This window comes from Ovis aries, chromosome 5 (genome assembly GCF_016772045.2).
Source record: "Ovis aries strain OAR_USU_Benz2616 breed Rambouillet chromosome 5, ARS-UI_Ramb_v3.0, whole genome shotgun sequence".
Classification (NCBI taxonomy): Eukaryota; Metazoa; Chordata; class Mammalia; order Artiodactyla; family Bovidae; genus Ovis; species Ovis aries.
This window is the reverse complement of record NC_056058.1, coordinates 17,095,713-17,238,333: the sequence shown is the minus strand read 5'-3', so window position 1 is coordinate 17,238,333 and position 142,621 is coordinate 17,095,713. Positions and strand designations below refer to the sequence as shown.

At 49.5% G+C, this 142,621-nt stretch overlaps 3 protein-coding genes and 1 long non-coding RNA gene across 11 annotated transcripts; 2 read left to right on the top strand and 2 right to left on the bottom strand.

Annotated features, from left to right (window-relative positions):
- Positions 1–45,625: 45,625 nt before the first annotated feature.
- LOC105609843 (uncharacterized) lies at positions 45,626–46,221 on the top strand. The gene is made up of 3 exons (XR_001040316.5): positions 45,626–45,662; positions 45,777–45,837; positions 46,059–46,221. It is a non-coding gene; the product is annotated as an uncharacterized LOC105609843 (long non-coding RNA).
- A 16,403-nt stretch (positions 46,222–62,624) lies between these two features.
- On the top strand, positions 62,625–66,236 carry FEM1A (fem-1 homolog A). The gene has a single exon (XM_012178060.3). It carries the CDS (start codon positions 62,753–62,755, stop codon positions 64,712–64,714), a length of 1,962 nt encoding a protein of 653 aa, XP_012033450.2. The 5' UTR covers positions 62,625–62,752; the 3' UTR covers positions 64,715–66,236.
- A 15,470-nt stretch (positions 66,237–81,706) lies between these two features.
- On the bottom strand, positions 81,707–97,855 carry TICAM1 (TIR domain containing adaptor molecule 1). Of its 3 annotated transcripts, none has more exons than XM_042250119.2 (3): positions 97,737–97,855; positions 95,006–95,056; positions 81,707–84,444 (listed from the first exon to the last, which is right to left on the bottom strand). In XM_042250119.2, exon 3 carries the CDS (start codon positions 84,296–84,298, stop codon positions 82,001–82,003), a length of 2,298 nt encoding a protein of 765 aa, XP_042106053.1. In that variant the 5' UTR covers positions 84,299–84,444; positions 95,006–95,056; positions 97,737–97,855; the 3' UTR covers positions 81,707–82,000. The 3 variants fall into 3 exon arrangements, with proteins under 3 accessions (XP_042106053.1, XP_042106054.1, XP_004023546.3); XM_042250120.2 differs by having other exon boundaries at positions 95,006–95,053; XM_004023497.6 differs by lacking the exon at positions 95,006–95,056.
- A 9,324-nt stretch (positions 97,856–107,179) lies between these two features.
- Positions 107,180–128,461, bottom strand: PLIN3 (perilipin 3). 6 transcript variants are annotated; one of them, XM_042250117.1, is made up of 9 exons: positions 128,371–128,461; positions 125,212–125,293; positions 120,737–120,843; positions 119,643–119,841; positions 119,400–119,482; positions 117,965–118,262; positions 112,960–113,159; positions 111,561–111,686; positions 107,180–107,996 (listed from the first exon to the last, which is right to left on the bottom strand). In XM_042250117.1, exons 4-9 carry the CDS (start codon positions 119,812–119,814, stop codon positions 107,652–107,654), a joined length of 1,224 nt encoding a protein of 407 aa, XP_042106051.1. In that variant the 5' UTR covers positions 119,815–119,841; positions 120,737–120,843; positions 125,212–125,293; positions 128,371–128,461; the 3' UTR covers positions 107,180–107,651. The 6 variants fall into 6 exon arrangements, with proteins under 6 accessions (XP_042106051.1, XP_042106050.1, XP_027825638.1 ...); XM_042250116.1 differs by having other exon boundaries at positions 128,397–128,461; XM_027969837.2 differs by lacking the exon at positions 120,737–120,843.
- Positions 128,462–142,621: the final 14,160 nt, after the last annotated feature.

Here is a 142,621-nt window from a genome sequence, read left to right as displayed (position 1 = left end):
CCTGGTGAACTCAGCCTCACTGTGTGCCACTGGGCAGGTGGTTTTCCCTCTCTGAGCCTCAACTTTCTCATCTATGAAGTGAAGATGATAAAAACAGTGCTCCCTCATGGAGGGTAGTGTGTGTGTGTGTGTGTGTGTGTGTGTGTGTATGTGTGTGTGTGTCAGGCTGTTCAGTCCATGGGATTCTTCAGGCAAGAATACTGGAGTGGGGTGCTATTTCATTCTCCAAGGGATCTTCCCAACTCAGGGATGAAACCCGAGTCCCGTGCATCTCTTGTGTTGGCAGTCAGGTTCTTTACCACTAGCGCCACCTGGGAAGCTGTGAGTTCACAGCAAAGAAGTGCAGGAAGTTTCCTACTGCAGACTCCTGGCTCCTGGAGAGTCAGTGGAGTCCTTTCTCCTGTTGCTCAGCTCAGTCCCCTCCCCACTTGTGCCCTGACCTGTCTCTGCTCAGGCAAGGAAACACCTGGGTCTCCAGATTGTCCCTCGGACATCTCCTTGTTTCTGCTTCTCCCCAAGCCTTGCCTACCTATCTGAGCCATGGCTCTGTCCGCGGTACACAGCCTGTGGTATTCAGGAAGGACATTAACTGCGTGAATGAATGAATGAATGCTTTGTGAGTTCCTTCTAGAAATCTCTTTCCTTTAGCCAACTTGCCCATGAGTCTACTACATTCAAAGTTCATCCCCAGGACCCCTGAAGGTCCAGTGTCTAAGACTCCTTGATCCCAATCCAGGGGGCCCGGGTTTGATCCCTGCTTAGGGAGCTGGATCTCACATGCCACAACTAAAGATCCCACACGCTGAAACTAAGAACCTGTGCAGTCAAGTAAATAAATATTTAAAAACAAAAACAACCCCCTAAAACAAAGTCCATTCCCTAAGGCAAATTCATCCTCTAAGTTGCTACAGCACAGTGATTAGGGACATGGGCGTTGAATCCCTAAATCCTTGGTTCAAATCTCAACCTTGCCCACATCCCCCACCTGTTTTTTTTGGCAGCACCATGCAGCCTGTGGGATCTTAGTTTCCGACCAAGGATAAAACCCACACCGCCTACCATGGGAACTCGGAGTCCTGATCACTGGACATAGGACCTCCAAGGAATTCCCTCAACCTTGCCCCTTAATTGCTGTGTGACATCAGATAGGTGTCTGACCCTCTCTGTGCTTCAAGCCATCATCAGGAGTGGTTTCATGTCAGGGTTAATTTATGTGAGAGGAGGAGTACCCAGTCTGGTGGGTTCATAGTCCTTTCCCAGATTCCCAGACTTTGACCTTGATTTGTGGGGGATGGAGTAAGAGAGATTCCACTAAAGAATGGGGCCCATTGCTGTGTCTAGGACATGGCGGGGTGCTGATCTGAGCAAGCTGCTGCTGCCTACACCCAACCCAAGGTGCAGGGGAGATGGATGGGCACCAGCTCCTGGGGACCCATGCTATAACCATTTCCTAAATGGTTGTAAGGAGATCCAGCTAGTCCATCCTAAAGGAAATGAGTCCTGAATATTCACTGGAAGGACTGATGCTAAAGCTGAAACTGCGATACTTTGGCCACCTGATATAAAGAACTGACTTGTTGGAAAAGACCCTGATGCTGGGAAAGACTGAAGGCGGGAGGAGACAACAGAGGATGAGATGGTTGGATGGCATCACCGACACAATGAATGTGAGTTTGAGTAAACTCTGGGAGTTGGTGATGGACAGGGAGGCCTGGCGTGCTGCAGTCCATGGGGTCGCAGCAATGAACATGAGTTTGGGTAAACCCTGGGAGTTGGTGATGGACAGGGAGGCCTGGCGTGCTGCGGTCCATGGGGTCGCAGAGTCGGACACGACTGAGCGACTGAACAGAACTGAACTGAGATGGCAAAACTGAGGCTTGGAGGCCCTGTCTGTTTTCCTGCCCTCTCCTGGCTGTGGGAAGGGAGAGGAACAGAGCAGCTGGGGGGAAGGGTGGAATCAGGATGGAGGGACGCATGAGACAAAGGAGGGTTGGGGTCTATTTATTAGCTGTAATCACTGTCTCCGGGGCTGAATTAGACCAAATTACAGCAGCCCGCCCCTAAGGACAGCAGGCTTCCAGCATTGTCTGCGGGAGTAAGCAGACAGCAGCGGGAGCGAGCGGTGGCTTGGGGGGGGGCTCCTCTCGACAATGAAGCCCCCCAATTAGCCAGGGAGGGAGGCGGGAGAGCGGCAGCCGGGCCCCACCTCGAAGGGCTGTGCAGAGTCCCAATGAATTCAGCTCCACAAAAGCCAATTAAAGACGGCAGGGGGCCGAGTGGGCCAAGGAGGAAGGGGGAGGGAAGGGGAGTAGAGGATCACGTGATCCAGGGTGGGGGCACCTGGGCTGGGACTCCCAGGCCCACAGGGACCTGTGCAGTGGGGGCAGTTGAAGGACCCCCGAAAAGCACAGAAGGAGCCGAGTTCTGTCCTTGGCCAGGCCCATTCCCTCAGACATTAGGATGACAGGGATGCCCTGGGGACCTGGAAGGGCAACAGGGCCCCTTGGGGAAAGGTCCACAGGACAGCCTTGGGAAGGGCATACACACACACACACACACACACACACACACCCCTCTGAACAGGCCACTGGCTTTCCTTAGTCAACAAGGGTCAGCCCCTTGGTCATTAGTTGGTGGGCTCTGGGGTCCACTCCTTCAGGCTGGGAGGTGGGGTGGGAAGGACTCTCCCAGGGGAAGCAGGCCAGGCCTCCTGGAGGTTCTCCAGGATTGCTGCAGGCCCTCTCTGGGGAGTCATCAATCCTGGGTGCTATCTCCTCCCCACTCTCTGTGATCCTCTCTTTCAGAGCCCCCTCCCATTCTCTGAGCTCTCTCTGACTTCCCCCCTCTCTCTGTGCCCCCCCCCACTCTGAGTCCCCTCTGTTTCCAGAGCCCCTTGCCTCCTCTTCCTCCTCCTCCTGAAACCCCACCACCACCACCAGCCTCCCTGCCTGGGATCCTAAAGATGGGAGTCCTCAGCCTGGCCCCATGATCCTTCCTCGGCCAGGTTTTGGGGGTTTTGAGGGAGATGGGCTCCCATCCATTTCCCCTTCTCCGTGTCAGAGCAGGCTGCTTGTGGGTCTGCAATCCACACTTGGTGGGTGAGATGGGATGGGGGCCGCCATTTACCACCCTGTGACTGTCAGCTGTGGGTGAGTCCTCCTGGGGATTCAGTGGCGGGGGCGGAGGAACTCTGATGCGAATGAGTGTGTGTGAGGCATCAGCCGCGGCCATGGGGACCCCACCCCAAGGAGGTGCCTTCTGTGCCAACATACGCCCAGCATGGCTGCCAGGGAGATGCAGAGACTCCAAGACAAGAGACAGAGAGACAGGGGGAAAGCTGGGAGACCCAGGATGGGGGAGAGAGACTGGGAGAGAGGAGAGAGGATGCTTGACGGCAATAAGGCCAAACTGCTCACGTGCGTGCGCACACACTCTGGCACACCGCAGCGCCCTCTCACCCATGCTCTGCGCCAGGTGCCTATATGTGGGGCCTTGCCGCTTCTCCCCTTTCCCTGATCAGCATCAGTGCCTGATGATCTTATGGGCATTCCCCAGCCACTCACGTTTTCAAAGCATGTACTAGGGACTTGGGACAAGTCTGCCTCCATCCATCTCTTTCTGTCAAATCCCTCTCCGTTTCTTTCTCTTTCCTTGATTCTTTCTCATTGTCTCTGTCCCCACCTCCCCACTTTGACCACATCATGGGGCATATAAGAGCTCGGTTCCCTCACTAGGGGTGGAACCCATGCCCCTGCAGTTGAAGCAAGCAGTCTTAACCACTGGACCACCAGGAAGTCTCTCTCACTGCCTTTTTATTCCTACCCTGACTCTGTCTTTCCCCATCTCTGGCGCCCTGTCCTGAATTCTCAACCCAGACTGCTAGGTGCTAGGGATCACAGGAGGTGACATTCAATCACACAGCTGTGTCACAAGAAGCAGCCTCCATGACTATCTGGAGGTGGGGCTGGAGCCAGACGACCTGGCTTCAAATTTAGCCCAATGACTCCAACACTCCATGCAGTATCTTCCCCATCTATGAAATGGATATAATAAGCATTGCTGTTTAGTCCCTAAGTTGTGTCCAACTCTTTGAGAACCCGTGAGCTATAGCCCACCAGGCTTCTCTGTCCATGGGGATTCTCCAGGCAAGAATACTGGAGTAGATTGCCATGCCCTCCTCCAGGGATCGAAACTGTCTGCGTTGCAGGCGGATTCTTTACCATCTGAGCCACCAGGGAAGCCTGAGATTACTGGAGTGGGTAGCCTACCCCTTCTCCAGGGGATCTTCCCAGTGCAGGAGTCGGACTGGGGTCTCCTGCGTTGCAGGTGGATTTTCTACCAGCTGAGCTACCAGGGAAGCCCCGTGTCCAAAGGGTACCAGGAGGGAAAGGCAGTCCGTGCAGACAAGCTCTCTGAGGCAGATCAAGTGCCTGATGAACACTGAGCGCGGTCATCATGGTGATGATAACGAGTTTGATCCTCACGGTGGTGTGACGTGGAAAGGTTGTAGGTGAGAGAGGGCAGGACCACACTTCCCATTTGAAAGATTTCCCAGGAGCCCTCTGGGGGAGCCCCAAAGTGTTCCACACAACCAGCTGGATGATGGTTACAACGTCTACACACAGGTGTGGCCTCAGTACGCTGAGCACGCAAGATTTGTCTGCCTCACATGAGCAGGTGATGTCTCCATCCAAAGCAGAAGAAATACCACAAAAGGTATTCCTTCCCACAAAGAGAGCTGTTTGGCACCAGGGAGAAGATGGGAGTAGGGGCCCTAGAACCTCAATGTCCTTGCCTTGTTCGGTTACTTCTATATCCCCATCCTGAGTTTGGGGAGGTTGGAAGTGTCAGAAACCCACAGTGCAGGAGGAGCCTAGAAGCCTGGAGCTGTGAAGCCAGGCTCCTTTCCTGACTGTGTTGCCGCTGATCTGGGGCCATCTGTCCACATGCCCCATTTCCCTGCTTGCACTGCCCCCAGCCCAGAAACTCGGCCCCATCTTGCCCGGAGGAGTCAGGTCCAGGGCTCTAGGGGCATCAGGCTATGGAGAATAGGTGAAAGGGCCTCCTTTCTGCCCTTTTGAGTCCAAAATGCTAACAGGGCTAAGATTTCATCATTCCCAACACAGGGGGCCCGGGTGCAATCCCTGGTCAGGGAACTAGATCCCACCTGCCACAATTAGAAATCGAGCATGCTGCAACAAAGACTGAAGATCATGTGTACCGCAAGTAAGACCCAGTGCAGCCAAATAAATAAATATTTTTAGAAGTTAACCCTGTGTCGTGGGTTCGATGTGTTCCCCCCCCCCCCGCCCCGCCAAAAAAAATCTGTAGCCACCTCGAACCTCCAAGTGCGACCATTTTTTGGCAATTAGGTGTAATTTCCAAAAATTATTCCTACGTTTTTGGAAATTAGATGTAATTAGTTGAGACGGGGTCATGCTGGATTTGGGATGGGCCCTGAATCTAAGGGCCTGGTGGCTCAGATGGTAAAGAATCTGCCTGCAATACAGGAGACCCAGGTTTGATCCCTGGGTCTGATCTCTGGATCAGGAAGATCCCCTGGAGGAGGAAATGGCAACCCACTCCAGTATTCTTCTCTGGAGAATTCCAAGGACAGAGGAGCCTGAAGGCAGGCTACAGCCCATGGGGTCACAAAGAGTTGGTGACTGGTATCCTTCTAAAAGGAGGGGACCCCCAGGGAGACACAGAGAAGTTGATGCTAAGTTGGAGGCAGAGATTTGACAGGTGCATCTATATACCGAGGAACACCAAGGATTTGGGGAAACCACCAGAAGTTAGGAGAAAGGCATGGGACAATTTCTCCCCCACGCCCTCCGGAAAGAGCCAACCCTTCTGGCACCTTGATGTAGGACTTGGGTCTCCAGAGCTGTGAGAGGAGACATTTCTGTTGTTGTAAGCCACCGAGTTTGGGATCATTTGTTATAGCAGCCACAGGAGACGTATACACCGTTTCCCCCTAAAGCCATAGATATTTGTTGTACTAATAAAATCTTCAGGAAATACAGATTTTATTTGTTTATTTATTTAAATTATTTAATTATTTGGCCTTGCCAGGTCTTGGTTGTGGAATCGCAGCACAGGATCTTTTTTTTTAAGTTGTGTCGTGTGCAATTTTTAGCTGCGAGCTCTTAGTTGTAGCATGTAGGATCTCGTTCCCTGACAAGGGATTGAACTGGGCCCCTTGCATTGGGAATGGAGAATCTCAGCCACTGGACCATCAGGGTGGTCCCAGATTTGACTTGGAAATATAGCTGGGCACACCTGGACTCCCAGCCTGGCCCCTGTCTCTAGCTGGGTGTCCCCGAGGACAAGTCATTTCACCTCTCTGAGCCTCAGTTTCCTCATCTGCAAAATGGGATAACCATGCCTGCTGCAGGGGGTGGTTGTCCAGATAAAATAAGATAAACCATGTACTGAAGGGCTTGGTGCTGAGAACACAGCAAACACTCAAACAGTAATAAAAGCTTAAAGTCTACAGCTGACAGACACTAAGGTAAGCACATTTTAAAAATAAAGTTTAATCAGCATTATTACCAGCTATACCCAGAAGAGAATAGAGGGACTCCTAATTCCACTTCCCACTGGTAACTTCACCCCCCACCACCACCACCACACTGGTAACTTTTTGGTGAGCATTCCTTTAGATGAAAAAAAAACCCAACAACTCACCATATTCCGGCACCATATGTGGGCTATTTGAACAAACCAACTGTACAAAAATGTTATGAGCTCTAACAGGCTCCTACTCCACACTATTAAGTTTATTAAAGACTATTGCCAGCTTTTAAAAGAGTGGTAATAATACTGGGATTACTTTTTTTTTTTAAAGAGTCCTTATCTTTTATAGACCATTAGGGTATTTGTAAATGAGATGTAACGCCTGGGAATAGCCACAGAGGCTTCCCAGGTGGCTCAGCGGTAAGGAATCCACCTGCCAGTGCAGAAGATTTGGGTTCGATTCTTGGGTGGAAGATCCCTTAGAGTAGAAAATGGCAACCCACTCCAGTATTCTTGCATGGAAAACCCCTTGGACCGAGGAGCCTAGTGGGCTACAGTCCATGGTGTTGCAAAAGAGTTGGACACAACTTAGCAATTAAACAACAACAAATAGCCACAAATTTGAGACAGGGACAGGGAATGGGAACTCACTATTCAGTACTCTTCTTTTTGCATGTGTTTTGAAAGTTCCCCGAATCAAATGCTTTTAAAATGCCATGACTCAGGGACTTCCCCGGTGGTCCAGTAGTTAAGACCTTTCCTTTTAATGCAGAGGGTATGGGATCGATCCCTGGTTAGGGAGCTAAGATGTCACATGTCTCAAGGCCAGAAAAAATAAACCAAAAAGCCCACAACTCATAAAACAGAAATAATATTGTAACAAGTTCAGCAAAGATTGTTAAAAAAACATCGTCCACATTAAAAAAACAAAAACTTTAAAAAATGCCATGACTGTTGTTTCACTCCTATGTAATAATATTTAGCGAAGAGAAAAGGGAATTTATGTTCATATAAAGACTTGTGTTCATGAAGTTCTCAATCCTTTAGCCACCTAATTTGAAGAGCCAACTCACTGGAAAAGACCCTGATGCTGGGAAAGATTGAAGACAGGAAGAGAAGCGGGCAACAGAGGATGAGATGGTTAGCATCACTGACTCAGTGAGCATGAGTTTGAGAAAACTCTGGGAGACAGTGAAGGACAGGGAAGCCTGGTGTGCTGCAGTCTATGGGGTTGCAAAGAGTCGGACACAACTTAGCAACTGAACAACAAAAAAGACTTGTACACAAATGTTCATAGAAGCTTTATTCATAACCAACTATTGTATTGTTAAAAAAAAAATGTATCTGGTCTTTGTCCCAGGTTCCTGAAAGATAACCTCTAGATCCTTGGATTTTCCATGAACAAAAGAAGTGTCGATTACTGACGGTGGGGTTTGACCACATCTGAGTTTATGCAAGTGAGACGATTCAGGATGGGGACTGGTCATGCAGGAAACACTGACTGACCTTAAGGGATGGGACAGGAGGGTGGCTGAAGATTAAGCTTAGTCTCACAGTCAATGATTTGATCATTCATACCTATGTAATGAAACTCCAATTAAAACTGAGCACCAAAGCTTGGCAGAGCTTCTTGGTTGGTGAATGAATCTGAAGTGAGGACCGTCTTGTTGGCAACTGTGCCCTTAACTTATGGGGTCTGCCTCAACTCCAGGTGGTTAGTGTCAGGACTGTATTGTACTGTATCACAAAAAGCCTAGGAATGACAGAGATGTCACCCCAGGTAAATGGAGAGATTGCGGTGCATCCACACAATGGAATACTATGCACTACGGAAAAAGAACGAACGATACAGCCACACAAAACATGGGTGAATTTCATACAGTTTTCCCTAGTGAAATGAACCAGACAGAAAGGGTACAGATGGTTGGATTCTGTTTACAGACGACTCCAGAAAGTGCAAACTCATTTTAGTGACGGACAGGTCAGTGGTTGCCTGGGAATTGGCAGGGGAGGGTAGGAGGGAGTGATGACAAAGGGCAGGAAGAAACTTTGGGGGGTGATAGATGTGCTCACTATTTTGATGGTGGTGATGGCTTCATGGATGTCAATACCTAGAAAGTTGTACACTTAAAAAAAATCACCTCATTGTTTGTTTTTTGGTTAAATAGTAATCTTTTTTTACATATTACTTTATTTATTTATTTATTTATTTATTTATTTTTGGCTGTGCTGGGTCTTCCTGGCTTTCGGGGCTCTCTCTCGGTGTGGACGGCAGGGGCTACTTTTCATTGCAGAGCTTGGACTTCTCATGCAGTAGATTCTCTCGTTTTAGAGCGTGGGCTCTAGGGTGCATGGGCTCAGTACTTGTGGCTCCCAGACTCTAGAGCACAGACTCAATAGTTGTGGCTCACCAGCTTAGTTGCTCCAAGACATGTGGGATCTTCCCTGACTAGGGATCAAACCCATGTCTCCTACATTGGCAAGTGGATTCTTTACCACTGAGCCACCAGGGAAGCCCTTAAATTGTACACTTTAAATGCAGCTCATTCTATGTCAATTATACCACAGGATAGCTGTTTAAAACTGTACCCATCAGGGACTTGCCTGGCAGTTCAGTGGTTAAGACTTCATGCTTCCAATACTGGGGGCGAGGGTTCAATCCCCAGTTGAGGAACCAGGATCCCACATGCTATGTGGCCAAAAAAGAAAGGCATCCACTGGCTCTTTCTTTGTCCACCAGTAAGTATTTATTGAGCCCCTACTGTGTGCCAGTCTCTCTCTTTAGAGCTAGGCGACAGCTGTGAACAAGAGCAATCAAGACACCTGCCCAGGTGATAATTTAGCTGGGGAATACAGACAGCAATAATGCAATTTAAATACATGTTCTTTGGGGGCTTTTTTCTTTGCCACAATAAGCAGCAAGCAGGATCTCAGTTCCCTGACCAGGGACAAGGATGGAACCTGTGCCCTCTGCACTAGAAGCACAGAGTCCCAGCCACTGGACCACTGCCAGGGAATTCCCTGGATACATTCTTTATAGAGTCAATCCTTATTATTTCCAGGCTTGAAAATGAAAGTGTTGGTCATTCAGTCATGTTTGACTCTTTGTGACCTCATGGACTGTAGCCCTCTAGGTTCCTCTGTCCATGGAATTCTCCAGGCAAGAATACTGGAGTGGATAGCCATTCCCTTCTCCAGGGGATCTTCCCGACCTAGGGATCAAACCCAGATCCCCTACATTGCAGACAGATTCTTTACTGTCTGAGCCCTATGGAAGATCCATTTTCAGGTTTGGTATATGCAAAATCACCTCATTGCTAACATGTTTTTGTAACTCCAAAGCAAATGCGTTTGACTTTCACGGTCATTCCTGGACGTGCACAGAATGGTGAAAAATGTGTCCCCACCATGCGTTCTCCCTGCTGAGGCTGAACCAGGCAATTCCTGTCTTCTGATTTCACTCAGATTGTCAACAAGTGTCCTTTGAGGGTGATCTGAGTGCCGTATTTTCTGCATCATCGGTGGTGGTGGTGGCAGTGGTGGCTTGGTTGTCTAAAATGGCTCCAAGCGAGCCAGTGGCATTCAGAGATGGGAGCGGGGTGGGATGCAGCTCCTGGGATGGGGGCCCCGCCCAAGGAAGAGGGATGAAAGACCCTCTCTTTAAGAAGATGAGGTCCAGTTTAGGCAGGGGCGGGTCTCAGAACGGCCCCACCCTACCACCTACTTCAAACGTCTGCCTAGGACTCGTGGAACCACACACTTGTGAGCTCATGCCTGCACACAGGCAAAGGTGCACATGCAAATGCAGGCACACCTGTCATCTTCATGCACGTGCGTGCGCACACACACACACACACTTCTCTGCAGATTCTTCAAAATCAAAGACCCTGTGAGAACCCAGCTCAGTCCAGTGGCCTCTCTGCCTCCTCCTGGCTGGGACTCCAGGCCACTTGTGTGAATGTGTGTGTGTGTGTGTGTGTGTGCATGTGACAGAAAGAACAGAAGGGGTAGGACCCAGGAGAGGAGCAGAGGCAGGCAGGCACGGGGATATGCAGAGGGCAGGAGGCCCTCCCTCTGTCCCATGGCTGAGTTGGCATCATGCCACAGTCCTCGCATCAGGCCTGGGAAAGGAGGTTCTTTCTGACGGAGTTTTCTAGGAGAGGGTGTGTGTGTTAGTCACTGAGTCATGTCCGACTCTGCATCCCCGTGGATGGTAACCCACCATGCTCCTCCGTCCACAGAATTCTCCAGGCAAGAATACTGGAGTGGGTCGCCATTTCCTTCTCCAGGGGATCTTCCTGACTCAGGGATGGAAGGTGGAGGCCTAGAAAGGCCTAGGGTTGCCCAGCTACCCATGGAGTGGCTGGGGGCCTTTGAAATAGAGGCTACAGTTAGACCGTCAATTCTGCTGGTCAGATGGTTAGACCATCAGTGTGTGCTGGGAGCACACACTCTTTTTGTCTCCTTTGACCACACCTCAAGTGGAACTTCCCTGACCAGGGATCAGACCCACAGCCCCTGCGGCGGAGGCACAGACTCTTAACCCCTGGAGCCCCATGGAAGTCCCAGGGTGGCACACACTCTATCCTCTTTTTAAATGCTTTCACATAAAAATCCAGATCTTGGGCTTCTCTGGAAAAAATGGTTGGACCTGGCTACGCGAGGCTTGCTGTTCTGTGGTGACATGTGGCTGTGAGCAGAGGCTGGGGTGAGACGTGGCTGGCTGTGGTTGTACCTCGTTTTTCTCTGGAGCTGCCGCTTCTGCGGGTGTCCGCAGGTTTGTGAATCTGTGGGTCTGTGTAGCATGGATTGTGCCTGACCACGGTGTGAGGGTGTGTGACGGGGGATTTGTGGACCACGTATATGGGATGTGCTCACCGGGTCTTGTCCATGCTCCTGCAGCCCACAAGTGTGTGTCTTGCTGTGTGTGAGAGGTTTCCTTGTGAGTGCCCCTGCTTTTCAGTTCCCTGCATGTCTCAGTGCCCTGTGTGAGCGTGAGTGCACGTGTGAGCTGTACAACCGTGACCATCGGTGAGGGTCTGCGCCTGTCCTGGTGCGTGGGTGTGCTGATGACATCTCCAATCATAAGGGGTGGGGGCCTGGGGGGGGCATGCGGTGTCCCTGAGTGGAAATCTATGGGTGGTGCTCTCTGGGGTGTGCAAGTTGTGTGTACAAGGGATGGCCCTGCTCCTGGGGTCCAGGGTCCAGCCAGAGCAGTTTTCCAGGACCTACCAGGCCTGAGATGAAAAGGCATTTTCCTCCCTCCCTCCCTCCCCCCCCCACTTCCTTCCCCTCTCTCTCCCGCCCCCTCCCTCTCTCCACCGCCCCCCCCTTGCTCCCAGTCCCCGCTTGCTCCCTCTCTCCCCTCTCTCAGCTCTCTGCCTGAAAGCAGCAGGGGAGAAGTGGCCGCAGGCTGCTATCAGCTCCAATAGGCTTAAGTGGCCCATTTCCTGGGCCGGCTGGGTGCCCACCGCAGACACCATTAGGGTAATGAGCCCACAGCCCCTCCCAGGCCCCAGCACCCTGGCAACCAAGGAGGGGGTGTCCCCGGGCCCACGGGGCTGCTGTTCCCTCCTGTGTGCGCTTAACGGGGGATGGGAACAGAGAGGAGGGTAAGGACAGCCCCAGAGAGAGGACAAAGATGCGCTCGGGTCACATAGGGCAGAAAGGCAGAGACAGAGGCAGAGAGAAAGAGAGCAGGAGAGCCAGAGACACAAAAGTTCAGAGATGGAGAGATAGAGGGAGGCGGAGGGGAAGAGACAAAGAAGCTGAAGACAGGCCGCAAGTCTGGTGGGGAGGGAGAGCGGGGAAAGATAAAGGCAGACAAAGATGGAAAGACAGAGTCTCCAAGGGGGAGAGCCCCAGGGGACCGGGAGAAAAAAGGAAGAGGGACGGGCCAGAGTAGGGGGAGCAGTGAAGAGAAATACAAGAAAAAGACAAAAACAGAGAGAGAAAGAGAGAGAGAGGAGAAAGGAGCAAACAACCAAACATCGAGAGAAAGTGATCCAGGCCCATGAACCGACAAGTGACATCTGTCAGAGGGAGATAGGGGGGAGGGGGTGCACCATAGAGAAAGCCTGGGAGATCCTCCCAGGAAAGGAAGCAGGAGTGGTGGGGGGTGAGGGGAGACTAAACACAGACTCCAGCGGGCACAGAAGTGATAGAACCGGCCCAGGACCTCCCCTCCGCCCCGCCCCTAAGGTATTTTGGCAGTAAAACCAGTAGTTACAGGTACCCTGTGTTCACAAGCTCTCAGACCCTGCAATGATCCCTGGATGGACCTCATTTTGATCTTTAACTTATTTACCCAGCACCTGCTACATGCCAGGCACTGAGCTAGACCCTGGGGGCAATGGGGCAGAAGGGAAAAAAAAAAGAAAACAGAGGGAAACCCTTGTCCTGACGATGCTGACTTTCCAGTGGAAGAAACAAACCAAAAAGTCTGTAACAAACAATCGGAGACAGTGGTTACATTTGCTCAGCCTCAGGCTTGGAGCAGCCCCTCCTCAACAAGGTGCCATGTGATCCAGGGAGTCCACCCAAGACAAATTACAACACAGAAAAATGTACCCACCAGGGTTGGTAACAGCATTATTCATAACAGCCAGAAAGTGCCAGCAATCCACATGTCCCTCGATGGATGCATGGACACACAAAATGTGGTGCACCCAGACAATAGAATATTATTCAGCCTTAAAAAGGAGCATGGCTTCCCTGGTGGCTCGGGCAGTAAAGAATCTGCCCACAATGCGAGAAACCTGGGTTTGATCCCTGGGTTGGGACGATCCCCTGGAGGAGGGTATGGCCAACCCACTCCAGTATTCTTGCCCGGAGAATCCCCATGGACAGAGGAGTGTGGCAGGCTACAGTCCATGGGGTCGCAAAGTCAGACACCCTGAGCGGCTAAGCACACAGCGCAGCACAAAACGGAACAAAGTGCTGATTTATGTGACACGTGGATGAACCTTGAAAACTTGATGCCTGTGATGAAAGAAGCCAGACACAAAAGGCCACATAGCGTCTGTGTCCATTTATATGAAACATCCAGAACAGGCAGATCCGTGGGGACCGGAAGTGGATTAGTGGTTGCCAGGAGCTGGTGGAGGGGTGATGGGGAGGGTCTGCTGATGAGGACGGGGTTTCCTTCCAGGGGAGGGAAAGTGTCCTGAATTAGATTGTGGCTGCACAACTCTGTGAATATATTAAAAATGGAAGAAAAAGAAATCCAGTATGAACTGCATATTTAAAGGGGTGAATTGTATGGCATGTGAATTATATCTTAATAAAGCTGTTTTATGGGCTTCCCAGGTGGTTCAGAGGTAAAGAATCCACCTGCCAGTGCAGGAGACACAAGAGACATGGGTTTGATCTGGGTCAGGAAGATCTCCTGGAGGAGGAAATGGCAACCCACTTCAGCATTCTTGCCTGGAAAATTCCATGGACAGAGGAGCTGGTGAGCTGCAGTCCACGGAGCTGCAAAGAGTCGACACAAGCTCTTCTAAAGCTGTTTTAGAGAGAGAAAAAAAAAAAAAAAACCCTTTGTATCCAAGCTGGAGTGCATAAGAATGACTTGAACACCAGTTCTTTGCAGCTCCAGATACAAGATCTGGGGACTGACAGGGAATTCCCTGGTAGTCCAGTGGCTAAGACTCCACGCTCCCAATGCAGGAACCTGGGTTCAGATCCCAGGTCTGGGAACTACTAATAGATCCCACATGCTACAACTCAAGATCCCATGCGGCAAAACTAAGACCCAGTGCAGCCAAATACATAAGTTAAAAAAAATTTTTTTAAAAAAGGTCTGAAGACTGATAGCTCATGTGGGAGCAGAGGAAGCCCCAGAAGCGGGGAGGGAAGAGAGACAGAGCAGGCAGGGGGCATGGCAGGTGTTCCAATAGGATGCACCTTGGAGTTGCCTCTTCCTTAATCGATCAGTCCAGGGTCCCTCCTGGGGTAGTAGCTCCCTGACATGCTGACCAAGTTCAGTGCCCAACCAGAGAACACCCCCAGCTTACCACATTCCTGAACTAAGAACAGGTGACATTTGAGGGGGGCTGAGGGCATGTGGAGGGGGCATCAACAGCGCCAGAGTTGGAAACTAGGGGACGTCCTGTTGGTTTGACCCTCCACATCCATCCATATGCTCAGATCATCGGGTTATGTGCATCATCTTGTTGTATCTTCCCCAGGATACTAATGAATTACAAGGGAAAAATGGTAACTTTCCAGTGGAGAGTCCTGGTTGGCACCACTGTAATCAAGTGATTAAGGTGAACATCATCAGTGATGACACAACTTGGCATTACATGCCTCTCCAGGAGATGCCCTGAGAGCACATTGCTTCTGTGGCATCCTTTCCCCCAAATGCCCAACTTCAATCTAGTCATGAGCAAACTTCAGGCAAACCCAGACTGGGGGTCGTTATACAAAACTATTTGACCCATGCTCTTCAAAAGTATCAAGGTTGTGAAAGACAGGAGGAGATGAAATGCCATCAGGGAGCCTGAACCAGAATCCTATTAATATTTAAGAAGATTAAGTTAATGTTTATAATAATAGGATTAATCATCCCATAATAGTAATCCCATTAAGAGGAAAAATCAGTGAAATCTGAGTAAGATCTGTTGTTGTTCAATTGTTCAGTCATGTCCGACTTTTTTGTGACCCCATGGACTGCTGCATGCCCAGCTTCCCTGTCCGTCACTATCTCCTGGAGTTTGCTCAAACTCGTGTCCATTAAGTCGGTAATGCTATCTAACCATCTCATCCTCTGCCGCTGTCTTCTCTTTCTGCCCTCAACCTTTCCCAGCATCAGAGTCTTTTCCAACGAGTTGGGTCTTTGCATCAGGTGGCCAAAGTATTGGAGCTTCAGCACCAGTCCTTCCAATGAATATTCAGGGCTGATTTCCTTTAGGATTGACTGGTTTGATCTCCTTGCAGTCCAAGGGACTCTCAAGAGTCTTCTCCAACACCACAATTTAAAAGCATCAATTATTCGGTGCTTGCCTTCCTTATGGTCCAGCTTTCACATCCGTACGTGACTACTGGAAAAACCATTGCTTTGACTATACAGACCTTTGTCAGCAAAGTGATGTCTTTCCTTTTAATATGCTATCTAGGTTTGTCATAACTTTTCTTCCAAGGAGCAAACACCTTTTAATTTCATGGCAGCAGTCATAGTCCACCGTGATTTTGGAGCCCAAGAAAACAAAATCTGTCACTGCTTCCACTTTTCCCCCCTCTATTTGCCATGAAGTGATGGGACTGGATGCCATGATCTTAGTTTTTGAATGTTGAGTTTTAAGCCAGCTTTTTCACTCTTCTCTTTCATCCTCATCAAGAGGCTCTTTAGTTCCTTTTCACTTTCTGCCATTAGAGTGGTATCCTCTGCATATCTGAGGTTGCTGATATTTCTTTCAGTAATCTTGATTCCAGTTGTGATTCATCAAAGCTGCATATTGTCACCTTGCTTATTTAACTTATAGGCAGAGTACATCATGCAGAATGCCGGGCTGGATGAATCTCAAGATCTATAGTTCAGTTAAATAGGATTCAATGGGACAATTAGGGAAACTTGAATAAGATCTTAAATCAGTTCACTACGTTGGATAAGTGGCAATTTCCTGCAGTTATCAACAGTGTTAGGCTAGAAGATGTGTCAAGGGTAAAGAGGTTTTCTGTGTACTATTTTCACAATATTTTGTAAGTCTAAAATTATTTCAAAGTAAAATAAAAGGAAACAAAATCTTAATACCATCCAGCCTTTGCCAACAAATATATGAGCAATCTGAGAAGCAGCTCCTCTAGTCCCAGTCAAACCTTCAGATCATACAGCCCTGGCCAAGAATTTGACTAGAATATCATAAGGGACACTGAGCCTGAACCAGTCAGCTAGGCAGGTCTGGAGTCCTGGCCTGCAGAAGCTGTGAGATAACACATGTTCATTGTTTTAAATGGCTACACTTTAGGGGAATTTGTTACAGAGCACTAGCTGACTATTACAGCAGGAAATGGACTGCTATAAAGGAAATGTTTCAAAGGCAGCCACTAAGGTTTTGGAGGCTTAAATATCCATTTTTTTGTGGTGGCCATCTAAAATACCTGTGGGCAGCTTCAGACCTCAGAGAGAGATCCACTCAGTCATTTAACCAACATTTGCTGAGTATCTACTGTTTGCTGCTGCTGCTGCTGCTAAGTTGCTTCAGTCATGTCTGACTCTGCACAACCCCATAGATGGCAGCCCACCAGGCTCCCCCGTCCCTGGGATTCTCCGGGCAAGAACACTGGAGTGGGTTGCCATTTCCTTCTCCAATGCTTGAAAGTGAAAAGTGAAAGTGAAGTCACTTACCAGGCACTATTATAGGAACAGGGACACAGCATGCACAAAGCAAGTAAAAAAAAAAAAACAACAACAAACCACTGCCCTGGTGGAGTTCACACTGTTGTGGGGAAATAGTTAAGAAACAGTATCAGTACATAAATATGTCATATTCAGTTGAGTTCAGTTCAGTCGCTCAGTCGTGTCCGACTCTTTGCAACCCCATGAATCGCAGCACACCAGGCCTCCCTGTCCATCACCAACTCCCGGAGACTCACGTCCATCGAGTCAGTGATGCATCCAGCCATCTCATCCTCTGTCATCCCCTTCTCCTCCTGCCCCTAATCCCTCCCAGCATCAAAGTCTTTTCCAATGAGTCAACTCTTCGCATCAGGTGGCCAAAGTACTGGAGCTTCAGCTTCAGCATCATTCCCTCCAAAGAAATCCCAGGGCTGATCTCCTTCAGAATGGACTGGTTGGATCTCCTTGCAGTCCAAGGGACCCTCAAGAGTCTTCTCCAACACCACAGTTCAAAAGCATCAATTCTTCAGCGCTCAGCCTTCTTCACAGTCCAACTCTCACATCCATACATGACCACAGGAAAAACCATAGCCTTGACTAGACGGACCTTAGTTGGCAAAGTAATGTCTCTGCTTTTGAATATACTATCTACGTTGGTCATAACTTTTCTTCCAAGGAGTAAGCATCTTTTAATTTCATGGCTGCATGGTGTTAAATGCTATGGAGAAAAATAAATTAAGGAAGAGATGAGATATAAGATGGGAGTTGTGTGAAAAATCTTAGATAAGTCCCCAAAGAAGGCCTCGCTGAGAGGTCAACATTTGAGCAGAGGCTTAAAGCAGTGAGGGAATGAGACATGTAGAGTCTATAGTAAGAGCTTTTTTTTTTTTTTTTTTTTGCCACACAGCATGTGGGATCTTAGTCCCCCAACCAGGGATTGAACACATGCCCCCTGCATTGGGAGCACAGAGACTTAACCACTGGCTCACCAGGGAAATCCTGGGAAGAGCATTTTTTTTTTAATTGGAGGATACTTGCTTTACAATGTTCTGTTAGTTTTTGCTGTACAACAATGTGAATAGATGTAAGTATACATATATCCCCTCCCTCTTGAGGCTCCCTCCCATCCCTCTAGTTTATCAAGTGAAGAGCATCTTTTAAAAAAAAATTATTTATTTATTTGGCTGGGGCAGGTCTTCGTTTTGGCATGCGGGATTCTCAGTGGTAAGCTAGTTTCTTTCTAGGTGCCTCGAAGGCTCAGAAGTTGTGGCGTGTGGGCTTGGTTCCCCGACCAGGGATTGAACCCACGTCCACTGCATTGGAAGGCAGATTCTTGACCATCGGACCACCAGAGAAATCCCCAAGGGAGAGCCTTTTAAGCAGAGCAAACAGCCACTGCAAAGACTCCGAATGGAAACATTCCACCCACATGCGCATACACACATGATCGACTGGTAACAAACCGTTAGGCGCTTTGCTTTATTCATTTAATAATGACAGCCATCCTGAAGGTATTTCTCAGTACATAAAGAGCTTCTCTCTCAGTACATGAAGAGCTTTCTTGTTGCTTTCACTCACTGTATAATATCTCATGGCATGGATTTCTCATAATTGATTTAACCAGCCTCTGGTTGATGGGCGTTTATGTGGTTTACACTCTTTTGTTACACACACACACACACACACACACACACACACACACACACACACACAGTGCTGTGAGAAACAGTCTTCTACGTGTGTCATTTGGCACGTGTGTGGCCCCATCTGGAGTGTAAATTCTCAGCAGTGCGATTATAGCGTCTGAGGGCAGGCTTATTTGTAATTTTGGTAGATGTCATCCGATTGCCCTCATGGGAAGCTGTCACTTTTAAACAGCTTTCTTTCGATTGCAATGACAGATAAAGCTGCTATAAACACGTATGGACATATCTTCATACAGCCATATGTTTCTCTTTCTCAGGGGTAAATATCAAGGATTGCAACGGCTCCTAAGGGAGGTATATGTTTAACATTTTTAAAAGCTGTCAAGTGGTTCTCCCGAGAGGTGGTACCATTTTCTGTCCTCATGGGAAGCTTTTACGCAGGAGAGTGACTAGCTCAGGCTGACGTTTCCCAGAGCTGCCTGGGGACATGGGAGGGGGAGGCAGGTGTGTCATAGGGAGCCAGGAAAACTTCAGAGGGCTTCGCTGGTGGACCAGTGGTTAGGAACCCACCTGCCAATGGAGGGGACACAGGTTTAATCCCCGGTCCGGGAAGATCGCACGTGCTGTGGAGCAGCCAAGCCCGGGTGATGCAACTATTGAGCCTGCATGCTGAAACTACTGAAGATGGGATAAGGGGCAGCTAGGGAGTTTGGGAGGGACACGTACACACTGCTATGTTTAAAATGATAACCGACGAGGACCTACCATATGGCACGTGAAACTCTGCTCAATGTTGCATGGCAGCCTGGGTGGGAGGGGAGTTTGGGGGAGAATGGATACATGTATATGTATGGCTGCGTCCCTTCACTGTTTACCTGAAACCGCCAAAACATTGTTTGTTAACGGCTATGTGCTTATGCTAAGTCCCTTCAGTTGTGTCCGATTCTGTGCGACCCTATGGACTGTAGCCATCCAGGTTCCTCTGTCTATGGGGATTCTCCAGGCAAGAATACTGGAGTGAGTTGCCACGTATAAGGGATATGATATTTCTCCTTCTCTGTCTGACTTACTTCACTCAGTATGACAAACTCTAGGTCCAGCCATGTTGCCGCAAATGGCATTATTTCATTCTTTGTAATGGCCTGGTGCAGCCAAATTGGAGAAGAAAAAATGTTCTACCTTGAAATTGACTATACCCCTATAAAAAATAAAAAATTTCTTTTAAAATTGGCTGCACTGAATCTTAGTTGCAGCCTAAGCCATGGGATCTTTGATCTTCATTGCAGCACGTGGGGTCTGTTAGTTGTGGCATGCAGGATCTTTAGTTGCAACATGTAAACTCTTAGTTGCGGCATGTGGGATCTAATTCCGTGACCAGAGATAGAACCCAGGTCCCCTGCATTGGGAGCACAGAGTCTTAGCCACTGGACCACCAGAGCAGTCTCAAGGTGGAACATTGTGGATGGCATAGGCAGGTGTGGCCCTCTATTGGGAGACTGTTCTCCTTGGCTTTTCCTGGCTCCACCTACCTGGTTCCCAGCTCCTCTGCACCAGCTAGACCTGGCTCCCAAACCGTCTGCTAATCCTGCTGTTCATCCCACATGGAACCCATTCCTCTCCCCAGTATATTAGTTCTCTGTGGTGGTGGTTGTTGTTCAGTTGCTCAGTCATATCCAACTCTTTGTAGCCCTATGGACTGCAGCATGCCAGGCTTCCCTGTCCTTCATTATCTCCCAGAGTTTGCTCCAACTCACGTTCATTGAGTCAATGATGCCATCCAACCATTTCATCCTCTTTCGCCCCCTTCTCCCTCCTGTCCTCAATCTTTCCCAGCATCAGAGTATTTTCCAATGAGTTGGCTCTTCTTCACATCAGGTGGTCAAAGTATTGGAGCTTCAGCTTCAGCTGAATGAGTATTCAGGGTTGATTTCCTTTAGGATTGACTGGTTTGATCTCCTTGTTGTCCAAGGTAACAAATTCCCCCCAAACATTAAAGCTTCAAACAATATTTATAATCTTATTGTTTCTGAGGATCAGAAGTCCGGGACAGACTCATGGGATGATGCTTGCTGAGAGTCTCTTATGAGGTTCCAATCAGATTGTTCTCAGGACTAAACAAATGGTTGGTGGGAATTGGAGAATGATGCCCTTGCATGACTGTGGATAGGATGCCTCAGTTCTTCACCACGTGGGTCTCTCCAAAGGGCTGCCCAAGCATGAGAGAGCTGAGGCACAGAAAGGATAAGTTCCTGACCTAAAGTCACACAGCTAAGAGGCAGACAAGCCAGAGTTTGAGTCTGTATGGTCCAAAGCCCCTGGGTCTAAACACAGACCCGTGTTCAAAGCTCTCTTTGTCCACGGCTTCTGTACAAATGTCTTCCATATCTTCAGTGAGTGCAGACATCTTTTCATAGCTTTCCTGTGCCTGCTCTGCTCAGAAATGTTTCAGTGTCCCCAAAGCTTACCCTAACATTCTCAAGTGTGTTACCTTTGTCCTTGGGCTGGTTGTCACCTTGAGAGTCCTTAGGGGCTCCCATGGGGCCCAACAGCCACTGACATCTCTTGGCCTCTTTTTTTTTCAACCCTGAAGTCTTCTCTGGATTTGAGGCATTACAGTGTAGTACATAAATGCACCAGCTTTAGAGTCACACTGCTTGGTTTCAAATCCCTACCTCTGGTACTTCAGAATTTGGGTTCTTAGGATAGTTCTTGGGTTGTTAGGATACCTAACCAACCTTTCTGGGCTCAGTTTCCTTATCTGTCAAAAGGAGTTGGCATGAGAATTAAATTAGTAAAGTTGTATCAAATGCTTAGAATAGAGGCAATATCCAAGGGCCTTAGAAAGAGTTAGTCTTAAAAAAAAATAAAAAAAAATAATAAACTGGTATGAGTGGGGTTTTACTGATGGTCGAATGGCTAAGACTGTGCACTCACACAGCAGGGGGCCCAGGTTCGATCTCTGGTCAGGGAACTAGATCCCATATGCTGCAACTAAGAGTCTGTGTGCCATAACTAAAGATCCGACGTGTTGCAATTAAGACCTGGCCAGAAAAAAAAAAAAAACTGGTATGAGTGTCTCATTTCTAGAAAACATTTCCCCTCCCCCATCTCCCAAGTCAGACAAAAATGCTGTTTCCCTAACCTTTCCAGTCTTCTCCCAGGCAGAATTACACTTCCCTGTCCCCCCATGAAGTCAGCTGGGTGCCATAAGATTGCCTTGAGGCAGTTAAATGTGAGCTTAAGTGACATGTGGTGTTGGATAAGACTCTTGAGAGTCCCTTGGACTGCAAGGAGATCCAACCAGTCCATCCTAGAGGAGATCAGTCCTGGGTGTTCATTGGAAGGACTGATGTTGAAGCTGAAACTCCAATACTGTGGCCACCTGATGCGAAGAGCTGACTCACTGGAAAAGACCCTGATGCTGGGAAAGATTGAGGGAGGAGGAGAAGGGGACGACAGAGGATGAGATGGTTGGATGGCATCACCGACTCAATGGACATGGGTTTGGGTGGACTCCGGGAGTTGGGGATGGACAGGGAGGCCTGGTGTGCTGCAGTTCAGGGGGTTGCAAAGAGTCAGACATGACTGAGTGACTGAACTGAACTGAAGTGACATGTGCCCTTTCTTTGTGTGTGTGCCAAGTTGCTTCAGTCCTATCTGACTCTTTGGGACCCTATGGACTGTAGACTCCTCTGTAAAAGGAATTCTATAGGCAAGAATACTGAAATGGGTTGCCACGCCTTTCTCTAGGGGATCACTGTGGGGTTGAACCCATGTCTCTTATGTTTCTTGCATTGGTAGGCAGATTCTTTACCACTAGCACTACCACAGGGGGTTGCTCTTTTTGGGTGGAAACTTTAGTAGCCAGAGCACAACGCATCACATTGTCTCTTTCCTTCAACTAGTGGTTGGTAAAGATTGAGACAGTGGTGACTCCATCAACCTGTGTCCTGAAGAAGTCCATATACAGCCCTCAGCCAAATCCCAATACAGGGGCTGCCACAAGCAAGAAGTACATCTTGAGGTTTTGAGCCACTGAGATTTGGGGAATGTTTGTTATAGCAGCAAAACCTTAGCCTTCCCTAACTGATACATCCTTGTTTTTTCCGAAATCTCACTGTTTCCATCACAGAAACAAGCAGAGACTTTTCATTACCTGATACAATATGTCATGCCATAGCTGTTGGTATGGCCATACCTAGGACAATAGAGGCCATTTTTGCACCCAGGGATCCTGGCAATATCAGCTACTGTGTGCTCTTCATCCAGGAATTCAGAGATTAAATCGAGAGCTTAAAAAACAGTCATCATCCATGCCACCATCTCCCCTGACGTCTGTCTGTACATCTCTCCATTTTTCTCAGAGCTGGCCCTTCCCAGACCAGTGACATTTTAAGGCTCTATTTCTCAGTTATCTTGCTGATGACACATTTGCTATTCCTGTGTACAATTTTGCACACAGAGAAATTTCCTCCCATTCCCTCCCACATCTTTCCTTCCCCCCAGCCACAAACAGGAAAAGAGCTTCATCTGGCATCACTCTGTGATCCTGGGCAAGCCTTTCTGCCCCTGCTGGACTCCGTTTTCCTTGCTGTGGTTCCAGTTTTCTGAGGGCTTTTCTGTCTCTGCTATCCCATGTGGCTCCTGGATGTTTGCTCTTTGCTGTGGTTGAGCTGGGAACCTGACCTCATGGAAATCATTTTCCTTAAACTAACTCCTCTGCTTCCTTGTGTATAAAACATCCATCCGTGAAGACTTCACCTTCCTGACCGCAACAGTTGGGATTCTTTGGGTTTCAAGTCACAGAAAACCCATCTCAAACAGGTTGTTATTGGTCAATAAATGTCCATGAAAACAGCAACAAAAATTGATTCCCCCATGTCCTGCCTTTCAATGCCCACCAAAAAAAAAATGGTACCTGGACTTTCATGCCTCTGTTCACATCATATCACAACCCTGCTTTCCAAGAAATACAGCACAGGTGTGGCAGAAACACAGCCTCAGGTTTCCCTGGTGGCTCAGTAGTAAATAATCCATCTGCCAGTGCAGAAGACACAGGTTTGATCCCTCATCCAGGAAGATCTCACATACCTCAGAGTAGCTAAGCCCATACACCGCAACTACCGAGCCTGTGTACACTAGAGCCTGGGAGCCATAACTGCTGAACCCATGTTCTGCAGCTACTAAAGCCTGAGTGCCCCAGTGCCCATGTTCCACAACAGAGAGAAGCTACTGCAAGGAGAAGCCTGACCACTGCACCTAGAGAGGAGCCTCTACTCTCTGAAACTAGAGAAAAGTCCACGCAGCAACGAAGCCCCAGCACAGCCAAAAACAAATAAGTAAATAAAACAGAAACACAGCCTCTGCATCACTATATTCCCTTAACAGAATCTAATTGCCTCCAAAGTTTAGCTGCATAGGATTCTGGGAAATGTAGTTTCTACGCTTCCAGACCCAGAAGTAGAAGGAGAGAGACTCCAGGCTTCCAGAACCTTCATGATGCCCCAGACATGTGGATGAGATCATTTCAGAACTTCAGCCCAACTTGTTGCCCTTTGAGTCCAGTTGCATGAATGATCCCAGGCAAGAACCACCCAGCCAGACCCCAGAATAATTGAGAAATAATAAACTGTTGTTGTTTGAGCCTTTAAGTTTTGGGGTGGCTTGTTTTACAGCAATAGACAACTGATAAATTAATGGCCTGTTGCGAGAATGCCACTGATGGACCAATTAATTGATCTGTCCTTTTAGGCAAGGAAACAAAGCTCAACAGAGACAACAAAAGCTTGCTTTCTCTCTGCCTCTCTCTTTCTCTCTATCTCTATGTGTCTGTTTGTCTTTCTCTCTCATCTCTCTCTGTGTGTCTCTGCCTCTCTCTCTCTGTCTGTTTCTCTGCTCTGCCTGGCCTCTGTCTCTCTTCCTCTCTTTCACATTCTCTCTCTGTATCTCCATGTTATCTCCATGTCTCTGCCTCCCTCTGTACCCCAACAGCCACTCAGCTTGGGACCCTGGGGTCTAGGGAGGACCTCCACTAAGGCAGGTGGTCAGACAACCTGAAACCCAGGGATTAGCTGCTCTGCCCCTCCCTCTCCTGCCAACCCAAGCAATTTGACACTGCTGACTTGTCCTCTCCGCCTTGATTAAATTTTCTCGTGTTCACCTGTGAAGTCCCGCCTGTTCACCAATGCTGCCCTTCACTCGGCATGTTCCCAGTCCCCTCCCTGGTCACTAGACAGCCACAAGCCTCCTAACACTGACTGCAGCAGCCTGGGGCCAGCCTGAGCCTCGCCACCTCCTCCAACCTCACCAGCATACATGCCTGTATCTCCATCCCCCACCCAGGAGACTTGGGGACATTGGGGACATCAACCATGTTCTCAGATAAAACCTTACTTAAAAGAAATCTTTGCTTGGCAGCTTAGGTTTTTTCCATTTTTCTACTGCTTGTTTTGAGGAGACAAGAAAATATGTGAAATTCATGTTTCTTATCTTCAGATTTTTTAAAAAAAGTTTGTTTTCTAAATCATTATAGGCTTTACAGGAAGTTGTAAAAATAGCGCAGACATTCTCTTGCATCCCTTCTTTTCCCTCTACCAAGTAGTAACATCTTACATAACTCTAGTACATTCTCAAAATCAGAAACTTGGCATCGGGACCAGTTGTTAGGTAGGATGTGGGTCTTCATTTTTCCAATTATCACTTTAAGCTCCCCTCTGACACTCACATCTAAACATGTGCAGACACACTTCTGATGTTGCACACACATGCTACACATACACACACCTGAATCCATGGGCATGAGTCACTCACACGCGTTGCACACACACATTCAGATGCCTTCACAGATGTACATGTGCACACAGTTGATTACACACATGCATGGGAAGGGGCACTCGAACACACATAGGACTCTACACACCTACGTGAAAGCACATGCCCATGCAGTCACACCCATGCACAACACACACACCTGCAATCCACATGCACAACAGTCACTCACACACACAGAGCCCCATCCATGCATGCATGCACACACGCATACACAGACACACACACAAGCAAACATGTTGTCTTGCCCTTACAATACAGTGCCGGAAAAATCCACACAAGCTCACAGGGATTTTTTATTAATATCATCAGCAGACCCCCAAGTCATTATTCTGGTCACCATGGTTTCAGGAGGACACAGCCTGCACGTGCCAGTTTCTCTCCCTCCCTCCACCCCTTTTTCTCTCTCTCTGTCTAAAGAAGACATTTGCTACCTTGCTACAAGTTTTACTGGCTGTGGGGACTTCCCTGGAGGTCCAGTGGCTAAGATTCCATGCTTCCAGTGCAGGCGGCCCAGATTCGATCCCTGGTTGGGGAACTAAGATCCCTCAGGCCATGTGGTACAGCCAAAAATATTTTTTTTCTCAAGTTTTACAGGCTTTGGATTTAACTGACATAGATAAATATTCAAAGTTCTAGGGGAGAGAAAGGAGGCTGTTATAAAGGTCTGCAATTTGAACCCTCACAGACCCCCACCCGTGATCCATCCCCTGTAAACCTGGTTTTCATCCACCCTGACAGGGTCTTGGGAGTCCCCCAACACTTCCACTGCTCCCATCCAAAATTCCACCTCCCCACACCCAGTTAATCTCTGCCAGCATCACAATCAGGACCCTTCCAGCAACATGGGATCCCTCGCCCCCATTCTCTGCTCCTCACCAGCCTGGTTGCAGTGCCCCAAATGGTTCATTTTCCCTCGAACCTCAGGGCCTTTGCACATGCTGTGTCCACCACCAGGAACACTCTTTCCTCCTGGGTCTCTTATTTGTGGCAATGCACCCTTCTGTGTCAGCTCACACAATCAGAGAAGCTGGCCCTGGTCACCGCTTATTTACTCACAATATCCTATGCTTATCTCCAATGCTCTGTGTTAGAATGCTTCCTCGTTTAGTGTCTGTCTCCCTGTCTGAGTTGTAACCTCTATGAAGGCACGGATCTTTGTCTGTCTTGTCCACTGCTCATCTAGAATAATGTCCAGCACACGGCAGATGCTCAGTAAATATGTGGTGGAAAAATGGATGAAAGGATGGGGACATTTTCCACCCTCAGGTCACAGCACTTGAGAATCAGATGGGTCTATGCTTTTGAAGTGATTAGGAGATGAAAAGAGGGGATGGAAATGGTCTTACTCATTTTAGGATTTTTTATCGGGGTACAGCTCCTTTACAGTGTCGTGTTAGTTTCTGCCGGACAACGAAGTGAATCAGCTATGAGTACACATGTATCCCCTCTCTACCACGCCCTCATCCCACCCCACCTGCTCATCACAGAGCACTGAGCTGAGCTCCCTGTGGTACATAGCAGCTTTCCGCAAGCCACCTATGTTACACATGGTAGTGTGTACACGTTGATGCTACTCTCAATTCGTCCCATCCTCCCCTTCCCCAACTCTGTCAATGTATCCATTCTCTATGTCTGTGTCTCTGTTCTTGCCCTGCAAATAGGTTCATCTTTATCATTTTTCTGGAGTTTTATAGTTAGGAACAGAGCAAGCTCACATTTTATAGACGTGAAATTGGTGATCATAGGTTTGTGTCCATGTAGAAAAAGCTTTGGTAAGGTGTGCTCCAAACTGGCTAGAGAGATGGTACTAAGAGGTGATTTACTTTCCTGCTTCATATCCTTTAATCCCTTTTTTTTTTTTTTACAAATTGCATTGTAGTGAACAACATAATTATCAACTACTTGCAGTTATAGGTAACAGATAAGTTGTCATTTAAAAAATACTTTAAAATGAGCATGTTTGTTAATATGGCAATTCGGCCTCCAACTGCTTATCTTAAGGAAATAGATATGAACCAGTATAAAGAGTTAGTCCCAAAGAGCTTTGTCACAAAGGTGCATTATCTCTAAACTGTGACCAAATGGGATGTCCAATGATGAGGCTCCTACTTAAGTGGCAACGTGGCCGTATCAGAAAATAGGAAGTAGGAGAGAATTTCAGTATGCAAAAGATCAGGACTACCCTGGCAATCCAGCGGTTAAGACTCTGCCTTCCACTACAGAGGGTGCAGGTTCCATCCCTGGTCAAGGAACTAAGATGCCCGCATGCTAAGGGGAGCTGTCAAAAAAAAAACGTTTTTTAAGATGCAAAAAGATTTTCCCAGCTATTACGTGAAATAGTGTGCTGAGTGATTCAGTTTTTGTACATATATGAATGAGAACACAGATATATTAGAGGCGAGGATATTAAAAAATTGCTAGCAGCAATTCCCTCTGCATGGGGTATTTGTGGGTGACTTTTATGTTCTTTGTTGTTTTTCTCCAATCTTTAAATTATCTGCAGGCAACTTGCACTCATGTAATAAGAAGAAGACAACAAGGAAGACTATTTCTGCAAAGGTGAGATGAAATGAACCCCTTTCCATCTTCACAGATCAGGGTTCTTCCCACTCAGTACTATTGACATTTGGGGCCAGATGAGTCTTGTTTTTAGGGATGGTCCTGTGCATTGCAGGATGTTTAGGGACATCCCAGGCCTCTACCTATTACACACCAGCAACACCTCCATCAAAAATATCTCTAGGACTCCCCTGGTGGCTTAGTGGTAAAGAACCCAGCTGCCAGCGCAGGAGACATGGGTTCGATCCCAGGGGTAGGAAAGATCCCATGTGCTGCAAAGCAACTAAGCCCAAGCATCGCAACGGCTGACCCTGTGCTCGAGGACCCACATGGCACAACTGCTGAAGCCTGAGTGCCCTCGAGTCTGTGCTCCGCAACAAGAGAACCCACAGCGATATGTCCACACATCGCAATTAGAGAGCCGCCCCTGCTTGCCGCAACTAGAGAAAGCATATGCACAGCAACAAAGATCCAGTATAGCCAAAATTAAATCAATCAATAAATGAAAGCATAAAAAAATTTTTAATGTTTCCAGACATTGCCAAATGTCCTCAGGAGGGGGGCAAACCCCCCAGTCCAGCTGACTGCCCCTGACTGTTTCTATATGCCCACCCATCCACACATGCTCTCCCTGGTTCTCAGACCCCTGAGCTGGCTCTCACAGGTGACCAGGGATACTGCAAGGGACAAGAGTGACGCAGGGATTATTTGACTCCTTCCTTGTCAGCAAGGCCTCATTGCCAAGTCCCTCACCTGCCCAGGGCCTCCTAGCAGCTGCTCTTAGCAGAAACCTGAGCTCCTCTTCTCAGCCACGGCTGGCGATAGAGGCTGGGCAGGCAGGTGCATCCAGACCCGTAGAGGCACAGTGCAGATGAGCCAGGGGTCGAGATCTGGGGATCAGGTGGGCTGGGCAAAAAGCAGAGAGTCTGACCACAGCCTGGGAAATCTTACTCTTGTGGAACCAGAGGCCCTTGCATGCTTAGCAGTTGGCTATATTCCTCAGCATCGTTCAACCCTTGGTTGAGTAGATATGTAAGGCTTGGTGTCTTAATCATGGATTGCTTCAATCATTGCGTGTCTGCGTGCTCAGTCGCTTCAGTCCTGTCTGATTTTTTGCCACCCTGTGGACTGTAGCCTGCCAGGCTCCTCTGTCTATGGAATTCTCCAGGCAAGAATACTGGAGTGGGTTGCCATGCCATCCTCCAGAGGATCTTCCTGGCCCAGGGATGACACCTGTGTCTCTTAGGTCCCCTGCATTGGCAGGTGGGTCCTTCATCACTAGTGCCACCTGGGAAGCCCACCTGGCATGGGAGATGCTCAATAAGTGTGTGCTGGATGAATGAAGTGAATTAGAGACTCCATCAGACAAATTCCATCTATGAAACAAATTTTGGACTTCCCTTGTGGTCCAGTGGTTAAGACTTGGTGTTCCCAATGCAGAGGGCACATGTTCAAACCCTGGTTGTGGAACTAAGCTCCTACATGCCACACAGTACAACCTTAAAAAAAACAACAACAACAAAAATAATTTTCTGCTCTCTTCAAATGTCATGGAAGACAATGACAGCTGGTTGAGACAGGAACACCAAATGCAACGCGTGATTCTCAGTACACCCCAGACTGGAAAAGGAAAGGGCTCTAACAAACAAACGCTGACTGTTGGAGAAATCTGAATATGGATTACATATATTGGATAATAACATTGACTCGCTGTTAAATTGCATGAATTTGTTGTATGATTATGTAAGAGGATGGCCTTTTTCTTAGAGGTGCCAAATCCCCTGGAGCTTAGTGACAATGTAAGATGTATCTATTAAAATGTGAACACCAAAATGTGAGGTGGAGCAATGGGTACCCAAGAGGTCATGGTACCCGTCTTATAAACTTTGATATTCTTTCGAAAAGAAAAAGTGAAAATCTAATATAAGGAACTGCTCAGTAGTTACTAGAAACAAATGACTGATAACACGCAACAACTTGAATAAATCTTCAAAAAATTATGTTGCGTAAAGAAAGCCAGTCCCCAAAGCTCACACATTGTATGTGCTCCTCTAACGGGCCTTCTTGAAATGACAAAACTGGAGAAATAGGAGACGTATTAGTGCTTGCCAGGGGTTGAGAGGGTAAACTAGGGGGATCCCACGGTAGTGCAGTGGTTAAGATCCCACACCTCTAATGCAGGGCACACAGGTTTAATTCCTGGTTGGGGAACTAAGATTCCACATGCTGAGCCAAAAACAAGGATGGAGTAGAAGGAAGTTGGGGGTTGCTTTAAAAGATCAACAGGAGGGCCCCCCACAGTGTCAGAAGTGTTCAATGTCAATTTTCTGGATATACATCTATAGTTTTGCAAGATATAGTCATTGGGTAGAGGATACTCCAGACCCTGCTGTGTTTCTAGAACTGCATATGAACCTACAATTATAACAAAATTAAAAGTTTCACAAAAGGTATGTAATACTGTCTAAAAATTTTAGAACTTACCTGGTGGTCCAGTAGCTAAGACTCTGAACCCCCAATGCAGGAGGTCCAAATTTGATCCCTGGTCAGGGAACTAGATCCCACATGTCTCAACTAAAGATCCTGTATGCCGCAACTGGTAAAAAAAAAAAAAAAAAAAAGAGAGAGATTCTGCATGCTGCAACTAAGATTCTGTGCAGTCAGATAAATAAATAAATGTTTTCTTAAAAAATAAAAAATTCTGGGCCCTTTCCATGTCCCCAGCACTGGTTAAGCATTTGACACGTGGGTTTAAAAATATACGCCCCACAACCTGTCCAACTCAGTGGCTGAACAACAACAAACCTGTTGGTGGGGGGTGGGGGGTTCGCGACACTGTGTCCATCTCACAGAAGCAGAAATAGTTTCTGAGGCATAATGGGAGTTTTTTGAGCAGAAGGAAAGCATATCAGGATCTCTGGGGGTGTTTGAGCAGGGGGATGTGAAAGCTCGCAAGAGACTTTATAATATCCGTCATGAAGATAATTAACATCACATGTGTACGTGCTTAGTCACTTAGTCGTATCCAACTCTTTGGGACCCCATGGACTGTAGCCTGTCAGGCTCCTCTGTCCATGGGATTCTCCAGGCAAGAATACTGGAGTGGGTAGCCATTCCATTCTTCAGGGGATCTTCCTGATGCCAGGATCGAACCCGGGTCTCCTGAACTGGCAGGCGGATTCTTTAGCACTGAGCCACCAGGGAAGCCTTTAATTATCACCGTGGTCACTTTCATTTCTTAAGTGGTGACTACATGCCTGACACTTTTTACGCCCACTCCCTATGGTAACTCATTTTATTCTCACTATATCTTGAGGAGGCTGATTCTATTAAAAAGAACAATAGCTCTGTTTTGCAGATGAGCACATTGAGGCATGGAATTTATCCTGAGGGCAATAGGGGGCAATGGAAGAGCTTAGAGCAGGGGAAGAACATAATCAACCTTATAAGACTATATGACTTCCGCGATTCTGACCACAGACGCTTTTCTTCTGGGCTTGAGGGTCAGCTTGTTCCTCTTTGTCCCAGTCCCTGGGTTCCTGGGGCACTGTTTATAGTGAACTGGTGGGATTTTTAGGGCTTCCCTGGTGGCTCAGATGGTAAAGAATCTGCCTCCAAAGAGAGAGACCTGGGTTTGATCCCTGGGTTGGGAAGATCCCCTAGAGAAGGGAATGCAACCCACTCCAGTATTCTTGCCTGGAGAATTCCATGGACAGAGGAGCCTGGAGGGCTACAGTTCATGGAGTTGCAAAGAATTGGACATGACTGAGCAACTAACACTTTCATTTTTTCACAGCACCCAGATTTACTGCTGGGGAACACTTCCTTCCCTAGATGCTGGGTCTTGGATAGGCTGTCAATCCACACATCCCACTCAAGCAGGGGACAGTTTCATGAATCTGAGCCAATTAGCAGAAATTTCTCAGAATTTTCCCCCTGAGTGGGAGGAGGTCAGGATGAATAATGCCTTTGCAGCATTATTCAGTCAACCATGGTGACCGAAGCTCCCTCAAGGGGACATCCACCGACTCCTGCTCCCCAGATCCCCAGAACTGCTCTGGGTCCTATATTCAGCCAACCCCGTGAACAACCCGTTTCTTCTGTGGGGCTCACTGGTGTGGCTTCTGTTGCTGGAAACCAGAGCTCCTCCATTGAAACTCCACCTGGAAGGAAGAACTCCTGTGTTTCCTCTCTAGGACTGCTCTTAATCCTTCAATTCTGATACCAAAATGTGCAGGTTTTATCACACACAAAATGGTTCTCAGAGACCAGTTGGGTGCCCTGAATTCAACTTAATTCTGACACAAACCCTGAGATAGCATCAGATCCCATAGGTTGAGGACCCAATCCCAAAAGACTGCCCCCTACCTTCAGATGCTGATCGCCAAGTCCTGGCCATCATCGCCTGGTCCTCTGACTAACCAGCTTATAAATAAGGCTCCCTCAATGCCTTCCTCAGGCTAGGTAATTTGCTAGAGTGGCTCACAGAACTCAGGGAATTGTTTTGCTTAGCTTACTTACTAGATGACACAAGTATTAGGAAAAACTGCAACAGTCAGATGGAGGAGATGCACAGGGCAAGGTGTGGAGGAGGGGAGGGCCTTCTGCACCCTCTCTGGGGGGTGCCGCCCGCCCAGCATCTCCATGGGGTCATCGACCTGCAAGTTCTCCAGACCCATAGAGATTTTTATGTAGGCAAAACTGATAAAATTGTTGGCTGTTGGGATAACAGCCATTTTACCTTTAACTGCTCTTACCATTTAGGAAATTCCAAGGGTTTTAGCAGCTCTGTGCCAGGAACAGGGGGAAAGACCAAATATATCTATGTCTGTATCTGTTATTGTTGTTCAGTCACTCAGTCGTGTCCAACTCTTTGTGACCCCACGGACTGCAGCATGTCAGGAATCCTGGTCCTTCACCATCTCCCGGAGCTTGCTCAAACTCATGTCCATTGAGTTGGTGACGCCATCCAACCATCTCATCCTCTGTCATCCCCTTCTCCTCCTGCCCTCAATCTTTCCCAGCATCAGGGTCTTTTCCAATGAATCGGCTCTTCGAATCGGGTAGCCAAAGTATTGGAGCTTCAGCTTCAGCATCAGTCCTTCCAATGAATATTCAGGGTTAATTTCCTTTAGGATGGACTAGTTGGATCTCCTTGCTGTCCAAGGAACTCTCAAGAGTCTTCTCCAAGACCACAGTTCAAAAAACCATAGCTTTGACTATATGGACCAGTAGATATCTGTATCTATCTTATGATAAGTCAGATTATCAGGACTTCTCTGGCTGTCCAGGGGTTAGGACTCAGTGCTAACCCAGTGCAAGAAGAGCAGATCTGATCCTTTGTCAAGGAAATAGGAGCCCACATGCCAGTGGCACGGCCAAAAAATATGTTTTTTTAATTTTTCAGATAAATCACAATATCGTACCACTCCAACAAACTCTTCCAACAGCTTTCCTCTCTGCCTTTTATCCCATAATCATCTTGGTATCCTTCCACATGACCCCAAAGCTTTGGGGTGAACCTGTAATGCCTGTCTTATGACCAACACGTTGACTGATTGAGTCCCCCTGTCCTTAATCACTCTTTGTCCTTCAAGCCTTTCAAACTCACCTGGAAAGACCTTGATGCAAAATGCACCCAACTGCCACACTCATTAGCATTAAAAAAAAAAAAAAGAAAGAAAGGTAAATAGCAAGCAGAGCCTTCCCTGGCTCTTCAGTGGTTAAGACTCTTCACTTCCACTGCAGGGGACATGGGTTTGACACCTGGTTGGGGAATTAAGATCCCTCTGCCACGTGGTAAAGCCAAAAAGTAAAGTACAAATAAAAAATAAAATTAATCTCCACCCAAAAAAAGAGAGAAAATAGCAAGAGTTGGCAAGGATGTAGAGAAGTGGGGCCCCTTGTGCACTGTTGGTGGTAATATAAAATGGTAACGCCTCTGTGGAAAACTGTATGCACAGTATGTAGGTTCTTCAAAAATGCTAAAAATAGAATTACCAGATGATTCAGCAGTCCTGCTTCTGGGTATATATCCAAAAGAACTGAAAGCAGAGTCTCAAAGACATATTTTCACATGTTCCTAGCAGCATTATTTACAACAGTCAAAAGGTGGAAGCAACCCAAGTGTGCATTGAGAGATGAATGGATAGACAAAATGTGAACCACCCCTTAAAATGGAATATTATTCAGCTTTTTCAAAGGAAGGTATTCTAACACACACTACAACAGGGACGAACCTTGAAAATATTATGCTGAGTAAAATAAGCCAGACAATAAAGAATAGTCTAGGATTCCATTTATTACACATGAGGTTCCTATAATAGTTAAATTCATAGAGACAGGAAGTAGATTAGAGGTTACAGGGGCTGAGGAGAAAGGTGAATGGGGAGCTTTTGCTTCTGTTTGGGGGTGATAAGAAAGTTCTGGAAATAGTGGTGGTGGCTGTACCACATTTTGAATGTATCAAAAGCAGAGACATTACCTTGCTGACTAAGGTCCGTCTAGTCAAGGCTATGGTTTTTCCAGTAGTCATGTATGGATGTGAGAGTTGGACTGTGAAGAAGGCTGAGTGCTGAAGAATTGATGCTTTTGAACTGTGGTGTTGGAGAAGACTCTTGAGAGTCCTTTGGACTCCAAGGAGATCCAACCAATCCATTCTGAAGGAGATCAGCCCTGGGATTTCTTTGGAAGGAAGGATGCTAAAGCTGAAACTCCAATACTTTGGCCACCTGATGTGGAGAGTTAACTCATTGGAAAAGACTTTGATGCTGGGAGGGATTGGGGGCAGGAGGAGAAGGGGATGACAGAGGATGAGATGGCTGGATGGCATCACTGACTCGATGGACGTGAGTCTGAGTGAACTCCAGGAGTTGGTGATGGACAGGGAGGCCTGGCGTGCTGCCATTCATGGGGTCCCAAAGAGTTGGACATGACTGAGCAACTGAACTGAACTGAAATGCCACTGAAACATACACTTGAACTGGTTAAAAAAGGCAAATCTTGTGTTGCATATATTTTACCACAATAAGCATACACACACATGAAGTAATGGGACATCATCTCGTGATTAGGTTATACTATAAAAGATTAACTTCCCATCTTGCTAACAGACTTTTGTCTCCTGGGCTAAAGTGCTTTAATGAAGCAATCTACTGTGATGCAGAGACCCACATGGCAAAGAACTGACAGCCACCTCCAGTCAACAGTCCTCTAGGAACTGAGTCTTGCCCAGAACCACATGAATTAGAAGTGGATCCTTCCCCAGTCAAATCTCAGATGAGACCACAGCCCTGCCCAACACCTTGAATTCAGCGGGAAAGCCTCTAAGGCAGAGAACCCAGCCAAGTCACATGCAAATTTCTGACCCACGGACACTGTGAGATGATACATACTGTTGTTCTCAGCCACTAAGTTTTGGGGTAATTTGTTACACAACAATGGCTAATATACTATCATTATTACTACTTTTACTGTTATCATTAGCTTAACTTTATAAATGGAAGAATTATATGGGCTTTAATAGGCACACCCTTGAAGAGTGGAGTCCCTGCCTCCTGGCTAGATGTTTGCCCCATTCGGAGCCTCAGTTTCTTCATCTGTAAAATGGGATTAATATAGGCAGGTAATGATGAGATGCAGGTGATGTGCTTAGCTGAGGCTCTCCAGGTGGGAGTCGTCAGGTGCATGGGCTCCTGTGATGAGAATAATGATCGGGGGCACAAAAACGTCTCATCTCTGCCTTGTCTGGTGTCACCCCTCTGAATACAGGATATGAGGCTGGAGGGCTTTCAGCAACTGTGTGCTTGTTAATGCAGGATCTGTGCCCCTCCATTCTGCCTATGTACCCTGTCTGCGCACGGGGGAGTCCGTAGCAAGGGTTCTGCGAGTCCCCTGGCTCCACCTGCGCGACCTTGAATCTGCTGGGTCCATCTTTATAGACGACGCGTTCCCAGGAGCCTAAGAGCGACTGGGCTGTGGGGAGATGGGGGTAGGACTGGGCCTGGGGAGAGCTGGGGGAGAGAGGCAGCTCGCCTCGCTCTTCGGATCCCCCCTCCTCGCCTCCTGTGAGTCTCGAGACCCTCAGCACAGCCACTTCTCCCCGGCTCTTGGCAGAGAGGACACGCGGCAGGCGTTGCCTTGGCAACGCTGGGATGCCCAGCAACAAGTCCGTGGCGGGTGCCACGTGCCTGGCGCCGACCAATCTGAGCGTCCACCGGGAAGCAGGTCAGTTTGGGCCAAAGTCCGCCTCCCTCCGTCCTCCCTCCCCCGCCAGCCGCTCGGAGCTAATTACCGTAATTGCTGTGGGAGAGCTCCCGAGTGCGCGGGGGCTGGGGCTGGGGGCTGGGCAGGCCCTGAGAGGTTGAGCATGCAGGGCAGAGAAGCAGGACCTTCTTACTTCAGCAACCTCGCCTTTGCCTCCATAATTGTCATCAAAGCGCTCATTAAGCGCCTACTGTGTACACCTACTGTAATGGAGGAGGGTCAGCTCGCTAGCGGTGGGGGTGGGGAACCCTAGCCTTTTGCTTAGGTATTTCTGGGTTTGGGGGCGCGAATCAGATCAATGGGTTTGATTCCTAAAATTTAGCGGTTGGCTGTATTGAGTCACACACGAACCCCCACCTCCCACCCACCCTCCGCTGAGTTCGGTTTCCTTCTGTATGAAAAATATGGAAAATACGCTCTTGAAGGGAGTGTATACAGACTCAGTTCTGGATAGACACGTTCAAATCCCATCTCTTCCATTTAGCGTTGTGTGACTCCCCCTTAACCACTCTGAGCCTCTGATCCCCCATCAGTTAAAAAGCAAGTTGGAAAATCCCAATATCTATTCATGGGGGTTTTAAGTATCATTGAGAGAATGTATGGGAGGCACCTAGTAAGCATTCAGTAAAAGGAAGCTATTTATCACGGTCCCAGCTTTCAGTTATGGTCTGTGAGACCTTCCAAATGTCATTCAATGGCTCTGAACTCAGTTTCTTCCATAGATAAAATGAAAGGATTGGATAAGGGACCTCATGGCGAGTTGGCTGCCACTGAAGTTCATTTCTTTGAATAATTCTTTTTAAAAGAGCCCAAATTGGAGGTTTTTAACGTGAAACACTCCTGTAGGCACTTGAGTTTTCCATTCTTCGACTAGCCAGTCTCTTAAGTTCCTTCCAGTTCTTTGCTTTGTTCATTCTTTCATCAACAAGCATTAGTTGAGCCCCTGCTGTGTGCTGGGCTCTGCTGCGGGTTTGAATCCTCAGCCTCATAACAGAGACCAGAGGCTCCACAGACCTATGCTATCATGGACCACAGGGAATGACCCAGGATCTCAGTGGATGGGAGGGCTGTATCTGGCCTCTTCTCAGTTTCTCCAGGGCTGGTTTCCGCTCCAGGCCTTTGCACCCTCTGACTGATAAACGCTTGTGTTTTCCTGCATGGAGGGGCCTCCTGAAACATGTTTATCTCTTCTTTGCCTCGCTTTGGTGCACTCCCCTCCACCACTGCCGCAGTCAGGAATTCTGTTCCTGTCCCCTCCTCCACGGCCAGTAGGATGCTAGGTCAGGCAGTCAGAGCAAGGACAGTTGTGGGGAGGGCTGTATGGGAAATTTTTTCCATACAGTTTCTGAAACATGTCCAAAAGCTGAGACGGGAGAAGACAGCATTAATTCAGGGTCCTTCCAGGACTCAGGGCTGAAGGGGAAACCAGGTCTTTACTGACTGGGCTATACTGCTCGACTCAGAAGCCCAAGAACCCCCCTTCAGAGACTGGGGGCTGGTCCCACTCAGGACACAAACACCAAACCCAGAATGCGGCCGTGCCTGTGGACTCGATTTAAACGGCAGCCCTCCCTTCTTCCCTGCCCCGTGTGCTCCGGCAAGTGTCTCGACCTCTATGCCTGCCTCTGTCTTTGGGAAAAGAAGCTAAGAGCAGAGAGCTTGGAAGGTTACCATGAGGATGAGATGAAGCAGAAAGATCCCACAACTAGTAGGTGCTCAGTAAGCAGAAAACTGGTTTTGAAAACAGGAGGATACCAAGAGAGGAGCCATTCAAAGGAGTGGCAGGATGACCTACGGTGGAGACATCCAGCCCCAGCCTCACCCTCGAGTGTGACCATGAGCTAGCCATCTGGAGGCTCTGTGCTTCCCTCTCCTCTCATCTTTCAGACAGGGACAAAACTCCAAGTTCTGGCCACCTGGAAGGCAAGGGTGTGAGATCAGAGGCGATAACCACCTGAGAAGGGTTCTGGAAAGTTCTGGAAGGCCCACAGCATCCCTCACAAATATCTTTTGTGGCCCAATGTTTTCCAGTCATTGTACTTAGTGCCAGGACTACAAGGAACTACGGGAGAGCCAAGGCAAAGAGCACCTGAGAGAGGGCTGGGAAAGCTGGATTCTAGTCCTGGCTGGTGTCCCTGACAGCCTGTGTGAGCTGGAGAAAGTTCCTTTCCCTCTCTGAGACTCCTTAAAATGAGTCATAGGGGGTCTCTGCAATAGGAAGACCTCCCTTCAAGTCCCTCCTTTGCTCCCTACTTCCTCGGTGTTCTTGGAGGGATCTCTCCACTTCTCTTAGCCTCTGTTCCCACTTTTGAAAAAAGGGGATTCAGTAATTATGCAGCAGGGTGGCTGAGAGGAGTAAATTCAATCATTCATTCATTCACTTAATGGCTATCAATTCTGAGCACTGGGAAATACACACTGAGGTAAAAATGGGCCAGACCGGCTGGTCCAGTGGTTAAGAATCTGCCTTGCAATGCAGAGGATACAAGTTCAGCCTCTGGTCAGAGAGCTAGGATCCCACATGCAGTGGAGCAGCAGAGCCCACACACCCTGGAGCCCATGTGCCACGACTAGAGAGTCTGCGCGCCACGACAGAGATCCCACGTGCTGCAACTAAAACCCAGTGCAAATAAATAAATATTTTTAAAAGAAAAGAATAGCAAGTGGGCAAGATCCTTCCCCTTATAAAGCTCTAAGCATATAGTTAATGACAGATAAATGAGCACTAGTATCATTGTGATTGGACTTCCCAGGTGGCTCAGTTGTAAAGAATCTGCCTGTCAATGCAGGAGATGCCGATTCGATTGCTGGGTTGTTAAGATTCCCTGGAGAAGGAAATGGCAACCCAGTCCAGTATTCTCTCCTAGGAAATCCCATGGACAGAGGAGCCTGGCAGGTTACAGTCCATGGGGTCACAAAGAGTTGGACATGATTGAGTGACTAAGCACGCGTGCACACATACACCATGCATTTATTACATATAAAGTGTGCGGTGTTTGACACACAATAGATGCTCAGGAAACCCTAGGTAATATTACTGTAGTAGTTTCCAGGACACACATGGCAAGCTGCTCGCCTTTGTCACAGGGTCTGATGTTTAAACTGCCTGACCTTTGGGGTGATTCTCCCTTGAGGGGATGGGGGTGGACTGAGACCTTCATGAGGGATTCCCCGGTGGCCTCAGGTGGGGAGGGCGACCTGTGTGTGGTCCTGTTTGTGCACACTGTCCCTTCTGGATAAAGGCTTCCATTAATCTCCCCCTGCCTGGGCTTCAGGGTCAGGTTTCGGGGCCCCAGGCAGATGTTGTCCAGAGTAGCCCTGTTTCCTTAATCCTCAGGGCTCCAGAGCCTGTCCTTAGAAGAGAGAACAGCGGGCCCGCTGAGGCCACCATCTGTGCAGTCTTGGTTTGTAAATGCTCATGAGGGTGGCAGGAAGGAGGTCTCTATAGTAACGGCTGAGGAAGGGGCTGTGTGTGCATGTGCCTCTCTGTGCTTGTGTGTGTGCGTGAGTGTGTGTGTGTGTAAGGCAGGGGACAGGGAGGAAGAATCATCCCAGACCCTTAACCCTTACTCCTAAACCTTTATTTCTGCCATGATGAGCTATTAATTAATTCTCACTGCTGGCTTATTATCCTCAGAGATAATGAGCTACTACTGTTCCTAACTGGAGTCTCCCGGGGAACGTTTTCTAAAGAGATTCATCCATTTCTGCCCACCTGCACCTGCCTGGGGCACATGCAAATGGGGAGGATCCTGGGGACCCAGGAGCCTCAGGCGGAACAAAGGGGTCTCAGCTCCGGGAAGCTGAGATTCCCAGCGAGCTGACAAGGGCAGCGCTCCAATGAGCAAGGGCACAGTAAGTGATTTTTAAATGCCAGCTATGATGAATTCTGGAAGGCGGAATGCAGCCTCCTGAGGTGCCAGTGTTTGCAAGGAAAAGTGGCCCCATCTCTTTGAATGGACCTGTCAGACTGAAAGGCAGGCTCAGAGGGTGAAGAGGAGGAATCAGGGGTCCTGACTCCAAATGTGCAGAGTCCATATTCTCCCCTGACCTTTGTACATGCTGTTTCCCCCATCAAGAATGCATTTCCTGCAACTTCACCTAGCTTGCTCCTCCTCAACCTAAGGGTTTAGACAGTGGGGCAACCTCCAGGAAGCCCTCCTTGGTTTACTCCTCCTTCCTTGGCCTGAATGGGGGTAGGTGACTCCTCTGAGTTCCCACAATGCCCAAGTCTCCTCCATCACAGCTTTGTTCATTTGGAGCTATAAAAGCCTAGGACTGTCTCTCTTGGATGTTTTGTCAAAGATTATGTCTTGTTCTTCCACACATGCTAGTAAGTAAAAAAGAGGATTTTGTAAGGCTTGAATAGAATGCTTCCTTAGATGTTTAAAAAAATAGGAGGAGAAGGGACTTCCCTGGTCGTCCAATGGCTAAGACTCTGAGCTCCCAAAGCAGGGGGGCCAGGTTTAATCCCTGGTCAGGAAACTAGATCCCACAAGCTGCAACTAAAGATCCCGCATGTAACTATGACCTAACACAGCCAAATAATTTTTTTCTTAAAAAAAGAAGGGAATGTGGAGGGGCAGTGGAGAGGAGCATGAGCTTTGGAACCAAGAGTCAGAACTATATTCAAATTCCAGTGTGTCACTTGCTCACTTGCTTTCTGGGTGGCCTTGCGTTAGCTTCTTAGCCACTCTAATACTCAGTTTCTTCATCTGTAAATTGGGAACAACAATGGTATATATCTTATGGGGTTGTCCCAAGGCCTTAGAAATACTTGACATGTAGAATGTTTGGCACAAAACCCTGCACAAAGTAAAAGCTTGAGGAGGGAGAGGAAGAAAGGTCGGGGAGGCTTTTCTGTGTGATCTGCTCCTGTCCTGAGTGACCAGACCCCTGGACTCCTCTCTCTGATTATACCTCCTAATACCACCCTTGGTCATCCTCCAAGACATCCATCAGGACCTGTTCCCCTGCCCCCAGGGCTTTTACAACAACTGTTCCTTCAGTCCCATGTTTATCCTTTAAATTTCTCTGCAGCTGCCACTTTATTTTACAAATAAAGTTTTATTGGCAAACAGTCACACTCATCCAGTTATATATTCTTCAAGGCTGCTTTTGAGCAACAAGAGCAGAGGGGAGTAGCCATGAGAGAGACTGGCTGGCTTGCAAAGCTGAAAATATTTACTTTCTGGCCCTTTACAGAAAAGTTTGCTCACTGCTGCATTATCACAAACCCCTGGTCTGTTTTTTTTTCATAGCAGTCATCACTGTGTGAGGTTATCCTGTTCCTTTATTTCTTTACTTGTTTATTATCTTGTGCACTAAACTGAGGGCAGAAAAAATCATATTAGCTTGGTTTGCTGTTACATTCCCAGTGCCTAGCACTTGTGTGTATGTTACTTGCTCAGTCATGTCTGACTATTTGTGACCCCATGGTCTATAGCACACCAGGCTCCTCCGTCCATGGCAAGAATACTGGAGTGGATTGCCATTCCCTTCCCTTCGTCAGGGAATCTTCCCGACTCTCGGATCAAACCTGGGTCTCCTGCATTGCAGGCAGATTCTTTCCTGTCTAAGCCACCAGGAAAGTAGCTGGTATATAGCAGATATTTTAAAAAAAAATTTTTTTCTGGAGTAGATGAATGTATCAAGTAGGTTTTGGAGGTGAGGTGCAGATCTGGTCATGTCTTTCCAGAATTTTGGAGGAGAGGGGACTTAAGAAATCCTCTAAACAAACCCCTGCTTCCCTGGTGGCTCAGTTGGTAAAGAATCTGCCTGCAATGCAGGAGACCTGGGTTAGATCCCTGGCTTGGGAAGAACCCCTGGAGGAGGGCATGGCAACCCACTCCAGTATTCTTGCCTGGAGAATTCCCATGGACAGAGGAGCCTAGGAGGCTGCAGTCCATAAGGTCACAAAGAGTCGGACATGAGTGAGTGACTAAGCACACAAATGGGGTGTGTGTGTGTGTGGCAGACGCTGTGTACACGCACACCTTTGTAGAAGATAGCAGTGGGGCCAAGTGTCAGGGTTGAAAGGAAGAGCCTGGAGTCCGACTCATCTTCTTATTACAAAGACCACCCCTTTGCAAAAGAAATGGAAGATGGGGCAATGAAATGCAATGCATGATTCTGAACTGGATCCTGGCTTGGGAAGAAATGCCATTAAAGGCAGGACTGGCAATAGCTAGCTAGCAAGAAGCTGCTGTATAGCAGAGGGAGCTCGGCTCTGTGCTCTGTAATGACTTAGAGGGGTGGGATGGGAAGGTGGAAGGAAGGCTCAAGAGGAAAGGGATATATGTATACACATGGCTGGCTGATTCACATCGTTGTACAGCAGAAACTAACACAATATTGTAAAGCAATTATATTAATTTAAAAAATAACACACAGGACTGGGACAACTGGTGATACTGGAATGTGGAGTTTGGATTAGACAGTGGTATTGTAACAGCTTTAACTTTTTGGTTGGGATCATTGCATTAAGTTACATAGTAGACTTGATCTTGGGGAATGTGTGCTCAAGTATTTAGGATGAAGGAGCAGTTGTGTCTGCAGCTTGCATGACTGGAACAGAGGCAAAGATATCTGTAGAGAAAAAGACAAAGAGAAAGTCAGTCAGTCAGTTCAGTCGCTCAGTCATGTCCGACTCTTTGTGACCCCACGAATCGCAGCACACCAGGCCTCCCTGTCCATCGCCAACTCCCGGAGTCCACCCAAACCCATGTCCATTGAGTCGGTGATGCCATCCAACCATCTCATCCTCTGTCATCCCCTTCTCCTCCTGCCGTCAATCTCTCCCAGCATCAGGGTCTTTTCCAATGAGTCAACACTTCGCATCAGGTGGCCAAAGTATTGGAGTTTCAGCTTCAGCATCAGTCCTCCCAATGAACAACCAGGACTGATCTCCTTTAGGATGGACTGGTTGAATCTCCTTGCAGTCCAAGGGACTCTCAAGAGTGTTTTCCAACACTGCAGTTCAAAAGCGTCAGTTCTTCGGTGCTCAGCTTTCTTCACAGTCCAACTCTCACATCCATACATGACCACTGAAAAAACCATAGCTTTGACTAGATGGACTTTTGTTGGCTTTTTAATATGTTGTCTAGGTTGGTCATAACTTTCCTTCCAAAGAGTAAGCGTCTTTTAATTTCATGGCTGAAATCACCATCTGCAGTGATTTTAGAGCCCAGAAAAATAAAGTCAGCCACTGTTTCCCCATCTATTTGCCATGAAATGATGGGACCAGATGCCAAGAAAGTAAACATGGCCAAATGTTAACAATGGGTGGATTAATCCAGGTAAAGATGAGAGTTCGTTGCACTATTCTTGCAACTTTCCTGTGGGTTTGAATTTCTCTTTAAAAAATAAAAAATTTTAAGAGGAGAACAAATAAATGAGGTAGCCACCCCCAGACTTCATTCCTGTTTCTTCCTCTTCCTTTCACGACAGGCTCCACGCTCCTCCTTTGGAGCTGGGAAGTCAGAGCTGTCCTCCACGTGGGAGGCAGAATGGAAGAATTAAGGCAGAGTGTTTCAGCTGCACTCCCACAAGGCATGTAGCTGACAGTGAACTTGTTGAGAATCTACTATGTGTTAGAATCCCCTTCTGCATCCATCCTTATGGTTTTTGCTTTAACGATTCATTTTTGGCTGTGCTGGGTTTCTGTTGCTGTGTGGGCTTTTCCTAGTTGTGGTGAGCAGGGGCTACTCTCTACTTGCGGTGCTTGGGCTTCTCACTGCAGTGGTTTCTCTGGTTGCAGGGCATAGGCTCTAGGGTACTCAGGCTCAGTAATTGTGGTGCTCAGGCTCAGTAGTTGTGGTGCTCAGGCTCAGTAGTTGCAGCTCCCGGGTCTAGAGCACAGGCTCAATAGTTGTTGTGCCTGGGCTTAGTTGCTCTGCAGCATGGGGAATCTTCCCAGACCAGGGATCAAACCTGTGTCTCCTGCATTGGCAGGCAGAATTCTTTACCACTGAGCCACCAGGGGAGCCCCATCCCTATGGGTTTGACTGAACTTTTCCCCAGTGCATGGATGGGGCTAACCTTTGGTTTGGCACTTTGTTGACAAACACTAGGTGCCTTATCTGATGCCCCTGAATTTACAGGGGATCTCCAGGTAGCTCACTTGTGAGCTCAGATTCCACACAATGGAATCTCCTTCAGGGGACGTTCACACTAGGGACAGCACAAGCCAGGACACAAGTCCCTCTGTTGTCACACGTAGTACTTCTAAGCATAGTTACATCTTCATGTCTTCCTCCGTAAAGGTAGTGTTGGTTGCTGAATTCATGTATGTGTCCTCATTCTCTAATAGTCTGTTGAGTCTGTAAGTGAGTGGAATGTCTCGGAAAATGATCATAGCTACACTATTGAGAAACATATCATGTTCAGACATGATTTCTAGTGCCATGCCAAACTGCACTGGAGCCTGAGGCAAGAGGAGAAATCAGTAATGCTGATCATGTCTTTACTTAGAGTTAGGTATTTTGTTCGTTGTGGATTTTTTGCATTAATTTTTATTTCATAAAACACTGGATTACTGAGGTGTGTTTTTTTTTTGGTAGCCCCTTAAGTTTTGCATCTGAGGCCACTGGCTCCCTCACCCTAGCCCAGTCTTGATTATTTATTTCCAACATGAAATCCACAAGAATATCATTAATTCCTCATCTCAATGCTCTGAGAAGGTACTACCATCATCGTCATTTCACAACTGAGGAAACTGAAGCATGAAGAGGTTTGATTGTACCGGAATACCCACAGCAAGGAGAAAAATCTGAGTTTGAAGCCAAGTTCGTGTGTGTTTTGGCTCAGAGCCTGCTCAGGAAAGCAAAACAATAAACTAAAGTTATGACTTTGGTTTTGAATCAAGGAATAAAAAGATCTAGGCTTGCAACTAAGAGTTTGCATGCCTCAACTAAAGATTCCACATGCTACACTAAGACCAGGAGCAGCCAAATAAATAAATATATATATTTAAAGAATCCTAGCAAGTTGTTGTTTTTTTTAATCTCGGCTTTAATCTCAGGTCAGCCCCAGTCTCCTCGGAGCCCTCTAGTCCCACAGACTGCAGTTTCCTTATCTGGAACTGGACTTAAATGTTCTGCACTGTGCACTAGTTTTCTCTCTCCTGATTCAGCAATAGCACAAGCTGGGGATGGGGAGAAGCAGATACAGACCAGGGCTCCTGAGCTGACAGAGAGTTCAGAGACCTAGGAGGGGGTTGGGCCCTGGGGGAAGACCCTGGGGAACACAATGAGTGCCCCTTCCCCCTCCTGAAAACCTCTAACCCAGGTTTTGGGCAGATGCCAGACTCTTATTCTGAAGCCGAGGCCACAACCTATGAGGTAATCTTCGGAGTTGCATTCGAGGCGGAGTCCCATTGGCAGGTTGGCGAAGCCCCTCCCCCAGGTTCCCGGCGCCCCGCCTTTCCTGAAGCTCATAAAAGCGCAGGTCCCCCGCCTAGGCAGCCACTGGACACCTGCAACTGCTTACAGGACTGAAAGCAGGTGAGGCACACAGGGCTGGACGAAGCTGCGTGGGGGGAGGGGGTGGTCTGAGGGACCCGGGTTCCTGTGAATGGGGCTGGTTTGCAGGTCAGGGCATGGGCATTTTCCTAATAGGCGACGAAGACTGTGAAGTTTGACGGTCTGGAAAGCAGAGGCCAGCCGCGCTATCTGAGAGGTAAGTTCTGGAATCATGCCACGAGGTGGGGTGCAGGCATAAGTCCTAGTTAAGACCTCTCCGTGTCTCCCCTACCTACCGCCGGAAAGCGCGCCTGGAAGGAGTGGAGGGGAAAAAACTGGTTCCCAAGAGGGAGAACAGAGGGGATTGGAGTGACCTGGGGAGGAGAGGAAAGCAAATCAAGTTTCTTCACCACGGAAGGAAATTGCTATTTATTTCAGCACCGAGACTCCGGACAGCGCCGCTCGGGGTCCAGGAAGCGAGCCACAACCTGCTTCAGCACCAGAGCTCCGGACAGCTCCTAGGGATTTCGGGGCCGACTTCATTTCAGGACCAAGAGGCTGGATAGCTTCCCTGGTACCGGGAAGCCCTCGTACTCACAAGGAGGAGGGGCGGGGTGGGGGTGGGGGGCGGGCGGCGTGGGGCGGGGGGTGGTATAGAGGGTGGTCTGAAGTGTCTGACGTTTCTGGAGACTTGTTCTTCATTTAATGAATCTCTCAACGAATTATTTTTCAGACAAGGAGGTGAGATAAAAGTACACACACACACAAATCTAATTTACAACAGGTGAGATGGCCAATCGGTAGTACGGTGTGGGGGGGGGGGGGGCAGGCGCCTGCCAACATGGCATTAGTGTCCTCTTTCCAGACTTCTGTGAGAAGCATAGTGCCAAGCATTTTACGTACATTATATCTTGCCTTCTTTGGCCCTGGGACATGAGTTTTTGTTACACTCAGGTGACAGTTGAAGAAACTGAGACCCAAAGAGGGGAAAGGATGTAACAAGCCCAAGAGTGAAGCTGCAAGTCAACCCCACAGCTTCCCAACTCCAAATTCCATGTTTCCAACATAGTTGGCTGGGAGTTGGGCCTTTGGGGATCAGACCCTGCCTCTCTCCAGGAGGACCAGAAATGCACACCAGGAGACAGTGGATAACAGGTGTCATGGCTTAGCTCAGGTGAGGGGAGATAACTCGGTGGGGATCAAAGACATGGGGCAGACGGTGGCGAAGAAGACTGGAGCGGTTGTGGTCTAGTGCTGTGTGGAAGACTAGTGATTTTGTTGTTCTGATATACTATGACAACAAGTCACAGCTTCCTCACAGCGTGGACTCCCATCGACCTCCTCCCAAGATGAACAAGGAAGTGTTGGGGGTGGGGACTCAGGGAGGAATCACTTCCACCCAGGGGTTGGGCTGACTAATACCATGAAACAAGGGCAGGGGAGGGAACAATATAGGGGGCATCCACCCCAAGAACATATGGCGATATATGCTGTTGGCCATGTCCCTCAGATGCACCCACAGGCCTGGAAATGCAAAACACCTGACTGAGCTCAGGGCTCTTAACCCTCTCATTACACCTCCCTGGGGGATCAACGATGGAATGGCATTTGAAGGCCTCCCTAGGTTAGGGTTTTACAGAGACTTCTCAATAAAAGTTCTGAGGAGTGATTTTTTTCCTCCCCAACCCTACCATCAGTTCCGTAGACCAATTACAGGAACACGTACAAACTTGTGTCTGGTAGGTGGGTTGTGGCATCACTGAAGCTCACCCCCAGTTCTCTCTGACCCCCCAGTTAAGTCATATTGAACTCAGTTCAGTCTCAGAACAGCCTTCACCTTTGCTCTGTGCCTCCCCTGCCACCCAGAGTGCCCCAGGGCTCATTCTGCCTCTTCATCCAAGCCTCATTTCATCAAGGGAATCTTTCTTTGTTGCCTGACCATTGCCTATGTCCAGTCTACATTATACATTCTCGCAGACCTGGGGAAGCTCCCACTGGCACTTGGTCTAATTGTTTTTGTGCTAGCTATTTACAGAACTGTCTCCCAACGACACTGTGAGCTCCATGAGGGCAGAGACTGTGCTTGTTTGTTCAGTGCTGTGTCCCTGGTACCCAGTCCAGGGCCTGGTACACAGCAGGTGCTCAATAAACACATCTGTTGACTCAACAAAGGCATCTGGGAATAAACCAATACCCATCAATAAATGAATTGATAGTTTTGGAACATACATGAAGACCCCACTTCTCTCTGGTCTCCCCTTGAAGAAATACCAGAGGGTGATGGTTGCAGCAGGTGTTTATTGGGAAGAATAATTAAATTTGTGGACACTCAAGGGCCAGCCAGCCAACTAATAGCCCCAGGAGAGAGCCAGGCTCGTTTAATTAGCAATTACAAGGCATTGATTCCTCATTAGCTCTGGCAACCTCGTCTCCCTCCTCAGCCCCAGACGAATGAAATCTTTCTCTTTCCCAGGAGTACTGCCTCAGTGGGTCCATTAACAAGCAGAGAAAATAGGATTACGAGATATCTAAATGCCAGAGGCTCTTCATGAATGGGGAGGGGAGAGAGAGTTCAATATCTGGGTTAAGGCTAATTGTGAGAGACTTTCTGGTATATTTAGAATTCTTCTCTGGGAATGGGAGAGCTTTCAGATATGAAAGGCACACAGAGACTGCCCTTTAGGGACCCTAGTGAAAGAGGAGGTTCTGCCTTTGTATTCCTATGAATACCTATCCCTGAGTGTCTCTCCATCACTCCAAATTAGTAATGTCAAGCTGAATGCCCAATCCACCCAACTCCAAACTTGCCCCTCCCTCCAGGCCCCCATCACGTGGCAGGCTCTCCACATCCCAGAGACCCACCCTCTCCCATATTCCCCAGGGAAAGTCATTCTCATCATATCTGTCCTCTTCTCCAGCCCCCTACCTCCATCACTACTTGGTCATCTCATAGTCTCTTCCTTCTTCTCTCAAAACACACACACAGCCACTTTATTCCCCACACACAGTGAGGGGTCTTTCTAGATCGCATATCTGACCATGTCCCACCCTTGCTTTAACTCTTTCAAGACTCCCATCACCTGCAGGATAAGATTCAAATATCCTCACATGACTTGCATGATCTTGCCCCTCCTTGCTGAGAGTAATAGCCTATCATTTCCCACCAGGTATATTCAACAACTAGCCTGCCAACTATCACTTCTTGCTTGAATTCTCCAATTTTAATATGAGGATGATTCCCCTAGGAAACTCACCTTCCCAGGATCCTCTCAGTTTCAGTAAGCCAGGGGTGGGGTAGTTCAAGGAATCTGCATTTTGAGCAGCTTCCCCATTGATTCTTATTTAGGGGAATCTTTCCTTTGATTAAAAAAAGAAAAGCCCCACTAGTCTGGGGACTTCCCTGGTGGTCCAGTGGTTAATATCCCACGCTTTTACTGCAGGGGATGTGGGTTCAATCCCTTGTCTGGGAAATAAGATTCCATATTCTGTGGAATGGCACAAAAAAACAAACAAAAACACACCAAACTTTTAGGGGGGAACCCCAGTTAATCACACAAGTTTCATCTTTGTAGCCCCCCTATGCCCAGCTCCGTGCTAGCATCTAATAAGTATTCAGTTGAGATGCTAATGTATGAAACCCTGTCACATTCATCAGACACAAAAGCACGGGGGCCACATGTACCTACAAAGATGAGCCATCACCCGTATATACCTATAAAGATGTCCGTCCATCACCAGAGGTGCTGTGGACATAGGAGCAGAAGATACAACCCATGGAGCCATCTTATTGTATTTCATCAGTGTCCAGTTAGCTTCATTTGGAAAATCCATGAAAGTAGAGCCTGAGACGAGTTTGGTTTATTTGGAAGGGAGTCCCAGGAAAGCAGACGTGAAGAAACCAGAGCGAGGCAAAGAAGGCGGAGACACCAATCTATAGGAAGACAGTGGAGTTCTTCTAACAAAATGGAAGCTTATTTTCTTCCCTTTGACTCATCAATTTAATGCCTAGATCTACATAGAAGGGAAAAGAATATTTCCACAGAGCAAATTTCACAAAAACAGTCATGACAGCTTTGTTGGGAATAGCTAAAAACTAACTACTGGCAAATGGATAAACTGGTAGAGCCGCACCACGGGATACTTCTCCGGGTGCAGGGGGAAGGAACAAATTGATGATACAGGCAGCAGCCCAGATGATGAAAAGTCATGCAGAACAAAAGAAGGTGGACACAAAAGGATACATACTGCATGATTCCATTTACAGGATATTTAAGAACTGGCAGGGGATTCCCTGACAGTCCACTGATTAAGACCCCCTGCTTCCACTGCAGGGGACACAGGTTTTATCCCTGGTCAGGGAAGTAGCTGCCACACGCCACAACTAGGAGGCCACATGCCGCAAGGAAGATCAAAGATCCTGAGTGCGGCAACTAGGGCCCAGCGTGGCCAAGTAAACAAATACATAAATAAATATTTTTTACAAAAGAGAAAGTGACTCCTTCCACAGGGTCTGTCAGAAAAAAATAATTTATTGCTCTCTGATGGGATTAGATGGACTTCCCTGGTTGCTCAGACAGTAAGGAATCCGCCTGCAGTGTGGGAAACCTGGGTTCGATCCCTGGGTTGGGAAGATCCCCTGGAGAAGGGTATGGCAACCCACTCCAGTATTCTTGCTGGGAGAATCCGCATGGACAAAGGAGCCTGGTGGGCTATAGTCCATGCGGTCGAAAAAAGCTGGACACGACTGAGCAGCTGAGCACACTGATGGGATCAGAAGCCTTTCCAAGGCATGGGGCAGGGCAGTAAAGGATGCTGAGCAGGGACATTGGGCAAGTGCTTTGCCTCTGTCAGCCTTAGTTTCCCTGTCAGTGAAATGGAGTGATTATGGCTTCGTTCTCCAAACTGTTATAAAGATCAAGGAGATAGTGTGTGTAAGCACACGGCACCATGGACTCAGGAAGTTATCCCAAGGAAATAATGATGCTGACAAAAGTATAAAGAGGGACAAACGATGGTCTGATAGACAAGAGAAAAGGAAGAAGGAAGGAAGAAAGGAAGGGAGAGAGGGAGAAGGAAGGGAGGGAGGAAAGAAAAGGGAGGGAGAGAGGAAAGAAGGAAGAGCGACGGACCCATTTCTCAGGGCCTGGACAGAGGCTGATCCAGTCCTTGAGAAACGGCCTAAGTCCACACCTGGATCAGTTCCTGTATCAGCTCTCATCCTCAAGGGCCACCGCACACCTGCTCTGATTGCCCCCTTGTCTTGGAACTAGCAGCAACTAGGGGCAGCAAGTAGGGACGGCCTCACTGCCTTGGCCATGCCACACAGCTGGTGGGATGGGATCTCCGTTCCTTGTCTGGGATTGAACCTGAGCCCTCAGCAGTGAAGACACAGAGTCCTAACCTCTGGACCACAGGGAAATTCCCTATTTCAACCATCTTAAAGTAACAATTCAGTGGCGTTTGGTACATTCACAAAGATCCAGAGCCAGCACCACTATCTACTTCCAGAACATTCCATAACCCTAAAAGAAACCCCATTCCCATTAAGCAGCCACTCCCCACTTCCCTCTCCCCACAGCCCCTGGCAACCATCCATCTGTTCTCTGTCCCTGAGGACTTATCTGTTCTGGACATTTCATATAAATGGCATCATACACCATGTGGTATGTGGTGTGTGGCTTCTTTCACTGAACATAATTTTTTCAAGGTAGTGTGTATCAGCGCTTCCTTAATTTTTCATGGCTGAGTAATATTCCACGATGTGAATATACCATATTTTCTTCATCCAGACACTGTTTTGACAACTTTAACTACATTACCTCCTATGAGGCTGTTGTTGTTCAGTTGCTAAGTCACGTCTGACTCTTTTCAACCCCATGGACTGCAGTGTGTCAGGCTCCTCTGTCCTCCACTACTCCTGGAGTTTGCTCACATTCATTGAGTCGGTGATGCTATTTAACCATCTCATCCTCTGCTGCCCCCTTCTCTTGTTGCCTTCAATCGGGTACCATTATTATACCCCACTTTAGAGGAGAGACAACTAGGGCCCAGAGAGGTCAAGCAAGTTGCTCAAGGTTGCACAGCTAGTGGGTGTCAGAGCCAGGAGCTGAACTTGGGCACTCTGTGACCAGGGTATGCATGTGGAACCACTACCCTATCATAGCATAGTACACAGAGACAGTGTGGTGACTGTGCCGCGTCCCTGTCATCTCCATGGGGGAGTTTGCTGAGGTGCCAATAAGGTCACACCACACGTGGTCTCCAGCCAGCGCTGGAAAGGGAGGGTGAGGGCAGAACTCAGATGCTTCCTCATCTAGGGACTGCTGTTCAGAGGGTGGTCGCCTCCCACCAGGGAGGGTGGGGGTCGGCCAGAGAGAGCGCCGATTACATCCTGTACCTTAATGGGTCCTTCAAAAGAGAGTGGCTTCTGTTTCCATGACAACAAGCAGGCAGCATAGCAAGGAGATGGCTGAGTTTCCTCCCCCAACTCACAGCTGGCTCAGGAATCTGTTCCCTCCCGTCGCTACCTTTCTGGATCCCAGCTGGTGCCCAGCCCAGCCCAGCCCAGAGAGGGCAGCTGTGTGGGCGGTCAGTGCTCACACCCACAGGTATGCTCAGAGCTCCCTCTCTTTGGCCCAGCCCCAGCGCGGTGAGGGATTGACGCAAACAGCACACACCAGGCACACGTGCAAAGCAAAGCAGAAGGGACAGGCACGGGGAGGAGGTGGCCCCAGGGGCCTCCACGTCACCCGAGCTTTCCTGGACACGCATCTAGCCAACAAAGGGGATGGGGAAAGCTTTGGGGTGGAAGTGGTAAACAGGGCTGGGGACAAGGTAAGATTTTTAACTGACAGTGACCACACAGGTTACAGAATTGGCTCCTCGGGGCAGAGAAGGGCTCTCTGGCAGACCCCAGAATACAGGTTGGGCTTCCGTGGTGGCTCAGTGGTAAAGAATCTGCCTGCCAATGCAGGCAACATGTGTTTGATCCCTGGGTCAGGAAGATCCCCTGGAGAAGGAAATGGCTACCCACTCCAATATTCTTGCCTGGAAAATTCCATGGACAGAGGGGCCTGGAGAGTTATAGTCCATGGGTTCACAAAGAGTGGACTTGACTGCACAGTCTGAGCACAAAAAGTTACAAACAAGGCAAGGTTGGCTTAACACCTGAAAACCAATCAAAATAATTTACTATATGAACAACTAAAAGAAAAACCACATGATCATTTCAGTAAGTGCAGAGGAAGCACTTGATGAAATCTGACATCTATTCTTGATTTTTCTTAAGTTTCAGGAAACTAGTCATAGAGAGGAATTTTCTCAACCCAAGAAAGGATGCTTATGAAAACCTGTAGCAAACAGCATCTTCTCTGGAAGGAAGAAGAAAAGCTGCCTTTACTTGTGGAGGACATGATTGTGCATTTTAAATATGTCTAGTTTCTCATATGCAAACTTTACTTAGTAAAGCCATTTTTAATATTCATTTTTTAAATATTCATTTTTATTTGACTGTGAAGATCTTTGATCTTTGTTGTGGGATGTGGGACTTAGTTCCCTGACCAGGGGTCAAACCCAGCCCCCGCCCCCCTCCCCGCATTGGGAACGTGGAGTCTTAGCCACCAGACCACCAGGGAAGTCCCGGCAAAACTGTTTTTGTGTTTTTGTTTTTTTTTTTAAACAGAGACGTAGGAAAACCGTATGGTGTTGTTTCCAAACATTAAACATAGAATTACCATATGATCCCACAATTCCACTCTTTCCTCTATACCCCAAAGAATTAAAACCAGAAATTCAAAGTCTTATACACAAGTATTCACTGCAGCACTAGTCAAGGGAAACAAAATGTGGAAATGACCCAAATGTCCATCAGTGGATGAATGGATAAGCACAATGTGGTCCATCTACACCATGGACTATTACTGAGGCGTGATGAAAAAGGAAGAAAAAGTGGCGTTTGCTGTAATGCAGATGCACGAGTCTGACACGGCTGAAACGACTTAGCAGCAGCAGCAGCGGATGAACCTTGAAAACAGGATGCTCAGTGAGATAAGCCAGGCACAGGAGGCCACACAGTGTGTGATTCCATGTATACGAAATATCCGGAACGGGCAAATCCACCGACGCACGGAGCGGTTTGGCGGAAAGAGGGTGCAGAGTGACTGCTAATGGGATGTGGCTGTCTTTGAGGCTGATGAAAATATTTTGAAATGAGATAAAAATGACAGCTGCAGAACACAGTAAACATACTAAATGCATTTGATACACTTTAATTAGTGTTAGGGAATGGTCTTTACAGCTCAGACTTCTGCCATTTGAAAAAACAGACATGTCCTCATAGACAGCTAGGAAAGTAGTATGGATGATGTCGGTTTATTACTCAGAGATTCTTATCTTGAGAGGAAAATGAGGATTTTGTTGAAATGTGCTTTGGATAGATGTGTTTAACTCTGAGTCTCACTCACTGTGTTACAAAAAGGCCCCATTGTGTGATTAATTCGGGGGCTTTTAAGGAGAAGAGTGTCCCCTCACCCTTGGCAACAAATGTCCCTGAACTTCTATCTTGTGGGTGTGGAGTGACTTTATGAGGCACTGAATGAATGCGTTCCTGTGGGCTCAGTCGCTTCAGCTGTGTCCGATTCTTTGTGGCCCTTTGGACTATAGCCCGCTGGGCTCCTCTGTCCATGGGGATTCTCCCAGCAAGAATACTGAAGTGGGCTGCCATGCCCTCCCACTCCAGTATTCTTGCTGGGAGTGGGTTCTTTGCCACTGAGCCATCTGTGAAGCCCCTCTCTCCCTCAACGAGGGCAAGCTTTATCAATTTCCTTCCAGCAAACAGAATGGGGTGGAAGTGATGCTAAGTGACTTCTGAGGCTGCATGCTTCCTCTATCTGCAAATACAGTCACGTTAGGGGTTAGGGTTTCCCTGGTAACTCAGATGGTAAAGAAATCTGCCTGCAATGCAGAAGACCTGGGTTCGATGCCTAGGTACTCTAGTATTCATGTCTAGTATTCAAGGACAGAGGAGCTTGACAGGCTATAGTTCGTGGGGTCGCAAAGAGTCAGACACAACTGAGTGACTAACATTTTCACTTTCACTTTCAGGGGTTAGGGCTTCAATGTAAGAATCTGGAGAGGACCCATTCAGTCCCCAGCAGACACTAGGCTTGAGGTAGTTTGTTAAGCCAAAATGGACAACTCGAGTGATCTGGAACACTGCTTCATTCAAACACTCTACCTGAAAAACCCTGTCTATGAATGAAGCCCCTCTCCACTTCCTCATTCCCTCTCCAGTCAGCTCTAATCTACGGGTCTCCGGGCTCTTGCATCCTGGACCACAGCCCCTGACTCAAGTTCTCTCCCTTCACCAGACTCCTGGCTCCTGAGAACGCTGTGTGTCTCTCTCAATGCAGCTTCCAGGCTGCCAGCACCAGGCCCGCTGCGCAGTAAGTGCTTAGAATATAAATCAGCACGGCTGAATGAATGAATGGAAGACATAAGCCCTCAGGCTGTGAGAGACAACATCAATCTATCTATCCCTTTGGGGATGAGAGGCACGTTGAGGCTGCCTCTTAGAAACTAAATTGTGGTATCTTAACTGATGAACAGGCAGTGCCCCCAAGAGGGAGCAGACAGTAAACAAACTCTCGGGAGGGAACTCTGTGATCCGCTCAGTAATTACAGACAGGCAAATTAAAGTCACAAGCTACATGTAATGCTTTTCCAGTTATTACCGCGCATCAAACTATTCCAAAACGTACAGGCTTAGAACAGTCATTTGTGTATATCTCTTGGATATTTATGTATCTCAGGTCAGGACTCTGGGCAGACTCAGCTTCTGTGGCCTGTGGGTGGGGTCAGGTGGATGGCTGGTCTGGAAGGTCCTAGATGACCTCCTAGATGGGGGACATCCTAAAGGGAAAGGGTTGGAAGGCAGGGATCAGTGGAGACAGCAGACCAGAGGGTCTACATGTGCCTTCAGCATAATGGTCTTTGGGGGATGACTTCTTTCCTGGCAGCTGAATTCTCAAACTCGGTACCTCAAGAGAACCAGGGGGAGCTCGTGACCATTTGTGTCCTAGCCTCAGAAATCCCGGCGCAGGGACTTGCCTGGTGGTCCAGTGGTTAAGATCCTAAGTTTCCAATGCAGGGGATGTGGGTTCCATTCCTGGTCGGGGAGCTAAGATGCCATGTGCACCACGTGGTCATGCCAAAAAATTAAAAAATGAAACAGATAAGCAACAAAGACCTACTGTATAGCACAGAGAACTGAAAAAAAAAGAAAGAAAGACAAGGAGAAAAAAAGAAGAAATCCCAGTGCCACTTCTGCTTTCTTTTAGAGGTCAAGGCAGGCATGTGTCCACCTACATTAAAGGGGAGCAGACACTGACCTCACCTCTCGATGGGAGAAGGGTCAGTGACTGTGGGGGTCACATTTCAGAAATGCCACAAACACCTACTGAAGTAGCAAGGAAGGAGGAGGGGGAAGGAGTGGGGCTTCAGGAAAAATCAGCCCTCCAACACCTTGACCTTGGACTTCCAGCCTCCGGAAGGTGATACAATAAACAACCTGTTGCTTAAGGCGCCCACTCTGTCTTAGTCAGTTTGGGCTGATAAAATACCACAGACCCCTATTATAAACAATGGAAATCTATTTTTCACGGGAAAACTGTGAAGTCCAAAATCAGGGTGTCAGCACAGTCCAGTGAGGGCTCCCTTCCTGGGTCTTCTCGCTGTCTCCTCATTGGGCAAAGGGGGAAGAGCAGTCTCTATGACCCCTTTATAAGGGAAAGAATCCCACTAGGGTGCTTCCCTGGTGACTCAGTGGTATAAAACCGCCTACCAATGCAGGAGTCGAGGCTTCAGTCTCTGGGACGGGAAGATCCCCTGGAGAAGGGGATGGGAACCCACTCCAGTATTCTTGCCTGGGAAATCCCATGGACAGAGGAGCCTGGTGGGCTTCAGTCTATGGGGTCTCAAAGAATCAGACATGACTGAGCGAATAAACAACAAAATCCCATTAGGGAGGGTTCCACCCTCACGACCTCATTACCTCCCAGAGACCCCACCTCCTAATACTATCACCTTTGGGGGCTAGCATATGAATTTGGGGATGGACGGAGGCACAAAACTCAGCCCGTAACACATGCCTATAAATGAACACAGTTATTTAATTTCATACCAGCCTCTCCCTCCTTGAACCAGATTCCGGAGAGAAGGGGAGTTTGTCTATTTTTCTCCCAGTTGTGTCTCAGCTCCTAAAACAATGCCAAACCGACTGGTAACCTCATGAAATATTTATGGGATTGAATGAGGACGCCTCATCTTTGGCATTGCTATCTTGGGGGTCTCTCATATTATTTTCCCTCTGTTCCTGAACGTTTGGAATATTCTCTCATTAGAAAGATTTTAAAGCACCCTATGATGAAAGCCCCCCAGCTGGGGTTTGGCCAGCCCCAGAGGTCCCCAAGGCTTCCTTGCTTCTCCGCGCAGGTGGCCCGGCCGTGGGCCCGCATCTGCTGCCGCGATTAGGCTGAGCGGGAGGGCAAGCGCGCAGCTGCGGGCGCCCCGCGGTGCGCACCTGGCGGGCCGCCCGGGATGTGCCCGTGCATGGGGGCCCGGACGTTTGCAGCCGCCCAGGCCTGGCGCGGGGACAGGCGCTGGGAGAACAGGCTCCCCAGATGCATAGGGGTGAGAGAAGGGGCCGCCACCTGGGTGGGCCACCGTCGTTGCCAAATAGCGGCCCCCATCATACCTCCCTCCCTGGAAGCCTGCTGGGCGGCAGAAATAGTGGAGTTGGACAAACAGCTCGGTTGGGTTCTCTGCCACGTGCTATGGATGACCAGGAACGAACTTTTTGGCCAACCCCAATGTATCAGAAATAGGAGGCAGATCCTGCCAGAGGCAGGAAACATTAGCAAGGGTGGTTGTTGTTTGGCCCTTACGTTGTGCCCTTTGCCACCCCATGGACTGTATGTAGCTGACCAGGTCCTTCTTGTCCATTGCATTTCGCAAGCAAGAATACTGGGAGTTGCCATTTCCTTCTCCAGGGGATCTTCCCTTCCCAGGGATCGAACGGGAGTTCCTGCATTGGCAGTCAGATTCTTTACCCCTGAGCCACCTGAGAAGCCCTAGGCAGGGTGCAGGTGTGGTTAACATGGGTTTCCTGGAGTGGCCTCTTTATTTACTGCTACTCATATTTATTGAGCGCCTACTGTGTGCTGCCAGAAACCGGGACACAGCAGTGAACCCGAACAGCCAACCTCCCTGGCTTGTCTGGGCTGGCACGGTAAGCAGGCAGACTGATACACGCCATAAACACGCAAATGACATAGGAACTTAGGTAGCAAGCTGAAACATGCTGTGGGAAACAAAATAGAGTGAGGTGGGACTTCCCGGGCCGTCCAGCGGTTGAGACTCTGCGCTTTCAGTGCCGGGCAGGGGGTTGGGGAGGTGGGCACTGGTTCCATTTCTGGTCGGGGAACTAAGATCCCACATAGGGGCCAGAAAATAATAAAACAGAGCCAGGTTGGGGGCCCTGGGAGGAAGGTTGCTGAGAATGTAGATGCTCCTATCAATGGTTTTGAGCTACCCAGTGGAGTCATAGAGATGAAAACTGGAAAGAGGTGGGCAGGCCCACACCACTGTGTGGTATTTCTGCTATGTAGATTCAGAGCATAAGTCACCTTGAAAGATGGACAACAGCAATCCTTAGTGAACAATCAGGAGGTGATGAGTTTTTGAGTGTCACCTTTGTTTTTTACTGGGCTTCCCTTGTGGTTCAGCTGGTAAAGAATCTGCCTGCAACTCCGGAGACCTGGGTTCAATCCCTGGGTTGGGAAGATCCCCTGGAGAAGGGAGAGGCCACCCACTCCAGGATTCTGGCCTGGGGTTGCAGAGTTGGATGCAATTGAGCAACTTGCACCTTCACTTTTTTTTTTCTTTTTTAAAGTCACTTTTATTTTTATATGATTTGTTAAGTGTTAAATCTCTGTGTTTTAATGTTCAATACTGGGTTTAATCTCTGGTTGTCAAAAACCTTGACAATTTAACAGTTAGCTCTTTTTTCTTTTTTTGGCTGTACCGGGTCTTAGTTAGGGCATGCAGGATCTTTGTTGCTGCATGTGGGATGTAGTTCCCTGAGCAGGGATCAAACCTGGGCCCCCTGTATTGGGAGCGCAGAGTCTTAGCCACTGGATTACCAGCAAGTCCTCGGGGCACTTAGAAAGGGATAAAGGGACTGGAGCTCTCTTTCTTTCTCTCTCCTCTACGTGAGGACACTGTGAGAAGGTGTCTACAAGCCAGGAAGAGAGTCTTTACCAGAAACCTAATCAGGCTGGCATCCTAACCTTCAACTTCTAGCCTCCAAACTGTAAGAAAATACATGTTCGTTCTTTAAGCCACTGTGATGGTTAATTGTATGTGTCGATTGTTTGTGTGTGTGTGTGGGGGGGGGGGGTTGGTTTTTTTTTGGCAGCACTACACAGCATTCAGAACGTCCCCAGCCGGGGACTAAACCCATGCCCCACTGCAGTAGAAGTTAACCACTGGAGCACCAGGGAAGTCCGTACGTGTCAACTTGACTGGGCTAAGAGATGCCTCGGGAGCAGGTAAAATATTTCTGGGTGTGTTTGTGAGGGTTTTTCTGGAAGAGGTTAGTTAGCACTTGATTCACCCAATCCAAGGAGGGCAGGAATAGAACGAGGAAGTGGAGGAAGGGTTAATTCTCTTCCTTCTTGAGCTGGGACATCCATATTTCCTGCCCTCAGACATCAGAGCTCCTGGGTTTCAGGGCTTCAGACTCAGTCTGAGTTACACCATCAGCTTTGCTAGTTCTCCAGCTTACAGATGGAAGATCACAGAACTTCTCAGACTCCATAGCCACATGAGTTCAGGGGCTATATTAGTCAGGAATCTCCAGAGAAACTGGAGAAGGAAAGTTCCCAGGGGCCCTGCAGGGCCCTCCCCAAATACAAAGCCCCTTTATGTCCCCTGCCTCTTGTCTGTAGAAGAGCTGAAGTCTCCTGGGCCTCCCTGAGTCACAAAAGAGCAGGCTCAGGCAGTCACAGAGTAGGATATTAGAGGCACAGTCTCAGTGTCCAATGAAAGAATGAGATTAACACTATTGCTCATAATAATCTACATCTTTGTGGGATTAGAATAATTATAGCTTGCTCTGCCCACATATGTAAGCAGGCAACTAAAACTGTTGGCAAATATATGCTACAGACCTGTGTCAACATCTTCCTCTCTGAAAACACAGCACTCTATGTCAGCATGAAGAAGTCACAGGAGATGGACCTCTGCCCCTAATCTCACAGAAGTGGAATGATGTCTGACAAGTGGGGATCTGTAAGCATCTCATTTGCCTCTTTCCTGTTTATCTATTTCTGTTCCCCTTAAACCTTAATCATAAAAATTAGATCACTGGGTAGCATTCCTGACTTGCTTTACAGAATGTATACAATTCCCTTGCTTAACCTGTTGATTCCTTTCCTGGATTAAAAGGTGTTAAGAATGAAGGATTAAAGAATGACTGGCTCTCTACTCCCAGCTTCCCCATAGCAAATCTGCAGGCGGACCATGCAGGCAAGACAGCATCCAAAGAAAGATCAGGAGGGACTTCCCTGGTGGTGCAGTGGTTAGACTCCACATTGCCAAAGCGGGAGGTGCTGATTCAATCCCCGGTCTGGAAACTAAGATCTCAGACACAGGCAGTGTGGCCAAAGGGTTTGGAAAAAAGGACTACATTTTTTTTTTTAATTAAAAAAAAGGAAGATCAGGAGAAGTCAGTGGTCTGCACACAGTGGAAAAAGGATGAAGAATCTTAGCTTCTTCCATAATGATTAACTGAGACTCCTCTCTTTTTCCCTTTAAAAATAGTCATGGCTGAGCAGAATCTGCAGAGTTGGGCTCTAGACATAAGTTAACCTTTTTCCCAAACTGCTGGCTTTTCCAAATACACCATCTTTTCTTTCTACTGACACTTGCCACTAGATTATTGGCTTTTGACTGATCAGCAGCCAAATCCTGAGTTTGGTAATGTAATGTGTGTATATGTGTTTGTGTGTAGATATAAATATGGATATAATATATATATAGCCTATTGGGTTCCGTTTCTCTGGAAAAGTGGAAGTCACTTAGTCGTGTCCAACTCTCTACAACCGATAGACTGCAGCCCACCAGGCTCCTCTGTCCATGGAATTCTCCAGGCAAGAATACTGGAGTGGGCTGCCATTTCCTTCTCCAGTTTCTCTGGAGATTCCTAACTAATATAGCTACCCAGCCTGTGGTATTTATCACAGCACGCTGAATTGATCAAAACATAGTGTTTCACTAAGATTCAGGGATCAGAATGCCAATGGTGCCAGGGAGGACACCCACTAAGCCTTAGGTCAAGGAATCATCCAGGAAGACCTGAAGTCTCAGCTGAGTCCCGAAGAAGGCCTACGGGGTAGCCAAGTGAAGAAGGTATGGAACAGTATTCCAAGCAGAGAGAACAGCACACACAAAAGTTGGGAGATGTAGAGAACAGCATGCATTCCTTGAACATTCCTGAACATAGCGGTGTTGGAGAAGACTCTTGAGAGTCCTTTGGACTGCCAGGAGATCCAACCAGTCCATCCTAAAGGAGATCAGTCCTGGGTGTTCATTGGAAGGACTGATGCTAAAGCTGAAACTCCAGTACTTTGGCGACCTGATGCAAAGAGTTGACTCATTGGAAAAGACTCTGATGCCGGGAGGGATTGGGGGCAGGAAGAGAAGGGGACGACAGAGGATGAGATAGCTGGATGGCATCACTGACTCAATGGACTTGAGTTTGAGTGAACTCCGGGAGTTGGTGATGGACAGGGAGGCCTGGCATGCTGCCATTCATGGGGTCTCAAAGAGTCCGGACAGACTGAGCGACTCAACTGAACTGAACAGAACATTGCAACTTCCTCATTTTTCCCATTATCCTCAATAACCCTGGGGCAGGCAGCCGCAAAATGGAAGTCAGACAGTGCTGGAGGTAAGGGTCTGTCTTTTGAGTGTGGGGTTCGGTCTTCACAGGGGTGTCCACGTGAGCAGTCATCTGGGACCCCTCACTCAGAAGGGCCTGACGGTTTGTTTAATGCCCTGCTGTCTTTGTTGGAAAAATTTTAATCACTTTTGGACAAGGGGCTCTACATTTTCCATTTGCACTGGGCCTTGCAAATTATCACCGAGTCAATGTACACGAGTTTGAGCAAACTCCAGGAGACAGTGAGGGACAGAGAAGCTGCTGGCGTGCTGCAGTCCATGGGGTCGCAAAGAGTTGGACACGATTGAGCGACCGGACAACAACATTGAGGGTGCTGAGGAATGAATGAAGGAAAACTAAACTTTTAATAGGGTATTAATGAGTAAGTAAATAAATATATAAGTGTGTGAATGAACGAACAAATGAATGAGAAATGAAGAAGAGCGCAGGACACGGACCCTTAGGGCCACCTGTACTTTCTGCTCTCCAAATGTACGCACTCCGACTCACTTTCCTGCCTCTCCTGAGCGCCCCCTGCCAGTGAGAGGTTTGGCCTCGCGAAGCCCAAATCAGACCACTCGCCTGGCTTCGCCTTCGTTCTCGCTTCTGGTTGGCTCCAAGTCGCTCGCCCTGCCTTTTATGGAATGTAGTCTTCTGACTGGAGTCAGCGTTTCCTGTCAGCTCAGGCACTGACAGCCACCGGAAGTACGTAACCAAACTTCCCTGGGTCCCAGAAGTCATTGCGATAGCGTTGGATGACGGGAGTCGTCGTCCTCAAGCAGCCAGTTTCCGTCACAATTGGCTGGGATTGGAACTGCTATTCCCTCCATGCATCGTGCTCCCACTTCGCCGCGGCTGGCCCGAAGCATTCTGGGAGTTGTAGTTTTACCACGTTACAGTTCTTCTTCTGTCCCACGGGGTGTGCCCGCTCAGAGAACTACATTTCCCTGCATATTTCCATACGTCAACGGAAACAGGCCGCGGCAGCCATTTTGTTCCGCCCCAGAAACACCTAAGATGGCGGTGGGGGAGACGGTGAAGGTTGCCGCCTGCCCCCCAGGGCGCTAGTCCGCCGTCTCTCGGTCCCCTCGTCCCCCGGCGGCCGGCCCATGGCCTGGCGGAGGCCCAGATCATGGACCTCCACACCGCCGTGTACAATGCCGCCCGCGACGGCAAGCTGCAGCTCCTTCAGAAGCTGCTCAGCGGCCGGAGCCGGGAGGAGCTGGAAGAGCTGACGGGCGAGGTGGCCAGCGGGGGTACGCCGCTGCTCATCGCCGCCCGTTACGGCCACCTGGACGTAGTCGAGTACCTGGTGGACCGGTGCGGCGCGAGTGTGGAGGCGGGCGGCTCGGTGCACTTTGATGGCGAGATCATCGAGGGCGCGCCGCCGCTGTGGGCCGCCTCGGCCGCCGGCCACTTGGACGTGGTGCGGAGCCTGCTGCGCCGCGGGGCCTCGGTGAACCGCACCACGCGTACCAACTCGACGCCCCTGCGCGCCGCCTGCTTCGACGGGCACCTGGAGGTGGTGCGCTATTTGGTGGGCGAGCACCAGGCGGACCTGGAGGTGGCCAACCGGCACGGGCACACGTGCCTCATGATCTCCTGTTACAAGGGCCACCGCGAGATCGCCCGCTACCTGCTGGAGCAGGGCGCCCAGGTGAACCGGCGCAGCGCCAAGGGCAACACAGCTCTGCACGACTGCGCCGAGTCTGGCAGCCTGGAGATTCTGCAGCTGCTGCTCGGCTGCAACGCCCGCATGGAGCGTGATGGCTACGGCATGACACCGTTGCTGGCGGCCAGCGTGACGGGCCACACCAACATCGTGGAGTACCTCATCCAGGAGCAGCCTGCTGGGGACGAGCAGGCGCAGCCCGGGCTGGCCAGGGCGCAGCCCCAGGGCGCCCACTCGTCCCCCGAGGAGCCCGCGACCGGTGAATCTTACGAGAGCTGCTGCCCCACCAGCAGGGAAGCCGCCGTGGAAGCCTTGGAGCTGCTGGGAGCCACCTACGTGGATAAGAAGCGGGATCTGCTCGGGGCCCTGAAACACTGGAGACGGGCGATGGAGCTGCGGCACCAGGGGGGCGAGTATCTACCTAAACCGGAGCCCCCGCAGCTGGTCCTGGCCTATGACTACTCGAGGGAGGTGAACACCACCGAGGAACTGGAGGCGCTCATTACCGACCCGGATGAGATGCGCATGCAGGCCCTGCTGATCCGAGAGCGCATCCTAGGTCCTTCCCACCCGGACACGTCCTACTACATCCGCTACCGGGGCGCGGTGTACGCCGACTCGGGCAACTTCGAGCGCTGCATCCGCCTATGGAAGTATGCCCTGGACATGCAGCAAAACAACCTGGAGCCTCTGAGTCCCATGACGGCCAGCAGTTTCCTGTCCTTCGCCGAACTCTTCTCCTATGTGCTCCAGGACCGCTCGGCCAAGGGCAGCCTAGGCACGCCCATCGGCTTCGCAGACCTCATGGGGGTGCTGTGCAAAGGGGTGCGGGAAGTGGAGCGGGCCCTGCAGCTGCCCAAGGAGCCCGGGGACTCGGCACAGTTTACCAAGGCCCTGGCCATCATCCTCCACCTGCTCTACCTGCTGGAGAAGGTGGAGTGCACGCCCGACCAGGAGCACCTGAAACACCAGACCGTCTACCGGCTGCTCAAGTGCGCCCCCCGCGGCAAGAACGGCTTCACCCCTCTGCACATGGCCGTGGACGCAGAGACCACCAACGTGGGCCGCTACCCGGTGGGCAGGTTCCCCTCCCTGCAGGTGGTCAAGGTGTTGCTAGACTGCGGGGCCGACCCAGACAGCCGGGACTTCGACAACAACACCCCACTGCACATCGCAGCGCAGAACAACTGCCCGGGCATCATGAACGCCCTGATTGAGGCGGGGGCCCACATGGACGCCACCAACGCCTTCAAGAAGACGGCCTACGAGCTGCTGGACGAAAAGCTTCTGGCCAAGAGCACCATCCAGCCCTTCAACTACGTGACCCTGCAGTGCCTTGCGGCCCGCGCCCTGGATAAGAACAAGATCCCCTACAAGGGCTTCATCCCTGAGGAGCTGGAGGCCTTCATCGAGCTGCACTGACCGCACTGACCACAGTGGGAGAGGCGAACCCCAGGAGGGCGGGGCCCGCACCGGTCCCGCCCTCTCTCTGGGAGCACTTCCGGTGGCTAGAAACCTGGGAGAGCGGCAAAGGGGAGGGGCTCTCCCGCCTCCATGGCCCCCTCCCCTCCGCAGGGAGTGGGGATAGGAGTGAGCGAGCTGTCGGTGCTAGAAGCCTTCTGGGTGACCCGCTCGGAGAATGGACTTTATTGCAGGAGCCTGTGCACCCATCCTTGGCCGGGAGAAGACGCTCACACGCCCCGTTTGCCTGGGTTAAGGAGGGTCTTGCCTTCTGACTCAGAGGCGGATGAGTTGAAGCCATTGCCGTCCTCCCCCACGTAGAAACGCAGGAAGAAGCTGAGAGTTGGTCCGGCCTCCGGATAGACCTAGACCCCCCCAGTGCAGGGTTAGGACGGCGGCCCCGAGGGGAAGGTGGGAGACCTGCCTTTTCTAGCACGTTCGCACCTGCTCCCTCCACCCTGCAGTGGGTAAGGGTCTCCACCCGGGGAGGGGGCAGCCTGCCCTTTGCGTAGCTTTCGTGGTTTGGTGTTCTGTTTATTTACTCAGCGGGCAGGTTACAGGTGTGATGCAGGAGTCCTGAAGTTTTGCTGCCATATCCTTTTTTTTTCTTTTTCTAAAATTTTTGGTTTGTCAGACTCGCTAAGTTAATTTCATGCAGCAAGGGTTTTGTCGTGCCCGAGGTGGCCCAGCCGGCAGAGGTGAGCTTTATTGTGTTAAGGAAGGGAGGTGCCAGCCCCACGTATCCGTCCCCGGAGCGAAGGTGACAGTATGTTTCTTTCTGATAGTTCACTCAGCCTTTCTTAGGGGCCAGGCTGCTTCTCACCCAGCAAAACCTAGCATGGTCAGTTTGGGCTTTGGTTTTCACAATTTATGAGTTAAAAACCACAGGCCGCTTCCACGTCACAAGTCACGCCCGAGGGCACAGGTGCGTGGCTGGCATCCTGAGTGGCTGTGTCCAGTTTTTAGCTGCTTGGAGACCTGGATGCAGGTGACCCTGAGGCAACGCCAGGTACACTGTTGACCCATTGTGTCAGCTAGGTAGACAGTGGGTGTCGAGACGGGTTGCCAATTAAGGTGGAAGGAAATCTCGGCCTCCCGTCACTGGAGGCTCCTGGGAAAGGGGAATTGTTAGTTCTCCTGCCAGAGAATCCTCCCCAGTGGGATTCTCAGGGCCTATACTCCATGGCCCTGGCCGCCAACAGGAGAGTGTTCCCGGCCTGTCGGGAGAGCGGAAGGGGACTGGAGCCGGTGCCCCTCCCGCAGCCTTGTCGAGGGGCAGCTACACTGATAGAAGCCTTCCGCAGGCACAGTGGGACCCCGGGTGCCCCGCCCCCACCAAGGGAACCAGGTCTCTTTGGATTTGCAGTGTTAGTTAGGACGTTCTTTATTTCCAAGACCAGGTTTTGCCTTCCATCGAGGCGGGAACCGCCCTCACTGTCCCCCCTGAAGCCCGGAATAAAGAGAGGAGGAGTGTCAACTGCAAGTGCGGTGCTGTTGCTCACCCTTGTGTTCAGGGGAGACTGCGGCGGGGCGGGGTGAGGGGCGCTGAAGGGAGTGCGTGGGGGCGTGGGAGGAGGGTTCTGCACGGCTCCCATCCCAGTTTATGTCCTGGGGCTTAGTGTCAGAGTCAGGAAAATGTATTCCTGAAGAAAAAACATAAAACCACTGGCTTAGTCGTCAGCTCTGCTGTGCAGGAGGGTTGCCTCAGAGGAGAGCATGGCATGATTTGACCTTCTGGAAGGTCTAAGGGAACAGGAAGACCCCCAACTCAGCCCTGCTCCCCTGAGACCCTGATGGAGCCTATGAACCCGCTGGCCCAAGAGGTCTGTGCATGAACTTGGGTTTCCCAGAGGAAAGTCCCACCCTTTCCTTTTGTCCTGCCATGTTGTTAAATTCTGAATTTCTCTGCACTGGCATGGTCGGTCAACTCCTCACCCACAGCAGCGTCCTGGGAGTCCGACGTTGACTGTTTCCCCAGGGCCTGCCCTGCACCAGGCCGGGTTCAAGCCCCCGTAGAGGAGAGGATTGACCCAGCCATACCTGAGGCAGGCATCTCCCCACATCCTCACCTGAGACAACAGGGAGACTGTGCCTCGGGGCCGTCTCATGTCCAGTGGTGAAATGGGCTGGAGGGTTCTCTAGCTCCTGGTTTCGCGGGGACCCAACGACCCTTAGCAGCCCACACCCACTCAGCAGCCGTGTGAGTACATGGCGGTCACCCCGGAGGAGTGGGTGTCGAGTCAGTGGGTGCTCAGCAGCCTCTCAGGAGACACCTGCCCTGGCAGCAGTTACTGAACCCCAGCTGGATGGCAGGCCCCGTTCTGTGGTGTGACAGGACTCACCAAAGAGGGGAACCCCTGCGGGCCAAATGCTTGCTTGCTTTAAAAGCTCACGCCTGAGAATTGTGACTTAAGCCCGAGACTCTCCAGAGAAAGCCATCGTAAAGCTCAGGCAGATTTGCAGCGTGGGTGGACCCAGCAGCTCAGAATTAGGAAAGACGCGGTTCCTCCCGGGTCCTGACATGGTGGCCAGCAGAAGGCCACGTGACAGCCAGCGTCGCGGCGTTCCCTGGGACTGGACGAGCCGCAGCAGCCCCGGCACGGGTCGTGCTGACAGTCGGTTATTGTTTAGCCACCAGGTCGTGTCCGACTCTTCTGATCCCCTGGACTGTAGCCCACCAGGCTCCTCGAGAACATATGAGTGGGTTGCCATTTCCTTCTCCAGGGGATCTTCCAGATCCAGCAATCAAATCTGCATTCCCTGCGTTGGCAGGTGGATTCTTTACCACTGAGCCACCTGGGAAGCCCAGGTCAATTATTACGTGCAAATTATCAGTGATGAGACAAGCTCAGAGAGGCCAAGTGGTCTGCCCCAGGTCACACAGCCAGGCCGGTGACCCGCCTCGCTGGTAGGTGCAGCAGACCAAGGCTCAGAGGGAGGAGGGTTTGCCTGAGCTCACCGGGGGCCAAGGCTGAAACCCAAGGTTGAGGGTGTTGAAAGTGTGCAGCCCACACCAGGGGGAGCCTCTGCCCCTCTCAGTGTCACCCCTGCCCCACTTCTGGCCTCCACACAGCTGGAGTCAGCCTGAAGTTCTGCTCACTGACTCATCTCTTCAGTTAATGCCTGCCTTAGCTCTTACGGAACCCTGGGAGTGTCTGTGCTGGTCCCCACTGAGTGACGCCTGTGGTGAGTGAAAGAACCAATGCCTGTCGCCTCTGGAGATTCCAGTCCCCCTCTAACAACTGGAGAGCAGCCCCTGATGGCTCTGCCACACATGGAACCTGCTGCTCCCACGGGATTCCAGGACTGTCATCTGAGCAGTGTTTACAGGGAGCAGAGCGTCCCAGCCCGAGGTTAAAGATAGCACAGCTCAGGGGTTCACATCACAGGCCCAAAAGGAGATGACAGGCCAGCCCCCAGGATGGTGGCACTCGGCTGGCACCGCAGGGTGCTGACCCCGTGTCCCTACAGAACGGTTAGGGGGTGTGGAGTCCTTCGGGAGATTCAGTTAGGACTGGGTAAAGGGGGGTTGGGGGGGGACCCACCCAGTGGTTGCCACAACAAGTGTTAAGCAAGACCCAGCCCGTCCTGGGGGCAGGGGGGGATCTGGGGGAGGGAGTGTTCCCTCCTCTGGCCTGAGCATCTGTGTTTGTAGTAGGTTGCAAAAGAGACAGTGACCCTCCACAGTGGACAGGACATTTGAGATCCTCCAGTGCAGCCATCTCCCCCTGACTTGAGTCCTGATGTCTTCTATTAAAAGCCTGTCAAGCAATGTTCTTGATCGAATGTCACCTCCTCCATGAAACCCTCCCAGATCATCATCAATAATGTGGCCCCAGACAACCTCTACCCCATCCTCCTGTGTACTTGCCTCGTAATCCTTAAAACGTTAACCCTGTCACCTTTTTCTTTGTTTCCTTGTTTATTCATCACATCCCTTCCTTAGAATGGCAGCTACTCAAGTTCATCCCATGCTGCATCCATAGCACCTAGAAGAAGGCCTAACTCAGTAGTTCATTAAGCATTTGTTGAATGAATAAATGAGCTCACATGGTTCATTCAAAAAAAAGAACAAGGAGCTCTGTGCGGCTGAATCAGAGTGAGTGAAGAGATTGGACTTCGTTGGTGGTCCACTGTTTAATACTCTGAGCTTCTACTGCAAGGGATGCGGGTCTAAACCATTACTGGGGAACTAAGATCCCACAAGCTGTGCCGTGTGGCCGAAAAAAAAAGGGGGAGTGCAGGAGGAGCTGGTGGACACAGACAGATGGTGTAGGGCTTTAAGGCCCTAAAGAACAGAGTAATACTTACCCTCAGGGCTGTGGGGAACCGAAGCAGAATTTCACACCAAGGAGAGACATGGCCTGGTTTAAGCCTTGAGATCACTGGCTGCAGCTGGAAGAACAGGTTGGAGGGAGGCGGTGGGATGCAGAGAGATGAACATACTTCAGATCTTTGGAGGAGGGCTGGCAGGACTCGATGAATTGGTTTGGGGAAGAAGAGTCTGAGGTGACTCCTGAGCTTCTTGGCCAGAATCAATAAGTGGATGGATGGTGGGCCCGTTTAATGGGGCAGGGACAAATGGAGCAGGGTTGCTGACTCAGGGTGACTCCAGGGCCTGATGGGAGCTCCCCCGGAGCGGCCTCGTAAACCACTGTTTAGTCAGTACCTAGGAAAATGCCTGGCAGGTAGTGGGAGTTCAGTCACTATGTGTTGACTAAAAGGCTTCTACCCCTGGGGAAGGCATGTGAGTGAGCTGGTGGGTTGGCAGCTCCAGTCAAAGAAAAAATCACCAAGGAAACTAGAGAATTCTTTGAGCGTTTTGTTGTTGTTGCTGAGTTGCTCAGTCGTGTCTGACTCTTGCGACGCCATGGACTAGAACCTGCTAGACCCCTCATGCAGCACAAGGCATGCTCATGTGTGCAGTGCAGCTCGAGCAGTGCTTAGAGGGCAGTGTGTAGCCTTAAGTGCTTGCGCTAGAAGACCAGAAAAGCAGAATCCGCACACTATGGCCCCCGGGCCCAATCCAGCCTCATTTTCACAAATCAAGTGTTACTGGCACAGCCGCATTCCTGTGCTCACACCTTCCCTGTGGCCACGCTCACGCTGCAGTGGCAGAACTGAGAAGTTATGCCAGAGACCCATCTGGCCCCCAAAGCATAAAATATTTACTTAATATTAATACATTAATAATTAATAGAATGTTTAGCCCTTTATAGACAAAAGCATGCCAATGCCTGATCTAAAATCTCACCTTACAAAGCCAGAAAATTCAGTGCGAACTAAATCCAAAAAATACAGAGTGGAAATCAACAAAATAGAAATGGGCAAATGATAGAGTAAAAACCAATGAAAGCAAAGCTGGTTCTTTAGAAAGTTTAATAAAATGGAATGAAACACAGAAGCTTCTCTGGTGGTCCAGTGGTTAAGACCGTGCTTCTAATGCAGGGGATGTGGGTTCAATCCCTGGTCAGGGAGCTAAGATCTCGTATGCCTTGAGGTCAAAAACACAAAACATAAAGCAGAAGCAATATTGTAACAAATAAAGACTTTAAAATTGGCCCACATAAAAAAATATTGAATGAAACAGATGGGCTGGTAGGGTGGGGTTCTAGATTCTGCCCTGGGGTTACCACCTTGCAATCAATCCTCCGATTTTGTCCAGTTTCCTCACTCAGAATGAACATGTTCACTGGGCAGTGTGGTGTGGTGCTTTAGGACACAGGCCATATTACCTTGGGAATGGCACTTCCTTTCCCTGAGCCTCAGTTTCCTCATCTGTGAAATGGGGTTGGTGGTAGCAGCTGCCTACCAGCATTGCAGAGCAGTGGCTTCAGTCACCCAGTTGTGTCCAACTCTTTGCAACACCGGGGATTGTAGCCCACCAGGCTCTTCTGCCCAGGCAACAATACTGGAGTGGGCATGAAGAATTAAATGAGTTTGTCCAAGAAACCCTGGCACACAGTGAAGTGCTCAGCGAAGCTGTCATAGGTGCCTACTGCCCGCACACTCCTTTATACATAACAATACACAGATGACCTGTAAAAAAAGTTAAGTAGTTATGCATTTATTTGAATGTGTTTGGGGGAACAAAGTATGGCTAGGCCCTCTATTTCCAATATGTGAATTCATAGATGTTAATACTGAAAAGTTCAAAATAAAGACGAGTTCATATTTTTTTACAATCTTTTTCTGAGATAAAACCTTACCATTTTATTTATTTATTTTAAAAATCTTAAGATGACTCTTTTAAGGGTTTGGGGTGTTTTTTTTTTTTTGCTTTTATATATTTTTTAAAATTTATTTTTGGCTGCACCACGAGGCATGTGGGATCTTAGTTTCCCCACCAAGGATCAATCCGGCCTCCCCTGCATTGGAAATGTGGAGGCTTAACCACTGGACCAACAGGGAAGTCCCAAGTTTTATCGCTTTAAATGTACAGTTAGTGGCTTTAGTGTAATCTTAAGGATGCCACCATCATCCCTATCTAATTCCAGGAAGAAAAAAAAAAGTTGCTTTTTAAATCTGTTTAAAGAAAAATATTAAACGACTCAAGGAATAGAAATTAAGTGAGAGGGCAGATGGCCAGTAGCAATGCTGGGGATGGTAGACAGGTAAGCAAAGTCTGTGAATCCCCAGGAGGCTTTGAGAAGGCATGATGGCCCAGATTGAGAGAAGGGGCCTCTAAGAACCTCCAGGGATGCGAATATGTACAGCACCCGCTGAGGGGTCTGGGGGAACCCCAGGGAGCCTCGGGGAAAAATAAGAGATGGGACCAGGGCCCTCTGAGAGATCAGGCCGTTCCTTTTCACAGGAAGAGGACCATTTTTTTAAAAAACTTCCTTTGGAAATTGGAAACCCTGGGCGCCTTCCAGGGCTATAAAAAGGCGATGTGTCCACTGACCAGGTTAAAAATAAAAGATCCCCACCCAGGGGCATTTGGGGTTGGGAGGAGACACTGTGTAGAGAAGGCAGAGTAGGTCTTGCTGTGTGACCTAAGGCAGGTGTCTGCCCTCTCTGGCCTCTGGTCCCCAATAGCATTACACGATTTCCAAATATCCAGTGAATGGGCATATTTATACAGCTGCTGATCTTATTTACAGAGGTTGTTAACAGGGAGAGTGGCCTTTGGCACGGCCTGGAAGCTGGCACTCTCTGGCGGTTCTGACTCCCTCCCTGCCTGGTTTCTCTTAGGAAGAAGCCCTTTCCCAGCCTCCAGGAAGGAGGAGAGGCAGGAGCTGTTGTTCAAGGGTGCCCCCTAGTGTCAGTGAATGCTCATCGCAGCATCTTGTTAGTCACTAAGTCCTGTCCGACTCTTTGCGACCCCATGGACTGCAGCGTGCCAGGGTTCCCTGTCCTTCCCTGCCTCCTGGAGTTTGCTCAAACTCATGTCCATTGAGTCAGTGACTCTGGATCCCCACAAATAAAGGAACCATCCTGTTCTCCCCTCTGCCCCCCCACTGCTGGACACAGTTATGTACCTGGTTGGACCACACTGGCTCTGCCCTACCCTTCCCAAGCGCCATGCTCCTTCCCACCACAAGGCCTTATGCTGGGCTGTGCCCCTTACCTAGAACACCCTTTCTCCCTGGAATGAGCCCCTCCAGGAAGCCTCCCACAGCTACTCATCCCTGTTTCCCCCTCCACCATGTCCCATCACACCCAGGGACCCTCTTGGTTGTAACCACTTGGTCTAATATCTATCTCCCCCACAGATGTGTGCACAGAAACAGGGTCTGCTTTAATCCACAGTGTGTCTGAAACAGCCCCTGACATACCTAAGTGCCAACAGACACTGCTCAGTAAATGAATGACTGGAACACTCACTGGCGGGAAAGAAGGGAATGCAGTATAAAGAGTCTGTTTTGCACAGCAAGGGAAACCACAAACAAAAGGAAAAGAAGACAGCCTAAGCCCACCAGGAAATATCTGCAGATGATGCGACTGACAAGGGCTTCATTTCCAAAACATACAAACAGTTATACAACTCAATAACAAAAACAACCCAATCTAAACATGGGCAGAAGACCTAGACAGACATTTCTCCCAGGAAGACATACAGATGGACAATAGGCACATAAGAAGATGGTCAATATCACTGATTATAAGGAAATGAAGATCAAAAACTAAAATAGGGTACCACCTCACACTGGTCAGAATGGCCATCATAAAAAATGCTCTCCAAATGCTGGAGAGGACGTGGAGAAAAGAGAACACTCTTATACCTTTGGCGGGGATGTGCAATTGGTGCAGCCACTATGGAGAACAGTATGGAGGTTCCTCAAAAAAAAAAAAATAGAACAACCTACAACTCCACGGGTGGGCATATATATGAAGAAAGCTCTAATTCGAAAAGATACATGCACCCGTATGTTCACAGCAGCACTATTTACAATAGCAATCTGAGTAGCCGTCAACAGATAAATGGACAAAGAAGAAGCAGTACACGTATACAACGGGAGACTACTCAGCCATAAAAAAGAACGAAATAATGCCATTTGCAACAACCTGGATGGCCCTAGAGAGGAGGATCCTAATAAGTGAAATAAATCAGAGGTAAATGTCATATCATTTCTATATGGATTCTAAAATATAAGTGAACTTATCTACAAAACAGCGACAGACACACAGACACAGAAAACAAATTTATGATTACCAAAGGGGAAAGGGGGTGGGGAGGAATGGATCAGGAGTTTTGGGATTAGCAGGTGCAAACTACTATATATAAAGTAGAGAAACAAAGATCTACTGCGTAGCACAGGGAACTGTATTCAGTCTTCAGAACAGAAAATAACATGAAAATATATACACATGTATAACTGAATCACCTTGCTGTAAACCAGAAAAAGAGATTGTTTTAAAGATAAACACAGACTTAAACAGTAATTCAAATTCAGGCAGACCTCAGAGGCACTGTAAGTTTGGGTCCAGACCATGGCAATAAAGTGAATATCGTAATAAACCAAGTCACACAAATGCTGAGGTTTCCCAGTGCACGCGTGTGTGTGTGCGCTCAGTCATTCAGTCGTGTCCGACTCTGCAACCCCGTGGACCAGGCTGCTCTGTCCACGGGATTTCCCAGGCAAGAATACTGGGGTGGGTTGCCATTCCCTTCTCCAGTTCCCAGCGTATGTAAGTTGTATTTACACTAAGACTGTATTCCATTAAATGTGCAGGACTTCCCTGGTGGTCCAGTGGTGAAGAGTCTGCCTGCCAGTGGAGACACAAGTTCCATCCCTGGTCCAGGAAGATCCCACAGATGCCTCAGAAGCGACTAAGCCCGTGCTTCACAACTATCAGAGCTTGTGGCCGGGATCTGCAACTACTGAACCCACCGGCTGCAATCGCTGAAGCCCGAGTGCCCCTAGAGCCTGTTCTCTGCAACAAGGGAAGGCACTGCCATGAGACGCCTGCGCGCTGCTACGAAGAATAATCCCTGCTCACCACAATGAAGACCCAGCAAGCCAAAAGTAAACATAAATAAAAACAAAAGTCTGCAGCAGTTCTCTGGGTTAGCGTAGCCGCCTTCCTGAACGATCTGAGCCAGATTTTCCGGAGGACTTGTGGCAGCTACTATGCCGGCACTCACTCCTTCCCCTTGCGCTGTTCTGTTATGAAGGTGGCCTCTTTCCTTCAACCTCATGAACCCCCTTCTGCGGCCCTTACACTTTTCTCCTGTAGTCTCCTCACCTCCCTCCGCCGTCACAGAACTGAAGAGGGCTAGGGCCGGGCTCTGGATGAGGCTTTGGCTTACAGGAATGAATGCCGTGGCTGCTTTGATCTCCTACCCCGACCACAAAAACTTTCTCGCTGTCAGCAGTGAGGCTATTTCTTTCTGTTATCATTCGTGCATTCACTGGGATAGCACTTGATTTCCTTCAAAGCCTTTTCCTTTCTTTGCACTCACAACTTGGCTAATTATTTGTAGCAAGAGGCCCAGCAGCCGGCCGCTCTCTGCTTTTGACATGCCTTCCTTATGAAGCTTCATCTCTAGCTTCTGATTTACAGAGATGTGTAATTCTTCCTTTCCCTAGAACATGTAGAGGCCACTGAGGGGTTGTTAACTGACCTAATTTCAATATTCTTGTGTCTCAGGGGATAAGGGGGCCCAAGGAGAGGGGGAGAGAGGGGGAATCAGCTAGCGGGTGGGGCAATGAGAACACCCACACCCGCACAGTGGGGACTTCCCTGGCAGTCCAGTGATGAAGACTTTGCCTTCCAGTGCAGGGACTGTAGGTTTGATCCCTGGTCAGGCAGTCTAAAAAATAAAACATAAGACAGAAGTGATATTGTAATAAATTCAATAAAGATTTTAAAAATGATCCACATCAAAAAAAATTTTTTTAACACATACATATTTATTAAGTTCACAGTCTTCTATGGCATCCCCTAAATTACAATAGTCAAAGAGACTGATCGCAGCTCATCATGACAAATACAGTCATGATGAAAAAGTCTGAAATTTTGTGTGGATTACCAAAACGTGACACCGAGACACAAAGGGAGCAGAGGCTGTTGGGAAAATGGTGCTGATCGACTTGCTTGTTGCGGAGTTGCCACAGACCTTCAATTTGTTTTTTAAAAAAATGCAATATTTGTGGACAGCAATAAAGTGAAACAGGATACAACCAGGTTTGTTTGTTCACTTATTGACAGCCTACTGTGTGCCAGGTACAGTGAAGTCAGACAAACGTTGTGTCCTCCAAAAGAAGACCAATAACAATGTGTGTGACGACTAGGTAACTTCTATTTGTCCCAAAGTGCTAAGAGTTATGGAAAAAGAAGGCAGAGTCAGGGGGGTTGGTGGGTGCCACTGAAAATGAATTTTAAATGGGGGGACCTCATAGAAGCCTCTACTGAGAGAGTGACATTTGAGCAAAGATATGGAGAAGGTGAGAGAAGGAGCTATTTCAGAGTGTGAAGAAAGGACCCTGGGCAGTGAGCAGAGCATGTGCAAAGGCCCTGGGGCAGGACTGTGCCTAGCGTGTTAGAGGAACTGCAAGGAAGTCTGTATGGCTGGAGTCAAGTGGGCGAGCGGGAGACAGGGAGGAGTGGAGGGCACGGAGGGAACGCACAGGTCGTGCAGGTAGGGCTTGGAGGTTTATCCCCAGGGAGGTGAGACCCCGGAGGGCCAAGGGCAGAGGAGGGGCAGGGCCTGCCCTCTTGTGGATGCTTCAGGGAGGACAGACTGTGGCAGTGAGCCTGGGAGTCTAGGAACCAGGCTGCAGGTCCAAGTGGGAGCAGAAGTGGGTGGGCTCTGGACAGTTTTTTGAAAGCAGAAGCTGAAACCTTAACTGACAGGTCAGTCGAGGGTGCCTGCCATCTTCTAGCTGAGCAACTCCCAGGACAGAGCTTCCATCCACAAAGAAGAGACATGGGGGGAACAGGTTAAGGAGGCTGGTCAGACACAGCGTGGCTATGCTGAGTGTGAGACGCCCCCCACCATGAACCCCCAGAACCTGGAGACTTCGGGGCTTCTGGAGCCTGGAGCTCAGGGGAGGTCTGAGCTGGAGATGGGGCTGAGTACATAGATGAGGCCACTGAGGAGGGGAGAGACCCCAGGGGGTCCAGAAGAGTGGGGAGGGATGGCGTGGGGCATGAAGGGGGGAGAGAATATGGGCCCTGAAGCCATGTGAGGACGGAGGTCTTGGAGGCCAACAGGCACGTAGACACTTCAGACAAGGGGAGGAGGACAGAGAAGTGATTGCTGGACTGAACAGCTCAGTACTAATGACCTAGACCAGGGCAGTTTCTGCAGCCTTGGGAGGAAGGAGGGCTGATTCTGGAGCAAGCACTTCAGGAAAGACCCCACCCTGGGCCCCCTTTCTAGAAGGCCCTCTATTTGCATGGGCAGAGGAGAGGGGGAGGAGGTGGCTACACAGCCTCCAGAAACTTCCTTCTTCTGACTCCACTAGACTTTCATTTTCCCAAGCGAGGGCCTGTCTGGCCTGGTTATGGGTCAGGGTAACCAGCATCACGACCTCTGGCAAAGGCCCAGGACAGAGCCAGACCTGAACAGGAAGCAGATGCTTCTAGAAGAAACAAGACACTGGTTGCTTCATCACGGGCTGTCTGCAGACCTCCACACCAGCACCCTGGTGGACATCTCTGCCCAGGCATGTGTTTGTCCATTACCTCACCTAAGGGGAGAGCCTCGACACTCCACAGCCATCACTGGGTGGGAATGGTGCAACCAGAAAATAAAAAATAAAAGTATGATTTCTTCTATTTTTATTCCACCCTGCAATGGATGGCTTGATCAACCCCGAGGCACCCCACTGCTCTAGCTATCCAGCTTCCAAGAGTGCTTCTCATACTGGTTATGAAGGGGCTTTGAGGGGGGAGAATACTATGCAGCCATGAAAAAGAGTAAGACCAAGCAAACAGCACTAGCCCATGCTCCTGACAGTAGGGGCGGCCTAAGAATGCATGCTCTTGCTCTGCCGAGTGAAAGAAGTCAGACACCACAGACCATATACTGTGTGATACCATTGATACGAAACGTCCAGAGACAGACAGCAGATTCATGGTTGCCAGGGGCTGAGGAGGGCCCTGCCAAGTGACTGCTACTGGGGATGTGGCTTCTTTAAGAAGTGATGAGAACATTCTGGAATTGGTAATGACTTTGCAATATATTGATTATACTAAAAACCACTGAAGTGTACACTGAAAAATAAGATAACTCTCATAGGAAATAAATTCAAGCTTTAGATTTTTAAAAAGGGAAAAAAATTGGAAAAACTTCCCCTTTTGCTTTTTTTTCGGGGGGCGGCTGTACTGGGTCTTTGCTCCTGCAGAAGAGCTTTTTCTAGCTATGGCTAGCAGGCCTGTTCTCGAGTTGCAGCACTCAGGTTTCTGATTGCAGTGACTTCTCTTGTTTCCAAGCACAGGCTCTAAAGCACTCGGGCTCAGTAGTTGTGGCTGGTCGTAGTTGTGGCTCTACAGCATACGGAATCTTCCCGGACCAGGGATCAAACCAGTGTCTCCTGCACTGCAAGGTGGATTCTTAACTGCTGGACCACCAGGCAAGCCCCTCCTCTGTTTTCCCTTCAGGGCTGTTTGGCCTAGAGGAAGCACCCCCAGGCCCATGGAGCCATGCGAGGTGGGCTGGTCTCTGAGCCGGAGGTCGCCACCAGGGGGCGCTGGAGCAGCAGGAATCGTGGCCTCCTGTGAAGTTGACCGTTCCTACAGGGTCTCTCCTCCAGGCCTTTGCCAGTGCTGTGCCCAACCCCAGGGACACTTTTGCCCACCAGTGGTTCATTCTGACATAAGCCTCTGGTGTCAGCTGACTTCCTCCTTCCAGAAGGTCCTCTTAATCCCCCCCTAGGCTGGTCAAGGATCCCCTTTGAGCCCCCTACACTTTGTCACAGTCCTGACCACCCTGTAACTCTGTCTCTGAAACTGCTCCATGACCCCTGGGAGGACAGCACAGAGGTGTCTCAGGTCACCTAAGGGGGTGACCACTCAGTCAGCCCTGTGTCCAAGGGCCTGCACATTGTAGCAGCTCAATAAATGTCGGTTGGCTAAATGGATGGAAGAACCCACATCCTCTCCACTTACTGCCCAGTAAGCTCCATGGGGGCAGGGACCAGGCCTGTGACCACAGTGCTCAGCAGGATCTGCCCACAGTACGTGCTCACCAACTGTCAGTCAAAAGGATTCACTTTACTGAACAGTTACTGTGTGCCATGGTCTGCGGTGGGTTCTGAAAATGCTGCAGTGACCAAGACAGATCAGCCCCAAGCTCCCTCAGGGTGGGCAGGCTGTAGTGGAGAAGCCAGAAATTAGCAAGTAATGAAGTGAACAGGAATAGTTCAAAGAATTTTTTGAAATCAAGGCCATAAATTCACAAGCTGCTAAAATCCAGTAGAGAGACACCTGGCTCCTTATCCTGCCCCCAAAGACTGCTTGTGAGCTGTATGACCTTAGATAAATGACGCCACCCCTCCTGACCTCAGTTTCCTCATCTGTAAACTGGGAACACTGTTTCTAGTTCCCATGGCCATTGAGAGAATGAAGTGAGTGCAGGCCTGCAAGCTCGGTCACTCAGTCATGTCCAATTCTTTGCCACCCCATGGACCTAGCCTGCCAGTTTCCTCTGTCCATGGAATTTTCCAGGTAAGAAGACTGGAGCAGGTTGCCATTTCCTCCTCTAGGGGATCTTCCCGACCCAGAGATCAAACTCATGTCTCCTGCATTGGCAGGCAGATTCTACACCACTGAGCCACCTGGGGTGCCATCCACTACGTGAAGCCCTCAGCTCAGGGCTTTCAAAACGATCATCTTTTAAATACATTTGGGTTGATGCAGTGATGTACCTACCAGAGTTCCAGACCGAAGCTTGCCAGGTCCATGGCACAAGTGAGAAAGATGCAGCCCAGAAAAGGGCTGTGACTTGTGACTCACAACATTTCAGGGACGAAATAAAAGCTCACGTTCTGAATGTGCCCTCTTCTCCCTCCACCGGGGTCTAGCCCCCAGCCTCACTGGCCTGGACTCGCAGCTTCTGCCTCGCTCTCCAGTCTGCCCTCCCTGCAGCAGCCACCAGAGGGCGCATGTGAGCACCTGAGTCAGACTCCGCCCCTCTTTTGCCCATAGCCCTCCAGGGCTCGCAACTCCCTGAGAGCAAAAACCGAAGTCCTCCTGCAGCCCACAAAGCCCTGCACGACCTGCCTGCGCCCTCTCTCCCGGACCTCCTCCCTCTCTCCCCCTCACCTACTCTGTCTGTCTTTGCTGTTCATGCAACGGTATGTGCGGTCCTGCCCCAGGGTCTTTGCACAGCCTGTTTCCTCTGCCCCAAAGATCACCTTCCTTTCCAAGTTCTTCCCATGATGACCAGCTCCTTTTCTTTCTCTAGATATTGGCTGTAATGCAACCTCCTCAGAGAAGCCCTTCCTGGCTATCTGGGCCAAAGTTCTTCCTCGTGAGGCACTACCATTAGGTGCCCTGTTTATTTCCTCGGAAGTCTCCTCACTTACTGAAACTACCTCACTTCCTCATCTGATGACTCATTCGCTGCTCCCTCCCCTCCACCTCCGCCTGCAATTGAAAATAGACTAGGGACGGTTCACATTTGCCCCTACTGCACCCCAATATCTGGGATGATTCTGGCACACAGCAGGAGCTCAATAAATATTGGTCAACTGGAAAAATGGCAAGTGTCTGATGAACTGTGGCAGACCCTAGCCTCAGTCATCAGAAACTTTCTGTTTGGGAATTCCCTGGTGGCCCAGTGGTTGGGACTCAGCGTTTTCACTGGGGTCAACCAGGTTCAGTTGTTGGTCAGGGAACTAAGATCCTGTAAGACGCGCTGCAGGGTCAAAAAGAATAGAAAAAAAGGGAAACCATCTGTTCCCTTGACCCCCACCCCAACCAAAAACCTAATCTTTCCAGATTTCACTTCACTGGGGGAAGGCCGGTTCAGGAGCAGATCCTTGACAAAATCTGAGTCAGCTACTAAAATAGCAAACGGTGCGTGACAGCCTGGGTGACTCACACCAGGCCCGCCCTTTGGGGTGGCTGGTGGAAGAAAGGGCATGCTAAGGCAGAGTTCAAATCCTGCTGTTGGGCCAGAGAAGGCCTACACACCTGACCCACATACACCCTTCCTGGGCTGATCTCTTTTCCTCCCTCAGAAATCCGACCACGGCATTGCAATCTCCCCATTTACAATCAGTGTGGCTTTGGGGCCAGAATTCACCTCTCTCAGCCTTGGTTTTCCCCATCTGCAAAATGGGACCAGTAACAGAATCTTTTACTCCCGGGGGAGGGTCTTTTTTTTTTTTTTTTTTGCTGCACCCCAGAGCATGTGGGATCTTATTTCCCTGACCAGGGATGGAAACCACATCCCCTCCAGTGGACTTTGGAGTCTTAACCACTGGACCACCAGGAAAAGTCCCAGGGAGGTCATTTTTGAGGATTAGAATGTTTACATATGTAAAGCCTCCAGAATGGATAAATAGTAAGTGCTCAACAAACGTTAATTCTATTCTTATTCTCAGAAGAGAATGCTGCTGCTGCTGCTAAGTCGCTTCAGTCGTGTCCGACTCTGTGCGACCCCATAGATGGCAGCCCACCAGGCTCCCCCGTCCCTGGGATTCTCCAGGCAAGAACACTGGAGTGGGGTGCCATTTCCTTCTCCAATGCATGAAAGTGAAAAGTGAAAGTGAAGTTGCTCAGTTGTGTCTGACCCTCAGCGACCCCATGGAGTGCAGCCCACCAGGCTCTTCCATCCATGGGATTTTCCAGGCAAGAGTAAGAGTGGGGTGCCATTGCCTTCTCCTCAAAAGAGAATAAGAGACCCTTAAAAAGATTAATCCCCTTCATACCAGACACGAAGTTAACAAGCACTTACACTGTCCCTGGTATTTCAGTGCAATTGCCCACAATCCGCTGATGACCTTGGAACGATGGCCTCGTAAACCCATTTCACAGGTGAGAAAGCAGAGGCTCAAGAGAGGTGAAGGCACTTGTATAAGAATACACAGTGTGATCTGAGTCCAGCCTTCAAGGTAAGAGCATCAATGCAGAACCCTTCTTCCCCAAAAAAGGGCTGCAACAGAAACAGCTATATGTACTCTCAATGTGTTTTCTCTCCACCTTCTCTAGAATTAGAACCAACACTTTTGGCAAAGCACATGGCCTGTGAGAAGATTATATTTCCCAGCTTCCCTTGCACCTGGGGGTAGTCCAGGGGACTACATCCTGACCAATGAAGTGAAACCAAAATTTCAGCTCCTGTTCCTTTTATGGCAATAATAGCCACCTGTTTTTTTGTTTTGCTTTTGGCCACACAGCATGGCATGTGGGATCTCAGTTCGCTGACAAGGTATGGAACCCGTGCCCCCTGCATTGGAAGCGGAGAGTCTTAACCACTGGGCCACCAGGGAAGTCCCACTAGCCACGTTTTTATCTTGACAAATGGCAAGGAGCAGGCCTTCCTGAGTACAATGGTGCTATCAAAGCATTCAATAAATATTTATTACAATTGAAACACCATACCCATACCCCCAGCTCATTCCCCATCACTACCATCTAGAGAGAGGGCAAGAGAGAGAATTTATAAACTCATATCCAGTTCTGGCCACCTCCAGGGCCAGAAAGTCATGGGGCCCATTTTGCCCTATTTCCTGAGATGGAAGTTCTCCCCTGCAGTGTCCTAAAAGTAGCAAACAACCCCGTGCTCCACCGCCCCCTAGAGATGAAGGGGAGTGGTTAAAGCCGAGGCCATCGGATCCAGTCACTTGGTCATTCCGTTTCCCTCGTCTGGTCCTCGGGTGCCTGGGTCCCTCTCTGATTCCACATGTGGTTGTTGACCCCCAGCTGTACCATCTGCGCATGGTGTATGATGAGGGGCTGGAGCCCAGGGCTCCGAGGACGCGCAGGTGGTGCTTGTGAGAAGTCCGGGGGCTGTGGGAAGGCCGGTGGGGCTTGCTGGAAGGCCGGTGGGGGTTGCGGAAAGGTCGGCGGGGGTTGCGGGAAGGTCAGTGGGGGTTGCGGGAAGGTTGGCGGGGGTTGCGGGAAGGTCGGCGGGGGTTGCGGGAAGGTCGGCGGGGGTGTGCCCCCCAGCCAAGGAGGTAGGGGCGGTGGCTGATGACCCGGCAGGGTGGGAAAGGGTGATGGTGGGGTTCCCAGGGACCCCTGTCCCCCAAAGGGCAGCTGAGTTCCAAATGGCATGTAGTTCGCCAAAGCAACCTGGAGCTTCTCCACCTGCGTCTGGTAGGCCAGGTAGCTATGGACATAAGCCGACCACGCCGCGCCCCACGCCGCTGCGTGCTGCCGTTCACTTTCCAGCTGTTGGCTCTGTTCCCGAAGTGCCCGGGCATCCTGTTCCTTCCTCCACTTGGCCTTGCGGGCCCGCAGCATCTGGGGCTTGAAGGTGTTGGTCACCTTCCTGGCGAAGATCTTGGAGTGCTCGTCCAGCAACACCAGGCCGGTAAGCAGGCTAGACGTGCTGGGGCTGAGCTGGGCCAGGGAACTCTCCAGGGGCAGGAAGGGAATCACGCAGTCCTGCCATCCCTGGCGCGTGAGGCTGCTCATCAGAGACTGGTTCGTCTGATGCTGGCTCAGGCGGCAGTCGAAGTTGGCGGTGAGCAGCAGGATGATGAATGCCGAGTGGTCCAGAGCGTCCTGCAGGCAGTGCAGCTCGCCACGCCCGGGCACCTGGAAATCCTCGCAGAACGTGGCCCCATCGCGCACGCCCAGCGCCTCCAGCCTCTCGCGCACGCGCAATGCGATGTGCTCGTCTGCACTGGCGTGGAGCACCACAAAGTTATAGAATTTCTGCTCGGACTCCAGCTCCGGAGTAGGGGGCTCTGGGTTCCAGACGGTCGGGTGAGCCTTAGGAGAGGTCGAGTGAGCCGTAGCAGGGGTCGGGTGAGCCGTAGGAGGGGTCGGGTGAGCCGTAGGAGGGGTCGGGTGAGCCGTAGGAGGGGTCGATGGGGAAGGAAAGGGAGACGTTGATGGGGAAGGAAAAGATGGGGATGTTTGGGGCACAGAAGGAGTTGGTGGGCGTGGCTGAGCCGACAGGTAAGCGGTGTCTTCCTCTGAAAGTTGGACTGGCGTCTGATCTGTGACTAGGCAGGCGTTTTTGGAAGGCGAGGGGAGAGATTTCGGGGCTGCTGGCACATCCGTACACTCCACCGGATAGTGGGCGCTGATTTCCGGAACTTCCGGTGGGTTGTGCGGGCTGGCGGGGCAGGCATCGGTGGTCACCTCGGGAAGCCCGGGGCCTGGGCTGCTAGGCCGCACCGGGGAGCCAGCAGCCTCCACCGATGGGGGCCAGCTCATCTCCTCGGGTTCCTGGCAACCCAAAGGGGCAGGCTCGGGCACCACTCTGGCCTGGGGATGGTCACACAGCTTGCTGGGCCCGTGGGGGCTGTGGTGCACGCTCAGGAGGGCCATGGTGGGCGACTGACTGATTTCCAAGTTGCTGCCCAGGGAGGCCAGGCTGCCAGTGGACCTTAGGGAACACGCTCTGCTCCAGCCCGAAAGATGCTCTATGGGCTGCGGGTCGCTGCGCGTCCGGGAAAGTGAGGCCGAGGACGGCGGGAGGCAGCCCAGATCGGAATGCAGTGTTTGGACTCCTCCCAGATCCCCAAGGACGTCCCACCCGCACCGGTCCCGGGCCTCTTCCTGGAGCTCCCCCAGCTGGAGGTCGTCCCTAGAGCTGAAAGCGCGGAGGGCTGCCCGGTAGGCCTCCTCCCGCATAGTCGCAGGACACAGCTTCTCCTCGGCGAGAAGGTGGTACACCCTGGCAACGGCCCAGGACACGTCTGGGGGCTCCTCTGGAGCCTCGGTACTGTCCACCCCAGCCCACTTGCGGGCCACCAGTTGGGCCACCGAATCCGCCTTCAGCGCCTCCAGGGAGATCCTGGCCTCGGTCTCCTGGCCCAGCTTCAGGAGCACCATGGCGTGCAGGAGGTACGCCCCTCGGCAGCCGGGCCTCAGGGTCTTCAGTTTGTGCTTAAGATACAAGAGCTTGTCCTGACCCGCCGCGCCTAGAATGTCAAAGGCTCCAGAGAGCGAAGGGCCGGTGCAGGCCATGGGCTCAGGTGGGCGTGGCCTCCAGCGGCTGCGGGAGAAGCGCTGGATGATGAAGTCATGTTCCGCACCCTGCCCCGCCGCGCTGCAGGCCCGGTGTCTCCACCCTGCTCACGGGTACCAGGACTCCTGGGGGCTGTAGAGCTGACCTGTGAAGCAGAAAGACATGCTTATCACCAGAAAGGGGGCTCTGAGAGGCAGTCCAGACGTCACCCCCCCAATGCCACCAAAACCCAGCAGACCCGGACTGCCCTGGTGGTCGAGTGGTTCAGAATCTGCCCTGCAATGCAGGGGATGTGGGTTCGATCCCTGATCGGGGAACTAAGACTCCACGTGCAGCAGAGCTACTGAGCCCAGGCTCGGAAGCCCAAGTGCCACAATTGGAAAGTCTGCAAGCAAGAATACTGGAGTGGGTAGGCATTCCCAGGAAGATCCTCTGGAGAAGGAAATGGCTACCCACTCCAGTATCTTTGCCTGGAGAATCCCACAGACAGAGGAGCCTGGCGGGCTACATTCCATGAAGTCGAAAAGGGTCCGACATGACTGAGCAACTAATATTTTTTCTATTCACAGAGGAAAAAGGTAAGCCAGAGAAGTGAAGGCATTTGCCCCAAGTCACAGCCAGTGAGAGATCTGCGGTTTGTTTGTTTAGTTGTTTGTTTGATATTTTGCCACATGGCATAGGGGATTTTAGTTCCCCAGACAGGGATGGAACCTGCACCCCCTAGAGTGGAAGCACGGAGTCTTAACCATTGGACAGCCAGAGAAATCCCAGAGCTGGGATCTGAACCCCAGCTATCTGGTTCCAGCTTCCCTGCTTGGCTTCCCTGGTGGCTCAGAGATTAAAGTGTCTGCCTGCAATGAGGGACACCTGGGTTCAATCCCTGGGTCGGGAAGATCCCCTGGAGAAGGAAATGGCAACCCACTCCAGTATTCTTGCCTGGAGAATCCCATGGACGGAAGAGCCTGGTGGGCTACAGTCCACGTGTCCCAAAGAGTGGGACACGGCTGAGCAACTTCACTTTCACTTCACTCACTTGTCTGGTTCCAGAGGCTGGGACTAATGTGCTTAACCACAAGACTACACTGCCTATTAGGATGCTAATAAGCCCACTTAGGGAGTGTTTCAAGGAGCTGAGTAGCGTTAACATATGGAAAATTCTGTCCCATGAATGGAAGTCAGCAGGCACTCAATACCTGTCACTCAGGAAGTAGTCTCCTAGGTGACACCGGTGACCCCACATCCTGGTATTCACAGTCCAGGGTGGTCCTTCCAATGTGGCCCTAGAGTTCTGTGAGTTTGATAGAATATGGCAGAAGTGATGAGGTGTTACTTGTGACATTAGGTTATGAAAGACACTGGCTTGGGATTTCCCTGGCAGTCCGGTGGTTAAGATTCTGCGTTTCCATTGCAGAGGGTGTGAGTTCAATCCCTAGTTGGGGAACTAAGATCGCACATGCCATATTGGTACAGCCAAAATAAATAAAAATTTTAAAAAATACATAAAAGACACCGGCTTCCTTCTTAGTCATTCTCTCTGTCACTCTGTCAGGGGCAAACCCTGATATAAAGGGCCCACCTGGGGAGGAACAGAGGCTTCTCACCACCAGCCACTAAACCACCACCACCACCAAACAGCGGTACGGAGAGAAAAGCCACTTGTGACTAAACCACCACCACCAGCAGCCACATGGGGGTGCCAGTCTCAGAATCCAGCCCCAGTTGAGTCTTCAGATGATGCAGCCAGGAAGACAGCCTGACTGCCAAGTTTATCAGAGACCTAGAGACAGAACCATCCAGCTCATCTGACCCCCAGATTCCTAATATTCAGAAACTGTGTGAGATAATAAATGTCTGTGTTTGGAAGCCATGAAGTTCTGGGGTAATTTGTTATGTAGCAATAGCTAACTGATACATGTTTTATTATTACTATAAAGATAATCATGACCAAGGGTCAGGTCTATGACTAACACTGCTGCCAAGCCTTTGGAGGCTCTTTCCTCATCTCTCCATTTCTTGAAAAATGCCAAGTTGGTTCCCACCACAGGCTCTTTTCACACACCTTTCCCTCTGCTTGGAGCACTGAGACCTTTGCCTGGGTGACCCAAATCTCATCCTCAGCCCCCAAGTACAATGACACCACCTCAGGGAGCCCTCCGTGACCACCCTGGTTCTCTATCCCAGTCTGTCTTCTCCATGTCCCCCCACAACAGAACTGGCCACTGGGTGACCTTTTCCTGTGTGTTAAACCTTTTACATTTTCTGTCTGCCTCCCAACCACCAGCTTTCCTGATAGCTCAGTTGGTAAAGAATCTGCCTGCAATGCAGGAGACCCCAGTTCAATTCCTGGTTTGGGAATATCTGCTGGAGAAGGGATAGGCTATTCACTTCAGTATTCTTGGGCTTCCCCGGTGGCTCAGCTGGTAAAGAATCCACCTGCAATGCAGGAGACCTGGGTTTGATCCCTGGGTTGGGAAGATCTCCAGGAGAAAGGCATGGCAACCCACTCCAGTATTCTTGCCTGGAGAATCCCATGGATAGAGGAGCCTGGCAGGCTACAGTCCACGGGGGTCACAAAGAGTCAGACACAATGGAAGCAACTTAGCACAGCACAGCACAGCAGCCCAGGGAACTAAGATCCCGTAAGTCACATGGTGTGGCGAAAAAAAAGAAAGTCATGTACAGAGAGAAGGTTTCTCCCATGGGCAGAGAACAAGACACCATGGAAAGTGTCCCAAACCCCCAAATTTAAGTCCCCAGGTGCTCCAGGTATATCACATTCAGACCTGTAAAAATGCACAGCCTCACTCCCAGTCCAGGGGGCTAAGAACACTTTCTTTGCCCCTCCACTATGCCTACTTCCTGTTCCACCCTGGTGCCCACGATGAGTCCCCCTCACCAAGAGCCAAAACCAGTGCATGTCCACCATGGACAACTCTATCCCCACAGGGGACACTTGGCAACATCTGGGGACAGTTCTGGTTGTCACAACTGCATCGAAGGAGGCCCCTGGCATTGAGTGGGTGGGTGCCAGGGACGCAGCTCAATATTCCACAGCACCAAGGATGACCCCCCCTGTCCCCAAGAGAGTGACCTGGCCCTAGATGCTGCTAAGCCCTGACGTGGAGGATCCCCGGTCTGGATCAAGAGCTGATTCATCCATCAACCCCCTCGATTGACAAATCACACACGTCACTGTATAAATGACTCAGCATTTTTTTTTTTTTTTTGCAAATTCATTTTTAGCAAATGTCATAGGGCCCAGGACAAAGGTCAATGATTCCAGGAAAGCCAGGCACAGAGCAGAGAGAGCCAGAGGGTGGAGGGTTGAGGGAGACGTGACTGAGCAGAGTGGGCAGAGGAGAAGTGGCCAAGAAGGCGCAGAGGATGGGCGGTGCTGGGGGAAACCCACCAGGAGGTGAGCAGCCTTCTGGTTGGGTCTGAAAACTGAAGCGGCCTGACATGTTGAAATGCTTATGGGGATGGAGAAATAACAGAGACCCCCAAAAGTGGCGCTGACTTCCTAGTGGGGGGGGACAAGTGGTCAACAGAGACATGAGTGAAATTCACGGCGTTTCACATTTATACTGTACAAATGCCACAGAGAAACAAGGAGGGGAGGAGGCTCATGGACCCCAAGAATCAAGGGGTGGGTGTGTGCAGTTTTGTTTTTAATATTTATTTATTTGGCTGCACCAGGTCTTAGCTGTGGTGTGTGGGACTACTTCCCTGACCTGGGACCCCTGCACTGGGAACGCAGAGTCTTAGCGACTGGAGCACAAGGGAAGTCCCGTGCACAGTTTTAAACAACACGGTTTAGGAAGGTCTTGATGAGAAGAGACACAAACATGAGGAGAAAGTCACCCATCGAACATCTGAGGGAAGAGAGATTCAGGCAGAGGGAATAGCCTGTGCAAAGGCCCTGGGGCTGGACTGTGTCTGGTGTGTTGAAGGAGCATCGAGGAGGCCTGTGTAGCTGGAGCAGAGTGAGCAAAGAGGAGAGAGGGAGGAGGGGAGGGCAGGGAGGGGACGGGCAGGGGACGCAGGGTCTTGTGGATCTGGGGGTGTCGGGGAGAGGACACTTGGGCTTTAACTCGAAAACCTAGAACCACCTCAACCTGTCTAAATGTGGTGGCCTTGCCTCATGCGTATTTCCAAGAAGACAAATGGGCTCAGCAGGACCACATTTGCTAACATTTCAAGACAAGCCAGAAATGCAGATTTTCAGGAATCTGTTCAGTTGTGCCAAGTTAGCAATTGATTCAGATATTTTTGAGAGACCTGGTGAGCTTAAAAAAAAAAAAACAAAAAACGGCAAGCCATTGTGCCATCCACAAAGTAAAAACTCTAAACATATTTATTGCAAGTAATAAAGGAAGTCTGTGAAGAGGAGGAAACTGTAGATACATAACATTCATTTATTCATTCAAGAGGTAATTTTCCAGCATTTGCCATGTATTGGACACTACTGATCATATCAGGACAGAAAGAAGGATAAAAAAGGAATGCTCTTCCCCCTCGGAGCTGACAATCCAGTCCAATTTATAAATTGTATATAAAGTACTATTATTATATATAATATATGACAAAAGCAAAGCAACAAAACCACTTCTGTCCATTAGACTGAAGGTCAACATTTCCATGCTTCATTTGTCAAGAGTAAAGGGATTTCCCTGGCAGTCCCTTGGCTAAGACTCCACGCTCTCAATACAGGGGCCCAGGTTCAATCCCTGGTCAGGGAACTAGATCCCACGTGCTGCAACTAAGACCCAGCACGACCAAATAAATAATATATAAAGAAATATATATTTTTAAAGTAGAGTCGTAACTATAAAAAGGAGAACGAGTATTGCTTATGTGCTTCCTTGGTTTCTGAATTATTTTTCCATAAAGGCCCAATATGAGCCATATATTACTGTGAAGAGTTCCTTTTTTCTTTTCATAAATGTTTTTACTTCTGTCAAGAGCAAATATATGGTAATATATGGCAACAAAGTAGGTATATGTATATAAAAAAATGCATGCTCAGTTGTGTCCAAACCTTTGTGACCCCACGGACTGTAGCCCACCAGGCTCCTCTGTCCATGGGATTCTCCAGGCAAGAATACTGGAGTGAGTTGCCATTTCCTTCTTCAGGGGATCTTCCCAATCCAGGGATCAAACCTGGGCCTTCTGCATTGGCAGACAGATTCTTTACCACTGAGCCACCTCGGAAGCCACATATATACATAATCTACAAACAAGTGTATTTATTTGCACCACATGTGGGATCTTAGTTTCCCCAACCAGGGATCAAACCTGTACCCCCTACAGTGGAAGCACAGAGTCGTAACCACTGGACCGCCAGGGAAGTCCCACCCTAGTATATTATGTTTCTTAACTGCCACACTGTCCTTCCTGTGGTCCTTCAAACTTGCCGGACACGGTCCTATCTCAGGGCCTTTGCACGGGCTGCTCTTCTGCCTAGAACACTGTGTATCCCCACAGCTCACTCCCTCTTCTCCATCAGATTTTTGGTCAAGCCTGCCCCAGTGACACTGTACAGCCGCCTAGGACAGGGGTCACAAAGCCCAGGCCACAGGCTGTTTTAGTGGAGCTGTCCTGGAACACAGGCATGCTCACTCATTGACCTGGGGCCCAGGGCTGCTTTCCGCTGAGTAGCTGCCGCAGGGACCATGTAGCCCCTACAGACGACAAGAGATACTCTCGTCCTTTCCAGGAAAAGCCTGCCAACACCTGGGCTACAAAAGAGGTATAAGATTTTTCTTTTTCCATGCCACAGAGGGGCAAACTTCGATTGCACAGCTAGGGATGGGCAGAACAGTGCTATGACACTGGTGTTTCTAATCCGAGAACCAAAATGCCTGTCACTGGAGCCCACATGGGCTTCCCAGGTGGTGCTAGTGATAAAGAACCTGCCTGTCAGTGCAGGAGGCATAAGAGACGCGGGTTCATTCCCTGGGTCAGAAAGATCCCCTGGAGAAGGAAATGACAACCCACTCCAGTATTCTTGCCTGGAGAATCCTATGGACAGAGGAGCCTGCTGGGCTACAGTCCATAGGATTGAAAAGAGCTGAATATGACTGAAACAACACTAGTCCATATAATTATTATGGAGCATAACTGGTTGTTTTTGTTTGTTTTGGCCTTGCCATGCAGCATTCAGAATCTTAGCTCCCTGGCCAAGCATTGAATCCTTGCTCCCGGCACTGGAAACACAGTCTCAACCACTGGACCACCAGGGAATCCCAACTGGCTGTCATTAGTTGAATTGGGTACTCTTGCCTGGAGAATCCCATGGATGGAGGGGCCTGGTGGGCTGCAGTCCATGGGGTCGCTAAGACTTGGACACGACTGAGCGACTTCACTTTCACTTTTCACTTTCATGCATTGGAGAAGGAAATGGCAGCCCACTCCAGTGTTCTTGCCTGGAGAATCCCAGGAATGTCGCTCAGTCGTGTCCTACTCTTTGCAATCCCACGGACTGTAGCCTGCCAGGCTCCTCTGTCCATGGGATTCTCCAAGCAAGAACACTGGAGCGGGTTGCTGTTTCCTTCTCCAGAGGGTCTTCCCACCCAGGAATCAAACCTAGGTCTCCTACATCTCTTGCCTTGCAGGTAGATACTTTACCACTGAGCCACTTGGGAAGCCCAATCCGATAAGACTGGTGTCCTTATAAAATGGGACTAGGACACAGACACCCCAGACAGAGGATCTCTCGAGGACACAGAGAGAGAAGACAGCCATTTGCAAGCCAAGGAGAGAGGCCTCAGAGGGAACCAGCCCGGCCTACACCGTCATCTTGGACTTCCAGCTCCCAGACCATGAGAGTATAAATTTCTGGTATTTAAGCCCCACACCTGAGGGACTTTGTTATGGCAGTCCCAGCTCTGTGTGGCTACTGAGCACTGGAAATGTGGCTAAAAGTTGCCGAGGAGAAAGTAAATATTACATTTTATTCAATTTTAACAGGCAAATTTGGCCTTGGAGTACAGAATGAAGCAGGGCAAAGGCTAATAGAGTTCTGCCAAGAGAATGCACTGGTCATAGCAAACACCCTCTTCCAACAACATAACAGAAGAGTCTACACATGGACATCACCAGATGGTCAACACCGAAATCAGATTGATTATATTCTCTGCAGCCAAAGATGGAGAAGCTCTATACAGTCAGCAAAAACAACACCGGGAGCTGACTGTGGCTCAGATCATGAACTCCTTATTGCCAAATTCAGACTGAAATTGAAGAAAGTGGAGAAAACCACTAGACCATTCAGGTATGACCTAAATCAAATCCCTTATGACTGACTATACAGTGGAAGTGAGAAATAGATTTTAGGGACTAGATCTGATAGACAGTGCCTGATGAACTATGGACAGAGATTCGTGACATTGTACAGGAGACAGGGATCAAGACCATCCCCAAGAAAAAGAAATGCAAAAAAGCAAAATGGCTGTCTGAGGAGGCCTTACAAATAGCTGTGAAAAGAAGGGAAGTGAAAAGCAAAGAAGAAAAGAAAAGATATACCTATTTGAATGCAGAGTTCCAAAGAATAGCAAGGAGAGATAAGAAAGCTTTCCTCAGCGATCAGTGCAAAGAAATAGAGGGAAACAATAGAATGGGAAACTAGAGATCTCTTCAAGAAAATTAGAGATACCAAGGGAACATTTCATGCAAAGATGAGCTCAATAAAGGACAGAAATGGTAGGAACCTAACAGAAGCAGAAGATGTTAAGAAGAGGTGGCAAGAATACACAGAAGAACTGTACAAAAAAGATCTTCACAACCCAGATAATCACAATGGTGTGATCACTCACCTAGAGCCAGACATCCTGGAATGTGAAGTCGAGTGGGCCTTAGAAAGCACCACTATGAACAAAGCTAGTGGAGGTGATGGAATTCCAGTTGAGCTATTTCAAATCCTGAAAGATGACGCTGTGAAAGTGCTGCACTCAATATGCCAGCAAATTTGGAAAACTCAGCAGTGGCTATAGGACTGGAAAAGGTCAGTTTTCATTCCAATCCCAAAGAAAGGCAATGCCAAAGAACGCTCAAACTACCACACAATTACACTCATCTCACACACTAGTAAGGTAATGCTCAAAATTCTCTAAGCCAGGCTTCAGCAATACGTGAAGCTGGTTTTAGAAAAGGCAAGGGAACCAGAGATCAAATTGCCAACATCCGCTGGATCATCGAAAAAGCAAGAGAGTTCCAGAAAAACATCTATTTCTGCTTTATTGACTATGCCAAAGCCTTTGACTGTGTGGATCACAATAAACTGTGGAAAATTCTGAAAGAGATGGGAATACCAGACCACCTGACCTGCCTCTTGAGAAATCTGTATGCAGGTCAGGAAGCAGCAGTTAGAACTGGACATGGAACAACAGACTGGTTCCAAATAGGAAAAGGAGTACGTCAAGGCTGTATATTGTCACCCTGCTTATTTAACTTATATGCAGAGTACATCATGAGAAATGCTGGGGCTGGAAGAAGCACAAGCTGGAATCAAGATTGCTGGGAGAAATATCAATAACCTCAGATACGCAGATGACACCACCCTTATGGCAGAAAGTGAAGAGGAACTAAAGAGCCTCTTGATGAAAGTGAAAGAGGAGAGTGAAAAAGTTGGCTTAAAGCTCAACATTCAGAAAACTAAGATCATGGCATCTGGTCCCATCACTTCATGGCAGATAGATGGGGAAACAGTGGAAACGATGGCTCACTCTATTTTTTTGGGCTCCAAAATCACTGTAGATGGTGATTGCAGCCATGAAATTAAAAGATGGTTACTCCTTGGAAGGAAAGTTATGACCAACCTAGACAGCATATTAAAAAGCAGAGACTTTACTTTGCCAACAAAGGTCCATCTAGTCAAGGATATGGTTTTTCCAGTGGTCATGTGTGGATGTGAGAGTTGGACTATAAAGAACGCTGAGCACTGAAGAATTGATACTTTTGAACTGTGGTGTTGGAGAAGACTCTTGAGAGTCCCTTGGACTGCAAGGAGATCCAACCAGTCCATCCAAAGGAGATCAGTCCTGGGTGTTCATTGGAAGGACTGATGTTGAAGCTAAAACTCCAATACTTTGGCCACCTGATGCAAAGAGCTAACTCATTGGAAAAGACCCTGATGCTGGGAAAGATTGAGGGCAGGAGGAGAAGGGGACGACAGAGGATGAGATGGTTGGATGGCATCACCAACTCGATGGACATGGGTTTGGGTGGACTCCGGGGGTTGGTGATGGACAGGGAGGCCTGGCGTGCTGTGGTTCATGGCGTCGCAAAGAATCGGACACGACTGAGCAACTGAACTAAACTGAAAATGGAAAAGTTGGGCAGTGTGAAAAAAAGAAAAAATTTTACCCCGTTAAACCCAACTTTGTTTCAGTAGGCTAAGATTTCACTTAAACTATATACATATACATAAAAAGAGAGTTTGAGTCGAGCTCTGAAAAAATACATACCAGACCTTGAAGAATTAGTACAAGAATGGGACTTCCCTGGTGGCCTAGCAGTCAAGACTCTGTGCTCCCAAGGCAGGGGGCCCGGGTTTGATACCTGGTGAGGGAACTAATGTCCTAAGACCCAGTACAGCCAGATAAATAAGTAATAAATATTAGGCGGGGGGGAAGAATTCATATGAGAAAAGGTATGTAAGGAGCACAGGTGGACGGGAACCCAGGCTGCCTGAATCTAAACCCACTAACCCTGTGGTCTCCAAAGTGTATCACCAGAGAGTCTAGCTTCCATGGACCTGGTTACATGGCCTGAGAAACAGATTTATCTAGTTATCATTAAAATAGCCCATGCAATGATCTCACGGCCAGAGTGTCCTGGAGGAGAGCGGAAGACAGACAACTTGCTATGATGCAGGCGCGAGTGAGCAGTACGAAAAAGGCAAAGTGTATACTTTCTCCTACCTCTGATGTGAGTTACCATCATCAGCAAAATGGGATCAAAAAGGACAACAATCTTACTTTCAGATGGGCCCACAAGTCAGCCAAAACTTATGGGAATATCCAAATTACTTGCAGTTTTGACCCTTGGATCAACTGTCTTTCCACCTCTCAGTGGCTCCTAGAAACAGCTGTGTGTGTAGTAACTTAAAAATAAAAAAATCACAGGGGACTCTACTCAGTACTTTGTAATGACATATACAGGGACAGAAGCTTAAAAAAAAAAAAAAAGAGTGGCTATATGTATATGTAGAATTGACTCACTTTCTGGTACACCCGGAACTAACACAACATTGTAAATCAACTATACTCCAATAAAAATTAATTTTAAAAAAGATAAAAAAAATCAGACACGTGTTGACATGCACTCTCCAATTTTTAACTGATAAAGGACAACAGCTGATAGAGTGTGAAGATTGGGACACGAGAGGGGCTGGACATTAAGTTCTATTTCATGTAGTGTTCACTCTGAAAATTCAAGTTCAATACTTAGGATCTGTGTCCTATTCTGAATTCAGGTTCTACGTCTATAAAATGTTAAAAGGAGGGACTTCCCTGGTGGTCCAGTGGTTAAGACTTCGCCTTCCAATGACGGGTGTGTAGGTTCAATCCTCGGCTGGGGAGCTAAGATCTCACATAACCTCATGACCAAAAGACCAAGATGTGAAACAGAAGCCATGTTGTAACACATTCAATAGACTTTCTAAATGGTCCGCATTAAAAAAAAAAATCTTGAAAAATGAAACTTACCAACTCCCGACCTCACCAGCAACAGTGTGAGAAGTCCATCTGAAATAGCTGCTGACATTAAACAGAGGAGATTGTGTGTGAAACTCAGATGTTTTGGTTTCTCTCGGGATTTGGACCGTCAGCGAGACTTTGCCGACTGCACTGGTCTGGGAGCAAAGGCTATCCCCTTCTACAGATCACCCATCTGAAATGAGTCACCTCCAGGGCAACAGAGAGCAGTCAGAGACAGCGTGCCCTTGGGGTTCAGATCTCAGCTGTACTGCCTCCAGGTTATGACCTTGGGCTGGCCGTATAAACGTCAGTGCCTCAGTCTCCTCCTCTGTGGATTGGGTACAAAGATAAGCCCTTCCGACGAGGGCTGTCATAGGTCTAATGAGTTAATCCACGTAGAGATGGTATAGACCAATGCCTGGCACATCCTGATTGCTCCATGAGCCTTCAAGTGCGTGATGACTGCCCTACCCTGGCCTCCCGCCCCAGCTGAGGCCCCGGGCTAGAGGCCTCCGCAGTAGAGGCTCAGGGCTGGGTTTGTGGGAAAGCATACAGCGCAGCCAGACTGAGAAGCAGCCCTCCTGGCAAACTGCCTAAGATCACACCCTCTTTCTCCTCCATCTCCCTGTCTGCCAGCCTAAGCCCAGACTCAGTGCCCCCTCCCTAGACACTATCTCCCCCAGCATGTGCCCCATCCACTCAATATGCCCTGCCCAGCGGTCACCCCAGCCTTCAGGAAACCTGGCTTTCATTCTGCCCTACTTTCCACGGCCTCCAGGGCAAAGTCCACTTCATACCTGACAGTGGGCGCCTGGGCGGCAGGGGAGCAGCCACAAGAGTGGGGAACCTGGCTCTACCACCTGCCAGCTTGTAGGAGCCTGTTTTTCAGCCTCAGTTTCCTTGTGTGTAAAACCAGCAGGAAAGGGGCCCTTGTCATGTGTGAGGGTTTAGAGTAACAATATAATAAAGCACTCTTTGGTGGTCCAGTGGTTAGGACTATGCACCCCCAATGCAGGGAGCCATTCGATCCCTAGTCAGGGAACTAGATTCCACATGCTACAACTAAGATTTTTGCTTGCTGCAACTAAAGATCCTGCATGCTGCAACCAAGACCCAAGATCCTAGCTGCCTCAACTAAGACCTGGTACAGTCAAATAAATAGATATTTTTTTAAAGAAAGAAAAAAATTTTTTTAAGTTCCAAAGAGATATGGAAGTTAAACCATAACCAGACTATCTCTGAAAAATGTGTAAAAGACTCAAGGGGCATTTATTCAATAAGTGTTTCTTCAGCACCTGCTATACACCGCACATTCTGCAAAGCAAAAGCCAACCCTGTGAGTTAAGACTACTTTAAAAAAAACGCCTGTTTACCAGGGATAAAGGGAGGCACAGAGAGGCTCAGTGACTTGCCCAGGATCACACAGGTAGAAAGTAAAGAGGCAGGAATTTAAACCAGACAGCCTGGCTACAGGGTCCTTGCCTTGATTCATTGCGGGTGTTAGTTGCTAAGCCCTATCGGACTCTTTGCGACCCCATGGATGGTAGCCCACCAGACTCCTCTGTCCATGGGATTCTCCAGGCAAGAATACTGAAGTGGGTTGCCATTCCCTTCTCCAGGGGAATTTCCGGATCCAGGGATCGAACCTGCATCTCCTGCATTGCTTTACCATCTGAGCCATCAGAATAAAGCCCCCTTTATTCACTGAGCACCTACTATGTGCAGTCCCCTTCCCACGCCTGGATCTGAGGAATTATCAAGCCTGTCCACTAAAGAAGGGATCAGATACCTGCCCCCTGCACTTAGCACACACACGGGTCACGGTTTCTGCCCACTGTGGTTCCATGAGGACACTATTTGGCCCCTATTGTGTGCCCAAAGTACTGAACCCTGTCTACTGGCACACAGCAGGTGCTCCATAAATGTTTGTTGAAGGATGAAAGAATGGCCCTAATTCGGAGGAGGACACAGAAGCCCGGGCAGGCTCTGGAGCCTGGGGCTTCCACCAATCTTCCCCCAAACTCTAGAACTCACACCTCAGCCTGCCCAGGTCACTGGGGGCGCCCCTCCCCCAAACCCCTGCTCAGCCACAAGGAGAGGGAAGGAGTGCAGGTGCCTAGATGAAGGTCTGGGGCCAGCCAGGCCCTGAGTGGTGCCAGCAGCCACAAGTGAGCAGACCTGGATCCAATCCTGGGCCAGTACCAACGAACCCCGTACCCCGCGGGGAGGTCTAGGGAATGAGGAGCTGATCATTCCCGGACACCCATCCGGATGGGATGGCACCCATCTGATGGATGAGACCCACTGAAAGAAGTGCGCCGCACCTGGGAAGGGGTCCCCGCAGCCGCTAGGAAAAGTGGGAATTCGGTGCCCTGGAGGAAAGGGCGGTGTGAGTGGCGATCCCGGGGCGGGAGGAACCCGAGCTGGGGCAGAGAGAGCCCCGCGTTTGGAGAAGATATCAGAAACGAGGAGGAGGAAAGGGGTATTGGGAGGGAAACAGAGCCTGCTGGGGAGGACTCCGTGTGTTGAGGAAGAGTAGGGGGGAGGAGGACTTGGGCCAGGGAGGGGAGCTGCAGCGTTGGGGCGGCAGACCTGAGCATGCATCGCCAGGACGTCCAAAGCTCCCAAGGAGGGCAGCTGGCCTTGACCGTGGCGAGGGTTGTGGGGTGCCAGGCCCCCTGCCCCTGCAGGCTTTTGGGGGTCTCCCATCCCCCCAGGCCCTCGCCCCTTCCTCACCTACCTGGTGTCGTGGGAGCGACCGGCCGCACGCCTCGCGTCCTCGGGGCGGAGGCTGGTGGCCGGACGGCCTGGTGGCGATGCCCGCGCAAGGCACAGCGCAGAGGGCGCGCCTGTAGCCCCAGGCGCACGGCCTCCGCCCGCCCCTTCCGCGTCCGGCGAGGAGGGAGGAACCGAGTGAGATCACGCTTTCCCAGCGGGACAGGGAAAGTCCCTGAGGCGCCCCAGCAATGTTCTCTGCCTCCCCGGCTGCCACGTAGACCGTGTTTGGGGACCTTTCGGGGGCCCGGCCGCGGGAGACCACCGCGGGGCTCCACAGGGACAAAACCCTGTCTGTGGGGACCCACAGTCTAGTGAGAAAGAACCACAATTTAGTGCATCCCAATGGGTAATTAATGTTTTCCAGGAAATGAACAAAAAGGATGGGATAATTGGGGGCAGGGGTGAGGGTGGGAATCATGGCCACCCTGGAGGGGTTTGGGGACGCTTTTGTGGTTGGAAGAGGGTCAGACAGCCACCCAGCGGGATCTTGGTACCCTCAGCAGGGCTTGAACCTGGGCCCTCGTCAATGAAAGGGCAGAGTCGGAATCAGAGGACCGCCAGGGAATGTGCAAGAGGGCATTATCTTGAAGCCGCAAACGTGACGTTTTAAAATTCACCGGGAGCAGAACTAACTAACGCCTGTAACCAAACACAAACAAACAAAACAAGTAATAAAAAATACACATAAAATTAAATTCACAGGGGTTCTAACCTTTTGGAAGGTCCTAGACCCAGGGCTTACATATCTCTCTGGCACAGTTAAACCACAGTGTTGAGAGCCCATCGTGCTCAGAGGGACCCATGAAAATGTTTTAATTTCTTTTAAAATCAGAAAGAAAAAAAAATGAATATAATCTAGCTTAGATTACATGTGTCTTTAAACCAACACAGTTATAAAATGTAATTTTTTTTTTAATGGAGGAAGGTGCCTACAAAAGCCATAAATAATACCTTCTATTGGGCCCCTTTGTCGCCTGGAATCTCTTATCAAAATACCATGTTATAAAAAACAAACTTCTGGTTACCCAAAGGAAAAGGGGTGTGGGTGAGGTTAATCAGGAATTTAGGATTAAGAGCTTCATGAGCGCTGAGTCACTTCAGTTGTATCCGATTGTGCGACCCTGTGGACTGCAACCTGCCAACTCTAGCCCACCAGGCTCTTCTGTCCATGGGATGCTCCAGGCAGAAATACTGGAGTGGGTTGCCTTGCCCTCCTCGAGGGGATCTTCCCAACCAGCTAATATGGTTCTACTGTAGAGCATGGGGAATTACATTAAATATCCTGTAATAACCTATAATGGAAGAGAATCTGAAAAATATATGTATGTTTTTCAAGACACCTGAAGCTAACACAACATTGTCAATCAACTATACTTCTATTTGAGTCCCTTGGACAGCAAGGAGATCAAACCAGTCAATCCTAAAGGAAATCAGCTCTGAATACGCATTGGAAGGACTGATGCTAAAGCTGAAGCTCCAATACTTTGGCCACCTGAGGCAAAGAGTCAACTCATTAGGAAAGACCCTGATGCTGGCAAAGACTGAGGGCAGGAGGAGAAGGGGGCGGCAGAGGATGAGATGGTTAGTTAGCATCACCAACTCAATGGACATGAGTTTGAGCAAACTCCAGGAGATAGTGAAGGACAGGGAAGCCGGGTGTGCCTCAATCCATGTGGTCTCAAACAGTCACACAACTTAGTGACTGAGCAACACCACTTCGATTTTAAAAGTACCATTTGTTAGATTCATTAAACCCAACACAGGAGGTTACAACAAAGTCCATTATGTTTAAATATATATTTTTTTAACTTTCTATTTTATATGGAGTATAGTCGATTAACAATGTTATCAGGTGGACAGCAAAGGGACTCAGACATGTATATGAAATATACTTATTAAAATGCTTTAAAAAAATACAGCTTAGTGATTCATCCTTGAATGAATGGATAAACAAAATGGAGTCTACCCACACAATGAGGTATTATTCAACCTTAAAAAGGAAGGAAATTCTGACACAGGCTACAATGATGTGAATGAACCTTAAAGATATTGTGCTCAGTGAGATCAACTAGAGAGGGAAGGACGAATATTGTGTGATTCTACTCAGGGCCCTGGGGGGTCAGATTCATAGAAACAGAAAGGAGGTGGTAGGTGCCACCAGCAGGGAGAGGGGGAGTCGGTGTTTCGTGGGGACAGAGTTTCAGTTTGGGAAGATGAGAAAGTCCAGGAGATGGATGGTGGGGATGGTTTCACAACAAAGTGAAAGTACTTAATGTTACTGAGCTTTGCACTTAAAAATGGTTAAATGGTGGTACTTCCCTGGTGGTCCAGCGGCTAAGAGTCTGGAGGGGGTGTGGCTTTGATCCCTGGTCTAGGAACTAAGATCCCACATGTCACATGGCGCTGCCAAAACAAAAAACCAAAGGGAAAAGAAAAAAGGCTAAAAGGTAAGTTTCATGTTTACTATATTTCACCACAATAAAAAATTGCTTTCAAACACTTGCAAGACAAGAACTTCAAAAAGACTCCTGAAATAGAGCTATACCCAAGCAAACAAACAGAACTTAGGGTTCCACCTCTGTGTGTATCACCACATTAACAAGACCTCATCCCTCCAGTGATTTTGCAATAGTAACAAGGGTCAACCGTATTTTAAGCCGCCTGAGGCAATGTGACCTGATATGAAAATGTCTGTGGTTCTCTACTTGAGACAAAGCCACAAAAACTTCATTCATAATTGAGGAAATGATAAATATCAGTTAGAGTCAGTGAGAATAAAGATATGAGGGTTTCCCCCCTCATTGGTACATTGGACACCCTGAATTTTATCATTAGATCTCCCAAGCAGTGCATGGATTCCAGGCCAAAGTTCACGGAAAGGTTTTTGGGAGAGAGATGAAATGTAAATTATCTAGATGCTAAGTTCCACTCTGCCGGCCTGCCCTTTCCCACCACAATGCCTCACTGATTCCTAGTCTCCCGAGAGGAAGAAACTTTATTGAACCCATACTGTGTGCTAGGCACGTCTAGGCTCTGGGGACACCTTGGGGTCGGGGTGGGGGAAGAAGTGGTCCATGCCCTTGGGGCCTCCTGAGCTGGACAGGGAGAAGGCATCCAACCCATCTTCCCACACCTCTCCCCACACCCGCACAGCCACTCTTTGGAGCACCCATTACATGGCTGTTCCCACAACAAACACATCTTGGTGGTCGTCTGATCCGCGTCTTAAAACAACCGTTCCCGGTAGGTCTATTGCCGTTGTTCAGTCCCTCACTCGTCTTCACCTCACTTTGGTCTGGCTTTGCTGTTTATCCAAATTGGCCAGAAGTCAGCAAAGTTTTTCCTGTGAAGGACCAGAGAGTAAAATACTGTCCGACAATGGACCATAGTGTCTTTATTACAACTATCTGATGCTGCCATTCCTTGTAACCCCAAAGCAGTCACAGGTGATACGTCAATAAATGAGTGTGGCTGTGTGTCAATAAAACTTTATTTACAAATCAGGCAGTGGGCTGGACAGTGATAGTAGTTTGCTGACCCTGGACATCGATGGTGTCAATATTTAGCTTTATTCTGGGTGCCTATGGGCTTCCCAGGTGGAGCTAGTTGAAGCAACCCACGTAGGAGAGGCAGGAGACTTGGATTCGATTCCTGGATCGGGAAGATCCCCTGGAGCAGGAAATGAAAACCCACTCCAGTATTCTTGCCTGGAGAATCTACTGGATAGAGGAGCCTGACAGATTATGGTCCATAGGGTTGCAAAGAGTCAGACACAACTGAAGAAACTTAGCACACAGGCACTGGTGACTGTCTCCAACACTTTTCTAAGCCAGTATATGGAACCCAAACTTTTTTATTTTGACCAAACCATGCAGCTTGGGGAAACCTAGCCCCCTGACCAGGGATCAAAACCATTCCCCCTCCAGTAGAAGCATGGAGACCTAACCACTGGACCACAAGGGATGTCCCCAAACTTTGTTCTTTTAAAGTGTGTTGCGGTCTCATTAAGCATTGCTATATCACAGTATGTTGAGTCCTCTGTCACTGTCAGGGGCTTCCCAGGTGGTTCAGTGGTAAAGATTCTGCCTGCCAATGCAGGAAATGCGGGTTTCATCCTTGGGTAGGGAAGTTCCCTGGAGAAGGAAATGGCAACCCAGTATCTAGTCCAGTATCCTTGCCTGGAGAATCTCACGGACAGAGGAGCCTGGGGGGCTCCAGTCCATGGGGTCGCAGAGTCAGACACGACTGAGCACAGCAGCTGTTATCAGACAAGCTGATCGCTGCCAATGTTCCCTGCAAACAGGCAAGGACGCCTTATACATTAGTGGCTGTGAACACAGAGCGGGGGTGGGGGGGTGGGGGTGGGGGAGTCTGAGTGAGTGCTGGGTTCAGATCCTTCTGATACTTGCCAGCTATGAGCCGGGGCCACGGGCGAGTCTTCTGAGCCATGCCTCAGCTTCCTTCCCTTGTAACATAGCCACGGTAACAGCACCTGCTTCATGGGACTGATGAAAGGATTAGGTGATGGGGCATCCCTGGGTCCATGCTTCCACCACAAGGGGGCACAGGTTTGATCTCTGGTCAGGGCCAAAAGAGTTGAGCCATTTCAAATCCTAAAAGATGATGCTGTGAAAGTGCTGCACTCAATATGCCAGCAAATTTGGAAAACTCAGCAGTGGCCACAGGACTGGGAAAGGTCAGTTTTCATTCCCATCCCAAAGAAAGGAAATGCCAAAGAATGCTCAAACTACCGCACAATTGCACTCATCTCACACGCTAGTGAAGTAATGCTCAAAATTCTCCAAGGCTTCAACAGTACCGTGACATTCCAGATGTTCAAGCTGGTTTTAGAAAAGGCAGAGGAACCAGAGATCAAATTGCCAACATTCACTGGATCATTGAAAAAGCAAGACAGTTCCAGAAAAATATCTATTTCTGCTTTATTGACTATGGCAAAGCATTCGACTGTGTGAATCACAACAAACTCTGGAAAATTCTGAAAGCGATGGGAATACCAGACCACCTGACCTGCCCCTTGAGATGCAGGTCAGGAAGCAGCAGTTAGAACTGGACATGGAACAACAGACTGGTTCCAAATTGGGAAAGGAGTACATCAACACTGTATATTGTCACCCTGCTTATTTAACTTATATGCAGAGTACATCATGAGAAACGCTGGGCTGGAGGAAGCACAAACTGGAATCAAGATTGCCAGGAGAAATATCAATAACCTCAGATATGCAGATGACACCACCCTTATGGCAGAGAGTGAAGAGGAACTAAAGAGCCTCTTGATGAAAGTGAAAGAGGAGAGTGAAAAAGTTGGCTTAAAGCTCAACATTCAGAAAACTAAGATCATGGCATCCGGTTCTATCACTTCATGGCAAATAGATGGGAAAACAGTGGAAACAGTGGCTGACTTTATTTTTGGGGGCTCCAAAATCACTGTAGATGGTGATTGCAGCCATGAAATTAAAAGACGCTTGCTCCCTGGAAGAAAAGCTATGACCAACCTAGACAGCATATTCAAAAGCAGAGACATTACTTTGCCAACAAAGGTCTGTCTAGTCAAGGCTACGGTTTTTCCAGTAGTCACGTATGGATGTGAGAGTTGGACTATAAAGAAAGCTGAGTGCCAAAGAATTGATGCTTTTGAACTGTGGTGTTGGAGAAGACTCTTGAGAGTCCCTTGGACTGCAAGGAGATCAAACCAGTCCATCCTAAAGGAAATTAACCCTGAATATTCATTGGAAGGACTGATGCTGAAGCTGAAACTCCAATACTTTGGCCACCTAATGCGGAGAGCTGACTCATTTGAAAAGACCCTGATGCTGGGAAAGATTGAAGGCTGGAGGAGAAGGGGATGGCAGAGGATGAGATGGCTGGATGGCATCACCAATTCAATGGACATGAGTTTGGGTAAACTCCAGGAGTCGGTGATGGACAGGGAAGCCTGGCAGTGCTGCAGTCCATGGGGTCGCAAAGAGTCAGACACAACTGAGTGACTGAACTGAACTGAACTGGGGCCAAAAAAAAAAAAAAGACTAGGTGACTTCATTGAAAGGGTTTCTAAGAGCTTCTAGGGTAACTGCAAAGAACAGGAACTTCTGGATCTTTTCAGACATGGAGAAGAAACACTCTCACTCTTACTAAATACTGCCAGAGATTTTTTTTGTCCAAAAGTGTATCCCTGTTTGCACTCCCCCCGGAAGTGAACAGAAGGGCTTACTTCCCACATCTCTACCACCATGCTACTTTCTCTTTCTTAATTTGTATTGATGTGTAATTCACAAGCACTAAAGTCTATAAAGCTTAAAGGGACAGCTCAGTGGGTTTGGGGGCATGTACACACTCTTTGTGACCCAGAGATCAAATCTGGGTCTTCTACATTTGCAGCCAGACTCTTTACCATCTGAGCCACCAGGGAAGCCGTTCATATTTCACACACTCCTGTAACCAACTTCCTTACTGAGATACATTAGAGGTGATTCCAACCGCTACAAGTCTCCGAGGGCCCCCTTTTTGTCCCTACCCACAGGACAACCGCCCGCCTGGTTTCTCTCATCATAGCTTTAGTTTTGATGTTGAAACGTCATCAAAAGAGAACCAGTGTGTGGGTGTGTTTGCATCTGCCTTCTTTCCCTCAGCATCATGCCTGTGAGTTTCAACCACGTCCTTGTGAATATCAGTACTTCATCCTTGTTCCCATCTTTACGTACTGGGAGAAAGTTAAGTCTAAGCAGTAAGATGGAATGGGAAGAAGGCCAGTATGGTGGTCTCAAGCAGGTTGGCAAGCTATTCCTGTAAAGGGTTAGATAGTAAGTCTTTTCAGCTTTTCAGGATACAGGAGGTGTCCGTTGTGTAATTTTGCTTTAAACATGTACAGATTCTTAGCTTGTGAGTCATGCCAACAGACAAATTCTTTGAATAGTATTGGCCCTCGGGCTGGTTTGCAGACTTTTACTCTAAATCATTTTACCACACTGCCTGACACACAGCAAGTATTCATTTCTGAGAGTTGACAGGCAAATTTTCCATGGCATCTAATTTTGAATTTATTTTTATGCGTTCTTTTTCTTACTACTACCCCAAAATGTTTAATCTTTTGTTTTTTTTTATTTTTGAAAAATAATTGATGTACAATAGAGCATTAAACTTAGGTGTACAACATAACGATTTGATGTATGTATATATTGGGCTTCCCTGGTGGCTCAGATGGTAGAAAATCTGCCTGCAATGCCAGAGACCCGGGTTTGATCCCTGGGTTGGGAAGATCCCCTGGAGAAGGAAATGGCAACCCACTGCAGTATTCTTGCCTGGAGAATTCCATGGACAGAGGAGCCTGGTGGGCTACAGTTCATGGGGTCACAAAGAGTTGGACAAGACTGAGTGGCTAACACACGCAATAATATATTGAATATATCGTGAAAGGACCACAATACATCCAGGTAACATCTATCACCTCACACAGGTAAACATTTTTCTTTTCTTATGATGAGAACTTTAAGACCTACTCTCAGCAACTTTCAAATACCCAATGCAACACTGTTCTATTAATGTAACTTTATTTATTTCTGGCTGCACGGGGTCTCCTTTGCTGCTCAGGCTTTTCTGTTTGTGCTGAGCAGGGGCCACCCTCTAGTTGCAGCGCACCGGCCTCTCACTACAGTAGCTTCTCTTGTTGCAGAGCATGGGCTCTAGGGTATCTGGGCTTCAGTGGTTGTAGCTCGAGGGCTCCGGAGCGCAGGCTCAGTAGTTGTGGCATGTGGAATCTTCCTGGATCAGGGATCAAACCCCTGTCTCCTGCATTGGCAGGCAGATTCTTTACCACTGAGCCACCAGGGAAGGCCCTGATGTGAATCATTTTTAAAAGTCTTTATTGAATTTGTTACAACACTGCTTCTGTTTTATGTTTTGGTGTTTTTCTGGCCATAAGGTGGGATCTTAGCTCCTTAACCAGGGATTGAACCATGCAGGTGCAATGCACCTCCTGCGTTGCAAGATGAAGGTCTTAAACACTGGACCACCAGGGAGGTCCTGACCTTAGGATCTTTAAGTACACCACGCCACAGAATCTTTGCACAGAACTGCACTGAGCTGGTTATCAATGAAACTGAGGGCTAGAGAGGCAAAAGACCCCACCCAGGGTCACACAGCAGGGACCAAGGAGCTGGCCAGTGGACCCACGCCCCATCACCAAGCTGGAGCCCAGCATGGCCAGGCCAGCCCAGGATGACGAGCCCTTGAGAGCACATCATAAACAGAATGAGCACAACGTCTTGCCATCACCAACACGGCTGAGAGTAGGCGGATCCTTCCCCGCTGCGTGCTCCATCTATAAAGCTCAATACCAGGGACTTCCCTGGCAGGCCAGTAGTCAAGATTTCACACTCCCAATGCAGGGTGCCCGAGTTCGACCCCCAGCAGGGGAACTAAGATCCCACATGCCACATGGCACAGCCGAAAAAAATTAATGAAATAAAGCACAAGACCAAAAAGGTTTTTATGTGAAGTGTACAGAATGGCCCTGGGCCAAAGTGGGTGGAGAATTTGGTTGCTGTGTTTTCTCTGTAAGCAAACATTAGCACAGCAGTGGGAACACGGCCAGTCCCAGAAATGGATAGAAATTTTGGAAACCCCAAACTGGCAACCTTGAACTCCTCAAAGCCAGGACAAGTTCCCTGAGTCTGCTGTAACAAACGGCCACAAACACAGCGGCTGGAAACCGCACATGTTATCATCTGACGGTTCTAGGGGTCAGAAGTCTGGAGTCTTTTATATAATTTATATGCATATATGTTATATGTGTGTGTATGTGTGTGTGTGTTAGTTGCTCAGTCGTGTCTGACTCTTTATGACCCCAGGGTCTGTAGTCTGCCAGGCTCCTCTGTCCATGAGATTCTCCAGGCAAGAACACTGGAGTGGGTTGCCATTTCATTCTCCAGGGGATCTTCCAGACCTAGGGATCAAACCCGTGTCCCCTGCATTGGCAGGTGGATTCTTTACCACCTGAGCCACCAGGTAACGGGATCATTCTCTAGAAACATACTGATACGTCTCCAGTCAATACCGTTCAGGTGAAAAAAGACATTAATATGTCCGGTCAGTAATGTGTTAATTGAATCCCATTTGTAAAGTCTCCTTTGCCAGGTGAGAAATCGGGTCATCAGCATCTTTCGGGGGTCACACAGTTCCCCCACACGCCTGAGAAGGCCCAGCACAGGAAAAGTGGTAGGCTTCTCCCTTCCTCTGGCTGCCTGGGATGTGACAACGGGGGCAAGACTCTGGCAGGTGAGTAGGGGGGAGATGAAAGACCCCTCACAGCCCAAGAAGGCCATACAGAGACTCCAGAGTTGTGCAGCTGCTGAAAAATAAAAAAACCACACACACACATATACACATATATATGAGGCCTGGACTTTGCAGGTAAAATTTATTAAGGCAGCACTGAAGCCTCCCGCACCCAGGGCTCGCTGGGCAGGCCTGAGCTCCCTCCTGCTCCAGACTGTCAGCTGCCCTGCCCCCATCTCACCCCTAAGAGGCCCACCTCCCAGAGGTCCAAGTCCACTAGCTTCAGGCTGATATCCAGGGGCCTCAATGTAGAAAAAGGGTGTGGGATGTAAGAACTATATTCCTGGTTTTTAAGGAAGAAGAAAAATTTGGAACCCTCTAGAAAAACCATTTTTTTCCCTGGAACTCTTGTCCTGATGACAGATGTGATGCTCAGGACACGCTTCCTCCAAGCATGGAGAGGATGAGGGACAGGTCAGATTTGAGAACCTCAGCTTCCTGAGGTGCGTTCCCAGTGAGGGGTCCCCTGTCACTCGCCAGCCCCTGGGAGAAGCCTGGAGCCCTCTGAGCCCTCCTCCAGCCTCCCCTATTTCTTCTTTTCTGGAGCTTTCTCGACGACTCCGGGGGCGAAGGGGCCCACCAGCCACGTGATGGGTGTGTTCTGGGCCACATACTCCACCAAGTGGTCCAGGGCCTCTCGGGCCCTGGCCACCTGCTCACGGCTCCGTGTCAGGACGCTGCTGGACAGATCCTGGAAGGAGTGGATGCCAGAGAAGGTGGCTTGGAGGTCCTCTACCTGCTGGCGAGCCTGTAGCGCCTGATCCTTGATGTGGGCGGGCAGACCCTGGAGGCTGGAGCCCAGCGAAGCACAGGTGGTCTGGAGCTGCTGGGTGATGTCACGGAACATGGCGAGTGTCTGAGACTCGACCTGCTGAGAAGGGGCGGGTGGGGGCGTGACATCAAGACCCTTTTCTTTGGGGGTAACAGGACTCAAGAAGCTTCCCAGGTGGCTCAGCGGTAAAGAATCCACCTGTCAATGCAGGAGATGTGGGTTCGATCCCTGGTTCGGGAAGATGCCCTGGAGAAGGAAATGGCAACCCACTGCAGTATTCTTGCCTGAGAAAATCCCATGGACAGAGAAGACTGGAAGGCTACAGTCCACAGGGTGGCAAAAAGTCAGACACGACTTTTGACACGACTGAACAACAACAGGACCCAAAGACCAGGAAAGAGGAAATGGGGGTATTCCACCCACCTTGGGGAAAGCCTTTCCCTAGGGCACGGAGGCTCAGAATACCAGCGCTTTGAGTTTCAAACTGTGCCAGATAATTGCTGGTCAAATTGAAAAACAGGCACAGAGATATTTTCGAAGAAGATACACAGAACAATAAGCACATGAAAAGATGTTCAGCCTCATTAGGCATCAGGGAAGTGTGGCTCAAACCCACGATGAGACACGCCTCACCCACACTAGGATGGTTTGGGTCAAAAAAGACGGATATGGGGGCTTCCCTGATGGTCCAGTGGTTAAGAAACTGCCTGCCAAAGCAGCGGACACCGGTTTAATTCCTGGTCTGGGAAGGTTCCCACATGCCTCAGGGCAACCAAGCCTGTGCACCCCGGAGCCTGTACTCTGCAACAAAAGCAGCCACCGCAGAAAGAGCCCTGTGCACCAAAACAAAGAATAGCTCCCACTTGCTGCAGCTAGGGAAAGTCCGTGCAACAACAAACACCCAGCACAGCCGAAAAACAAGACACATATGGGACTTCCCTGGTGGCCCAGTGGTTGAGACTCCATGCTCCCAGTACACGGGGTCCGTGTTCCATTCCTGGTCAGGGAACTAGATCCTGAATGTTGCAACTCAAGATCCTGAATGCCACAACTAAGCCCTGGAACAGCCAAATAAATTTGAAAAAACAAGATCGAACAGGCCCTGGCGAGGATGGGAAGAAATTGGAACCCTCATATATTGGAGCGCAGCAGTCACTTTGGGAGACGGTCTGACAGTTCCTCAAAATGGTAAACTGTAAGCCTAAGTAAGCACTTGACTCAGCAATTCCACCCCCTAGACTTCCGCCCGAGAGAAAAGAAAATGCATGTCTGTGCCAAGACTGGTACACAAATGCTCAAAGGGGTGTTATTCACAGCCGCTGAAAGCGGAAGCAACCCAAATGCCCATCTGCTGGCAAACGGGGACACAGAATGTGGTCCATTCACACACCGTGACGTTCTTCCGCCATATAAAGGGGCAAGGCCCTGACACTTGCTGCCACGTGGACGGACCTCAAGGATATGATGCTCAGTGAGAGAAGCCAGACACAGAGGGCCACAGGGCCTATGATTCCGCTGATACGAAACATCCACAGAGACAAAGTACATTTGCGGTTTCCAGGGCATGGAGGAAGACAGAGACTGGCTGCTGTGATACTGGGGAGACAGTCTCCTCTTGGGGTGATGCAAATGCTCTGAATTATTAACACAGTTCATAGTCATACAACCTGTGAATATAGAAAAAGCCACTAAATTGTACACTTTAAATGGGTCAGTTGTACAGTATGCGAATTATATCTCAAAACTTCTTTATTTAATTCTGGTCTCACCGTACAGTATGTGGGATCTTAGTTCCCTGAACCAGGGATTGAACCGGGGCCACAGCAGCGAAAGTCCTGAGTCCTTAACATACTGGACCACCAGGGAATTCCCTCAAAACTTTTTTTAAAGTCCAAGATACTGAATTGTACACCTCAATAAATTTGTTTTTGAAAAAGTGTGGTTTTTTTTTTTTTTTAATGAGAAGGTCTGGAAGAACTTTTGAGGGAGAAGATGTAAGCAGTTGGGGAGACCATAGTTGAGATACAAGTCCTTGAAAATTCCTGAGTCTGGGGAGGAAATCAAAGCAGGTAGGGACCCTAGGCTGTCCTGAGCCTGGTCAGCTGAGGACTCTGGCTTTGAACCTGGCCAGGAGGTGCTGCCAGGATCAGTATCTATTTTCTCTTCAGCAGTTGGGGCGTTGGGGGAGATGGTTTTAAGTGGTTAGGGTCTGAATGAGCAACAGTTTTACAGAGACACTCACAATATCTTTAGAAACATCATTTTTTTAACACTATGTGCCTTATGTGTCAATGTGTGTGTAAAATAACTCATATACCAGGAAACTCACGCTTTTAAGTGAACAATTCAGTGATTTTTTTTTATATATAGTACATTCACCAGGTAGTGCAACCAGCCCTTCTATCTAATTTCAGAACATTCCATCACCCCAAAAGAAACTCCAAAAAAAAGAAGGGAATTCCTTGGCGGTCCCATGGTTAGGACTCTGAGCTCTCACTGCCGGGGGCACAGGTTTGATCCCTGGTCGACAGGTTTGATCCCTGGTCAGGGAACTAAGATCTCAAAAGCCTTCTGGCTTGACCAAAAAATAAAAAGCACAGAAAGAAAAAGACACTCCCTCCCCACTTACCCCTCTCCCAGCTCCCAGCAACCACTCATCCACTCTCTGTGTCAACAGATTGGCCTGTTCTGGACGTTTCCCATCAGCGAAATCCCACCCCGTGTGTCCTTCTGTGCCTGCTCCTCTCACTGAGCATCCTGTTCTCAGGGTCCGTCCACGTGGCAGTGAGTGTCAGGCTCCCCTCCTTTTCACAGCTGAGTGGCACTCCCGTGTGTGGAAGGACCACATTTTGTGATGCATCATCTGCTGGTGGACATCTGGGCTGTTCCACTTTGTGGCTGTTGTGACTCAAATACTGCTATAAACACGTATGTTCATTTCACCTTAATGACCCTGCCGATGGTCCTGCACCCCATTCACAGATGGGGAAACTGAGGCCCAGCGAGGTTAGGCTGAGAACCTGCAGTGCTAGGATATTAAAAGAGTCCCTAACACAGAGAGGCTATGGTTCAGAATGAGGCACGAGAATTGTTTAAAGCAGCAACTCAGTGAAAGCCTGGATGAGGGGCACCACAGGTGGCAAAAGTCAGAGCTCGTTCAAGAGATCAGCGCTTGCCATGGGCTGGAGGGGCCAGAGCGTGCTAGCGAGGAGCTGTCGTGAGGAGCCTGGTGGGCACATATGAAGGATGTCACGGGACGCTGGGACGGGGGAGAGGAGTCACTCACTCGGTCGTGTCTGACTCTGCGACCCTATGGACTGTAGTCGGCCAAGAGCCTCTGTTCACGGGATTTTCCAGGCAAAAATACTGGAGTGGATTGCCATTTCCTCCTCCAGGGGATCTTCCCGACCCAGGGGTTGAACCCGAGGAGTCAGGACTCAAGAAAATGAAGCATGGCTTAGAATTCAGCAGGTGGAGACCCATCCCAATCAAGTGCCCTGTGGTTCAGAAGCAATACACGCACCCAAGAGTAGAAATCCAGGCAGGCATCCTGGAGGAGATGTCATCAGGTCCTGAAGGCAGTTAATGGGAGGAGAGGCTTGGGAAAGTATGTGGAGAGGGGAGCCAGGGCCCCAAGCACCCAGTGCCACCCCAGGTAGGTACCTCTGGCTTGGCCGCGTCCTCCTCCGGGCCCTGCAGCCGCTTCTGGTTCCAGCCAAGCCACATCTGGTGTAGTTTCTCCTGACCCTCCACCAGCTTCTGATCGACGCCCTGCTTGATGGTTTCCATCTGGGGCAGAAGGAGATAGACGGTGGCTGTCTCAGGGCTTGAATGAAGCTGGGAGAGGCCCTGGGGATCCACAGGAACGCTGGAAGAGGCAGGAATCCACAGGGAGCCCAAGGGGTTGGAGCCCTGAACCCTAGGATCTTAGGCTGTGACTGCATTTGAAGACAGGTATTCAAAGTGATTAAGCTAAAATGAGATCATTAGGGTGGACCTAAAAGATGCTTGCTCCTTGGAATAAAGGCTATGACGAATCTAAACAGCATATTAAAAAGCAGAGACATCACTTTGCCAACAAAGGTCTATATAGTCAAAGCTATGGTTTTTCCAGTAGTCATGCATAGATGTGAGAGTTGGACCATAAAAAAGGCTGAGTGCTGAAGAACTGATGCCTTCGAAATGTGTTGCAGAAGACTCTTGAGAGTCCCTTGGACTGCAAGGAGATCAAACCAGTCTATCTTAAAAGAAATCAACCCTGAATATTCATTGGAAGGACTGATGCTGATGCTGAAGCTCCAATACTTTGGCCACGTGATGTGAAGAGCCGACTCAATGGAAAAGACCTTGACACTGGGAAAGGTTGAGGTCACAGAGGATGAGATGGTTGCATGGCATCATTGACTCAATGGACATGAATCTGAGCAAACTCCGGGAGATAGTGAAGGACAGGGAAGCCTGGTGTGCTAGAGTCCATGGGGTTACAAAGAGTCGGACAAGACTTAGCAACTGAACAACAACAACGTTTTTATATGACTGGTGTCCTTAAATAAAAAGGTGCTGTTAGGTGGACTTCCCTGGTGGTGCAGTGATTAAGACTCTGAGGCTCCACTGCAGCGGGCACAGGTTCAATTGCTGGTCGGGGAGGGAACTAAGCTTCTGCATGACGCACAGTGTGGCCAAAAAGAAAATAAATGAACGAAATTTTTTTTTTAAGGGGGATGTTAGTACACAGACGTATGACGGGATGACCAGGTGAGGACACAGAGAGAAGACACCATCCACACGCCAAGGAGCAAGGCCTCAGAAAGAACCAACCCTGATGACATCTGGATCTTGAACTCTCAGCCCCTAGACCTGTGAGGCAGTGAATGTGCGTTAAGCTGCCCAGCTCGGGGTACTTGGTACCCAGCAAACTCAACCAGGACTGCAACTGCACGAGCCGGCCCAAGCAGATATGCAGACTGGGGAGGAATAAGCCACCAGGCTTGAGGCGGGCTCACTGGGGCGTATGCTGCTTGCCACTGCCCTCGCCATCGAACCCTCTCACCATGGACCTCACCAGGATAAGCGTCTGTGACAGCTGGTGCAGGGCCTCCTGTGCCCTCTGCCTGGTGTTCTGCAGTTTGCCCAGAGAGTGTTCGTAGGCCCGCTGGCGCAGCCTCTCCGACAGGGAGCCCAGCCGCACGAAGTAGCTCTGCTCCTGGCGCTGCTGGGCCACCGAGGCAATGTCGAAGCCCTCAAGGGACGTGGCGAGGCGGGCTGCGGTGGGGAGGCAGGAGAAGCATGGTGAAGGCAGAGTTTATGCCCCGGTCTGCAAGTGTAAAAGGATCTCCCTGCCTTGGCTTTTTCCTCATCTGTGAAATGGGTAGGATGGGGGCCAAATATCCTGGGATTAAGAGGCCTTAGACTAATGTGAGGGTCTGAGAACTACGATCCTTGGACTGTATCTGTCCTGCCTCCAGTTTTATATGATCCAACCCGTGAATACAATTGTGCATGTTCGTTATACGCTGTCTACAGCGGCTTTCAAACTATAGTGGCAGAGTATGTGGCCTCTTAGCCTGCAGAGATGAAAATATTGTCTGGGAACTCCTGGTTGGTCCGGTGGCTAAGACTCTGCGTCCAATGCAGGAGGCCTGGATTCGATCTCTGGTCACAGAACTAGATCCCACACACTGCAACCAAGAGTCTGCATGCCTCAACTAAAGATCTCGTGTGCTGCAACTAGGACCCCGTACAACCAAATAAATAAATAAATATTTCTTAAAATATATTCATTGTCTGATCCTTTACAAAAAAAGTTGGTCAATGCTGCCTGTATAGGTCCTAGCATATATTAATAGTGGTTAATCTTTTACAATGTTCTAGGTGCTCTGCACTGGAGAAGGCGATGGCACCCCACTCCAGTACTCTTGCCTGGAAATCCCATGGATGGAGGAGCCTGGTAGGCTGAGGGTCAGACACGACTGAGCGACTTCACTTTCACTTTTCACTTTCATGCATTGGAGAAGGAAATGGCACCCCACTCCACTGTTCTTGCCTGGAGAATCCCAGGGACAGGGGAGCCTGGTGGGCTTCGTCTATGGGGTCGCACAGAGTCGGACACGACTGAAGCGACTCAGCAGCAGCAGCAGCAGCAGGTGCTCTGCATGCATTTTGTCTTTTTTTTTTTTTTTTCTGGCCATGCTGTGTGGCATTCGGGAATCTTAGTTCCCCGACCAGGAATTAAACCTGTGCCCCCTATATTGGAAGCCTGGATTATTAACTACTGGACCACCAGGCAAGTTCCTCACATGTATTCTTGTTAAATCTTAACAGTTCTAATAGGGAAGCGCTGTCATCCCATTTTTACAGATGGGGAAACTGGGGCTCAGAGAGATTAGTTGACTTGCCGAAGGTCACACAGCTGGGGCTCCACAAGTCAAGATCTGACGCTAGGCCCCATGTTCTTATCCATGACACTTGACTCTCCATGAGGAGAAGTCTGAGCCATAAGAGAACCATCTTCACAGCAGTTAAGGAAAAGTTAGGACTGTCTAGTCCAGAAAATACCCGTAAAGTTACAAGGTAACAGGATGGAAATCCATCTGTCTTGATAGTTTTTTCCTATCTTATTCTGCTCCCTGTAGACTTTAATATAGTAGCTCTTAAAGTCTGAGTTTTGTAAGTAACCTCATCTGGATTTGAAATGCCCTGTAGCAGGGTCTGCAAATACAGCCCCTGGGCTGAATGCCACCTAACTTTCGTCAACAAAACTTTATTGACATGTAGTCATACCCATTCATTTACCTACTGACTACACTTCTGGGCTACAATGACAGAGTTGCATAGTTGGAACAAAGGCTGTATGGCCCCCAAAAGCCCAAGTTATTTACCACCTGGCCTGTCAAGAAAATGCAGTCCCCTGAAAAAGAGTTATACTTAAAAATAAAAAAAGGAAGCCCCCTGGTGGTCCAGTGGTCCAGACTCCAAGCTCCCAGTGCAGGGAGCCCAGGTTCAACCCCTGGTCAGGGAGCTGGGTCCCACATACCGCAACCGAGAGTTTACCTGCTGCAAGTACAGAGCCTGCCTGCCGCGGCAAAAACTGAAGATTTGGTCTGCATTCTGCAACCAAGACCCGGAGCAGCCCAATAAAATACGTAAATAATTTTTTAAAAGTAAATAAAAGTAAAAACTAAATGAGAAAGATAACCAACGAGGACCTACTCTATAGCAAAGGGAACTATACTCAATATCCTGTAGTATATTCTCTTCCTCTAATGGAAAAGAATCTAAAAAAGAATATATTCATGCATGTATGTAAAATGGAATTACTTTGCTGTACACTTGAAACTACCACAAACTGTAAATCAATTATATTTCAATAAAATTTTTTTTACCTTCAAAAAAAGGATTATACAATGTATAAAACAAACAAATAACTGAACAAAAATACTAAACACCCAGGACATTTAGAAGCAACAAAAACAAAAGTTGGCATCTTGGGAAAAACACACTTGCCCCATTTTCCTGACCAAAGGCAAGTCTGCAAAGACTAAATCCAAACCAACAATATTCTGAACCCAGGCTATTGGTCACAACTTCTCCATGGCCCTCTGCGAACCCTGGAGCTCTGCCCTCAGAAGTGAAAGGAGCTTTGTTATTTAGGCCAAGGTTGTCTGGCAACTGACTCACTGGAAAAGACCAATGAGAAATGACTCATTGGAAAAGACCTGATGTGGGGAAAGATTGAGGGGACAACAGAGGATGAGATGGTTGGATGTATCACCAACTTGATGGACTTGAGTTTGAGCAAGCTCTGGGAGTTGGTGACCGACAGGGAAGCCTGGCGTGCTGTAGGCCACGGGGTCACAGAGGGTCAGACACGACTGAGCAACTGAACTGAACTGTCTGGCAGAGTCCAGGCATGTGGGAGCAAGCTGGCAGGGCCCCTGGAGGGCGCAGGTGCCCTTGGCAAAGGGGAGACCCAGGAGATGGGGGGAGCAGGGCTGTTCTGGCAGGAGCCCATGAGCAGCATCCCAGCTATAACATGGCACATTAACTCACAGGCTCCCAGCACCTGAAGCCCTGCTCTGCACAATGATTTCATCCTTAGTTGCTGTTGTTTATTCACTAAGTCGTGTCTGACTCCTTGTGATCCCCTGGACTGTAGCCCACCAGCTTCCTTTGTCCATGGGATTTCCCAGGCCAGATTAGTGAAGCTGGTTGCCATTCCTTCCTCCAAGGGATCTTCCCCACCCACGGATCTAACCCACGTCTCCTGCATTGGCAGGCAAATTCTTTACCACTGAGCCACCAGGAAAGCTGTTCATCCTTAGCAGATGGACACAAAAGAAAGAAACTCAAGGCTGGTCAGATAGATCTGTTCTCTGAAGTGGCTCCCAGGCCTGGCTCACAACCTGCCTCCCTGCAGACTCTGCATCTTCCCCTGCCTTCTGCTGACCAAGACTCACAGCTGCATCGTACTCCGTCTGAGCACTAGGAGGGGCCAGCAGGCACTGAACTTGGTGTGCGAGATGGAAGACATCAGCTGGATCCCTTCCTTCAAGAGATACAGGGTAAAGTTTTGACAACTCAAAGGCCGAGTGACATGAGACCCTCAACCCAGGAGCTGCAGGGCCTGAGATCATTGGCCCTGCTCCCCCTGGATGGAGCGTGGGGTCTGGGTACACGTGGCCCTCGGGGACCCTTGTTGCCATGGGCACTGGTGTGTGCAATACTGGTACGGCTGGAAGTCCCCATCACGGTGTGCAAAGGATGGCTGTGCCTTGAACGCAGAGCCAAGGCCAACACCACGAGCCATAGGTATATGAAACCATGAGTAGGACTGGCCTCTTTGTCTCAACTTTCACCCCTGGTTTATTCCTGCCACCATCTGGTCCAGCCCCATCACAGCTCACCTAGACCAGCAGGGTCACCTGAACCTGTCTCCTTCGCTTCCCACCCCCGGTGTCTTTCCCATAGTGGCCACCAGAGGGCGACTGTGAACAGAGTCAGGCCCCGCCCCCTCTGCTCTCAGCCTTCCAGGGTTCCCATCGCCCTAGGGGTAAAAGACCAAGTCCTCCCATGGCTCACCATCTGCTCCTGTACCCTCGCTGCCCTTCCCTCCTCCCTCTCTCTCCCAGGCTCACTCTGCTCCAGCCACACATGCCTCCTCCCTGCTCCTCCCACACACATCAGGCACAACCCTGTCCCCTGGTCTCTCTGCTCAGACATCACCACAGCTTCATAAACGTCAGGGCAAGGTCACCTCCTCAGAAACATCTCCTTTAATCTAATTTCTGTACCCTTTAGGTTCCATGAGGGCAAAACTTTGTTCACTGACATATCCCTAGAACCTGGAAGCAGGTTTGGCATATAACCGGTGCTCAGGGTTTGAACAAACAAATAGATGCCTGGGTATGGGTGGAATGATAGAGAAGAGTTTCAGTGATTTTATTCGGGGACTTGAGCACCTGCTGGGCACCAGACAGGGGACACAGCTTCTGCTTTGTGGAATCAATGACTAGAGAAAAATCAGAGCCAAGCTGAGGTTTCAGGACACAGTATGAACAAGGAATGGTGTGATTTTAGAGGTCTTATGGGGGTGTGTGGCATGTGAGCACAAAGCTGGAGGTGGAAGGGAACGAGGCATCTAGACGTCATGTAAGGGTTTCTGGTAGAAGAAAAGGCCAGTGCAAAGGCCCCGGTGTGGGAACATGGTCAAGGATGGGCAAGGAGGCCAGTGAGGCTGGAGCAGAATGAATGAGGGCAGGTGGGTAAGTACAAGGGAACTTCCAGGAGGACTGAGGCTGTTACCAACAGGGAGATGGGAGCCCTGGAGGGCTGCAGGGAGAGGAGGGGCCTGACTTGAGTGCTCACAGGCGCCCTCTGGAGGCTGCTTCAGGGAGGACAGATACCATGAGCCAGGGCAGAGGAACCAAGCTGACTGAGGTGGGCTAAGACAGAAGGGGAGAGGGGGCAGGGACCAGACAACAGCCTGTGAGGGACAGACTCCAGGTGGCTAGGAGGGCCCCATATCAGATGGTCTGGGGAGGGGCCCCAGAGTCAAGGCCTGCACTCACCGAGCTCAGCGTCCGTCATGGGCAGGTGGTTGTCCACCCACTCCTCCGACTTGCCCAGCACTGTGTCCACCCCGCTCAGCACCATCTGGCCCACACGGGAGCCCACGACCGAGTGGACGCCACTGGCCACCATGGACTTGGTCAAGTCTACGCCGCTCTGCACAGCACCCCGGGTGACGTCCACTGCCTCGGTGACTCGGGAGGCCACAGTGTCCTTGGCACTGGACACTGTGCTGGACACAGCCTGTCGGGCCCCTGACACCTTGGATGACACAAGCTCCTTGGTGTCTTCCAGGACCTACAAGAAGGGCCAACATCAGCATCTCCCTTCTCCCCTCGTACCTGGGTGCCCCGACCCCTGCACCTCTAGAAGGGGTGGGCTGGAGGGAGGCACTCCAGCTCCCGGGTGACCCTGAAGGGTAAGAGCAGTTAAGATCACATGCTCTGGGGCTGGATGGCCCAGTTAAGAGTCCTTTGCTTGATATATCCTAGCTGTGTATCCTCAGGCAAATCACTTGACCTCTCTGGGCCTCCACTTCTTCGCATGGTGTTATGGGCTAAAGGGTACTGAAGCCCCCAGGACTTCAGAATGTGACCATATTTAGTGATGAGAACTTTAAGGCAGTAATTAAGGTAAAATGAGGCCATCATAGTGGATCCTAATCCAGTCTGTCTACATGCCTTGGGGCCAGAAAACCAAATCATAAAATAGAAGCAAGACTAACAAATTCAATAAAAACTTTAAAGACGGTCCACATCAAAAAATCCAAAGTAGATTAAATAAAAAATAAAATTTAAAATAATTAAAATTAGTAACTGAGTTCCTCAGTCATACTGGCCACCTTCTAAGGGCCCAACACCCACATATGGTTGTTGGTTTCCATACTGGATGGTGCAGAGAAAGAGGATGTGCAGAGAAAGTTCAGAGACCCGGCAGCCTGGTCCACAGAGAAGGAATGGCATGTGCAAAGGTCCTGAGGCAGCTCTGAGACGGGTGTGTTCACTGTCTCTGCTTTTCCCTGCCTCCCCAAGATGAAAGTTCCATGAAGGCAAGGGCTCTATATCCATCACCCTGTCCCGAACATGTGGGCACTAATGTGACTGAACTGGAGGATGGAGGCCAGCACGGACAGAATGGAGCAACTGAGGTGGGCGTAGAAGGTCAGGAGGCAGTGGAGCTAGACCAGGTGGGACCACCAGAAACATTCTGGCTTTTGCTCCAGGCAAGGTGGAAGACCCGAGGGGGCTTTGGGCATACCTGGCTGGTGTTCAGAATGTTCCTCCAGCTGCCCAATGGGGAGAGGGTGGGAGAATAAATGCAGTCACATTTGTCTGCTATGGGTTAAGCTGAGACCACAGACTCCCTACCCAGGTAGGCCCCCAGTCTTAGCAGAGCATCCTCCCCACCCCGCCCCTCACGGAGGGGGTTAGTCACCTTCTCCGGCGGCTGCTGCAGGATGGGCAGATTCTCCTCCAGTTTGTCCAGCCCTCTGTGGGCGTATTCACTGGCCGAGGTGACTGTGGGGGTGGGGATGGGGGTGGGGGCGATAGACAGCTGATGGTTACTGTGCATGTACATCCCTCGGGGTCTCTAGGAGAGTCCACAGACACTGCCCCGCCTCCCCCACCCGGAAATAGGCCGGAGTGGACGGTCCATGGGCTCCCATGCTTCACTCACGCTGGGGTTCCAGCTTGGACAGGATGGGCTGGGCCCCACTGACTGCGGCAGCCGTGAGGGTCTTCACCCCCTTCTCGGCCGCGTCGCAGACAGTCTTGACGTGGGGGTGGCTCTCCTTGGTGGATGTGTAGGCGGCGGACACCATGTTGCAGGTGGAGCTGATGAGGGGCATGCCGGCCACGCGGTCCACCACGCTGGGCTATGGGCAGAGAGGCTCAGGCCACGGTCGTGGCTCGTCTCCCCTCCCTCTGCACTCATTTGGTTGCACAAGCCAGGAACTCCCTGGTTCCGCCAGGCGCTTCCTCTGTCTCGGCCTGGCAGCTCACTTGTTTGAACATGACCTTGACACCCACAGTGTGCCAGGCGGTGACAAGACATGAGAACCCCACTGTCCTGGAGCTCAGATCTAAAACTGACGTCAGTAAACTATGCCCCCAACCCCCCACCCCAGGGCCAGCCCACTACCTGCTTTTCCTTTTGCCTATGTTTTTTTCTTTTTTCTAACAGCATTATTGGAATCTAGTTCAAACGTCAGAGAATTTCACCATTTTGAAATGCACGATTCAGAGGGTTTTAGTGTGTTCACAAGGTTGAGTAACTCTGTCTAATTTCAGAACTTATTGATCACTCGCAAAAGAAACTTGCTGTCACTGACTGTCACACCCTTGCCTACCGGCCCCTGGTAACCATGACTCTACTTTCTGACCCTGGATTTGTGCCTGTTCAGGACGCCTCCCAGAAAAATGGAAGCACACGTGGCCTTTTGCGTCTGGCCTCTTTCGCACAGTGATATTTTCAAGGTTCCTCCATGTAGTCGCGTGTGCCAGCGCTTCACTCCTTTTTTAAAAAATTGTGGTAAAATACACATAAAATTTACCATTTAAATAATTACGTGCACAGCTCAGTAGCACTAAGTATACTTACACTGCTGTGCAACCGTTGCCAGCATCTATCTCCAGATTCTCAGCTTCTTAAACTGAAACTCTGTCCCCTTGAAACACTGATTCCCCTCTCTTAGCCCCTGGCCCTACCATCTACGTGTCTCTATGGATTTGACTCCTCTAAGGACTCTTGTGAGTGGGATTAGACAGTACCTGTCCTTCTGTGCCTGGTTTCCCTCACTGAACATGCCTTCAAGCTTCGTCCACACTGCGCTGCATGTCAGTGCCTCACTGTTTCATGGTATGGTATCCCATGCTACCTGGTTTTCATAAATAAAGTTTTATTGGCACATGGCTATTCCCATTCATTTATGTATTGAATACAGCCATTCTTAACTTACAAGAAAGTGAAAGAGGAGAGTGAAAGAGTTGGCTTAAAGCTCAACATTCAGAAAACGAAGATCATGGCATCTGGTCCCATCACTTCATGGCAAATAGATGGGGAAACAGTGGAAACAGTGTCAGACTTTATTTTTCGGGGCTCCAGAATCACTGCAGACATTAAAAGACGCTTACTCCTTGGAAGAAAAGTTATGACCAACCTAGACAGCATATTCAAAAGCAGAGACATTACTTTGCCAACAAAGGTCCATCTAGTCAAGGCTATGGTTTTTCCAGTGGTCATGTATGGATGTGAGAGTTGGACTGTGAAGAAAGCTGAGCGCCGAAGAATTGATGCTTTTGAACTGTGGTGTTGGAGAAGACTCTTGAGAGTCCCTTGGACTGCAAGAAGATCCAACCAGTCCATTCTAAAGGCGATCAGTCCTGGGTGTTCATTGGAAGGACTGATGCTACAGCTGAAACTCCAGTACTTTGGCCACCTCATGCAAAGAGTTGACTCACTGGAAAAGACTCTGATGCTGGGAGGGATGGAGGGCAGGAGGAAAAGGGGACGAGAGAGGATGAGATGGCTGGATGGCATCACTGACTCGATGGACGCGAGGCTGAGTGAACTCCGGGAATTAGTGATGGACAGGGAGGCCTGGTGTGCTGCGATCCATGGGGTCACAAAGAGTCAGACTCGACTGAGCGACTGAACTGAACAGAACCTACAAGAGCAGAACTGAGTAGTCAGACAGGCCTTGTGAGCCTCAGTTTCCTGACCCATAAAATGAGAATTCATTTCTGTCCTAAAGGAGTTGCAAAGGTGACCCATGTGAAGATGCATACAGAAGACTTTAGTCTCATAGGTGCTACCTGTAAAATTTGTTCAATCACCAGTCCCAGGAGGTTGGGAGTATTATTCCAATTTTACAGACAGGTAAACTGGGGCAAGAAGAAGCTAAGTAAGTCATCCAAGGTCACAAAATTAGCCAATGGCAAAGCTGGACCTTGGACTCAGGCAGTCCTCCTTCAGCATTTGCCCAGGAGGTCTCTTCAGAAGTTAATCACAAATTTACCACAAAATCCAGCAATGCTGCTTCTATGAGTCTACCCTAGAGAGAGGAAAACACATGTCCACATAAGACTTGTACATGAATGTTTTCACCAGCACTATTCACAATGGCCAAGAAATGGAAAAAATCCAAATGTCCATGAATTCGTGAATGGATAAAGAAAATGTGGTATAAAGCATGTTTTTAAAAATTCATAGCCTCCATGAACTTCCCTCGTGGCTCAGTGGTAAAGAATTCACCTGCCGGTGCAAGAGGTACAGCTTCCATCCCTGGTCCAGGAAGATACCACGCGCCACGGAGCAGCCAAGCCTGTGCGCCGCAGCTAATAGCCTGTACTCCAGAGCCCGGGAGCTGAAACTATTGAGCCCTGCCTCCTAAAGCCCGTGCTCCACAATAAGCCCGTGCTCCACTGCGATGAGAAGCCCCCAGTTGCCACAGCTAGAGAAAAGCCTGCACACACACACACACACACACACACACACACACACACACACACACAAATATACCCTTCGAAGGGCTAACAGGCAGAAAAGACTCTCCACATCACAATTAGTTAGGAAAATTCAAGTCAAAACTGCAATGAGATACCACCTCACACCCCACGCTCACTGTGATGGCTACTATCAAGTGAACAGATATTAATAAGCGATGGTGGGAACGTGGAGAAACTGAAGGCCTTGTGTGCTATTAGCGGGAAAGCAAAATGCCGCCGCCACTATGGACAACACTATGGTGATCCTCAAAACACTAAAAATGGAATTACCATATGATCCAGCAGTTCCACTTCTGGGTATACAGACAAAAGCAGTGAAAGCAGAGTCTCAAAGAGACATCTGTATACCCATGGTCAAAGAAGCTTTATTCACAACGGCTAAAACGTGGAAGCAAGCCGAGTGTCCTGTGGCCCATGCACACAGTGGGACAGGATTCAGCCTTAAAAAGGAAATTCCGACACAACACGGGTGAACCTTGAGGACATTATATTCGGTGAAATAAGCGAGACACAGAAGGACAAATACTGTGTGATTCCACTTACATGATACCTAACGCAGAAGGTTCTACTTTTTTTTCAGCTGTCCCCTGTGGCTTGTGGAATCTCAACTCCATGACCAGGGATCCAATCCTCACCCTCTACAGTGCAAGCACAAAGCCCTGAGACCACCAGGGAAGTCCCAGAAGGTTCTATTTTTATAAACGTGATTCTACTTATTTTGCTTCTACAAGATGTCCAATAGGTAAATCCATCGGCAGGAAGCAGGTTAGTGGTTGTCAGGGGCTGGGGGAGAGGGGAACGGGCGTGACTGTTAGTGGGTGTGGGGTTTCAATTTGGGGTGAGGAAAGAGTTCTGGAATAAGATAGTGATGATGGTTGTACACTGTGAATGTACTTAATGTCACTGACCTGCACACTTCAAAACAGTTAAAATAGTATATTTTTATGTTATGTGGATTTTTCCATAATTTTTTAAAAGGAATGAGAAAATTAATAAGGACCTACTATATAGCACAAAGAATTCTACTCAATATTCTGTAATCACCTATGAAAATAGAATCTAAAAAACAGTAGATATACGTATAACTGACTCACCTTGCTGTACAGCAGAAATGAACAACATTGCATTAATAAATTATATTATTAATTGAATTAATAAAAGTCAACTGTTGCTGTTGTTGTTTAGTCGCTAAGTCATGTCTGATTCTTTCGTGATCCCATGGATGGTAGCCCACCAGGCTCCTCTGTCCATAGGATTCTCCAGGCAAGAATACTGGAGTGGGTTGTCATTTCCTTCTCCAGGGGATATTCCCAACCTAGGGATCGAACCCTCGTCTCTCGCATCCTGCATTGGCAGGAGGGTTCTTTACACAGAGGCACCGGGGAAGTCAAAATACTCCAATAAAAATCAATTTTTAAAAAAGTCAGGGGACAGAGCACTGACAGATGCTATCGATACAACACAGAGGGACCTCAAACAGATAACGCTCAGTAAGAGGAGCTAGATGCAAAAGGGTATTGTAGCGTATGTCTCCATTTATACGAAATGTCCAGAACAGCAAATCAGCAGAGACAGAACCTAGATAAGGGGTTCCCAGGAGAAACAGAAATGACGAGTGACTGCTGGTGGGTACAGGGTCTCTTTTGGCGGGAGATGAAACACGTCCAGTGTGGTGGTGACGGCTGCATATGGGTAGTTTACTAATAATCATTAAGTAGTACTCTTCATAAGGGTAAACTTTTTAAAAACGCTTCATCATCTTTTTTTTTTGTTTTGCCTTGTTACAGGGCATGTGGGATCTTAGCTCCCCCACCAGGGATTGAACCTATGCCCCCTGCAGTGGGCATGCAGAGTCTTAACCACTGGACTGCCAGGGAAGTCCTCATAAGGATGAATTTTATGGTATGTGTGTACGCATCTGTTAGTCACTTAGTCATGTCAGAGTCTTTGAGACCCCAAGGACTGTAGCCCATCAGGCTCCTCTCTCTATGGAATTCTCCAGGCAAGAACGCTGGAGTGGGCTGCCATTTCCTTCTCCAATTATGGCGTGTGAATGATACCTCTTCCCTGGTGGTTAAGATGGTAAAGCGTCTGCCTACAATGTGGGAGACCCGGGTTCAATCCCTGGGTTGGGAAGATCTCCTGGAGAAGGAGATGGCAACCCACTTCAGTATTCTTGCCTAGAAAACCCCATGGATGGAGGAGCCTGGTAGGCTACGGTCCATGGGGTCGCAAAGAGTCAGACACAATTGAGCCACTTTCACTTTCTATTTTTAAAAAACTGTTTATTAAAAGGGGCTTTGGGGAACTCCTTGGCAGTTCAGTGGTTAGGACGCCTAGCATTCACTGCTGAGGGCTTAGGTTCGATCCCTGGCTGGGGAACTAAGATCCCAAGAGTCCTGGCATGGCCAAAAAAAAAAAAAAAGTAGCAGGGGGAATTTTATTTAAACTGAGAAGAAGTGGAAATAGAAACTGACTTTCTTAGAAGGAGGACTCTGATAGGTGCATTAGAACTGGCTGGGGGAGCCAGGCAGTTCAAACAGAGCTGCACCCCTGTTCTCCCAAGAGCCCTGGGAACCCCAAGTTCTCCCACCTTCACCTGTTAATGGGGTACCTGCTAGGGTCTAGAACTCGACCCACTTGGAAGGGTGTCTCTCGACCCCCCTGTGCTGCCAGCAGCCTTCTGCCAAGGCTCCCCGTGTGGGAAGGCCCTCCCACAGATCCCGGGCCTTCCTCACCTGCTGTACCGGTTCCTCTGCCGTCACCTGGGTGCTGGCAGCGGCTTCAGTCTCGCCAGCGGACATTTCTCAGAGGCGTGTGCTGTGAACAGAAGGACTAGTCAGGGCACAGCCTGCTTCTCGCTTCCCTCCACGGGCAAGTCCAGGTTCACCCCTGCCCTCAGGGCTCCCCCACCCCTCCAGTTTCCTAGAACTCTGCCTCTAGATCAACTACATGCCCTTGTAAGCCTGTTCAAAATGGTGCTGACTCATCAGGTCAGAAGTCTGCATTTCCAACAAGCTCCCAGCTGCTGCTCGAGCAGCTGGTCTTGGGGCCACAACTTCAAGGGCAAGGTCTGCGCACAGCCCTCCAAGGGCTCACCTGTATCTGAGTTTAGTCACTCAGTTGTGTCCGACTCTTTGTGACCCTGTGGACTGTATCCCACCAGGCTCCTCTGTCCGTGGGATTTCCCAGGCAAGAACACTGGAGTAGGTTGCCATTTCCTTCTCCAGGGGATCTTCCCCACGCAGGGATCAAGTCTCCTGCATTGGCGTGTGGATTCTTTACTGCTGAGTCCCCTGGGAAGCCCCACCTGTATCAGTACTATGGTGCAAAACCCCTGGAGTTGGCAAGTTGTCAGTTACTACTGGGTTTCAAGACATCTTCCCTTTGACCCAGAAACCTCACTTCGGGGACAGTCCCATACTGGTACTGCCACGTGGACAGAGATGTGCGTACCGGTGTTGCTGAAAAGAAGGGCAATAAAGATAGATAACAATGGTAGCCCAGGGCAGTGGCTGAAGACTGTAAAACTCACGCATAATTGACACAGCCCATGTCTGGGAAGATGCCGTGGAAAAGGGAATGGCTACCCTCTCTAGTATTCTTCCCTGGAGAATCCATGGACAGAGGAGCCTGGTGGGCTACAGTCCTTGGGGTCGCAAAAGAGTCGGACACTACTGAGCGACTAACACAAGATATTGATAAGAGACCAAAGGTGTGAGTGGAGCTAAAGTTTTTGCTTATAAATCTTTAAAGAGACACAGGAAGAAAGATCATTGTAGCTGGGGCAAGCCTCTGACTTGTGAGCCAAGTAGATAATACTATCTGTTCAAACAAAAAAATAACATTGAAAAAAAAAGCTAGAGAGACCATGCCTGGCCCCAGTGCAGGTCCGTCATGTCAGTTTCAGGGACATGGGGAAATCAAAAGAGAGGTTCCCTGCGTGAATCTAATGCACATATTTGCAGGCATGACAGCAGCCGCAGGTGCTCCACTTTCCTGGCCAGGTGGAAAAACTAGAGCCTCGTCAGATTACATTTCAGGAGTCCCAGCCCCACCTATGCTGGGCAAGTGGGCAGGGAGCTGATAACCTCATAACCTGATAACCTGATAACCTCAGTCCTCTTATCTGTAAAATGGGGCTAACCCTTCCTTAAGGCTGGTTCTCCAAGTGCTTCTTTTTTTTTTTTTGGTCATACCACATGGCATGTTCCCTGACCAGGGATCAAACCTGTGCCCCACCTGCAGTGGAAGCTCAGAGTCTTAACCACTGGACGGCCAGAGAAGTCCCCTCACAATGAATGACCCCCAGGGTCATTCTAGAAGCCTCTGGTGAACCCCTGACCTCGAGTCTGAGCATTTTCTTCCAGACATTGTGTTTGCCATTCCCGAAGTGGAACCCAGGCTTCTCAGAACCTGGGAAGTAGGTAAAGACCCTGCCTGCCAAGGCAGGAGACATGAGAGAGGAGGGTTCGAACCCTGGGTCGGGAAGATCCCCTGGAGAAGGAAATGGCAGCCCACTCCAGTATTCCTGCCTGGAGAATCCCATGGAGGGAGGAGCCTGACAGGCTACAGTCCATGGGGTCACAAAGAGTTGGACGTGACTGAAGCGACTTAGCGTGCACACACAAGAGTGGAACCCGGCAAACCCATGTTTTGAGAGCACCAGTTCTGGTGTCCAAACTGGGTTCTAATCCCAGCTCTGCAACTTGCTGGCTGTGGGAGCTTAGGAAGGCAACACCCGTTCTTGGAGCCTCACTTCCCACATCTATGAAATGGAGGTAACCATTCCTAGCACAGAGTCCCTGCGGATTGGAGGAGAGATTGCGCGTGCGCACTTAGCTTGGGACCTGGCATGTAGCAGGCGCTCAGGAAACGGATCCATTTCACACCACTCTGTCTTCCACACAGAAACTGGTGAAACCAGCCAGGATTGAGCTTCTGCTTGGTACAAAGGTCCCCCACAGGGGAAGTGGGGAGAGAAGGCACATCCACCCGGGTGATCATCACCTGACTCCTGTTCTCCCCCTCATCCTCCCCAGAGTCTGAGTTCAGCTGGACGGCACACAGGTCCTCCCTCCCATCCGTTTTGTACATCCAGTCCCTCTGGAATCGGTTTAACCAAGGACGGCCATTGCAGATATCACACCCCCCTGCCCCATAAAAGTCCTTGGGGGTCAGCAACCTGCCTGCAGCGGGCCTCAGCTGTGAGAGCAAGAACTGGCTGAAACTGGAGTCACGCAGCTGTCCAACTGCAGCCAGGATATGCTAAGATCCAACTTCCAGAGTTCTCCCGAGAAGGAACCCAAGCCTTGGCTCTGGTTTTACAAACGTCCCAAGGACTCAGATAAAGGGTAGGCCTTCCCACCGCCACTTTGTGCAATCCACTGGCCACACCACTCAGGAAAAGGGGGCGGGATTGGCCCCAGACCCTCCCAGAGTCAGCTGGGGTGCCAGAAGGAGGGCAAGGGAGGGGCCAAGTCCCCAGGCGGCAAAACCATTTGGAGAGGAAGGGGCTTTGCTAGGCAGAGGGATTGCTCCCCTGGTCGGGGTTGGGGGGGAATTTCTACGCGGAATGGGCTACGGCTTGTCTCCAAAGTGCGTCAGCAATGCAGGAGGATGTGGTTTGGGACGGGGAACTTGGACCCCCGCCCCATGCTGCCACTTCTAGGGTGTTCTTTCGTGCACCTCCCCCCCCGCCAAAGTCCTAGATATTGAGAGAAGAAAGTCTGAACGTCGAAGCCTGTTCCAGAAGTTTAATTTCTCTGAGGAGGGAAGAGTGCTCAGTCCAGGCTGACCCCTCTCCAGGCCGCGGAGACAAGCAGAGTCCCCAGGAAGGCCCTCCCTGTCCCTACCTCCCTTAGGGCACCCCAGGACTCAGCGGACCCTGCCCCCACCTCAATCGGGGCCCCTGGCCTCTCACCGCGGTCAGCGGGACGTCCAGGGCACAGCCGCCACTACTTCAAAGCCAGCTCCAAAACCGTCCTGGGCCGGACCAAGACCAGCGTTTATATTTGGGGGCGGGCGCCCGGGAGTGACGGGTCGGAGGACCAATCTTGTTGGGAGCCGCCTGCCGCCAGGCCACGCCCCTCGCCCGGCTTGGGACGTTGGAGCCACAAGTGAAGTCCAGGAAAGGCTGAACTAGGGCGCCCTCCCAACTGTACACCCAGCTGGCAACACCCGTACGACCCCGGAGCCAGCCCAGGAGAGCCCCTTCCCCGTCTGGGACCCTGGGAACTGGGCGATGGGAGATGATCCTAGGGTCCCCTTTCCTTACCCAATCGAGGCTGTGAGAACTCAGAGATCATTGCGTGAGGCCTCCTTCTGTCAGGCGCCACCACTCCATCCCGACCCCTCCGAACAAGGGTGATGGAGCCGGCCCCATCTAGCATTATGAGCAACTTGCCCTGACCTGTATCGTGCCACTCAGTCCTCACAACACTTGGTGTCCCTTTATCACCTCATTTTACAGCTGAGTAAGCCGAGGGAATACCAGACCACCTGACCTGCCTCTTGAGAAATCTGTATGCAGGTCGGGAAGCAACAGTTAGAACTGAACATGGAACAACAGACTGGTTCCAAATAGGAAAAGGAGTACGTCAAGGCTGTCTACTGTCACCCTGCTTATTTAACTTCTATGCAGAGAAACTTCTATCATGAGAAACGCTGGACTGGAAGAAGCACAAGCTTAAATCAAGATTGCTGGGAGAAGTATCAATCACCTCAGATATGCAGATGACACCACCCTCATGGCAGAAAGTGAAGAGGAACTCAAAAGCCTCTTGATGAAAGTGAAAGTGGAGAGTGAAAAAGTTGGCTTAAAGCTCAACATTCAGAAAACTAAGATCATGGCATCTGGTTCCATCACTTCATGGGAAATAGATGGGAAAACAGTGGACACAAGTGTCAGACTTTATTTTGGGGGGCTCCAAAATCACCGTAGATGGTGATTGCAGCCATGAAATTAAAAGACGCTTACTCCTTGGAAGAAAAGTTATGACCAACCTAGACAGCATATTCAAAAGCAGAGACATTACTTTGCCAGCAAAGGTCCATCTAGTCAAGGCTACGGTTTTTCCAGTGGCCATGTATGGATGTGAGAGTTGGACTATAAAGAAAGCCGAGTGCCAAAGAATTGATGCTTTTGAACTGTGGTGTTGGAGAAGACTCTTGAGAGTCCCTTGGACTGCAAGGAGATCCAACCAGTCCACTCTGAAGGAGATCAGCCCTGGGATTTCTTTGGAAGGAATGATGCTAAAGCTGAAACTCCAGTTCTTTGGCCACGTCATGCGAAGAGTTGACTCATTGGAAAAGACTGATGCTGGGAGGGATTGGGGGCAGGAGGAGAAGGGGACGACAGAGGATGAGACGGCTGGATGGCATCACTGACTCAATGGACGTGAGTCCGAGTGAACTCTGGGAGTTGGTGATGGACAGGGAGGCCTGGCGTGCTGCGATTCATGGGGTCGCAGAGTCGGACATGACTGAGTGACTGAACTGAACTGAACTGAATTGAAGCCGAAGCCCAGAAAGCAGGAACCAGGGACAGTGCAGGGGCCAACCCTCTCTGACTCCTGGATCAACTCCCTCCTGAAGGCGCATCATTGGGATTCCCCCACCCCACCACCAGCCCCCCAAATCCTTTATTTTCTTTGCCTATAAACCAAGGTCTCAAACTCAAATGGCCCTAGGAACCAGGCAGAAGGTAAGTGCTTCTGCTAAAAAAAAAAAAAAAAAAAGTGACAGCATGCCTTTTCTCCAGGGAGCAGAATTTTAACCCTGAGGGAGACACTCTAAGGTATTCACAGATCCATGGGGATTCCAGACTTAGACAAAGTGTTCTCCCTCTTAAAAAATTTGACCAAGTGAAAATCAATGGAGCTATGTGGTAGAGTTTTCAGAGATTTTGGGAATGTTCTTGAACTCTGTGCCACCCTGTATAGTGGCCACCAACACCATGTGGCTATTGCACACCAAGAAACTGAACATACATGTTTAAGTAACTACAAGCAACTTGTCAGATTTCTGAGTCTGAATCCCCAGGATGATTAAATCAAGTATATAAAATTATCAAAGAAAAAACTTTCATATTTGTGGCATGCTTTCCCCCCAATCCATTCATTTTCCTAGTCATTCATTCGACAGTTCTTACTGAGCTGCTGTGCTGGGCGAGGGGAGGCCAGGAGCAAAAGGCAGGTCCCAGCCTTGTGGTGCTCACCACCCAGTGGGGAATGGGCCATAAACAAGATAAGTGAGTGCAATGCACAGTGGGTCAGGTGGTGGTAAATGCTACCAAGAAAAGCAAAGGATTGAGAATGTGGGGGTTGCACTTTTTAATAAGGTAGACAGGGGTGGCCTTTTAGAGTGCCATCTGAGTACAGAAAGGATGGAGGAGAGGAGGGAGCCACAGAGAAATCTGGGGAGATCTCTGATGATAGAAACAGCCCATGCAAAGGCCCTGAGACTGGACCATGCCTAGCCACTTGGTTGTTATTGTTCAGTTGCTCAATCATGCCTGAATCTTTGTCACCCCATGGACTGCAGCATGCCAGGCTTCCCTGTCCTTCACTATCTCCCAGAGTTAGCTCAAACTCGTGTCCATTGAGTCAGTGATGCCACCCAACAGTCTCATCCTCTGTGGCCCCCTCCTCCTCTTGCCTTCAGTCTTTCCCAGCGTCAGGGTCTTTTCCAATGGGTCAGCTCTTCGCATCAAGTGGCCGAAGTATTGGAGTTTCAGCTTCAGCATCAGTCCTTCCAATGAGTACTCGGGGTTGATTTCTTTTAGGATTGACTGGTTTGATCTTCTTACTGTCCAATGGACTCAAGAGTCTTCTCCAGCACCACAGTTCGAAAACATCAATTCTTCAGCACTCAGCCAGCCTTCTTTATGGCCCAACTCTGACATCTGTAGTGAATACTGGAAAAAACATAGCCTTGACTAGATGAACCTTTGAATTGGAGATACACTTAAAACATGATGGAGGGACTTCCCTGGTGGTCCAGTGGCTACAACTTTGTACTCCCAAAGCAGTGGGACCTGGGTTTGATCCCTGGTCAGGGAACTAGATCCTACATGCCACAACTAAGACCCGGCACAGCCAAAGAAATTAATTAAATATTTAAAAAATGATTTGACTGAGGCAAAATGAGGAGAGGGAGAGAGCTAGAGGAGAATGGGTCTGGGATGGGCAGAGCTCAGAGAAGTGATTTGTCCAAGGTCACACAGCTGGGAAGTCACCAGGAGATATGTATGACTGGTAGCCTTCAGCTTCTGAGTGGCCGTCAGTGCTGGGATGTGGCCAAAATACCCCTGGTCAAGCGGATGTAACTCAGTTCTGATTTGGAAAATAAGGTCTTGATGATTTTGTCCCACATCTTCAACCCTGGTATGGGGATCGTCTCCACCACCTCCAGTCTCTTGTGAGCACAGCCAGGAGTGCACGCATGGGTGGGGAGGGGAAGGAAAGGTGGCCACACCGTGGGTTCTTAGCACCACTGCCTCTTCCTCCTGGAAGCCTTCCTGCCTGCCTCCCCAGGCTCATCCAGGCTAAGGCTGCCACATAAAACACAGAATAGACAATTAAATTTGAATTTCAGGTCGACAAAAATATACCTTTTGGGGGTTTAAGTGTATTCTGTGAAGTACTGGATCTATTTATACTAAAACAATTGTCCAGAGTTGGTCTAAAATTCAAATAGAGCAGGGCATCCTATTTATTTTATTGTTTTGACTGGACCTGACAACCCTACCCCCAAACCCATGTCCATTTCTCTGCTCCAGCCTTGTCGTCCTGAAAACTCTGTCACTTCCCAGCCTTGGGTGGGGGGCTCCTTGAGGACAGCACCTGTTCCCAGGAGCTCTAGGGTGGCAGGTAAGAAATTGCTGCTGTTTTCTGAGCAATTTTTTTTACATTATTCAGCGGCTTGATTTTGATTATTCCCATTTTCTGGATGAGGAAACTGAAGATTCGAGAGGTGTTGTAACCAGCCCTGGGACACACAGCCACAAATGGATGGCTGCTAGGTTTGTATCTAAGGTCTTTGTTTCTGAGATCACTGTCTGCTTCCTCCCCCTCTTTCTCCTTCTCCTCCTCTCAATTCCCTTCCAGTGGAAGCGTTCTGAAAACTCCCAGGACTTTTCCACTGAACAGGGAAAGGCAGGCCAGAATCATGCCACAAGGTGGCGCTGCTGCTCCCAGATTGGGACCGTGGTCAGTCTGCCCTCTGACCCTTCCTCCAGCCGCCAAATTATCAAGCATCTCCTATGATGCACCAGGCAGGTCAGATCTGATTGTGAGGATCCAGCGACTCACTGGATATTCAATCGTTCAACAAACAATTATTAAGTGCTTGCTGTGTGCCAGCACTGCCAGACAGCCGTGGGGACCCCGTCTCGATCTCAGCCTTCATGGCACTCATAGTCAAGTGGGGAGACCCACATGGGGCCAGCAGGGCCCCCATTTAGACCGTGACAGGCCTGAGACCCTTGTTCTGTATCAGATGCCTCCCTTCAGGAAAAATGATCTCTTACAATTGCATTGGTATTATTTTATTCATTTTTTCCTTTGATTTTAAGAGAAATTAAAATGAAACCATTCTATGGGTCCCTGAAAGTGCTGTGGGCCCTGGGTCTCCTGTGTCTGATGGATGACAAGATGCCCCTGGTGACCAGGTGGATGAAATAGAGTTGGTCGGGGCTATGATGGGGATGCATGGGGATGGTGGGGCCCAGAGAAGGCACTGGACTTAGATGTGGGGAGTGGTCCCGGAAGCCTTCTAGGAGCAGGTGATATCTAATCTGAGGCCTGAGAGATGGAACAGGGGTCAGGCAGGTGAAGGTACTATAGAGTTGTTCCAGGCAGAGAGAACAGAGAGGGTGAAGCTGCAGAGTGAAGCTAGAGGGTAGACCATGGCCACGGGCTGGGGAGTGTCAGGGAGGGGAGACGGAGCTAGACAGGTTAGCAACAAGGGCCAGGCTGGCAGAATCCTGAGGGCACTGGGGAGCCACAGAAGTTTTGGGAGCAGGGGCAGCAGGGGCGTGCTGGAGCATTTGAAGGATTTCTTAGGTCATCCTGTGGATAGAGGAAACCTGGAAGAGGAAAATGAGCCCATCTGCTTCAGGTAAGTCTTGAAAGGTGGAAGAGGGGCACAGGAGGATATTCCAGAAACAGTGATGATTATTCATGCCAGACGCATTTATTAAGCGCCTCTTGTGTTCCCTCCTCAGGATACAGCTGTGAGCCAGACAGAACCTCCTTGCCCTCATGGAGCTGACATCCTAAAGGGGGAGACAGAGCCCATACAACTCTCAACACTTAGTGTATTAGAACGTGGTAGGAGGTACAGAGAAAAATATAGCAGTAAAAGGAGATGGGAAGTTGGGGCAGTTTACAATTTTAAATAAGGTAGACCTGGGACGCTTTACCATGCAGGTGACAGTTGAGCTGAGACCTGGAGGAAGGGAGGCTTTTGGAGGAACTATGTGGCTTTCAGGAGGATGTGTGCTCCAGGTGGTAGTAACAGGTGAGCAAAGGCCCTGGCACAGGACTGTGCTTGGTATGTTGGAGGAACAGCGAGGAAGACTCCGTGACTGGAGCATAGTGAGCAAGGGGGAGAGACGGAGGAGGAGAGGGCAGGGAGGGGATGGGCAGGCCGTGCAGGACCTTGTGGGCTGAGGGGAGGGCTTGGGCTTTTGCTCTGAAGAAGCTGGGAGCCATGGAAGGCTGTGAGCAGAGGAGGGATGGGACCTGACTCAGGTTGGGGTGATGGCCCTACCTGGGGACCTGAGAGAACAGGAGGCTTTGGGGAAACCATGGCTCCTTTGAGGAGGGAGGGACTGGGAATTGGTAGCAGGGGTTGGTTGGAGCCCTGCTGGGGAAGGGGCTTCCAGCATGCAGCAGAGGTTTGGGGTCTTAATTGTGGGAATAATGGGTGCAACTTTGGATTCAGAGCAGAGGAGGGGCCCTGTTCAGATCTCTGGGGACACAAGGGTGGAAGCTTCGAGATTCAGGGAAGGGCAAATGGATATCTGAGGGGCAGGCAGGAACTCATGGCCCTGTCTGTTGGGGGTGGTGGGAAGTTGGGAGAGACACTTCTGGAGGGTGACAGGCCAAGGTTTGGAAAGTAAGGTTGACATGAACGTCTGGCTGGAAATCCAGCGGTGGGGCATACAGCGGGGTGACCCTGAGGCTGGGACCAGCAGTGGAGAAAGTCTGGGGGGACACTGGTAAGCAGTTTTGTCTCTCCTAGAACTCCTGGCCTATCGTTGCAGATTTAGCATGTAAAAATCTAGGACCCCTGGCTAAATGTGAATTTCAGGTTACAGTTAATATTTCTTTAGTATAAATACGTCCCAAGGATTGCAAGGGACACACTTACATTGAGAAATAACTCGTTTACCTGCGGGACCTGTACTTTTTTCTGGTAACCCTGCCCAGGCCAGGACGGACCTGCCCACCTTGTCTCCCCCACCCACGGCCAGTGGGTGGACAGCCTGATCGACTGTGGTCTGATGGCGGAAGGCAAGGTTTTGTCTCCACGGTCTGCTCACTGCGGGAAGCTGGGGGTCTTTTAACATGCAGGCCCTGGCCTGTCCCCGCCCTCCCGCCCGGGTGGCGCCAGCTGCCCGCTGCCCCCTGCGAGGTTTGGGGGAGGGGAGATGTTTCCTGGGCCAGCCCCTCCCAGGCCAGCGCGGGGTGGGAGGCGGGGTCCACGCTGGGCACCCCCAGTCCCAGAATGCAGGGCCTGGGGTCTGGGCAGCAGGAGGACCTCTACAGGGCCTTTGTCCCCTCCAACCTGGTGGCCCATCCAGCTCGGAGCTGGACACTGGAGGCCCCCTGGCCTTTCTGTGAAGTTCTGCAGCTCAGACTTCCTTGTCAGAAAGTACCGGAAGGACAGAGGCCTAGGGGCTGCTAACCAGGAACCAGATCCCTCGGGGCTGCAGCCACCTGCCTCCCACCGCCTCCACACTGAGTGGCCTTGTGTGGGGTGGCCAGGCCTGGAGGCTCTGGCCTGGCTCTGCGAGCGCCAGCTGCCAGGATGTGCCAGTCACGTTGGCGGCGAGAGAACGGGCAGTCCTTGGCTCTCTCGGCTGCCCCTTTGTTCCCTGGTGGAGGTGGGGTGCTGTTGTCCTGGCAACCGGCCCCTTCCCCCTCAAACGGTCCCTTGAGGTGAAGATTGGAGGCAACTTGGGTCTGGGGGCTCTGGCCAGAGAGGGTCCCTTGTCACCCAGGGTGGCAGAGAAGTCCCCTCCCCCCAGCCGTCCTGCCTGCTCGGATCTCTCTGTCCGGACCTTGGGGAAGGCCAGGTCACCCCCTTGGGATTGGAATGCCGGAGGTGGCAGCAGAGGAGGGGGTGGTGGGGGACATTTCCAGCGAGACAGGCGCTGTGCTGGCAGCTGCTGGCCACCCCCCACCCCTGCGCCGCCTGTCATATGTCCCCTAAGTTGAAGGCTGCAGCTGGTGCGTGTGGCTTCAGTTCCGGGAGGGGGATGTTATTTTGGGGATGGGGGCAAAGGAGCATGATAGGTGCCCCCACCCGGGGCGGGAAGTGAGGCAGCCCCAGCTGCTTCTCTGGTTGGCACACCTGGCCCAGTAGGCACTGGCGGCCACCGCACAGGAAGTGTTCCCAACGCCCGCCTGTGTGGTCCCCTGAATCTGAGGCCCGGCGGGGAGGGTGCAGCCCACCCCCCACCCCACGTGTGGGCCACAGTTTTCCAGAAGACCCTCAGCTGGGGTCGCAATGGTGGAGCCATCACCACTGGAGTGAACGCTTACTCAGGCTGATACTGTTTGTAGATATTAATCCCGAGACATCTGAAGGGAGAGGTGGTGGATGAATCTGAGTTCTATAGATGGGGGAACTGAGACTCAGAAATAGAAGCAACTCTGGCGAGGCCTCACAGCATAGGAACCCCAGAGCTGGGAGTCTCAGTAGCGTTTAGGGTTTTTTTGGCCACATCGCATGGCTTGCTGGCTCTGCTCTCCGACCAGGCACTGAACCCGGGCCATGGCAGGGAGAGTTCGGAATGTTAACCACTAGGCAACCAGACAACTCCTTAATCTTCATTTTAAAGATGAACCTGAAGCCCAGAGAGCCTGTATTTTGGACTCCTGGGCTCCAGGTACCCATTTCTCTTGGCTGGTTCCTTAGCATCTTTTCAAGCTTTGCAGTAAGAAAAGCTGAAGTCCAGAGAGGAGATAAAAGTGGAGACTAGAACCCACAGCCCAGTGCAGGCCCCTCTGCTCATTTTCACAAAGAAAGCCTGCAATGGCTGTGTGGACTCAGACCCTCCACAGTCTCTGTTCCAGCTCAGCCCCTCATTGACGCCAGGGTAGCTGGGAATGTCAGCTGCCTCAGCTCTGTGCCTCTGTGAACCAGGTCCTTAACTTTCAGCTGAAACAGTAATAATAACTGCCGAGGGCAGTATGCAGAGGGGTTAGGGCATCTAATCTTGGCTGCAAGCACTTGGGCAAATCACTGCTCCTCTCTGATCCTCAGTTGTCTTAACTGTAAAATGGGTTGAGGATTGTGATCCCTAACTCACAGATGATGGAGAGGATTAAATGAGGTAACAGGGAACTTAGCAGGGTGCCTGGAACACGGGAAGCACCATAGAAGGGTTGAGTACTTTTTTACACATTTCAAACTGTGGTAAAATACGCATAACATAAAATTCACCATTTAAACCATGTTAAAGTGCACAGCTAAGTGGCAGTAAGTATTCACATTGTCGTGCAGCCACCCCACCATCCGTCTCCAGACTCACTTTCCCAAACTGAAACTCTGTGCCCATGAAACCCTGACTCCCCATCCCCCAGCCTCTGACCCCCATCATCCTACTTTCTGTCCCATGGTTCTGACTACTGGAGGGACCTCCTGTGAGTGGAATCAGACAGTGTGTGTCCATCTGTGTTTGGCTTATTTCACTGAGCATGATATTCTCAAGGATTATCCTTTTTGTAGCAGATGTCAAAATCTCCTTCCTTTTTAAAGCTGAATTATATTCCCATATAGATGGACCACATTTGTGTATCATTCGTCCTTTGATGGACACTTGGGTTGCTGAACCAGGATAGTGATGAGGGAAAGGGTAACAAGGTAATTATCTAGAAGGATTTTTGAAAGTGGATTCAACAGAATTTTCCAAGGAATTGGCTGGGAAATGTGATTTTTAAAACTATGTCCACACATTTTGGACTTTGCTCTAAAAAGGTGAAACCTGGGACTCCCCTGGTGGTCCAGTGGTTAGAACCCATTTCCACTGCAGGGGACATGAGTTTGATCCCTGGTGGGGGAACGAAGATCCTGCATGCCATGAAGACCGGCCAAAATGAAAAATAGAAAGAATAATAATGCCACATCAATTTAAAAAAAAACTAAAATAAAATATGGAGCTTAATTCTCTTCCCTATGACTATAGGCTGAATTTAGTGACTTATTTCTAACAAAATATGGCAGAACTGATTGTGTCTGATACTTCTGAGGCTTCTGAAACCAGGTCATGGAAGGCACCATAGCTTTCCCCAACCCCACTCTTGTCACTCGCTGCAGGGGAAGCCAGATGCCATGTTGTGAGGAGGCCCAGGAAGGCCACTTAGCAAGGAACTGACGCCTCCCACCAATAGTCACGTGAGGGAGTTTTCCTGGCAGCAGCTGCCCCAGCCCCAGCTGGGCCTATAATCACAACTACAGTTTGCTTTGTTTGTTTTGTCCACCCGGCATGCGTGATCTTAATTCCCCCACCATGGACCAAACCTGTACCCCTGGCAGTGGAAGTGCAATCCTAACCACTGAACACTAGAGAAGTCCACAACTGCATTTTGAAAAGCTGTCTCTCTGACTGCTGTGTGGCCAATGGACTGAAGAGGGCAGGAGGGAGGGTGGGGCCCCCTGGGAAGTGGTTACTGCATCAGTCCAGGCAACCAAGCGTGGATGGAGACGGAAAGAATTAGATGGACGGATTGAATAGTTATTCAAGAAGTGAGACAAATAGGACTTGGGAGAAGAAAATGTCAGTGACGACCCTAAGGAGGGGTCTTCATTGAAATGGAAAGCTGAGGGAGGAGTAGGTGGAGGTGGGGATGGGGGAGGATGATGTGGTGAGTTTAGTTGCGGCCACATTGAGTTCCTGTTCCCAAAATGTTCAAGGGTCTCCCTAAATGTATCTACTTGTATAATAAGAATAGACTGTATGGATGTGAGAGTTGGACCATAAAGAAGGCTGAGTGCTGAAGAATTCATGCTTTTTAACTGTGATGTTGGGGAAGACTCTTCAGAGTCCCTTGGACTGCAAGGAGATCAAACCAGTCAATCCTAAAGGAAATCAACCCTGAATATTCACTGGAAGGACTGATAGTGAAGCTCCAATACTTTGGCCACTTTATGCAAAGAGCCGACTCATTAGAAAAGACCTTGGTGTTGGAAAAGATTGAAGGCAGGAGAAGAAAGGGGCGACAGAGGATGAGATGGTTGGATGGCATCAGCGACTCAATGGACATGAGTTTGAGCGAGCTCCAGGAGATGGTGAAGGACAGGGAAGCCTGGCAGTGCTGCAGTCCCTGGGGTCGCACAGAGTCAGACATGACTGAACCAAAACAACAACAAAAAGGCTCTTTACTGGGGGTGATTCAGCCTACCCAGGGACACTTGACAATGTTTGGGAAAATTTCTGTTGTCACAACTGTGGTGGGAGGGGCGCACAGGGATGGGGGAGTGGGCTACTTCTAGCATCTGGTGGGTAAAAGCTGGAGATGTTGCTTAGCATCCTACATTTCACAGGACTATCGCCTATAAAAAGATTTCATTTCATTTCAGTTCAGTCGCTCAGTCATGTCTGACTCTTTGCAACCCCATTACCCCCGCACGCCAGGCCTCCCTGTCCATCACCAAGTCCCCGGAGTTTACCCAAACTCATGTCCGTTGAGTCGGTGATGCCATCCAACCATCTCATCCTCTGTCATCCCCTTCTCCTTCCGCCTTCAAACTTTTCCAGCATCAGGGTCTTTTCCAATGAGTCAGCTCTTCACACCGGGTGGCCAGAGTATTGGAGTTTCACATTCAACATTAGTCCTTCCAATGAACACCCAGGACTAATCTTTAAAGATTTATCTGACCCCTAATTTTAATGATACTGAATTGGAGAAATTCTTGAGTAAACAAATGGCCAGAATAAGAAAATCCCAACTTCAGCGGAGGTCGGTTATTCAGTAAAGTTTTATTTCATTCTTTTTTAAGTTTTATTTTTTGAATATGCAACAGTCAAGTAGAGATCAAGTTTCCTGAGCAGCTCTCTTCCAAATAGCTATCCCCAAACACCTAGCAACAGAGAGGGCAATGGCACCCCACTCCAGTACTCTTGCCTGGAAAATCCCATGGACAGAGGAGCCTGTTAGGCTGCAGTCCATGGGGTTGCACAGAGTCGGGCACGACTGTGGCGACTTAGCAGCAGCAGCAAACAGCTAGCAAAAAATGAAAGCCTGAACAAGCCACAGGTGGGAAGTTTTTAAAGAATCAGGATGAAAGAGACTTAAGCCACCTCCTCTTATACCCTATTGGCCAGATCAGTCACATGGTCTTGCCTCAGTGCAAGCGATGCTGGGAAATGTAGTCCAGCCATGTGCCTAGGCGGAAGAAGGAAACACTCAGATGGAAAAGGAGCCACTTTGTGCCACAGTATTATTATTGTCCTCATTATTTCTGTTATTATTCAGACCTAGCAGCTTCCTGCGGAGAAGGCGAGGGCACCCTACTCCAGTACTCTTGCCTGGAAAATCTCATGGATGGAGGAGCCTGGTACGCTGCAGTCCGTGGGGTCGCGAAGAGTCGGACACCACTGAGCGACTTCACTTTCACTTTTCACTTTCACGCATTGGAGAAGGAAGTGGCAACCCACTCCAGTGTTCTTGCCTGGAGAATCCCAGGGACGGGGGAGCCTGGTGGGCTGCCGTCTTTGGGGTCGCACAGAGTCGGACACGACTGAAGCTACTCAGCAGCAGCAGCAGCAGCAGCTTCCTGAATGTATTGCTACTCTTGCATTCTTTTTCAACTCTAGTCCATCAACAGGGTCAGTGGAGTGATTTTTCAAATCTCCTCTCTCAAATCCTGGCTCCCTACCCCCCTGTAAAGAAAAGCGCTCCAATCAGTTCTGCCTCAGCCAGAGGATCAAGTCCAATGCCTTTGGCCTAGTGTTCCAGAGTACAAAATGTTGACCAAGCAGTAGGATATGGAAGCCTGCAGAAATGAACCCTAAAGGTCATCCATGTTTCAGGACCTGGTAGAGGAGGGTTGAGAGGCACTGGAAGGCTTCCTGGAAGAGGAGAAATGGGTGCTATGACTTTGAAGAAAGCAGAAGCCCCAAATCCAAAATTCGAGAAGCTGGAGGAGGATAAGAAGGGTGTTGAATCAGGAAAGTCAAGGGGAGAGGATATACGAGTAAAGAGGAAATGGTCAGCTACAAGAAATGCTGGCAAGAGATTAGACAGATATCCAGGGTGAGGGAGTGAAATAGGAAAAGTCCCTCTTTGCTACAGTTCAGGTAGCAAATACAGGAGTCTTTTAAAATAAATTTTTTAAATTTATTTTTGGTTGCATTGGGTCTTCATTGCTGCACACAGGCTTTCTCTGGTTGGGGCAAGAGGGGGCTACTCTCTAGTTGACGTTCACCGGCTCCTCACTGCAGCGGCTTCTCCTCTTGCAGAGCACAGGCTTTAGAGTGCAGGCTCAGAAGTTCCGGCCCATGGGTTTGGTTGCCCCAAGACACATCAACAGGGTCAGTGGAGTTGATGTGTCCCAGACCAGGGATCAAACCCATGTTCCCTATGTTGGCAGGTGGATTCTCAACCACTGGACCACCGGGGAAATCCTATAGGAGTCCTCGGGGATTATAAAAATTACCATTTTGCAGCCATGAGTGTAGTAAATGATTCAAACTGGGAGCATCCCTGGATATAAAAAACAATGGGTGAAAACTTATAAGAGGTAAGGCGGTTGCATAATCTAGGATTATCCTTCACATAGAATGCTTATCGGTTACAAAGGGAAAAAGGTACCTGTCATGAGTCTCACCAGCAGGAAGTGATCAAGGTTCACATCATCCCCCGTAAGGGGATAGATCAACATTACGTGCTGCTCGATACCTTCTCCGCAGTCTCACTGCTCAAAATGCACAACCTGAATAGTTCTTGTTTGCTGTTGCTATTGCTTTGGCTGCGATGGGTCTTAGTTGCAGCACACGGGATCTTCATTGCAGAGTACAGGATATTTATCATGGCATGAGTGTTCTTAGTTGACCCATGTGGGATCTAGTTCCTTGACCAGGGATCAAACCTGAACCCCCTGTGTTGAAAGCACTGAGTTTTAGCCACTGGACCACCAAGGAAGTCTCAGCATTTTTCATAGTAGCCCAAAGATGGAAACAAATGCCCACCAATGGATGAATGGAGAAAAAAAAAGTGAAATGGAATATTATTCAGCCTTTTTAAAAAAGAGGGTGATGGGGATGAAAGGAATGGGGAATTGATGGTTAATGGGGACAGACAGAGTTTTAGTTTGGGAAGGTGGCAAAGCTCTGGATGGTGGGGATGGTTCTGCAATAATGTGAATGTGCTTAGTGCCACTGAACTGTACAAGTGAAAATGATGAGGGGACTTCCCTGGTGGTCCAGCAGCTAAAACTCCATGCTTCCAATTAAGGGGCCCAGGTTCCATACCTGGTCTGGGAACTAGATCCCACATGCCACAACTAAGAGCTCGACTACTGCAACTGAAGATCCCTCGTGCCACAGTGAAGACTCGGCACAACCAATTAAACAAATACATTTTTTTTAAGTAAAATAAAAATGGTGAACATTGGTAAAACTACAAAGTATAGTGACCCAGCACAGTGATGCTACAATTTCCTGCAAAACAATCTGGGAAAGAGGAAATGAGCAAATATGGCCCAAATCAACAGCTAGAGGCTCGCGAGGTGCATGATTCATTGTATCATTCTTTCAAGCCTTTTCCATAGGAAATGGAATTTTTCCAAGTAAAAAGCCTAAGACAGTGAAAGGAGGACCAAGAAGTGAGGTGGCCATTAGTCCAATGACTTGGAGGTCACTGAGACCTGATTGGTGAGCTACTGGAGTTGGAGAAGCCCATGGAAGGGAAA

Excerpts from the sequence above, each read along its gene's own strand:
- TICAM1 (XM_042250119.2), bottom strand. The coding sequence starts at position 84,298 with ATGGCCTGCACCGGCCCTTCGCTCTCTGGAGCCTTTGACATTCTAGGC.
- FEM1A (XM_012178060.3), top strand. The coding sequence starts at position 62,753 with ATGGACCTCCACACCGCCGTGTACAATGCCGCCCGCGACGGCAAGCTG.
- PLIN3 (XM_027969837.2), bottom strand. The coding sequence starts at position 125,277 with ATGTCCGCTGGCGAGACTGAAGCCGCTGCCAGCACCCAGGTGACGGCA. Across the intron at positions 119,483-119,642 it reads GTCCAAGCTGGAACCCCAGC|TCACCTCGGCCAGTGAATAC; the intron begins GTGAGTGAAGCA and ends CCACCCCCACAG. Across the intron at positions 111,687-112,959 it reads TGTCACAGACGCTTATCCTG|ATGGAAACCATCAAGCAGGG; the intron begins GTGAGGTCCATG and ends CTTCTGCCCCAG.